We start from the raw sequence: 144,179 nt of genomic DNA on the forward strand, positions 1-144,179 counted from the left end.
TATCATTATGGTGGTAGTAAATAATAACAACTGTATGACTATACATTTTTTTACTTTGATTTGAACTCTTTTGAAAGGCTCAATTAAAGAGGTTGAATTGCCACAGCAGCTGCTGTACAGGGTGAGGTACATGTTCACTTCTGCTCCACGGTGTTCAACTATACCCCAAAAAATGGTACAAGTTCCCTAATATAAGTATTATAGTTTACTACGGAGGGCTATAAAGGTTATTAAAGTCCCTCTTGGAGTTATAGGCCCGGACAACAGGCGAGGACCGTTCACATCCGTTATAGACGAGGCATAACTTCTATAATGCCAATAGAATATTCCACGCACAGAGGTAGAATGTGGGTGAAGTACTCCAAAGCAAGAATTAATTGAGGGAAGTGGAAACCTTCACGGTTCATGCATCTACGGGATAGTGATTATTTGCACTGCCAAGCGCTCATCCTGTTTTCTTCACCACCCATTCACTTTGAACTCAGTGTCTTCCTAGTTTTGCTCCTGTGCATAGTAGATTTGCCCTTAATTTGGTATCACTTTCTACATGGCAACTAGTATCTCCTGATTATATCCCTCTGCATTTAACCATTTAAAATGCCAGCAAATTATTATCACTCCTAGTATAAACCTGGTATTCTTTCTGGTTACATATCTTCTATTTTTTCCAAAAGCTGTTGCTCTTCCCCTTTATAATTACCACAAGGGCTACCTACCTAACTTTGCCCTGATGATGAATCCATGATCTCATATTGTTGTGGTTGAAACGTCAACTACCACAGTTTTAGACTGTATGTAGTCAAGCTAGCATGAGTATCTAGAGGGCATTCATGTGAATCATCCCACTGTTAGAAATGGGGCTTCTAGTTGGCTAGGGTATTGTTAGACTTTTAATCTTTGGCGTGGTCTCCCTTAACTTTTTGCCTCTGTTTCCCAGGTTGTTGATGTGTGCTGGACTCTGATTGTGCTGTTTTGTTACTCTGGGCACTTTACCACTGCTAACCAGTACTAAAGTGCAAGTGCTCCTTTACAAAATGTGTATGTAATTGGCTTATCCATGATTGGCATATTTGATTTATTAGTAAGTTCCTAGTACAGTGCACTAGAGGTGCCCAGGACCTGTAAATCAAATGCTACTAGTGGGCCTGCAGCACTGGTTGTGCCACCCACATACATAGCTCTGTAATCATGTCTCAGACCTGCCACTGCAGTGTCTGTGTGCAGTTTTTAACTGTAAATTCAACTTGGCAAGTGTACCCACTTGCCAGGCCTAAAACTTCCCTTTTATTACATATCATACACCCCTAAGGTAGGCCCTAGCTAGCCCCAAAGGCCGGATGCAGTGCATGGTTAAGGTAGGACATATAGTAATGTGTTTTATATGTCCTGACAGTGAAATATTGCTAAATTCGTTTTTCACTGTTGCAATGCCTGTCCCAATCATAGGTTAACATGGGAGCTATCTTTAAGTCTGATTAAAGTGTAGAATCCCTTTGGGAGCGGATGGACATGTGAAGTTTGGGGTCTCTGAGCTCACAATTTAAAATGCATCTTTTAGTAAAGTTGATTTTAAGATTGTGTGTTTGAAAATGCCACTTTTAGAAAGTGAGCATTTTCTTGCTTATACCATTTCTGTGACTCTGACTGTTTGTGGATTCCCTGTCTGGGTCAGTTTGACAGTTGGGCTGGTTGCACCTTACACTAGACAGTGACACAAAGGGAGCTGGGGTGTAGTCTGCCTTTCCTGATGAGCCATCTGTGCTAGGAGGGAGGGGAAGAGTGTTCACTTACACCTGAAAGGGCTTTGCCTGCCCTTACACAATGCAGTCTCCAACCCCTTGGTGAGTGTCTGGGGCCTGGCCTGGGAAAGGTAGGATTTCACAATCAAGATCAACGCAACTCCGATCTGTGGCTGGGAAGTCGACGCGCTGCCGACTTCGTGGCTGAAAATCAACGCTCGCCTGTAATGCGATCGAAGAATTGACGCATGGAGCTGGAGAAATGACGCGCAGCATCGCTGACGGAGGCTGGTGAGATTGTAACCCACGCTGCATGTGTTTTGGATCATGGTGCGGCTGGAATTCTGACGCAAACACCGCTGGGCATGTAAAAATAATGCAAGACCTGCCCGGACCAGAGAGTGGTGACCGGATCGATGCATTGCTCTCCTGCAGAGAGAAGAAATGATCCGACTCGATGAAAATTGAAATGACCAAAGGTCTCGCTTGGGATTGAAATTGATGCATCGCAAGCCCTTTTTGATGCATACTTGCCTGGGCAGGGTTATTTTTGACGCACCCAAGGTACATTTTCGCGCTAACAGTATTAGTGTGTGTTTAAAACTACAAGAAGACTCTTTTTGCTTTTTAATTGAGAACTTGACTTGTGTGTTGTAGATTTCTGTCGTTTTGGTCTTGTTTTGTTTAGATAAATATTTCGAAATTTTCTAAACCTGTGTTGTGTCATTCTGTAGTGTTTTCATTAAGTTACTTTGTGTGTTGCTACAAATACTTTACACCTCGCACTCTGAAGTTAAGCCTACTGCTCGTGCCAAGCTACCAAGGGGGTAGGCAGGGGTTAGCTGAGGGTGATTCTCTCTTAACCTGACTAGCGTGAGGGTCCTTGCTTGGACAGGGGGTAACCTGACTGCCAACCAAAGACCCCATTTCTAACAGTGGTGATCAGCAGATGGAGTTATACTTGTATTTGTACTTGACATACAGTAATTAAGTGTACACTACTGTTTTGAGTGCAGATCACTACGTGAACACATACTGCTTGTCTTGTGACTTTTGATTTTTCTCTTTTGCTTCGATTTTCCCCTACATCCATTTTTTGTGGTAATCTTTGATAAATTTCTGAACTTCATTTGGGAACTTGTTTTCTATTTTTTGGAACTTTGCACTTTTGTTGACTTTTCATCATGTCCCAATCTGGAGATGCATCAGTTGGAGCTGCTTTTGACCTAGAGAAATTGGATAGCTATACCAAGGCTCATTTGAAGCAGTTCTGTTAAGGTTTTGACTGTCCCATTAAGAGCTCATCCAAGAAGGAGGAGCTGCAAAAGGCGCTGAGGGCCTAGGTGACAGCCAAGAGCACTGAAGGGCATACAGAGGATGAGGAGGATGAGGAGGAGGAAGAGCATTCCATATACAATGGTATTGTGGGTGGGCTTGTTATACCTAGGGAGAGGGTCTCCGGGGCAGGTAGCAGTGTCTCATCTAAGGGTCTGACCCCTGAAGAATTGCAGGACAGACAGGCAGAAAGGGAGCACCAGAGGGAGTTGGAGAAAATGAGGATGGCCATTGAAGAGAAAAAGTTGTTGTTGGCTCATGAGCTCAGCTTAAGGGAGCTGGATCAGAGGAGCCAGTCTAGTAGGGATGGTGGCAGCCACATCACAGTACAGCCTGAAGGGAGGGTGCACATTCCTTAAGATCTTGGAAAGGATTATAAAAGTGAGGATGGCATATACTTGTGGTTTAAGGGGTATGAGTCTGGTCTCCATATGAATCTGGTCCCTGAAGCTCATTGGGGGGGCAGGTCTGTGGAAGCACTTAGAGGTAGAGGGGAGGGATACACGGACAGCCCTAGGGGATGCTTAGAACCTCACCTACTCTAGCATGAAGGATGCCCGACTCACAAGGTATGGTCTCACCCCTGAGCAGTACAAGGATACGTTTAGATCTTACAAGAAGAAGGAATCCCAAACATGGTTGGAATGTGTTGATTCTTATTGCAGGTCACTGGATGGTTGGGTGAAGGGCAGTAAGGTAACTAGGTATGAGGGGCTTTACAATCTGATTGCTTGGGAGCACTTGTACAGTTTATGTTTGCCAGAGCTGCGCCAGCACCTGATTGACAGCAAGCTGACTGACCCCAGGAAGCTTGCGCAGGAAGTGGACAGCTGTGAGAACACCAGGGTCCAAAAGAGGTATGGGGAGGCCACACCAAGGGTGGGCAGGGTCCCTCTCAGAAGAAAGGGTGTATAAGGGTAAACAGGGGGAGTTCTCTAAAGGGCCTCAAACTGATTCTCAGGTTAAGGATTCCCAACACCCCAGTGAGAAGAAGCCATGGTTTTCCAAAGGGAGGCCAGTGGCAGGTGGTCCCCCACGTAAATGCTATGCATGTGACCAGGTTGGTCATGTGAGGGGGACCCCAAATGCCCCAAAAGTACAACAGCACCCACAAGTGCGCTGTCCCAGGGTTTGGCCAGTGTAGCGGTTGGGGAGGAGATGGTTCCAGGTGGGTGGGAGCCAGCTGAGATGACCTTTGTCTCAGTAGGGGACAGTGAGATGGTCCAGAGAACCCTTGTGCCTGAGAACAGTAAGAAGTACAGGCAGTGGGTGACCATCAATGGACAGAGGGTAGAGGCTCTGAGAGACACAGGAGCCAGTGTGACTACAGTGAGGAGTCACCTGGTGTCTCAAGAGCAGATTGATCCCCGAGTACTTCACCAAGTAGTTGCAGTGGGCAACTCAGAGTGCCTGTGCAGAGTAGCGTGAGTTCCCTTTGAACGAGGTGGGGGTCTCAGGTTCCTTGAAGGTAGCTGTGAGTCGAACCATGCCTGTTGATTGTTTGATAGGCAATGACCTGGAGGATTCCCCTTGGAAGGAGGAGGAACACAGGTCTCACTTGGAGTTGTTGGGTCTGCTTGGGTGGGTATGCCTATCCACCCGGTCAATGGCAGCCCGTCATGGTGGTCAAGGGCCCCTGGAGCCTGAAACAGTGGCCCAGGGGACCGGCAAGAAGAGGAAGAGCAGGGGGCGTGGGAAACTGGCCCCAGAAGTTCCCACGGTCCGGGAGGAGGAGAAGCCTGAGGGTGAAACCCCAGAGCCTACAGGGGAGCAGGTTGCTGGACTAGGGGAGGTCCCTGAGCTGTTGCAGTGGCAGCAGGAAGGGGGACCCACCTGGTAGGCATTCTGTGAAGCACAGAAAACTTGCCCTACTCTAGAGGGACTGCGGCAGCAGGCTGCAGCCCAGGCGGCAGGCGAGGAGCCCAGTACTCACCTGATCTATTGGGAGGATGGCCTCCTGTATAGTGAGCCTAAGGTTCCTGAGCCTGGGTCAGCTCGTATGCTGGTGGTACCCCAGTGCTTCATGGCCTTCTTACTGGGGTTGGCTCATAATGTGCCTTTGGCAGGGCATATGGGGCAGTACAAGACCTATAAGGGGCTTGTCTCCCACTTCTATTGGCCACAGATGCACAAGCATTCCTCTGCACACTGTAGGTCTTGCCCAACTTGCCAGGCAAGTGGCAAGAGTGGGGGATGAATGTAAGACTTCCCTCCAACCTTTACCTGTGGTTAGTACCCTCTTTGAGAGGGTAGGTATTGACATTGTGGGGCCTCTGGACCTCAAGACAGCCTTGGGCAACAGGTTCATCCTGGTCTTGGTGGACCCACCACCCGGTACCCAGAAGCCATTCCTCTGAGGTCAGTCACTTAACCTGTGGTGGGTCGTGCACTGATAGGGTTTTTTACCCGCATGGGGGTTCCCCAAGGAAGTGGCATCTAATAGGGGTACCAACTTCATATCCACGTATATGAGGTCTCTGTGGAAAGTGTGTGGGGTGACCTACAAGTTCACCACACCTTACCACCTCCAAAGTAATGGTCTGGTTGAGAGATTCAACTGCACCATGAAAGGTATGTTTCAGGGCCTGTCAGAGCCCTTGAGGGGGAAGTGTGACGTCCACTTGCCATGCCTTCTGTTCGCTTACAGGGAGGTGCCTCAAAAGGGACTTGGGTTTAGTCCCTTTGAGCTCATCTATGGCCACCCTGTGATGGGACCTTTGAGTCTGGTGAAGGAGGCTTTGGAGAAAGTTCCTAGTAAACCCCCCAGGATGTATTTAGCTACATGATGGCTTTGAGAAACCAGACTGCCCGCTTCAGGAGTCTCGCTCAGGAGAACCTGGAAGCATATCAGGAGGATATGAAACGCTGGTATGACCAGAATGCCACTCTGGTCGAGTTTCAACCTGGACAGAAAGTGTGGGTGATGGCGCCAGTGGAGCCCAGGGCGGTCCAGGATAAATGGACTGGGCCATTAGAGGTGGTGGAGTGTGAGAGTGAAGCCACCTACCTGGTGGACTTGCAGTCTCCAAGGAACCCTTTAAGGGTCCTGCATGTCAACCACCTCAAACCTCACTTTGAGGGGACTGAACTGTCCATGGTCCTTGCAATAGATGACGTGGTGCAGGAGGAAAGTGAACCTCTTCTTGACCTCCTGTCTGCAGGAGAAAAAGAGGGGTCAGTGGAGGGAGTGATCCTCTCCCCCTCCCTGACTTAATGAGCAGCAAGGTGATTGTCGCCAGTTGTTGGGACAGTTTGCCTCACTGTTTTCCCTGATCCCAGGAGTCACACACTTGTGCACACATGATGTGGGCACTGGGGACAGTACACCTATTAAATAAAACGTTTACAGGGTGACTTACAGGGTCAGTGCATCCATTAAGGATGAAGTATCCAAAATGCTTACCCTAGGGGTTATTGAGCACTCCATCAGTCCTTGGGCCAGCCCAGTTGTATGTGTCCCAAAGGCTGCTGCACCTGGTGCCACTCCAGAACTCAGGTTCTGTGTGGACTACCGGGGACTCAATGCGGTCAGCAAGACTGATGCACACCCCATCCCCCAAGCTGATGAGCTCATTGACTGGTTAGGAGCTGCCAAGTACCTCAGTACGTTTGACTTAACATCTGGGTACTGGCAGATTGCCTTAACTGAGGGGGCCAAGGAGAGTTCAGCATTCTCTACCCCAGATGGACAGTTTCAGTTTAAAGTGATGCCATTTGGGATAAAGAATGCCCCTGCCACCTTTCAGAGGTTGGTCAACCAGGTGTTGGCTGGGCTGGATGAGTTCAGTGCCGCCTACCTGGATGACATTGCTGTGTTTAGTTCCACATGGGAACAACATCTGCAACACCTCTGGAGAGTGTTAGAGGCCCTGCAGAAGGCAGGCCTCACTATTAAGCCAAGCAAGTGCCAAATAGGGCAGGGTTCGGTGGTGTACTTGGGACACCAGGAGGGAAGTGGCCAGGTGGCCACCCTATAGCCAAAAATTGACACCATTCTGGCTTGGGAGCCTCCCAAGACCCTGACTGAAGTGAGAGCCTTCTTAGGTCTCACAGGACACTACAGGATGTTTGTCAAGGAATACGGTACCATTGTTACCCCCTTGACTGAGTTGACTTCGAAGAAGCAACACAGGAAAGTGATCTGGATGGAGGATTGCCAGAACACTTTTGATGCCCTGAAGGCTGTCATGTGCACAGCAACTGTGCTGCAGGCACCTGACTACTCCAAGGAATTAGGGATGATGGTACGACGCCACTGCTCCTCCGTGAGGGGGCTCCATGCCCACTGCTTGGTCCTGGGGAGTGCAAAGCCACAGTCTCTCAAGTCTCTCAAGTGGGTGGTTTGCCCACTGCTTGGTCCTGGGGAACGCAAAGCCACAGTCTCTCAAGTTGGTGACATGTTCCCCTGGTTCTGGAGGGGACTTTGTGCGCAGAGTGCTTCATCCTACCAAGAACTGGGTTAATGGATGCTTTTCTCCACTGGTTCTGGAGGAGGTTTTCTGCCCAGTCATGCTGCGCCTGTGGTGTGGCATGTTGACTTTGTCTCACCTGTGTGTCAGAGCCACATGATGTACCCGTAACAGAAAGCATGATACTCCATCGAGGCAGACCCACACTCCATCCTGCAGAGACTTAGGCTGCCAATTGCTGGTTCGTGTCAGTGCTGGAGGTGGTGTCTCAAGTAGGGTGTTCAGGGTCCAGGATGTCACCTGCAGACTCTGACGGCTCCACACGGGGGAAGGGGCTGACGTCCGACAGAGTGGCATCTGCTGTGCACGTGGCGGTGCTGATGGTGGTGCAGGCGGCGGTGGCTGTGACGGAGATGCTGCCAGTGCTGGCCGTGGTGTAAGTGACTGTTGCAGTGGATGGACATACCATACTGTCTCTGGCAGCCTCAGATGGCTGATCCTTGGGGAGGATGCTGCAGACTGATGTTGTAGCAGCAGAAGTGCAGGTGGCGGTCGGCACGGCGTGGTGACTGGGGTGCATGCGGCTGCCATCCCTGATGAGCTGGTGGTCACAAGCCCATGACCAGGTGACATCATGCCCAGAGGTTATATGCCCTTTGGCTTGTGGCCCTTCCCCATCTTGACAGTTGCTGCAGGGACCTTGGCACTGTCCACTCTTGTGTTTGTGCAAGGCCTTGCTGGGTGGGTGGTGTGGCTGTCCCCTGTTTGAAGCCGGTCCCTTTTTGAGATTTTCAGGTGGTGTAATAGGGTGTCCTTCTTTTCCATTGGTGGCCCACTGGCAGCTCTGACGGGTGCCCTCTTTGACCGTACTGGAGTAGCAGGGACCACAGCGGATGCAGATTTGGTGGCCGAGGTGCTGGGCTGGGATCTAGACATCCTGGCCCTAGGAGAAGGACGGGGGGAGGTGTAGGGAAGAGCTCCAGGTTAGCTAGGTAACCTTTTTTGGACACACTGGGACGGGAAGATGGAGGGGGTTTGGGAGTGGAGGAAGAGGTAGTGGTCTAGGAGGTGTACGTCTGCTGAGTTTGGGCGAAGGTGCATGGTTTGGAGGCTGTTGTGAGGTGGATGGCTGTTGAGTGGGTGTGTGCTGGCATTTGTGTACTTTGGGAGGAGGGCTCACAGACACACTGGGAGAGGACACAGGGGATGTGTGAATAGTAGTGGGGGTGGTAATTGCACAGGAGTGATGGGCGTGCTGGTGATGGAGGTAGTGGCTGAGGATGTAGTGCATGCAGGTGTGAGTGGATACGAGACAGGGAGGGAGGTGGAGGACGTGGAGGAGGGGGACACAGTGGAGGATGTGGATGTTGGTGTGTCTGCATGGGTATGGTGCTTGTGTGAGCCTGTGTGATGATGTGTGGTGCTTATGTTTGCCTGAGCCACTTTTGTGTGTTGATGTGTGTGCATGCTGGTCTGATGGTGTGCTTGGGATAGGCTGAGGTAGAGGAGATTGGGTCTGGGTAGAGGAAGTTGAAGGGGGGAGGCTGGACACAGGGACAATGGCTTCCATCAGTGCTGTGACCAGAGCCTGAAATGCTCTCTGTCGGGCCGCCACACCAGAATGAATGCCCCCCAGGTATGCATTTGTTTGCTGCAAATGCCTCTCGACACCCTGGATCGCATTCAGAATGGTTGACTGCCCAACAGTGAGGGATCTCAGGAGGTCAATCGCCTCCTCACTGAGGGCAGCAGGGCTGACTGGGGAAGGGCCTGAGGTGCCTGGGGCGAAGGAGATACCCACCCTCCTGGGTGAGCAGGCACGGGAAACACACTAAGGGGCTGCTGGAGGCTGGTGCTGGTAAAGGGGGGTGGCAGCTGTACCTGTTGTTGCGGTGGGCACAGAGGTGCCCACCACCGCAAGGGAGCTCCCATCATAGGAGGAGTCGCTGTCGCTGGTGTCCCCTTCTGTCCCCGTCGTGGAGCTCTCCTCGCCCTCCATCCCACTGGTGCCTTCAGACTCCATAGAGTCACCCTCATGGGCTATGTGGGATGCAGCTCCCTCCTTCTCTGGTGCCTCTGCTCCTCTGCCAGATGATGCTGATGCACACAAGGACAGTGTGACAAAACAAGAAGGGGGAAAAAGACAGAGGAGACACATGGTCAATGCCAGCAACACCACTACCGTTGATGGACACAACACACAGGGAGCAGCCCAATGCGGTAGGCCGTGCACTAGCAGTTAATAGGAAAATCACCTGCCCATGAGGGACTATCCCTAACCCCATTTGCTGCACACTTGGAACCCACAGTAGGCTGACTAGTTGTAGATGCCCACTAACACTATTGGGTTGGAGTGCCACAGAGCCTGCCTAACAAGGAACCTACCCCATCAAGTTCGCCCTGGCCTAGGGGAACCCACAGCCCACATCCCCCACCCAGACACCTCGTAAAGTGCACAGTCAGCTGAATGAGACTGTACTCACCCCCTTGTGGCTGCTGTGATGCCCTCAAGCGCCCATCCAACTCCAGATATGCCAGCGTCAGGATCCAGAACATCAGGGGGGTCATGGTGTTATGGGCACCCCTTCCACGTTGGGAGGCCAGCCCCAGCTGGGCCTCTGCCGTCTTCTTGCTCCTGCAGCACAGGTCCTCCCATCTCTTGCGGCAGTGGGTGCTCCGTCTGTGATAGACACCCAGGGTCTGCACTTCCTTGATGATGGCACGCCAAATACCCTTCTTCTGGTGGGCGCTGACCTAGAGGAAAGGTATAGGATGACAGGAAATTACCCCGTCCAGTTCGTCATACTCATTGCCACTAGTTCTCGCCCAAGCCCTGACAGACATACAGTCACCATCCTCACATGCAGGCCTCAGCCCCCCCAACCCCACATGTATCTTCCATCCACACCACTCCATACATTCATGGCCCATGCATCATGCTCACAGTGTACTCACCTGTTTGTCTGGAGCGTGTACTGGGGAGGACCCCATCCACTAGTCTCTCCAACTCCTCCGAAGTGAAGGCAGGGACCCTTTCCCCAGACACTCGAGCCATTGTCGCTTCCAGACACAGGTCAGAGCAGCACTTGCAGTGTAGGTCCTCTCCTGTTGAAGGTCAGGTATCAAGTGAGTGAACAGATAGAAAATGGCTGTCATGTCTGCAGCGGTGTGTACCGTCACCGCCGGCGTACATCATCATTGGCTCCTGGAACCCATAGGGCCCAATGATACCCAATGCTGAATTGCGTGGCGGTTTTCGACCGCCTACTGCGAAGCTGCACAACGCCAGCGCAGTTACCTCATTTCCCCTTGTCCCTCCTTACAAGTCAGGCAGCCTCCATTTCAGGGGGCCACATGGCATGGCACCTATCTGCGTCACAACACATTTGGGCAGAAATACTGACAGACAACGCCACACACGGATTTACTCACATTACTGCAAAAACACTTGTGCAACCTATGTGGTACATGACCCTCTGTTCACCATTCTCCTCCATAGGGCACATCCACTGGGGCAGGTGATGAGATGGCATCATCCTCCGGTGTACAGACCCCTGGTGGACCTGTCAACAATGGAAACCAGACACATCATTATCACCTACAGACTTGATTATGCCACAATCCAAGAACTGTGTTCCCAATTGGAGCCTGACCTGACGTCAGCTATCTGCCATCCCACAGGTATCCCCCCTATAGTGCAGGTCCTCTCAGTGCTCCATTTCCTGGCAAGTGGTTCCTTCCAAACAACAGTGGCCATGGCATCAGGGATGTCTCAGCCAATGTTTTCTAACGTGTTGACCAGAGTGTTGTCAGTCCTGCTGAAACACATGCACAGCTACATCGTTTTCCCCCAAGTGGAGGATTTGCCCACAGTGAAAGCTGACTTCTATGCCCTGGGACATATCCCCAACATAATTGGTGCCATTGATGGTACACACGTGGCATTTGCCCCCCGCAGAAATGAACAGGTGTACAGAAATCAAAAAAGCTACCATTCTATGAATGTGCAGATGGTGTGTTTGTCAGAGCAGTACATCTCTCATGTGAATGCCAAGTATCCTGGCTCTGTGCATGACGCTTACATTTTAAGGAATAGCAGCATCCCTTATGTGATGGGCCAACTCCAGAGGCACCGTTTGTGGCTAATAGGTGAGCCCAAGGTCCCCACACAGTATGAATAGGTGTCTGGGCATGGGATAGTCCCTAAGGGCTAGTGTGTGTCTAACAGATTTCCCTCGACATTTGCAGGTGACTCTGGTTACCCCAGCCTATATTTACACTTCTAGCAAAATAATCTCTTACAAGAAATTATATATACATAATTGCACTGAAGATCGTTTTCCGACAAATCACAATTCATAAATATCACTTGTTGTTGATCATCTGTGAAAATTACGGTGAGGAATGCCAGGACAAGGGCAGAGGAACGCTACAATGAGGCACATGGGTGAACTAGGTGTATTATTGAGCGGAATTTCGGCCACCTAAAGGCCAGGTTCTGGTGCCTCCATCTAACAGGTGGCTCCCTATACTACTCACCGAAGAAGGTGTGCCAAATAATTGTGGCATGCTGCATGTTGCACAACCTGGCATTGCGACGCCAGGTGCCTTTTCTGCAGGAGGATGGGCCTGATGATGGTATTGTGGCAGCTGTGGAGCCTGTGGACAGTGAGGAAGAGGAGGCAGAGGAAGAAGATATTGACAACCGAAACAACATCATCATGCAGTACTTCCAGTGAGACACAGGTAAGAGACTGGCACTGCTCATCCCATATCTGACTACTGTAGGACATTGTATAAGTCAGCCTCTTAACCTCTGTGTATGGACCCTGACAGTTCACTTTGGCTTTCCATTTCACAGATCTGGGTACCTCATTCTGCCTTCTGCTATGTTTACTGCTGCCCAACAACTGTCATACATTGGTATGTGCAAATGAACATTAACATTGATATTTGTCGAAGAAGTTGTAATTATACATTTGTGAAAGATCAGACTGACTCCAGATTGGTTTGTGATTCAAGGGTGTTTATTTATGGGCTAATGTGTACAGGGGTATGTGGAAGTGGCTGGGGTGATGGTGGAGGAATGTCCAGGGTAGAGTCCAGTCTCTTGGTATCACAGGTGCATTGTCCAAGGGGGCATAGGAAATGGAGCAATGGCAGTTCAAGGTCTACAGGGTGACATAGTGGGACAGAAAGGTGACAATCAGGAGAGTCTTATTTCCTGGCAGGGGTCTTGGCAATGTTCTCTGTCTTCTGCCTGGATCGCAGGGACCATTTGCGGGTAGGTTCTCTTTCTGCAGGGAGTGGAGTGCTGGTGGCCTGTTGGTCCTGTGGCGGGACCTCCTGTCCACTAGCGCTGGCAGAGGTGGAAGGCTGTTCATCGTTCAGGCTGGTGCCAGTGGCCCGGTGGTATGGCACTGTCTCCCTAATGGTGTTGGCCATGTCTGCCAGCACCCCTGCAATGGTGACCAGGGTGGTGTTAATGGACTTCAAGTCCACCCTGATCCCCAGGTACTGTTCCTCCTGCAGCCGCTGGGTCTCCTGAATCTTGGCCAGTATCGTGCCCATGGTCTCCTGGGAGTGGTGGTATACTCCCATGATGTTTGAGAGTGCCTCGTGGAGAGTGTGTTCCCTGGGCCTGTCCTCCCCCTTTCGCACAGAAGTCCTCCCAGCTTCCCTGTTATCCTGTGCCTCTGTCCCCTAAACTGTGTGCCCACTGCTACTGACCCCAGGTCCCTGATTGTCCTGTGTTTGTGGTGTTGCCTGGCGTCCCTGTAATGGTGGACACACTGCTGATTGACGTGTCCAGGGAACAGTGGCATGGGCCCGCTGGGTGGGTGCTGTGGTGGTGTTTCCTGAGGGGGAGGCTCTGTGGTGGTTTGGGACTGTGGCAGGGGAACCGACTGTCCAGAGGTCCCTGATGGGCCGGGCTGGTCATCTTGATTCAGGCGTGCAGAGCTGCAGTCATCACTGTGGGCCTCTTCTGTGGGGGGACTGGATATGGCTGGCACCTCCTGTCCGGTGAGGTTGTGTAGGGGTCCTGTTGGGGTGTAAATGCATTGTTATTGTATCTGTTTGTGCCATCTTGTGCAATGGGTGTGTTTCCCTCTACTACTGTGCTTGGAATATCACATTGCGCCTTGTGTGAGTGGTGATTGTGTGCCCTGGGTGAGTCTTTCCCTTGGACAAACTTTGGTGATGGGTGTCCATGCAGGTCTGTGATGGGTGTCCATGCATTGGTGTAACATGCAGGGCTTGGTATTGGGATGTGATAGTGGGGTATATGTGAGGTGGTGGAGAGATGGGTGTGGGGGTTGGGGTTTGGGATCGCATGCAGGTGGCGTGGAGGATAAAGTAGTGAAAATTTGACTTACTAGAGTCCAGTCCTCCTGCTACTCCTGCGAGGCCCTCAGGATGCATGATCGCCAAGACGTGCTCCTCCCATGTTGTTAGTTGTGGGGGAGGAGGTGGGGGCCCACCGCCAGTCCTCTTTACTGCTATCTGGTGTCTGGATACCACGGAACGCACCTTCCCCCATAGGTCGTTCCAACTCTTCCTGATGTCATCCCATGTTCTTGGATGCTGTCTCACTGCGTTGACCCTGTCACCAATTCTCTGCCATAGCTCCATCTTCCTAACAATGGATGTCTGCTGCACCTGTGATCCGAATAGCTGTGGCTCTACCCGGATGATTTCCTCCACCATGACCCTGAGCTCCTCCTCAGAAAACCTGGGGTGTCCTTGAGGTGCCATGATGTGGTGTGAGTGATGTGTGAGGTGATGTGTGATGTGATGTGTGGAGTGATATTTTGGGGTGTGTAGTGTTTTGTGCGTGGATGGTGTATGAGTGATGGTGTTGTGTGCCTCTGGATGCTGGTGTTGTCTTTGCTTTTCTCTCTCTCTGATTCTTCCAAAATTTCATTGTAAGGGGTTGTGTGTAATGTGTGTGTGTGTTTTATAGTGGTCAGGGTGTGGTGTGTGTATGTGTATCAGGTGTGTGTATTTTGAATTGTCCAATGTGGTTGTGTTTTGTAAATGTGTGTGCATTTTGAGCGCAGCGGTGTGTACCACCAATGTTTTACTGTGGTTGAATGACCACGGCATTAATTTGTGGGTCGTGATAGTGTGGGCATTTTCCTGTTGGCATGACGGTGTGGGTTTTGGTACCACCAATTTATCTCTGACCTTTGGTGTGGCGGACTTGTGTGGTGTCTTTATTGTGGAGGATTTCTAAATGTGGGTCATGATACCCGTAGCGGATTTCTGCCGTGGACATGGTATGTTGGCGGCCGTCAGCACGGCCGTCAGCAGACTTTACCGCCAGGGTTGGAATGAGGGCCATAAGGTGCTGTGTTACACAATTGGTTTTATCAATGCTTGTTTTACCAATGCTTGTTTGCTTATGTGAGCAGGTGTAGACACGTGCTTCTAATTGGGTGTGGTGTAGACATGTGCTTCTAATTTGGTGTGGTAACTCATCCACATGGGGAAACTCAACTGCTTTCCTGATGGGCTATAAATAGCAGAGTGAAGCAATTCTTTTCTTCATTCCTGTACCAGCTGACACCAGCCATTCCTCTAGCACTCCGAAAAAGACTGCAGCTAAGTGACTAGTATTCTCCAGGGAGTTTGTTCTTTGAGCACCGTGCTTTCCTAGAACAGCTGGTTTATTTCAGACCTGTATTTTGGCAGAGTGCTTATCTTGAAGAGACAAATGGATTTCTGAAAATTCTACATTATTATTGTAGTTACTTGCCTAAATGTGCTTCAAGAAATTAGCTTGAGCTCAAATACTACAAAAAGTGACTTCACCCTCTTCCAGCCCCAGTGTCCCTAATAGCTTTTCCTTTCCACCCTTGACGTATTCCCTGCCCCTTCCCCCTTCCTTCACTTTGGGCCAGGGCTGTCAGGACCCAGGCTAGCACCTCAGCCACCCAGTCCACGGTCACTGTCGTTTCTGCAGCCACTGCAGTTGTGAGAGGCACCGTGAAGACACCCGTCCACACAGCCAGCGTGGCTGCAATAAAAAGGGCAAAAAAGGAAGCACCAGCTGGCAAGCACAAGGAGGCACCACCAGCAGGCAGAAGCAAGGAGGCACCACCAGCTGGCAGAATCAAATAGGCACCACCAGCTGGCAAACGCAAGGAGGCACCACCGACTGGCAGAAGCAAGAGGCACCACCAGCTGGCAAACGCAAGTAGCCACCAGCTGGCAGAAGCTAGGAGGCACCACCAGCTGGCAGAAGCAAGAGGCAGCACCAGCTGCCAAGGGCAGGAAGGGAACACCCACTGCCAAGGGCAATGACAAAGGCACAGACGGCGCAGGCAGGTTGGATATGGAGCCTGGTGCTGCAGCAGCATCTGGGCAAACAACACCAGCCATCGCACTTCAGCTGTCCGAGACTGCGGGGGAAGAGCTGGAGCCTCCCCCCAACACAGACAGCACCGCCACCAGCACCGCTACCTGCACTGCCACCAGCACCACTGCCAGCACCACTGCCAGCAGCAGCAGCCCCAGTGGGCAGCCGTCCGAGGCTGCGGAGGAATGGCTGTAGCCTTCCCCCACCACAGGCAGCACTGCCATCAGCACTACCGCCAGCACCACCGCCAGCACCGCCACCTGCACCGCCACCAGCACCGCCACCAGCACCACTGCCACCACCACTGGCAGCAGCAGCAGGCCCAGTGGGCAGCCGTCCGAGGTGGTGGGGCAAGGGCTGGAGCCTCCCCGCACCACAGGCAGCACCGCTGCCAGCACCGCCGCTTATGTGCTATGTGCGGTACTCATCGTGGTCGTCTTCACCGCCGTTCATCTTCCTGGTGTAGGAGGTGGTATACAAGGATGGGTAAATCCTGTAGTTTGGGCTCCGTGGCTTTGTGGTTCTTCCTTGAGTGCCCAGAGGTGAGTTGTTTCCCTTTAGTGTACTGTTTCTGCTGTGCTTTAGAAGGCGTTGGTACTGCCCCAGAAAATCTGGCAGATTGGCTTGTTGTAATAGGGTGGGCGGTACATTGTCTTCCGCCTGGCTGTTGGTGGTTACCGCCACGGTGCTTGTTGCTACCGCCGTGGTGGTCGGTGTGTTAAAGTGGCTGTCTGTGCTGGCGGTTTCCGCCAAGGTCATACTTTCCATTTTTGTTACCACTGGCCTGTTGGCGGTATTACCGCAGCTCTATCACAGACAGACAGGGTTGTAATGAGGGCCATAGTAATGTGTTTTATATGTCCTGACAGTGAAATATTGATAAATTCATTGTTCAATGTTGCAAGGTCTGGCCCTCTCATAGGTTAACATGGGGGTGATCAGTGTAGGGAAAGGTGCTGAAGACATTGTGACGCGAAGGGTTAATTAGTCTGAGCAGTGTAGATGAGTGTGATGCCTGTGTAGTGTAGCCATTTTTAATATAGCTTCATTCACGTTAGTTTAACATACTAGGCCACTGTGCACTTTGCTCTAGATACATTTTATTCAGCCTCGCACTGTTATTTTACAATCACCAGTTTTACAGTCTTGTTTTAATTTCCGTATCTCACACTGTTTAACTTATTTCAGCACTGTGTTCTTAAATAATGCATTCTTGACTGCCCTGTGCCTCAGTTAAGGCTACAGTCTGGTACATTGCCGGTAAACGTGATAGAAGTTTAGTCTCCGGTATTTGTAGAAAATACAGATCCTTACGTAGGGACATTTTCTTAGAACATCTGCATGTTAGTTATAAAACACTTCCTAGTCCTAATACACATCAGAGGGAGATTCCGGCCAGGAGCCTACAACTAGATGCTGACTGCCCCGTTGCAGATGCTGATGCAGATTACAGGCCTTTGCCCAGGTATGAGGGTCGATGTTCTCCCGGGGGAACCTGAAAGGCAGGCTTAGAGCATCACATGCTGTGCTCGAAATATAACTTAGAGAGAAAATAATCTAGCGGCACTATGATAGCCTTATTCTTGTGCTTCATTCTCATTGTTACTATTTTAATCCTACTGTGTTGTGTAGTTCTGGTTTTTGCAGCTCACGCTTTGCTATCTAAAATGCAGTCTTCTTATTAAACCGATCTTTAAAACTTAAACAGCCTCTGTCATTTATATATGAGACCGTACTATGTATGAGAGAACCGGTTGTGACCTGAGTGACCACGACTTCCTTGGGAAGTGCTAAGATGTCATGCGCTCAGCTGCCCAATTGTCTCTTCCATTTAGGAGAGATGAGGCACTGCTAGTTAGCCGGAGCAAAACCTGGATTTAGAGTGACAAGAGTCTTCCACCGTGGATCAGACTTAGTCCCCCACACTGTGAACCATCTTGCCACTCAAAATCCAGTAGTCTCATTAGGATAATGAGAGCCTACGTGACATGGCGCTGCCAACGTTTGGTCAGGCTCTAATTTTCGGGTCCACCGGCATATCTCGGTCTCATTTAATATAATGACACCTCAGTTCCGTATACGGAGATGTCCGTGGTACTGAGGATTTCCACCACCGCCATATAGGTAACCCTATTTTACAGCGGGTGGTTGTTCAAGCTTGAACCTTAAAAGGAAAAAAGACCCTGTCTTGGTGTGCCTTCTCTGAACCTTTAGTGCTTTTATAATAGCAAATCCCCAGGCTGTACAAATAGCTCTTAATATGAGACAACCACTTACAACACATTTATTAGAATATGGACTTACAGCACAGGGAGGTCCAGTCACATTTGTGGTGGATGCTCTCCCAGCCCATAGAACAGAGCTGTTTTACTCTTGGGTCACATTTCCAGCAGTAGATGGGAATACAAATACATTCCATACATATACAGTTGCGAACGCGCCCGGGCAGTACAGGGCGTGTGCATACTTAGAGATACCTTTATCTTATCAAGAACATAATAATTGGCTTGATTGCGCCCTAACCCATACAATATTACCAGTAAGGTTAGGTCCACTAAGTAATGATGATCCTACCTGGCCCTTATTGGCCACATATACACCTCATCCTGCGGTTGCGAATATGGCAGTAGCTGAGCTTCGACGCTTATATACTGAATTGACAGCAATATATAGACGATTAGTACAATTTGTGATGCAGACACTAAATACAGTCTGCGCGTGCTGCTCCAGCACAACCACATGCAGTAACACCAGGTATAAATCCGGTGACTGTACACTCTATTATGGGTAAAGTCCCAGCCAAACGAGAGGAGACTCAGTTTTGGCTAGCACAAAAAATGAATACGCTGGAGGCATTATTTCCCCATACGGGACCTCAGGATAAACATAGAATATTAACTATGTGCTTACCCTTTGGGATGGTTACCACAGCTGAACACTGTAATACATGGGAAACGGTATTTGCCGCGCTCTATACAACGGCACACGATACACTGACACTAGCCAACCTACCGGAAGTGCTTAAACAAATTCAAGATGACACGACACCTGCAGAAACCTGAAACAACATGGAAAATTCCATGATGTTGCTTTCAAGCTTGTTTTCCAACATTCCATAGATAAAATTATCCACAGCTGCATGTGTTAGAAGCAGGAAGTGTGGGAGAGGGACGCGAAGGTCGTTCTAACCCTGAGAAAAGGAGTCCAGGAAAAGGGCGGAAAAATAATGGCTAGTGAACAACAGAGCAGCCAAGGGACATGTGCTGATAACATAGCTAGAAGATGCGAGAAAGGGAGAGAATCCAAGCTTCAGGTTATTTAAGCACTGAAAGCTCTAAGATGGAGTTGTGCTTCCCAGCATTGTGGATAAATTTAAGTTCCACCCAGGGATGAAAGGCCTTTGTTTCTCTGCTTTATTCTGATTGATCAACATACTTGCGCTATGTTTATATTCTGATGTATTCTGCTCATTTATATTTGCTTTTTCCCTGAACGTCTTAATGTGAATATGATACAGTAGTTGAAATATGCATTTCGTAGACAGTCAACCAATGCAGTGTTCCTATTGGTGAACTCTTTGCTCACATATAAATAGATGCTTTTTATTTCTATTTTTCATTCTACTTTGTTGACGTGCCAAACGCATATATTTACTGAAAATTCTATTAAAGCTGAGTTGTGAACATTATTGGTGAATGGTCCTTCATTGAGCGTCCTTATTCACTAATATCAATCAGATCAGGTGTCAATCAATCACCTGGATAAGACAGGGGGCCACTTTTAAATCTGATTAAAGTGTAGATTCCCTTTGGGAGCGGATGGACATGTGGAGTTTTGGGTGTCTGAGCTGTCTGAATTTAAAAATACATCTTTTAGTAAAGTTGATTTTAAGATTGTATGTTTCAAAAAGCCACTTTTAGAAAGTGAGCATTTTCTTGCATATGCCATTTCTGCGACTCTGCCTGTTTGTGGATTCCCTGTCTGGGTCCGTTTGACAGTTGGGCTGGTTGCACATCACACTAGACAGTGACACAAAAGGAGCTGGGGTGTAGTCTGCATTTCCTGATGAGCCATTTGTGCTAGGAGTTAGGGGAGGAGTGGTCGCTTACACCTGAAAGGGCCGTGCCTACTCTCAAACAATGCAGTCTCCAACCCCCTGGTGAGTGTCTGGGGCCTGCCCTGGGCAAGGCAGGATTTCACAATCAAGAGAGACTTTGCTTTGAAGTTGGTCTACTTCAAAGGAGAAAACTGGGTATAAGAAGGGCTCCCAAAACCACAGATTTAGAACACTTCTGGAAACCAAGAGGAATCTCTGCCTGGAGAAGAGCTGAAGAGCTGAGGAAGAAGAGCTGCCCTACCTGTGACAGTGCTTTGTGGAGCTATCCTGCAGTTGCTGCTTCTGCCAGAGTAAGAGACTGGTCTTTGTGTGTCTTCCATCTTGTGAAGATATTCAAGGGCTTGATTTAGAGCTTGCTTCCTGTTGTTTGAAGTCTCAGGGATAACAAAGAGTTCTCTCTGCCAGCACCTGGAGTCTCTGGAGAGACTCTTGCTCTGCCAAGTGGTGCCCATCCAGTTCCTGGGACCCTGAAAGGAGAAGCTGGCAGCCTAAGAGGAAGAAATCCACGCACAGAATGCTGTGCAGGGAAAAGATCGATGCAACTCCGATCTGCAGTTGGGAAATTGATGCGCTGCCAACTTTGTGGCTGAAAAACAATGCTCACCTGTAACGCGACTGAAGAATCGACGCTCGGAGCTGGAGAAACGACATGCAGCATCGCTGATGGAGGTTGGTGAGATCGCAACCCCGCTGCATGGTTTTTGGATCATCGTGCGGCTGGATTTCTGACGCATGTGAAAACCAGCTATACTAGAAAGTCGGATTTATCATTATCATTTTAAACATAGGAATTATCACTTAAAAGTGTATAAGAGAATTACCAATGCTAACCTATTAGAGAAGCAGGCCTTACAGTAGTGAAAAATGAAATAGGCTGTTTGACATTACTAGGACATGTAAACATAAAGGTACATGCCCTACCTAACTTATACAGCACTTTGCCCATAGGGCTATCTAAGGCCTACATTTGGGGTTACCTATGTATAATAAAAGGGGCGTTTAGGGCTTGGTAAGTAGTTTTAAATGCCAAGTCAAAGTTGCAGTAAACTGTGCACACAGACTTTGCAGTGGAATGCCTGAGACATGTTTGAAAGGCTACTTCTGTGGGTTTCACAATCAGTGCTGCAGGACCCCTAGTAGCATTTAATGTACGGGCCCTGGGTATATGGTATAACCCTTTACAAGGGACTTATAAGTAAATTAAATATGCCAAACAGGTGTAAACCAATCATACCATGTTAACGGGGAGAGAGCACATACACTTTAGCACTGATTAGCAGTGGCAAACTGCCCAGAATCCTATAACCAACAAAAAGAAGGTCAGAAACATAGGAGAAGGAAGGCAACAGGTTTGGGATGACCCTGCAAAAAGTCCATTTCCAACACCTTCCTACTGGCCCTCTAAGTGTTTTCTAGCCAACATGTATGGTATTTTATGTGCCATATTTGTTCACTTTCTGGACATTGCAGATTATTGAGCACTGTGCCCTGACTTGCTCACATTTGTGGCACTCCACATTGTACATTTTAGAACAGCCTATTAACTTAACCAATATAACTAATGATTCAATATATGTTCATCGATTAAGTTTGGTGCTGTCGGTCTATTACTTTTACAAGCCTTGACTTCAGCAGAATTGTATTACAAATACAGATACACTCAACATAATTAGTTGATGCCAAAATGATTACAGATCTAAATGATTCACCCCAAAAGTACCATGCTATGCCTTTATGATTACTTCATCTGTGGTTTGACCATTTCAGTAGTGTTTAAGGCTAGCGACTGCTGGTGACAGACTCAGATCATCATGCAAATCTCAGTAAATGCTGCTGAGCTCTAATGCTGATACATACATAATACACCACTTTGGTGATGTTCAGATCAACAATCTAGTGATCACTGAGGTAATAGTGAGCTTGATGCAGAGCGTTCAATAGTGGTCATTGGATGATGAAGTCAGGATGTACCAATGTGTTATAAGCAGAGCACATAAGGAATATGTGCTCAACCAAGATTTATCTCCTTGAACTATGTAAATATCACTGTATATCCATAAACATTATTCTTGAATTATGCATGTATTATTATGTACTCTTATCATATTTAGTAAGAATTACTCTTTGGTGTATAGTAGAATTCTGTAAATCATTAGCAGTGGTATGCTCCTGGCCCACCTTAGAATGCGAGGACAAATGAACTTGCTAGGAGCTAACCTTAGAATGCTGGGCGAAGTCAGTGAGGGGCTGGTCGTGGCTTGAGGAGTTAGTTGAATAAAGCTTCTCCATCAAAGTTGTTGTCACTTGATTAATTACAACAACTTAAATTGGCGACGAGGGTGGGATGCTGTGCAGGGGGCAGCTGAACTCCTCACCCCTGTTGCCAGCGCTGTTTTCGACTCTGTGTCCCATCATTGTGAATTACTGAAGGACAATAAGGCAGTCGAAGGTTGTCAAATTACTTCAAGGCAATGATCCTATCCTAGACGTGTCCAGCTGTCAATCATATTGCGGTGCAGGACCGAAGGACCGAGGTAACAACTGTTGTGACCAGGCGGCAGTGGTGGAATCAGTGTGCCAAATAGTTGTCGAAGGATTGGGATTTAACCGATCGTGACGAAGCACGAATGAAAAGAGGTGGTTAGAGCCGCTCTTACCAGGAAGTGAATCAGAGGCAATCAAATTAGTGAACTGACGAGAGGTGTACGGAGCACAGGTGAAAGTGAGGGAGACGATCGGAGTCGCTTTTACCAGGAAGTGACTCGGAGGCGACCAAATTGGTGAACCTGACGAGAGATGTCACGTTGTTGGCAGATCGGGAAGTAACCGATTACAGCAGAGCACAGGCAAAAGTGGCAGAGATGGTAGGAGTCGCTCTTTGAGGTGGAAGCAGCCGAACTAGTGAACCTGACATGAAGTGTCAGATCGGCGTGCAGTCTAGTCAAGAGGGCGGAGAGTGGACGTCCTAAGGTGGTGCTTAGGGGGTGGAGGCACTAATACTCAAAGTGCTATAGGAGGCATATTTCTATTGCACTAGCTGCAAACCAGCAACTGCGGAGTAGGAGAAACAACGGAAAAAACCAAGACCGGAAAGGCTAGATGGCACGTTTATACCAAGTATTAAAGACAGTCATCGGGATAGAGACCTTCTGTTTTAGTAAGGAACACCGTGTAACGGATTACGGAAAGAACTGTGTAGACTCAGCCTTCATTATAAGTGTGCCTTGGGGGTTAACTTAACTGGGCAAATCTACATAGGAATATAGGGCCAGATGTAGGTACAAAAAAATTAGCGACTCGCAATGTGCGAGCAAGTGCGACTCGCAAATTGCGTGTCGCTAATAGGAATGCAGGTACAATGTCCGTGTACAATTTGCGACTCGCACCCGGAGTCGCAATGCGGATAGCGAGTCTGCTGTCTGCGAGGTCGCTGTTTGCGACCGCGCAAAAAACAGACTCGCAATTTGCGAGTGGGTGTCGCAAATTGCGAGTTCCATGTAAATTGATTGCAGGTGCTGCAGAACACTCCAGAAACCACTCCAGAACACTCTGGAAACACTTCCTGGCACATGATGATGACATCACAGCCAGGAAGTTTACTAATACACCTGGGAGGAGGGAGGACCACACCCATTTTAAACTGCTGAACAGCCAACAGGAGGAACAGCAGCTACAATGGCAGAAACACCAAGTAAAATAAAACTGAAATTTTCTGAGAAGGAGCTGGAGGTGCTGACAGAAGAATGCTGTCAGCACTATGATGATCTCTTTGGAAAGGCAGCCCTCAATGTGCCAGACTCAACGAAAAAACAACTCTGGCTGTAAATTCAAGAAAAAGTGTGGATGAGATCAAAAAGAGGTGGTATGACCTCCGCTCCCGGACCAAGGAGAGGGTGGCAGAAAGGCTCCGGGAGATGAGAGGCACAGGAGGGGGACCATCATCCGTACCACCACCCACACCCCTGGAGGAAAGGGTGGAGGAGACCATGGAGCAGGAGGCAGTGACAGGATTTGGAGATCTGGACACCTCTGAGCCCACTACATCAACCGGTGAGTACCATGTGATATGCCTTTACCCCCATCAATGCCATACCCCCACCCACCATGTACACAGGGGCATGCACAACCAAGATAGCTCCATTTCAGGGTAGCAAACACCAGAATGATGCATTATGGGCAATGTAGTCAAGTAGGCAGTAAATAGGCAAATGTTTATTAGGAAGTGTGCAACAGATAGTAGACACTGACAGTCTGTTCCCCATGTCCCACAGGTCTCCCACAAGACACCACCACAAGCCACAGCAGCCAGCCCCATGAGGAAAGCACAGGAGCTGCCACCACTCCCACCTGCACCACCAACACCATCCCCTTGATGTCAACACCTGCTGCAACAGTGGTTCAGGAGGCTGCGCCAGCAACAGCCAGGAGTGCCACAGTAGAGCTCACAGGGCATCCACCGCTGCGCAGGCGACGCAGGTTCAGGAGAGCAGGGCTGCAGGCTGAGTCCGGCCGTCCATCGACCACCATCACCGAGGCACAGCTGCTCCGTGGTCAGCGCCTGCAGAACAATATGTTAGGGAGAATTAGTGGGGTTCTGCACCGCTTTGTGAGGAGCAATGAGGCCAGCATGCAGCAGCTCCATTCCCAATTGGACGTCATTGGCACAAACACTGGGGATCTAGCCCAGTCCATGCGGGAACTGGTGGCAGGACTACTGTCACAGAGCGAAGGTGGGCGGCGCAGGGACCGTCAGCTGCTCCAGAGGCTGGACAGGATGGCCACATCAATTGGCAGACTGGCAGTCAACACCACTGGCCTGTCGAGAAGGACAGTTGGCCTCCAAGTTAAAATGGGCCACTTTGCAGGAGATGTGGCTAGAGGCCTGGGCCGGATCACACATGTGATCGATTTAATGGAGGCACGGCATCTGTTCAGGGGCACAGGGGACACCCCCCAGGACAGCGAAGAGGGCTCCACAGTGAGCAGTGTCTCTGCCAATGACACTAGGGTGCTCCGGAGTAGGAGTACCAGGCAGAGCACTGCAGAACAACCTGGGACCAGCCAGGCTGGCAGAGGCCGCCGGAGGACATAGACTGAACCCTGTCCCTGATGTTGGGGCACAGGACAGCAATGTGCCCCATGCATGGTTTGCTTTTTGATGTACATGAACAGTTAGTCATTGTAAATAGTTCAATTTCTGCACATATTAAATAGTTTTTTTGTTCCACTTAACAAATGTTTTTGGTCAATAGGTGAGTATGGTTGAAGTTGACACGTACCGTCCAAAGTATTGGGTTGCGATGTGTTCCCGTCTCAGTCTGCCTTGATTTGCTATACTCCGATCCCCATGATGGAGATGTGGTTGCTCCTGCTCTTCATCCGCTGAATCTGGGTCTGCAGGGGTGAGAGGTAGCCCACGTCGGGTGGCAATATTGTGCAGGATGGCACATGCGGCAACAATTTTGAATGCTGTAATGGGGGTATACTGGAGGGCACCTCCACTGCCGGTGGAGGCATCTGAACCTTGCTTTCAGCAATCCGAAGGTGCGTTCTATTATGTTCCTGGTCCTCTTATGTGCACTGTTGTATCGCCTCTCGGAATCATTGCTGGGTGTTAAGAACGGAGTCATTATCCATGGCCGTAGTGGATATGCACTTTCACCTGTTGGGCACAAACATTACACTGTTAGAAAGTCCTGGTTGGTGTGCACAGTGACCTGTGTGTATGTCTACGAGGTGTATGCAGCTCTACCTAGGAGGTATCTGTCTCCAAACTCCCCACGTTCCAGGCGTTGGTGTATCCCACTGTGCCTAAAAATGTAGGAGTCATGGGTACTGCCTGGAAATTTTGCGACAATGTCGGTGATGACATAATGGGCGTCACAAACAACCTGAATATTGAGTGAGTGGGTACACTTTCTGTTGCGGAACAGATATTCCAGGTTTGCAGGGGGGCATATTTGAATATGTGTCCCATCTACACACCCTATGACATGGGAAAAGTTGGCAATCCGGTAAAAGTCCAGCTTGGTGCTGTTAATTTCTGCCTCATTCCTGGGTAGGTATATGAAGTGAGACATTTGTGTGAGTATGGCATCTAGGAATGCCCTGAGGAACCTTGACAGTGCACTTTGAGATACCCCACCTGCCACAGCAATGACCCCCTGATAGCTCCCTGAGGCCAAGAGGTGCAGTGAGCATAGCACTTGCACATGTGTAGGGATGGCGCAGCCGCGCAGAGTCTGGCATTCTAGCTGTGGTTTTAGTAATTCAATAAATTCTAGTATGGCTGCGCTGCTAAGGCGGTATTTGTCATAGATCTCTTCCTCAGTTTGCTGAAAAAGAGTCTGCCTTGTTCTGTAAATCTTCTCCTGTCTCTGGCTCCTCCTCCTCCTCTGCTGGGCTGCGTGGGCTCTCCTCCTCACTGCTATCAGGTATATCTCCTCCATCTTGAGTAACCCAGATGCCTTCTGGGTCTCCTTTTATACTTTGGTATTGGTTACCACCTGCTCTGAGTTAGTGGTAAATGGGACATGCAAACTGGGCTTTTTGCGACTAGTCGCAATTTGCGAGTTGCAATTGCATATGGTTTGCGACTCGCAAATTGCGACTTCCTATTTGCGGGTTGCAAAATGGGGTTGCAATTTTTGCGAGTCGCTAACGGCTTGCATCGCTTTTTGCGAGTCGGAAATGGGATTTTTGCATCCCATTTCCGATTTTGCACAGTCACAAATAGCGATTCGGGCCATTTGCGACTCGCAAAACTTTGCTACATCTGGCCCATAGTTAAGTAAGTGACTGCTAGGAATCTTTAAGTAGTTGTACATGTGTACTGGATAGTGCATTTATTATTGTATTGGAGCTTCTTAAAGAGTATACCTTTTAGCACAATTAGGAGTATTGATGTGCTAGTAACAAGTATTAATTCATATTAAGTAATTCTGGTAAAGGGACCTTGTCCAGCATATAACATGGCTGCTGCTAGCATGTCTCAACCTCCCCCATTCCTGAATGAAGTAGGGGAACCAAACTTACTGTGGAAGGATTGGATACAATTATTTGAATCCTACCTAATAGCTATTGTTGGGGAAAAATGTTCACCCCTAAGGAAGCAGCATATCCTGTTACACAACCTGGGAATACAATGGTGGAAAGTTTATGATAATCTATCAGACCCAGAGGAAGAGGAGGAAGATGGGGAAGAAATTGATGGATACGAGAAAGCTGTTAAGAAATTAGAGGGACATTTTGGACTAAGAGTTAATGTTGTTCTGGAAAGGCACAATTTTTTTTCTAGGGTACAAGGTAAGGATGAGAAGGTGTCAAATTACATTGCTTGTTTGAAAGGCCTCGCAACCACTTGTGATTTTGGAAGCCTCGAAGACTCATTGATCAGAGACCAGTTAGTCAGATGCACTAATAATAGCAAAGTGCAGGAGAAATTATTAATTCTGAACCCTGCTTTAAAAAAAGCAATTGAGGTTGCCAAAGGAATAGAGCACACGGCAGAATGCATGAAATTAATAAAAAATACCACTACTGTGGACGAGGTAAGGGAGGTTAAAATTAGTCCCAAACAAGAGTTTAAAGAAGTGAAACATGAGAAAGGAAGTAAAAATCAGGAAGTGTTACATAGAAAAAACAGTTCCGAAAACACAAAGAGTAGATGCTATAGGTGTGGCAATAGCAGACATTTTGCAAATAACCCGGAGTGTCCTGCTAGAAGATGCGTATGCAGGAAATGTGGAGCCAGGGGACATTATGCAAGAGTGTGTAAAAATGACAAAAGTGAGTTTGGGGGAAATAAAGTTGTACACAAAGTAGAGGACAATCAGGAGTATCATGATAAGTTTGTGTTACAAGTGAAAGGCTGCAATGAGACAAAGTGTACAAACGAGACATACCCTTCGTGTGACATTATCTTGGATGGTGAGATGGTAAGAGTGTTTGCCGATTCATGTTCTCCGTTCACATTTATAGATTATAGCATCTATGAAAAGTTTCAGGAAAAAGGGATACACATTGTTACCAGCTGATATATCCCCAGGTGGATACAATAATGATCCGATACCATTGAAGGGAATGTTAAACATGCAGATTACATTCAAGAATAGACAGACCACAGGTAAGGTTTACTTTACTAATAGAGGGTCAAATCTCCTAGGATGGAAACATCAAAAGGAGTTGGGCATACGTTTAGACCCTAATTTAGAAGAGCCTGTACTTGTAATAGAAAATGTTAGCAATGATTATGCTCTATGTAGGGAGTTCCCTTAAGTTTTTAATGATAAATTAGGCCGGTTGGTTGACTACCAACACAAAATTATTGTTAAGGATGAAACAATCCCGGTTTCTCATAAGGTAAGACCTATTCCCTTCCTCATGCGAAAACCATTGAAGCAGGAGTTAAGCAGATTGAAACATTTGGGAGTCATTGAACCGATTGAGAGCTCCTTATGGCTGGCCCCCATTGTAGTAGCCAGGAAACCAGGAGGTAAAGGCATACGTATATATGTAGACTTAAGAGATTTAAATGCCAGTATTTGGGTAGAAAGGTTTCCCCTATCCAGAATTAATGAGATGTTAAGTACCATGGGCCCAGCTCAGTTTTTTAGTGTTATAGACCTTTCCTCAGCTTACCATCAGGTTGAGTTCCATCCTTCTTCACGGTCTCTTACCTCCTTTATTACGCCGTTTGGAGCTTTCAGATATTACAGAATGCCATTTGGGCTAGCGTCTGCAGCCGCTGTGTTCCAACGCATTATGCAAAATATCTTGAAAGGAATTGACCACGTCCTATGCTTCCAGGATGACATGGTCATCTATGGTGATAGTAAGGAAGAACATGATGATACCCTATGAAAAGTTTTCAGAGTTTTGAGTAAGGCTGGAATGACAATCAAGAAAGAAAAATGTTGTTTTGGGGTGGAGTCAGTGGAATACCTTGGACATAAAATTACGAAGGAAGGGATCCAACCCAAATATGACCTAAAGAAAGCAGTAAAGGAAGCCCTAGCTCCTACGAATAAACAAGAACTCAAGTCTTTCTTGGGCCTAGCCGAATATATGGCCAAATTTGTGCAGAACTTTGCTATGGGTATAGCTCCCATGAGGAACCTTTTGAAGAAGGATGTACCTTTTGTTTGGAATATGGAATGCCAACAAGCATTTGATAAAATCAGGGAGGCAATAGTTCAGTCTCCTCATTTAGGAAATTTTGATTCCAAACTAAAAACTTGGGTGACCACAGATGCCAATAGTCAAGGTTTGGGGGCGACATTGTCTCAAAGAGTTAATGGTCAAGAAAGGATTGTAGCCTTCGCCTCTAGAGCTTTAAATGAAGCAGAGGGAAACTATTCAACCATCGAAAGAGAAACTCTAGCTTGCTACTGGGTAGTAACTCATTTCAAAGTTTTCTTGTGGGGTTTACCATTCACAATCAGAACCGACCATAAACCTTTAGTCAGTGTATTTACCACTCAAGGTAATGAACGGGATACTCCACGTATAGCCAAGTGGATGATAGGTCTTGAAAATTATAATTTTAACGTACTGTATGTTCCAGGTAGTAAAAATACCATTGCTGACTACCTGTCTAGATCCATGAAACGTGATATGAAAGAAATGGATAAGCAGGAATGTACAAAGGAAGTATTAACACATGAACCTGTATTAAAGGTGGAACTAGCAAGTCTCACTAAGGAGGAATGGGTAAGTGAGACCAAGAAGGATAGAGTACTGCACCTACTAAAAGAAATAATTATCAATGGGTGGCCAAACAAATTGAGGGATATGGAGGAGGACCTAAAAGGATACTGGGATGTCAGATTAGAGCTTCATATTTGTGATGAGTTAGTCATGAGAGGAGAGAGGGTCATACCTCCTGGCAAGCTGTGGTGCAAATTAATTGAGCTAGCACATGAAGGTCATCTGGGGAGAAGTATGACGAAAAACAAACTGCAAGCTACGTACTGGTTCCCCAAGATGGATGGGTTCATAGAAAACTTGGTTAGAGAATGTACAGTGTGTGCTGTGAGTGACAAGACCAATGTAACACAGAAGGCCTCATTGTCACCTATGAGTGTTCCAGTTAAACCGTGGGACAAACTTGGGCTGGACATTTTAGGTCCAATAAATCACCTGGGAATAGAGATTGTTATATTTGTGTCTTGATTGATTATCAGTCACATTGGACGAAGTTTAAAATAGTAAATCAAGTAACAACAACAGATGTTATTAACTTTCTAACCGAAACCTTCATGAGAGAAGGAGTTCCCAGTACACTAGTAACAGACAATGGGGTACAATTTACTTCAGATGCTATGAAAGAATTCCTAAAAACTTGGGGCATTCATCACCTCAGGACTGCCTTATACAACCCTAAGGCAAATGATTTGGTCGAACGAATGAACAGAATGTTTAAGGAGTGCATTCAAAGGGCGAGATTGTCAGGTGTATCATGTGAGGAACATTTAAGACAGATGTTATGGTCTTATCACATCACACCCAATGCAGTTACAGGCATATCACCATTCCAATCTTTGAAGGGAAGACATCCTGGTACCAAGCTCAATCCTAACTGGTTGAAAGGAGGAGACCAAGTGTGCGAGCAGAGAGAAGAGTCCACTAAGTGTGTGAAGTGTAAACAAGAAAAGTACAGGAATTGGTATAATAATAAATTTGGTACCAAGGACAGATCATGGCAGATAGGACAGAGGGTGAAAGTCAGACTTCCAGATCGCATACGAAATGAGAGTAGTACATTCTCAGAACCACTCAGGATTAAGGAAATTTATAAAAATATTGTCAAATTTGAGGATGGTAAATATTGGAGCATGGACCGTATTGTACATCATCAAGAGATGAAGGATGATTGGGAGGGTAATTTAACATTCTGCAAATAATCAAAAACGTAATGTACGGATCAGAAGGAACCCTACATGGCACAAGGATTTTGTTTTCTCTCGTTAAGGAAGGGAGATATGTCATAAGCAGAGCACATAAGGAATATGTGCTCAACCAAAATGTATCTCCTCGAACTATGTAAATATCACTGTATATCCATAAACATTATTCTCGAATTATACATGTATTATTATGTACTCTTATCATATTTAGTAAGAATTACTCTTTAGTGTATAGTAGAATTCTGTAAATAGTTAGCAGTGGTATGCTCCTGGCCCACCTTAGAATGCGAGGACAAATGGACTTGCTGGGATCTAACCTTAGAATGTTGGGCGAAGTCAGTGAGGTGCTGGTCGTGGCTTGAGGAGTTCGTTGAATAAAGCTTCTCCATGAAAGTTGTTATCACTTGATTAATTACAACACAGTGCTTTAGAATTTGCCCATTCAGAGCAGGCTAAGCCACAGTCATTGAGGCGTTTTAATCTGATGCATGAAACCAGCGCCTACCATATAGAACAACCCTTGAAAAAAGAAGGGTCCAGGATCCAATTAAGTATAATTTTTCATCCTGGGTATTGAATTAGGATGAATTTTCTCAAGCTCACAATTTTCAATTATTTGTCATGGGGCTCATTCAAGATGTGTAGTACCCTTTGGAAAGTCTTCTAGTTGTTATACCTTAAAGTCAGAGATGGCATTCATTTCTAATTCTTCGATAAACTGATGACAGCGAGCTTGACAGTTGTCCAATGTTCTGATGTAACCTTAGCAGAGATGGTTAATCATCAGGAAGGATAAAAAAAATAATATAACACAAAGTTCCTTATGATTACCTGGAGTTTTTGGGGGAAGGAGGCAGACATCTCTGTCATTAATATTATACGAGTAACTTTGGGTTAATTTTGTATGGGGTTAATGGAGAGTCAGTGGACACTTTAATGTAAACTGCCACTTTATATCAGACAGGGACATTGTAGCTGGTGCCCCTCAAGCACTGGCATGTCAAAGGACCAAAACAGGAAGACAGCTGGCAGTATCTTTGCTAGGCCTGGTTGGAGTTCACAGAGTTCTAGTGATTTGCTGAAAAAACTCTTCAGCGCTACACGGAGTTCCGCAAGCAGCGCAGTTTCGGTAAGGGGTGCTGTTCGCACTGAGGCCCATATTTATACTTTTTGACGCAAAGCTGCGGCGGCGCAGTTTTGTGTCAAAAATTTTACCGCCGGCTAACGCCATTTCGATGCGCCGTGCGGGCGTCAAATTTATACATTGACGCACGGCGGCGCAACCAACAGGTGGGAGTCATTTTTTTGACGCACATCGCGGCGTCAAGTCGTAAAGGAAAACGACGTTAACGCGACGTAAATGACTGTGCGGCGATTTACGACAGCGCAACCCGGAAAGCGCAGTTTTTTTTGACGCAATAGCGTCAAAAATACCTGCGAACACTGCCCTTTCAGCAGAGGAGAGCCAAAATGGATCCCAGATGCCACTACAGACCCCAGGAAGATGACAGCAGACCAGGAACCAGCCAGGATGATCCATACAGGAACCAGGACATATATAGAAAAAAAGAAAGTGTCGCTTCAGTGCAGAGGAGCAGGAAATCCTGGTTAAAGAGGTGACGGAACACCAGCACCAACTGTTCATCACCTCTAAGTGGCCAATCAGCAGGAGAGAGGCCATATGGCAACAAATTGTTGACAAGATCAACAGTGTGGCTGAAGTACGCAGAACAGTCACCGAGTGTAAGAAACGCTGGCATGACTGCAAACGTAGGACAAAGGAAAAAATGGCCAGGAACAGGAAGGCAGCACTGCAGACTGGAGGGGGGAGTCCAGCACATCAGGAGGCCCTGGACCACATGGAGGAGATGGTCGCAGCCGTCATCCCTGAGGAGATCGTCACAGGGATTCAAGGACAGGACAGCGCAGACTACCACGAGACAACGCACATGCAGGGTAAGTCGCATGGGGAATTATAATGCAATAATGTGGACTGTAAGTAGGGGGGAAATACCACTACACATTGCATGTAAGTCAGCATATATATGGAGTGACATGGGTAAAGGGGCACAGCAGGGGGCATGCCCTGCACAGACAGAAGCTGGGGCACGACATTACACAACACCAACAACAGTCCCATGGGGGCATCCTGTCATGACAACAATGGAGCTAAGGGAAAGCCTCGACAGGTGGGAAGGCCACTACGTCAAACTTATATCCTGGCACTCGTCAGCCAAAATATCTCCTACATCAACTAGATCCCTATCAGTAATCCAGTAGCCAAAACAACAACTGCAATGTAACTGCAACAACAGTTGACACTAACACCTCTGATCTCTGTGCAGCTATAGTAGCCAATGACATTTGCAACAATCTCCAGAAATAAGACAAAGGCACCAGTACACTCAAATGTCAATGCCCATAGTTGTCACATACATCAGCCAAAGTAAACTGCAATAGGAGCCACACAGCACTAAGGACACACACATGCTGCATATGTCAGGGTCCTTCACATGCCTGGCTAACAAGGCAACATCACAAACGTGATACTGCTCAGACAACAACATTGAGGAGGGGACACATGCAACTGGTCACTGAAATACACCTGCACAGTCAGAGGACCAAATAGGGCATTGATACTATAAACAGGGCAATCCAATTAAACACACATTACCCAACATCAGCTGGAAACATTAACAATGTCTACATCCATATCACATCGTAACATTGCCATGCATAGGATATGCCACATGTCAATTACAATTAAGTCACTGTGAACAATCAGGGATTGGGGCAGGTCCTGAGAGGCAAGTGTGCTGCCAGGGCAATCACAACACCCACATCCAGTGAAAGGTCTCACCATAAGAATAGATATACACGGAGGGTCGAGTAGGACAAAAAGATGGCTATTCCCTAATTGGTACAAAGCAACACCTAGAGGCGATTAGGCAGACAAGTCTGATAACTCTATGTCATACATGTGACACACAGGTGGGCCATAGGCCTATAACAATGCCCATATGAAGGACAGCAGATTCCAATACCAAACAAGATCACAAAGTAAATTCATCCAAAGGCTTGCATGTTATGGCAAAATTGTCACAACACAGACACACTAATTGTACCCTGTTTCATTGCAGAGGTACATGGATCTCCTGCCGATATGCCTGTCCCTGATTTCCCTGATGACATGGATGACGAGCCCATAAACATTCCCCAGGAGACCATCCAAAAGGTCCTTGAAACCCTCCAGACCCCACCTTCAGTCACAAGGAGGAGCACAGAACAAGCAGCCATCACAGAAGAACCACCCACCACCCCAATTGCAAGACCTGCCAGCTCCTACACAGCTGAGGACTCTGACGACACTGGCACCAGCTTTGAAAGAACTGTAGTTGGAGTACAGCGGGAGCTGGCCAAGGAGGTGCGGGTGGGGATGCAAACTATGGCAGCCAGCCTTGAGGGGGTGCGCTCGTGCATGATGTCATCTGCAGATCCGGCAGCAGCTATGCAAGCCCTAACATCCATACTGCAAGGACTACAAGAAACTATAAAGGAATTCACCACTGCAGTAAGGGAGTTGCCACAACACCTTGCACCCCAAACTTTCCACTGCATGCATGAATGCAATCATGACTCCCTCAGGGCTGACCTGGCTGCCTACCATCGTGATTTACCTGCTATTCTCAAAAACCAGCAGGCCCACCTTGCTGCAGTACTGCCCTTAAGAACTTCACAGGGAGCAGCCACCGGGATGTCTGACTCCACGTCTTCTAACACTGAGGTGTGTGTTGTCCCTTCACAACCAACAACAACAAGGACAAAGCAGGCAACACACACATCAGAAGAAGAAGACATGGAACAGATCACATTCACACGGAAGAGTACCCGGAAGCACTAGTCCCTGCACAATGGCCTACTTTGACCAAGGTCCTACGTTTTGTCAATTGCCAGCCTCACTACAACTATACTCAATGCCTGTTCTGCTAACCACTGTATGACTTGTCAGCATTGCCAGTGAATTTCTCTCTCCTACTAATCGGCAAATCCTGTCCCTCTGCACTGTCTGTTACATCACCCCAGCATGTCAGGAGCATCATCCACACCCCTTCTGTAGGATCACCATGTAAGAATGCACCAGAACGGACTCAGCAAACATGGACAATGTACATTTTTCACTACAGCACCTATCAATAAATAGCACACCTACTATGTCTCTGTGTTATTTGACACATCAACTGTGCAGTAGATAACTCTAAAGTGCCTGTGTGACAACCATGTAGCTTGTCAATACAAGTGTCCTGACATCATGTAGTCTGATACATCTGTGCAGTGGCCAGGATTGCATCATAGCCTGACCATCCTGAGGAGAATAACTGATGAAGGGACAAACCACACACAATTATGCTGTGTTGGACAGAATAATGCTCCTACTATAGCAATCCAAGTCAACTAATGGTGGCTGATAAATGTAGGCACCATGCAATACTAAAACATGAAATTATGCAGTATAATCTAAGCAAACACAACTAAACACAGCATCAATCACCCTTTCTGAGTATACTTCCATAAAGGGAAGTCATGCTGAATTTTTGCACACATGATCTATGTCAGCAATGAAGACAACAAGACAAGAGTGTTAACAACACCTCATCTACAAAGATGTCCCTGAACATCACACTGCAGTCCGACCTAATAAATTACCCACAATACCAAGTCTGGAAGCACACTTTGTGATGTAGAATACCTACTCATCAACACAAATCCTTGGTGATCCATGTAAACTACTAATGGTGGGTCTATCAAATGGTGGATACTTACCAAGTTAGCACAGGGGTAGCTGCCATTTTAAACCTCTATTTTCTTTGGTGTGTAGCATAGGACCCAAATGTCATAGAAAAACAATCACCTACACTGATGTCAAGGCCATGATCAAGTAGCAGTTAACACATAATGCAAAGGGTTAACTATATGTGTATTCATATGTATTCACACCAGAGGCAACTAAGGGAAAAGTCATACCTACACTAATCTAACCTGACTACTCCTAACCCACAACTGTCCCTAACTAACCTAAGCTAAACTTATCTACACATATAACGAATCGATCTAAACATCAACCCCCCACCCACCATTATGAGACAGGACACATGCAGGACAACACATACTAACCTACACACATACTATACTATCCTAAACAACCATATATTTTTTTGTATTTTTGATTTTTTAATTCTTTTTTTTTCTTTTTTCTAAACAGACAGGAATCCCAACATTGACTCCCACCCACCCACCCACACAAACATTACTAACACTAACTAAGCTAACAACCTATACTAACCTAACACTAATCCCCAAAACCCAACTATCATGACAAAAAGGAAAGAGGAGAGAGGGGAGGGATAAATTTAAAAGAATCAATTAAGTCCTAGAGGTTGGCCATCCGTAGGGTTCGCCTGATGGACCTAACCCGCTTCTTAATGTACGCCACATCCTGACTCAGCTTGTCCACCTTACGAATGAACTTGTCCATTTTCCTGTCTAAAGCCTGGAATGCCGCAGGGTCAGTAGGAGGGGCTGCTGCTGTCTGTGTGCTGGCAGAGGTGCCCGGTGTGGGAGTTGTTGGTAGCCCACTGGACTGTCCTGGAGCTCTGAAATTGCTGGGTCCAGGTCGTGCTGCAGAGGCAGGGTCAACTGTCCCCGCCGTTGCTGGGGCCACTTGGGGAGAACTGGTGGATGTGGTGGTGGTGGCTGTAGTGGGCAATGTTGGGCCACCCTGTGGTGAGGCCCACCATGCTCCGGAGGCCCGATCTGCTTGGTATTTTCGGGCCATCCATCGGAACCCCGACTGCACCTGCAGGATGTGCCGGTATCTCATTGCCCGCCTTTCAAAATCATGCCCCTGTGCGGCACTCATGTTTGCAGCTGTGAAGAGAAAGGGCAACTATTTACCATAGGAAATGCATTGGGTGGAATAGCACAATGGGTCAATTGGACATTACTTTTACTGTAGTTGTAACAGCTATTTTCACCACATAGATCATTGAAAGTCTCAGAGGAAGTACATGGGAAGCCTGCACACAAAAGGGCATCTTACACCTAGCATATCCATGTCTCTACATGATGGGTGACATCAGCCTAAACTTCTCATCCAAATAATTGGTAATGCAGCTGACATTATGGCTGCACCTCCTCCGCCTACTGCCTTCACTACATATGTCAGTCTATGTGATAACAATCACAACCCTCAATATCTGCCATTTGTAATTGTTTTTTGCTAGTATAGAACTCATGTGCCATAACCGAGTGTGTTCACTAGGTTCAAAACAAAGTTGCAAATGGTCACAAGTATGTGTAACATACTGGTTGCTACAGTCCTAGGTACCCTATTCCCAAACACATGGCAGTCTTGGAGGGTGGGGTGGGACGAACAACCAACAATCCCATATTCAATGCACACCCAGGAGTGTCTAGAAAGGTCAACAAGTATTTGCCTCCACACACAACACCAGTGAAGGCCTAGCAACAAATTGGAGTCAGCTAAACCTTGTCCTATCCAAGGTCCACACATGTCAAAATGTACTGACTTAGGCCAACATCACATACTACCAGTGAGGCATATTTTACCACACACACAGAGGAGCAAGAACACCCATGATCATGAGTAGAATGTACACCTAGGCCATTGCACTCTAGTCCCACACACTTCTAGTTCAACTTGTGGAAGTACATGCCCCCGGAAGATCCAACCTACAGTGTACTCAGTCCATCGTTAACTAAGGAAGCAGCATATTTCAGACAAGCCTTTTGCAGAAGCTATCTGGGAGAATGTCAGTCTGAAATGCAGACTCAGTCCGAGACAAGTCCCAGAGCAACTCTTACATTAACCAGTGTATTCTACATGACTCACCCCATTCCCCATAGCGGGCCCTACTGGAATGGCCTACAGACCCAAAATCTGAGAAATGGATAAGCATAGGTCTACTCAAACTGAAGTGATATTTGAAATCCCACTAATGGAACAATACTAATGAATGGGCAGCGCATCAAACATTGAATTCTGTTGAACACACAGTAGTCCATCATGGATCACCAGCAAACAATAAAAATAGCACACATGCAACACTCACTGTAGGTGTTGGGGTCCGCAAAATGAGCCACCTCTCCCACTGTGTACGCTGCAGGTCCACCTGCAAAGCATGGAAGGAAGAATATACTCAGGATCTGTGCACTGACAAACAATTGCAATTACAAAGACAATGTGAGAATATGACATGCGTAATGAAACACTTTCACACATGCTCATACTGCATGGAATAATTCTGAAGCAACATTTACATTGGATGAGTCTCCTGCTACAGATACACACCCTACTACACACATGCAGTGGCCTGGACAGTCATGTGGTGTCAAAGATGCACCTCCATTAGTATGCCCCAACAATATAGGGGTGCATTCATCTCATCATGTGCATCCAAGAGAGACATCCAAAAGCTGGTTACTTGAGGACTGCATGACCCCTCAAACTCAAACAGCCTATGTGGTCATTTTCTCCACACACCAACCAGACACACATGTGACATATGTGTGGACAACATAGCTAACTTCAATTGACGTGAAGGCACCACTCATTTGTAGCATCATATTGGGTTTACAAATGTCAGTCTAGCTATGGCGTCTACATATGTGGGTATGATGTTTCAACATCCATTTTTCACTGGCTATTGTGACCTGTAGAGTTAAATTTGAGTCATTAACGTGTTGCTTGTCTGACACAAAGGCAGCACTACATTACATACTGCTACAGGCAACCGGTATGTGTAGAAAACATGAGCTACCTGACTGCTAGCATTTGTCTTCCTTCACATTGTGCAACAATTACCCAGTATGTTTCCCTAGCATTACACACAGTCAGCTACTTATCTGGCAGATTGGGTAACAATCATCACATGTCGCCACACAGCTTTCAATTGTGCACATGTAATTGATGTGTACTCACCAACATGGCCACCAATCCTGATTCCCATGTGGTCCAGCAGATCTTGCTCCCTGGATATCAGATCAGCCCAGCGGTGCTTAAGTTGATGTTCATTCCTCAGGCTACCATAGACACGGACCAAGTGATGGAGCACCTTCCCCCACCGGACTTTACGGGCCTCCGTGTGATACCCCTGTATCACACGACCCCCAGCCTCAGCATGAGTGGGTGAAATGGCAAACAAGCCATATAAATCCCCCCAATTCCTCCTCACCCATCCTGGCAAGCCGTGGCCTACCAGACATATCAGCACTGACAAAGTGGAAAAAGTTGCAGAAAAAGGAAAAGGGGGAAATGGGAAAAGGTAGAGTAGTGAAAAACAAAGAAAACTTAAGAAGAAGAGCCCAACTAACCCTTAAATTACACTACCCACAACAGACTCCCACAGACAATAAAAGAAACACTGGACTTGACAAAATAATACAATACAGACTCAGACAGTATTCAACAACAAGACAATGATGACAAAAGCCCAGTTGAGAAGGTACACTGGACACAAAAGCACTAAAACACAGGACAACACTTTCCACACAGCCACACAGTCTAGAATAATCTGAGACTGCAAAGTGAAAGTGAAAGTACACCCACAGTACAGATTCTGTAAACAGGATATCCTATTACATCACATCCTGCATAAAATGGCCGCCGTTTTTTTCTCCGCTATGCGTCATTTTTTCACGCATACAGATTGTGCGTCATATTTTTTGACGCATAGGAGTGCACATAATGCAGAGTCAAAAACATTTTCATCATTGTTCCCTTATATTTGTTTGAGGCTTATTTTACAGTTCTAAAGTTGAAAATTAAGCCGCTGGCAAATATGATATCCAAATATGAAAATAAATTTTGACTCTGCATTATCTGCACTCCTGTGCGTCAAAAATTATGACGCACAAGCTGTATGCGTGGAAATATGATAAATAGATTTATTGATGATGTTTTCTTCATTTGGAAAGGCAGTGAAGACCAACTACTAGAATTTTACAGTTGGCTCAATATGTGTGACAGCAACCTCAGATTTACGATTAAATACGACCATCATTTGGTTGAATTCCTGGATGTGTATATCAAACACTATCAAGGGCACTTGCTTATGACCCTATACACTAAACCCACGGCTAGGAACACGCTGCTTCATTTTGATAGTTTCCATCCCCGTAACCAGAAGCAGTCTATTCCTTTTTCACAATTCCTGAGACTCAGGAGAAATTGCACCAGCATGGCAGACTTTTTGAAACATGCCGCAGATCTCACGTGCAAATTTGAACAGAGAGGTTATCCGATTAGAACCATCAAAGATTCCTTAAAAAGAGCCAAGTTTTACAACCGTGAGGCCCTGTTTTCAAAACAACGATGCAAGACCAGTGACCGGCTAGCCTGTGTGATTCACCATTCTACCCTCAATAATCAAATCAGGGATATTATTAACAAAGAATGGCACATTTTGAATTCCAATACTGAAGCGGATAAACTTGAAAAACCATTGTTCACTTTCAGGAGGAACAAAAACCTACGGAACCATTTGGTGAAATCAGCTACCAATTTTGTATCTACTTTTGGCTAAAAGTCACTAACAGGATCTAATCCAGTTACGGGCAATTACAAATGTGGCCAATGCCACGCCTGTGACTCAGCCATTGTTGCAAAAGAGTTTACATTCAATGACAAGACTATCCCATTTATGGACATGACTAATTGTAGATCTAAAAATGTAATTTACTTGATTATTTGCCCCTGCAACCTGGGATATATAGGTGAGACCTCCAGGGAATTTAGAACTAGGCTATCGGAACATAAATCTGCGATTAGGACACAAAAGATCAACGCCCCCCTAGTTGCTCATTGGTTGTCTTTAAACCACAAGGAGGTAGATATCAGGTGGATTATTCTTGAGAAAGTACTGACAAGAAACGATGTGGACCCTAAAAAACAAAGGAAAAAGAAAGAAGTGTTTTGGATTTTTTCTTTAAACACATATGAGAATGGCCTGAACGAAGATCTCCCTTGGAGCAATGCCATCTGAGTACGTATGTACAGGATTGCCTGAGGGGTCAATATTTTTCCAGGTGCCTACCACAGGGCTGCTTTGTGCTCTCCTGTGGTGGCCCTTTATCTTACTTTGAAGTGAATTCTTCACTTTATACGATAAAACTGTTTTCGGTTCCTTCTTATAAAACCTTATGTTATCGATTTGTATTATATACACGATACGTATTGTATTTTACTAACTACTGTGCAGTAGATAACTCTAAAGTGCCTGTGTGACAACCATGTAGCTTGTCAATACAAGTGTCCTGACATCATGTAGTCTGATACATCTGTGCAGTGGCCAGGATTGCATCATAGCCTGACCATCCTGAGGAGAATAACTGATGAAGGGACAAACCACACACAATTATGCTGTGTTGGACAGAATAATGCTCCTACTATAGCAATCCAAGTCAACTAATGGTGGCTGATAAATGTAGGCACCATGCAATACTAAAACATGAAATTATGCAGTATAATCTAAGCAAACACAACTAAACACAGCATCAATCACCCTTTCTGAGTATACTTCCATAAAGGGAAGTCATGCTGAATTTTTGCACACATGATCTATGTCAGCAATGAAGACAACAAGACAAGAGTGTTAACAACACCTCATCTACAAAGATGTCCCTGAACATCACACTGCAGTCCGACCTAATAAATTACCCACAATACCAAGTCTGGAAGCACACTTTGTGATGTAGAATACCTACTCATCAACACAAATCCTTGGTGATCCATGTAAACTACTAATGGTGGGTCTATCAAATGGTGGATACTTACCAAGTTAGCACAGGGGTAGCTGCCATTTTAAACCTCTATTTTCTTTGGTGTGTAGCATAGGACCCAAATGTCATAGAAAAACAATCACCTACACTGATGTCAAGGCCATGATCAAGTAGCAGTTAACACATAATGCAAAGGGTTAACTATATGTGTATTCATATGTATTCACACCAGAGGCAACTAAGGGAAAAGTCATACCTACACTAATCTAACCTGACTACTCCTAACCCACAACTGTCCCTAACTAACCTAAGCTAAACTTACTCTACACATATAACGAATCGATCTAAACATCAACCCCCCACCCACCATTATGAGACAGGACACATGCAGGACAACACATACTAACCTACACACATACTATACTATCCTAAACAACCATATATTTTTTTGTATTTTTGATTTTTTAATTCTTTTTTTTTCTTTTTTCTAAACAGACAGGAATCCCAACATTGACTCCCACCCACCCACCCACACAAACATTACTAACACTAACTAAGCTAACAACCTATACTAACCTAACACTAATCCCCAAAACCCAACTATCATGACAAAAAGGAAAGAGGAGAGAGGGGAGGGATAAATTTAAAAGAATCAATTAAGTCCTAGAGGTTGGCCATCCGTAGGGTTCGCCTGATGGACCTAATCCGCTTCTTAATGTACGCCACATCCTGACTCAGCTTGTCCACCTTACGAATGAACTTGTCCATTTTCCTGTCTAAAGCCTGGAATGCCGCAGGGTCAGTAGGAGGGGCTGCTGCTGTCTGTGTGCTGGCAGAGGTGCCCGGTGTGGGAGTTGTTGGTAGCCCACTGGACTGTCCTGGAGCTCTGAAATTGCTGGGTCCAGGTCGTGCTGCAGAGGCAGGGTCAACTGTCCCCGCCGTTGCTGGGGCCACTTGGGGAGAACTGGTGGATGTGGTGGTGGTGGCTGTAGTGGGCAATGTTGGGCCACCCTGTGGTGAGGCCCACCATGCTCCGGAGGCCCGATCTGCTTGGTATTTTCGGGCCATCCATCGGAACCCCGACTGCACCTGCAGGATGTGCCGGTATCTCATTGCCCGCCTTTCAAAATCATGCCCCTGTGCGGCACTCATGTTTGCAGCTGTGAAGAGAAAGGGCAACTATTTACCATAGGAAATGCATTGGGTGGAATAGCACAATGGGTCAATTGGACATTACTTTTACTGTAGTTGTAACAGCTATTTTCACCACATAGATCATTGAAAGTCTCAGAGGAAGTACATGGGAAGCCTGCACACAAAAGGGCATCTTACACCTAGCATATCCATGTCTCTACATGATGGGTGACATCAGCCTAAACTTCTCATCCAAATAATTGGTAATGCAGCTGACATTATGGCTGCACCTCCTCCGCCTACTGCCTTCACTACATATGTCAGTCTATGTGATAACAATCACAACCCTCAATATCTGCCATTTGTAATTGTTTTTTGCTAGTATAGAACTCATGTGCCATAACCGAGTGTGTTCACTAGGTTCAAAACAAAGTTGCAAATGGTCACAAGTATGTGTAACATACTGGTTGCTACAGTCCTAGGTACCCTATTCCCAAACACATGGCAGTCTTGGAGGGTGGGGTGGGACGAACAACCAACAATCCCATATTCAATGCACACCCAGGAGTGTCTAGAAAGGTCAACAAGTATTTGCCTCCACACACAACACCAGTGAAGGCCTAGCAACAAATTGGAGTCAGCTAAACCTTGTCCTATCCAAGGTCCACACATGTCAAAATGTACTGACTTAGGCCAACATCACATACTACCAGTGAGGCATATTTTACCACACACACAGAGGAGCAAGAACACCCATGATCATGAGTAGAATGTACACCTAGGCCATTGCACTCTAGTCCCACACACTTCTAGTTCAACTTGTGGAAGTACATGCCCCCGGAAGATCCAACCTACAGTGTACTCAGTCCATCGTTAACTAAGGAAGCAGCATATTTCAGACAAGCCTTTTGCAGAAGCTATCTGGGAGAATGTCAGTCTGAAATGCAGACTCAGTCCGAGACAAGTCCCAGAGCAACTCTTACATTAACCAGTGTATTCTACATGACTCACCCCATTCCCCATAGCGGGCCCTACTGGAATGGCCTACAGACCCAAAATCTGAGAAATGGATAAGCATAGGTCTACTCAAACTGAAGTGATATTTGAAATCCCACTAATGGAACAATACTAATGAATGGGCAGCGCATCAAACATTGAATTCTGTTGAACACACAGTAGTCCATCATGGATCACCAGCAAACAATAAAAATAGCACACATGCAACACTCACTGTAGGTGTTGGGGTCCGCAAAATGAGCCACCTCTCCCACTGTGTACGCTGCAGGTCCACCTGCAAAGCATGGAAGGAAGAATATACTCAGGATCTGTGCACTGACAAACAATTGCAATTACAAAGACAATGTGAGAATATGACATGCGTAATGAAACACTTTCACACATGCTCATACTGCATGGAATAATTCTGAAGCAACATTTACATTGGATGAGTCTCCTGCTACAGATACACACCCTACTACACACATGCAGTGGCCTGGACAGTCATGTGGTGTCAAAGATGCACCTCCATTAGTATGCCCCAACAATATAGGGGTGCATTCATCTCATCATGTGCATCCAAGAGAGACATCCAAAAGCTGGTTACTTGAGGACTGCATGACCCCTCAAACTCAAACAGCCTATGTGGTCATTTTCTCCACACACCAACCAGACACACATGTGACATATGTGTGGACAACATAGCTAACTTCAATTGACGTGAAGGCACCACTCATTTGTAGCATCATATTGGGTTTACAAATGTCAGTCTAGCTATGGCGTCTACATATGTAGGTATGATGTTTCAACATCCATTTTTCACTGGCTATTGTGACCTGTAGAGTTAAATTTGAGTCATTAACGTGTTGCTTGTCTGACACAAAGGCAGCACTACATTACATACTGCTACAGGCAACCGGTATGTGTAGAAAACATGAGCTACCTGACTGCTAGCATTTGTCTTCCTTCACATTGTGCAACAATTACCCAGTATGTTTCCCTAGCATTACACACAGTCAGCTACTTATCTGGCAGATTGGGTAACAATCATCACATGTCGCCACACAGCTTTCAATTGTGCACATGTAATTGATGTGTACTCACCAACATGGCCACCAATCCTGATTCCCATGTGGTCCAGCAGATCTTGCTCCCTGGATATCAGATCAGCCCAGCGGTGCTTAAGTTGATGTTCATTCCTCAGGCTACCATAGACACGGACCAAGTGATGGAGCACCTTCCCCCACCGGACTTTACGGGCCTCCGTGTGATACCCCTGTATCACACGACCCCCAGCCTCAGCATGAGTGGGTGAAATGGCAAACAAGCCATATAAATCCCCCCAATTCTTCCTCACCCATCCTGGCAAGCCGTGGCCTACCAGACATATCAGCACTGACAAAGTGGAAAAAGTTGCAGAAAAAGGAAAAGGGGGAAATGGGAAAAGGTAGAGTAGTGAAAAACAAAGAAAACTTAAGAAGAAGAGCCCAACTAACCCTTAAATTACACTACCCACAACAGACTCCCACAGACAATAAAAGAAACACTGGACTTGACAAAATAATACAATACAGACTCAGACAGTATTCAACAACAAGACAATGATGACAAAAGCCCAGTTGAGAAGGTACACTGGACACAAAAGCACTAAAACACAGGACAACACTTTCCACACAGCCACACAGTCTAGAATAATCTGAGACTGCAAAGTGAAAGTGAAAGTACACCCACAGTACAGATTCTGTAAACAGGATATCCTATTACATCACATCCTGCATAAAATGGCCGCCGTTTTTTTCTCCGCTATGCGTCATTTTTTTACGCATACAGATTGTGCGTCATATTTTTTGACGCATAGGAGTGCACATAATGCAGAGTCAAAAACATTTTCATCATTGTTCCCTTATATTTGTTTGAGGCTTATTTTACAGTTCTAAAGTTGAAAATTAAGCCGCTGGCAAATATGATATCCAAATATGAAAATAAATTTTGACTCTGCATTATCTGCACTCCTGTGCGTCAAAAATTATGACGCACAAGCTGTATGCGTGGAAATATGATAAATAGATTTATTGATGATGTTTTCTTCATTTGGAAAGGCAGTGAAGACCAACTACTAGAATTTTACAGTTGGCTCAATATGTGTGACAGCAACCTCAGATTTACGATTAAATACGACCATCATTTGGTTGAATTCCTGGATGTGTATATCAAACACTATCAAGGGCACTTGCTTATGACCCTATACACTTAACCCACGGCTAGGAACACGCTGCTTCATTTTGATAGTTTCCATCCCCGTAACCAGAAGCAGTCTATTCCTTTTTCACAATTCCTGAGACTCAGGAGAAATTGCACCAGCATGGCAGACTTTTTGAAACATGCCGCAGATCTCACGTGCAAATTTGAACAGAGAGGTTATCCGATTAGAACCATCAAAGATTCCTTAAAAAGAGCCAAGTTTTACAACCGTGAGGCCCTGTTTTCAAAACAACGATGCAAGACCAGTGACCGGCTAGCCTGTGTGATTCACCATTCTACCCTGAATAATCAAATCAGGGATATTATTAACAAAGAATGGCACATTTTGAATTCCAATACTGAAGCGGATAAACTTGAAAAACCATTGTTCACTTTCAGGAGGAACAAAAACCTACGGAACCATTTGGTGAAATCAGCTACCAATTTTGTATCTACTTTTGGCTAAAAGTCACTAACAGGATCTAATCCAGTTACGGGCAATTACAAATGTGGCCAATGCCACGCCTGTGACTCAGCCATTGTTGCAAAAGAGTTTACATTCAATGACAAGACTATCCCATTTATGGACATGACTAATTGTAGATCTAAAAATGTAATTTACTTGATTATTTGCCCCTGCAACCTGGGATATATAGGTGAGACCTCCAGGGAATTTAGAACTAGGCTATCGGAACATAAATCTGCGATTAGGACACAAAAGATCAACGCCCCCCTAGTTGCTCATTGGTTGTCTTTAAACCACAAGGAGGTAGATATCAGGTGGATTATTCTTGAGAAAGTACTGACAAGAAACGATGTGGACACTAAAAAACAAAGGAAAAAGAAAGAAGTGTTTTGGATTTTTTCTTTAAACACATATGAGAATGGCCTGAACGAAGATCTCCCTTGGAGCAATGCCATCTGAGTACGTATGTACAGGATTGCCTGAGGGGTCAATATTTTTCCAGGTGCCTACCACAGGGCTGCTTTGTGCTCTCCTGTGGTGGCCCTTTATCTTACTTTGAAGTGAATTCTTCACTTTATACGATAAAACTGTTTTCGGTTCCTTCTTATAAAACCTTATGTTATCGATTTGTATTATATACACGATACGTATTGTATTTTACTAACCCATTTTGTGCCTACCCTTGGGACATTGAGTACCCTGTACTTTGATGTTCCAAGATGGCACCCACTGTTTTGGGCATGCTGGTAAGTGATATCTACTCTTTGGTTTGATTTAGAACTGGCCATTATTTTTTATTTTTTATTTTTGGTTATTTCCTTTTGCCACTACTATATGGCTATGACTCTACAGTTTGATTGTACCTCTTATTCTCTGTAGATTTGGGCATATTTCATGCTGTTTTGACGGTTCTAAGATGGCGCATGTTTGACCATTTCCTTAGATGGCCCCTACGGGCTTGTTTCTATGTTCATCACATCACCTGTGGTGATTTGGTTTAAATGGGAGGCAGCTGGGGAAGTACGGGTTATTGCTCCTCGAGAGATCATCGTGCTGGTCGTATGTCCTGGATCCTGCTGATACTGGTAGGCTAGCTTTGCTGAACCTTTGTGGATTGAATTATTTTATACCGTCTGGATTGTGTCATTTCTATCTGGCTCATGACTCCCCCCTGTTCCCTTGCAGTTAGCAAGTTGTTCCCTACAAGTTTGGTATCCTTGTGGGTTTCCCCTGTGGATTACGTTTTTTAAACCATGTGAACTTGTAGGTAAGTCTGTAGTTAGCGATTGTACATATGAGCAGAATTTTTCTTTTCTATCCTGTGGACTTTCCTGCCCTGTGCAAGCTAATGATTTCATTATGTTTGCTTTTAGAGTGAGAAAGCATAGCTTCATTTAGCTATATCCATGTGTTAGTCCTTCATTTTGGACTACAAATTTGAAGTTGGAGAGTGTTTAATCCAGCCTGTAAGGGATATCTAAGTTCTTTCATATCTAAGGTATTTTATCTTATTTTAATATAAACAAACTAGTCTTTTACTATTCTTGACTAGATTCTCTCGGTGGTAATCCAACACTTTTATGCTATAGGTGATTCCATTTCTGCACTTTATCTAGCATTTTGCTGGACACTAATGGTGCTTTCCTTGGATCTTTAGATTTATTTACCTTTATTAAGCATTGATTTTATAGATTTTGATCTTGGGCACTTTATCTGTGTTTTTTCTTAATTAAGTCACTTGAGTTGGTCTGGTTGCAAATCTGACATGATTCGAGCCTTTCCCCTATGCAAAGAATTGTAATGAATAATTTTGATGTTTCTTTGATAGGCAGATTACAAGATGTACGTATGCCAATTATACTGAATCATAAAGTCCTGATGAAGGAGTATTTATATTTTTCTTCACTCACCGAAATGCTCGTCGGCTTGTAAATTGGCATGTCTTGAACATTGGCATGAAGTGTTTGAAATTGGCAAATTTGAAGCCCTGACCAGGATTGGCTACCATCAGGCCTGTAACACGAGAATTTGAATCAGGAAAATGTAACCTAGAATTGGCTGTTATTATGTTGAATTTTATACAACCCAAACTACAACGCATAATTGTAGCATCAAAGCAGTAACTTTATTGTGCTGTTTAAATATCCTCTCATGTATGAGGCGGTTGTACATTTGTATGTATACTATTTTGTGATTTTGTTGGTTCTGTGTTATTTGTTTATTTTTGCGTATGTACTGGTATGTTATTTATGTTTTCATATATGTATGTTTCATTTAGGTTAGGGGGTTGTATTATATTATTTTGGTTGATTCTATGTTGATTATATTATGTGCGAACTGAATGTTTAATTAGCTATAATAAATATCTAAATTGAAATATATTGTATGTTGTATATTTGAGTTTAAGATTTCCATTCCTATGTTTGCTATGTTAATGGAGAGTAAACTACGTTATACTCATAGTATTGCGTGGAAATATGACGCATTATAGAAAACAATGGTGGCCATGTAGTGCTGTTTAGTAATATATTTATTTTTATTTGATTTTTTTGACTCAGCATTATCTGCACTCCTGTACGTCAAAAATTATGACGCACAAGCTGTATGCGTGGAAATATGATGCATTATGGATAAAAATGGAGGACATGTAATGCTGGATAGTATATCTATTTTTCGTATTTTTTTTGACTCAGCATTATGTGCACTCCTATGCGTCAAAAATTATGACGCACAAGCTGTATGCGTAGAAATATGACGCATTATGACAAATATGTCTTTAATTTGTCAAATTGTGAAAAGAATTTTGTCATGACCAAACGGTGCTAAGTGATACACATTTGGGGTTAGCCATGGCAAATGTCCCTTATAGGATGTAGAGAAGGTATTCACAGTGCAATAGTAATGATTGCTCAGAATGGTTATTACTCATAATTGTACACATATGTGGGTAATTGCTGATGGCTAATTTCAAAATATGAATGGGATACCAGGATGTATTCCTTAGCAAAAATGTGTCCACATTTATCACGGTAATCAAATTGATATATAGGCCAAATAGGTAGTGCAATTGTCGCCTACACTTTTTAAGGGGGTAACCATGTCCTAATTACGAGTTTATGTATCTTATATGTGTTTTACTTCTGACATGTAGGCCACACATGCGCCTTATGCATGTGTGTGCTTCACATGTGCATATATAATGTATTTTTGGGGGGCGGTAGAGGTGGACTTAGGCCTCCAGCACCCTAGGGTTTGCTCTTCCAGACTTGCTAATTTATCCAAGGGTTTCCCAAATTCAGTAAGGCTAAACCTGCAGCAGCAGGCTCATGGAAGCAAATAGGGTATGATTCACTGTTTGCCATTCTGTAATCCCATTTGCCCATTTGACGTTTGCCCTATTGATTCTTTGGAGAAATCTGACATAACATTTTGCATTGATATTTGTAGCTAAATCTCAACGCTCATCATGTGCTGATGACAAATAGGTTGTTGATGTATGTGGCCCTTTATGCATTACCTGGTTTAGTGGCATGTTTCATTCTTCCTGCTAGGTTACAACTGGGACACTACTGTGATCGGCTGCTTGCAAATATTTTGTTGATTGTGTACATGTTTATGTGTGTGGTCCAATATTGATCCACTATCAACTGTCAGGGTGTATGTTGTCACTGTAACTTCCAGGTCTCCTCATGAGTTAGTGGCAGCTAATCTTGTTTCAATTGGGCACTGTTTGTAGCAAAAATGGAGAGAAGCCATTGAGGACATGGTCACCTACACATGGATGGTCCCACCCTGTCACTGAACACGTGTAATGAGACTTTCGAATGGGCAACCTTGGTGTGCTGAGTGTGAGAATGTCTCAGGTGTCTGGATCTGGCATGTGTCATTGCAACATTTCTACTCCAGTTGGCCTCTGTGGATGGTAATGTATCATGAAACATCATAGCCTCTGTGCAGAAGTAAATGGCTGGTATTCAACACACGACTCATCTTTATCATTTGAAAAAGTGTTACTCAGCGTTTTGAACAGTCAGGGTCCTCATATGTGTAACCTTTTCATGGACATTATCTGAGGTTGCTGGCTTTGATGGAGGCCATTTACACCATCATACACTATGGTCCTGGTCCACTGTCACACTTTGTAGTTTAGGCATTAATGAAGGTCAGACAACTGAAGGGCCAAGATTTGGCTATTCATGGGCACTGTCACAAATCGGATGCAAATGACAGTCAGATGATGCACTACTATGTATTTGAGTATACATTGATGAGGCTAATGACAAATTAGTGTCTGAGGTACAATAGGTTTTGGACAGCACGTGTGGTCCATAGGTGGACCCCAGGTATCTGTAGAGTGACCCACGGACAGGTGCCAGTCAGGCTGACAGGATGCTGGGTCAATCAGGAGCAAGCTCTTTCAGTAATTACATGATCAGGTGTTCTGAGTAGGACTGGTCAGAGGGAGCATTAGACAGTTGAGATGTCCCACTGTGTATGTCCTGTGTTGCTTTGAAGGTGACACATGAACCCTAATAAAGTTTTCAACTGCAACATTTGTGTCAAAGCTTAATGATGTAATAGCTCACATTCAAACATGTATGCAGTAGGAGGTATCTGCAGGGACGGGGCATGTACATTTGGGTGGTGTGCATGGAGGGGATCACAGGTGTGGCCTCCATCTGTGTCTCACTAGTCCTGTCAGATGGGATTTGCTGATAAATAGCCTACAGTACCTTTCACAGAAGAATCAATCTACAGGTGATACCAGGCCTTATAAACTCAAAGGCAGTGTATTATATGAGCTGAGTTCCATGTAGTGAGATGGTAGTATGACAATGGTAGGCATAGTAAAGGGTGTGGCACACTGGATGACTCTGTGTGTGTGTGTAGATGAGGGAATCTCAGTGTACACAAATCGGCATTCCAGGGACCTCTTCAGACAGGTGGGGTGTAAGCAGCTGCAAGTGTGTGTAATGTTTTTAGAAAAGGGCTGACATGTAGATGGGATGTGATGTGCTGGATGCTTGTCATAGGTGTAGCACTTGTGCTGTGTATGTTCTGCTTATGTGTAACTCTAGTGACAGATAGTCATTGCAATGATAGTAAGTAGTTGGAATTACTGTTGGCAAGAGTCTAGTACTACATTCCTGTTCCTGAAGCATTAGCATGTGAACTGCCTGATGTATGAGGCCTGTTTTCCCCTAGTTGAGTGATGGTGTTTTAGTTGTGTGCCATCTGCTGCGATGATCCATGTTTACTACATGTATGTGAGTCATATGTGTGGTCCTCAGCTATTGCCCTTCAAAGGTGAACTGTACAGGATGTCTGTCATTTACATGGTGTGTGTATTTGACCATTGTATGGTGGCCATTACATTTGTGGTGTATTTTTTAGTGTCATGATTGTTATATCATTATTGCTCAATGAGACAACATTCTTCTTCAGCTATTTCAAGCTAAAGGTGGGAAGAAAAGAATAGGCCAAACCATGGTGTGGTGTTTGTTATCAGTGTTTATTTACAATAGTGCATTAAGTGGTGATAGTGATAATTATGAAAAGAAATTATTTACAATGTGTTGGGGCCTACGCACTCCAGCAGCTGTGTTTGGTTGTTCCCCCTCCTGTTGCAGGCCAGCATCCTCCTCTTCATCGTCTTCAGGCATGTATGGGTCTGGTTCCAGGAGGGGAATGTTCCTTTTTGCACAAATGTTGTGCAATATGGCACAAGTGAGTATGATCCTACAGACCATCTCGGGGGAATATAGTAGGCTACCGCCAGTGATGTCAAGGCAGCGGAACCTTGACTTTAGGATCCCAAAGGTGCGCTCGACAATGCTGCGTGTCCTCTTATGGGCATCGTTGTATGCCCACTCTGCAGCAGTAGTCGGGTTCCCAAATGGTGTCATTAGCCATGGCTGGATGCCATACCCCTGATCAGCTGAAAGAAAAACACAGAATGGGATCATGTAGATGTAGCTGGCACTATTGAAAAGACCTTTAATGGCAGTAGTTGTCTTGTGTTGTCTGTGACTCTTTTGAGTACTAATGTGACATCCTATACTTGCAGGCTATACCATCTGCATTGTGTTTTTTCCTTGGCTGAGCAAGTGTTTGTCTGCTAACCGTTTGTCAGCAGTATGTTTTGGGATTTGCAGTAGAGTGTTCCCTTCGTAGCATTGTGACTTGTGATACAGGTGTCTGTGTGTCTTCACTGAGGGTGAGATGATAGTTCCATGCACATTTAAATTTGGAAGTGTTGTTAACACGTTCATATCAAAGTACCCTGTACATCCCATCCCTTGAAACTTATGCAATGTATTAATGTAAAGGTTATTGTGACACTTACAATTTGCAAGGTGACATTTAGGCAACCGCACTCATTAATGTCTTTACATTAGGTTGTACAGTAAATTCCAATGTGTGACAAGTTCAATGGTGACTTAAGAAACATGGCTAGTGATGTAAGGACCTCAGTGTGTTACTGTCTAGATGTTGCTGTTGTGGTGTATGTGATGTGTGTCCTAGAGGGTTGCTGTGCAGTGTGTATATAAGTAGGTTTTTGTACTTACCAACAAGTAGTCCATTGCCATACCGTCCATCCTGGAAGTGTTGGTTGATGGTGCAGTGACGGAAGATGAATGAGTCATGTACACTCCCAGGATATTTAGCCACGATGTTGGTGATCAATCCCTGGTGATCGACTATGGCCTGCACGTTGATTGAATGTGTGTGCTTCCTGTTGCGGTAGAGGTGTTCAGTTGCAGCAGGTGGCACAAGGCGTATGTGTGTGCAGTCGATTGCACCAAGGACGTGTGGGAAGCCATTGATGGCATATAACCCCTGTTTTGTTTCCTGCTGCTTCTGCAGTGTGTTAGGGAAGCAGATGTGGAGGGGTGTCAGGCGAATGATGGCATCCAGAACTTTTGGCAGAAATGCGGAGAATGATGGTTGTGATATTCCGCCAACCAGGGCACCAGTTGTTTGAAACGAGCCACTTGCCAGCAGGTGAAGTACGGCAAGCAGCTTTGTTTCTGTTGGGATAGTGGGGGCCAACTGCGGTTCAATGTTTTGCAGCAGCTGCTGAATGGCCTGCCAGTTCAACCGGTACCTCTGGATGATGTTGTGTTTCCTGAGGCCATGCAGGGTTGTTCTTGGGCGGAATATCCTCTCCTGCCTTCTGCGCTGCCTTTGGGGTCCCTGCAGGTGTTGTTGTAGCTGCTGTTGTTGCTGCTGGGCTCTGCGTCTACGTGCACGCTGGATAAAGATCACCTCCATGTCTCCCTGTTGCTGCTCTGCTGCTCTGATGTTTGTTCTGTGTGTTTGGATTAAATACAGGTGTGTTTGCCCCATTTTAACGCCTGCCCTGACCCAGGCGTTAAATTTCTACGCAAATCGGGCTTTGCGTCATTTTTTTGCTCCGCCTCCCGGCCGAGAGTCATTTTTGCCCGGAAGCATAAATACGACGCACGGCCGTGTGAGTCGTTTTTTGGACGGGAACGCCTACCCTGCATATCATTAACGCAGGGCGGGTTGCCGCATCCAGAAAATGACGCACACAGCGGATTTTTGTCGTCCGCGGGCTCGGGCGTCAGAGTTTAAATATGGGGCAATGTTTGCGCTGATTGTGCGTCAAATGTTTTGAATATGCCCCTGAGTATCTCCCGCACTGTAAAATCAGTGTGAATGGCATCACGGGGAGCGCCATAGGGCACTAACTTCTTTTTGCCACTTGAGTAGATTTTCTACTCAAGCAGAAGATTCCTCAAGATGAGTGGCAGCTTTCTCATCGCGATTGGTCTTTGCCTAAACTATCACTCACGTTCAGAAATCTCGCTCACACTAGCCAACTTAGCAATTTCTCTAGCTTGCTCGCCTTCACCAACTTAACATTGGCGATTGCAAGAAAAAACACGGCTTCGTGTCACTTCTAAGAGTTTTTTGGAACTCCGCACGGAGTGCGGGGTAGGGAAAACTCCTCAAACTCCACCGGCAGAGCGGAATTCTTCACCCACCCCTCTTCTTTGCCACAACACCATAGCCCAGCTAAAATGATGCAGACGAAGAGAGAGCATGTCAGGATGGAAAAAAAAGATTGTTGATTTGCACTCAGTTATAATGAAGAAGCATCAACAAAGGCAAAAGTTATGGTACGATGAATAACATGGTAGGATCTCAAATGTCACCATTGTCTTTTTAAACACAGGAGCTATTGTATATTTTTGTGGAAAAAACATCATCTGTCATACAGTGCACAGTCCCTCAAACTTCAAAATTCACTACAACCTGAACCTCTGTACCAATTTCTCCTTCACCCTGGGAAATTAATTGCCAAACCTCAACTATTGTACTAATGAATATCAACAGCAACAATATTGTGGCATATTGCTATTGAGGAACAAAACATTGAAAGGTAAATACATTCAAGAGAAGTACAGATTTAATGTTCCTAACCACATATATATACCTTGAAAATGTATTTACGTCTATGGTACATATGCGTGTGGATAGGTTTAGAATATCTAGGCTTACTTGACTGTTGATATTTTATTTTTCAATATTCTGTTCTCAATATCCTGGCCCATTGTTACTGTTGATTCAATATTAAGGGGTCATACCAAACTCAACATTGGCAGCACCTCACCTTCTGTGCTAACCACCACATCAATTCTCCAAGACAACTTCATCGGCTAGGACCACTTACTTATGCTTACATCTCAGTAATCAATGAGGCCACAGTTTTTACTGTAGCTGTACCCAGTGTTGTGTGTATCTCTGCAGCAGCTATTCTAACCACATAGCCTTTACTTTCACTCCTACACCTGGAGTGCTAAATAGTCTATTTTGAATCTCACTTCAAATAGGGCTTTCATCTATAACCTACCCTAAATGCTCCCTCAGACCAAAGTCCATCTATCTAGCTCAAGCACATAAAATCACTGGAGATCCACTACTGCCATCCCTCAGTACTTATGATGGGCACGCATGATCCATGCCCATGAAAAAGTACACCTGTATGTGTCATGCCATTATTGTCTACAATATCCTACTTATAGTACTCCTCGCCATTACAATTTAACTGTGCAAAAGAAGAATAACATTGCTCCTCCTTGAAAAGATTATCCTTTGCCAACCATTTTTTCCAAAACTAATTTAGTTTCGACCCACAATACAGAAGAACGGCAATCATATAAAAAACAAGAAAAGGTTGAAAAGTAAATTAGATTGTACATGTTCTAAAAGAGGCACGTTGAACTTAAGGACAATTACTCTGTTATTCAAGAAGGGTAATTTTTGGGACAACTAAACCTGGGCATGCAATAATAATGTGCAATAATTAATCAGCATAGAAAAACAAAGGTGTTAACTATGCCATTGCAGACTAATCACCTCTAGACCACTAAACGTTTGATATGCCCATGTAACACTTTTCCCAGCTTCGACTCCGTACTCTCCCACCTGCACTATCTATCGCCTGGCCAGCCTCAAGACAGTCCATTTATTCTACTTTAGTCCTACTTCCTCAATTTAGCAACACATCCATTTAGTACGCCCACAGCAACCTGTCCACCTCAACTAAAACGTGTCTTCCACCCAAAGGCACTCTGCACTAGACTGCTCTAATAAAACCTAACTTTTGTGTTCCAGCATGAGGACTCATCCTTAGGTACAATTATTTTCATAAGTGCTGTGTGTGCGTATGTGCTACTATTCACATTGCTGAGTTGCCTATGATTTAAGGCATCTTAATTTGTCCACTAGCTTGAACACAAGAGACCATATTTATACTTTTTTAACACGCATTTGTGTCATATTTTGATGCAAAAGCGGCGCAAACGTACAAAATACAATCATATTTTGAAAGTTTGCACCACTTTTGTGTCAAAAAATGACGCAAATGCGGAGCTAAAAAAAGTATAAATATGGGCCAAGGTACGTTGAACAACTTTGACCCAAGTGGCCTTTTTAGGTGCAAATATGTTTTTCGGTTTCCTTTTCCATGCCCAATATATCAGTGCATAACAATAACATTAACAAATAAATTAGAGTTGGAGGGGCAGATTTAAGAGCCCATTGCACCATATATCCCACATTAGCGTGATTTTTTAATGCTAATGTGGCGATATTATGGCAAAAACACCATGATATATTTACAAAGTAGCGTCATGCATGCATTGCGCCACTTTGTTATCCCTTGCCCCACATTATTTCTGCGCCACGCATAATGTATGCAAGGGGGACGTTACCCCATTACTGGGGCCAAAAACATGGCCCAAAGAAATCTACAAGATTTCTTAGCACCATTTTTTTCTGCATTTTTAAAGCCTGCTCAGAGCAGGCGTTAAAAGGTACTATGGGCCCCTATAGATTGTTCAGGGTTAGCACCAAAAGTTTGGCGCTAACCCTGAACAGTACATCAATAGTGTCAAATATTCTGAAGCTGTTTCCCCCTACCCTGTGCCATGGTGTAACGTATTTTAAATATGGCTCACACATGGTGGCGGTAGGGGGGCGCTAAGGGGCGCAAGGAAAGTGGTGCTGCACTGAGTGCAGCTCCACTTTTCTTAAATCTGCCCCAAAATATTTTAACAGCTGTTTATTGCAACACAGTATTGGGACTTGTTTGGAAGCAGGTCATCGACGATGGTTATGGACAGAATGCAAACAAGTGTTCAGGGGAAAAAAATCCTACTTTTTTTTTTGTAACACTTTTGGAGCTGTGATTTGAACGTTAGTTATCAATTTATTGCACAAATATTCTAAGTTATATTATTTCAGTTACTATGTAATTCTGATATATCTTCAAATGTGTTAGTGTACCATTCTCAATTAATATCTAATTGTTTTGATATTATTCATACCAAACACTTGCAGGGAAGCATCCTTGAATCCCCATTAAAAATGTGTGCGTGATGGACAATAACATGTCCAACTTGAGATCTCTGGTCATTATAGTGCTGAACCTTCCCACACCACAGTTAGCAAAAAAGCAACACCCACTTGGAGTTAACAATAAAGCAACGCCCACTTGGAGTACAGAGATGAACATATAATGGCTGTTTGTGCCCTTATGAATTATACATTCAAGAGCATGGATTATGTGGTGCCATATTGCCCAAGAAAAAGAACAGATAATATGCAAAACCACTTTATTAGATGGACAAAACATGAAATTGTTAACATAAGCGAGCACAAATCAGGACTTCAATGAAAATACAGATGTGTTTTTATAGCACTAATCTATTATCTAAGTATGGTTGAAAGCAAGAGTTTGTGACAGGCTTCGCCATCTCTGCACAAGACAGATTTTCAAGGCCCAAATGCTGTTCTCTGGATACTGTACACCTGTTCTGAAAAATCATATTAACGCTACACTATCTTTTCCTAAGACCACAGAACAATTCTCACGTTACCTGCTACTTTATTTTAAACAACCGTGTTGAGCCAAATATTTGCTTTGGAAACTGTTTTAATAACAATATACATAAAACCAAAATGTCATAAACCACACTACTCGTGACAAAAATCCTCTGAGTGGTCACCAGACTGTGCCTCACTTTTATGGTGGATTTTTATCCCCATGACAGTTATTGCAAAAACAAATGCAAATTGTCAGGGGCATGGCCGGATTGGTAATGGCGTAGGACGCTCTCTGCCTGAGCCCCATCCAATTGTGGGCCCCACAGCACTCAACAGCAGGATGTAGTGGCCTCACCAGAGCAACAACAAGGGACCTTGACATGGGAGGCATCCTGCACTGTGGATAGCCCGAGATTGGGGCTTGAGCCACTCATGAGGTCCAGAAGGACTAGATCTTCTCCTGTCCTCACAAATCTGAATGTGGCCGCCATTTTGGGAGGAACAATCACAGTGAGCTGATTGCAGCCCTTGACATGCTGGGTGGTAAGCCTGAGTGCTTGTTGTGCTTTTTGGCTGGGGGCGCACCTCACGCTGAGGAGAGACTGTACATAAAGTGGGGCCCCTGAGTCATTACTATCTTGGCCTTGCCCCTGTGTGCCGCAACCACTAAGGAGATATCCTGGACATGGGCCCTATGCAGCCCTACCATAGCAGGAGACTGTGCCCTGAGGTGCCCAGACTCCTGCTCTGATTGCAACCCAGATGCTCACCCAGGATGGATTTCCTGACCCAAAGGCTCCAACACCACCAAGAGGTCCTGGCTGCCACTTTGGAACCAGGCTCGCCCTCTCCATAATGTCTGCCAGGAGAACAATTGGGGCAGAAATCTCCACTACAGTCTCCTCCAGCACGATCCCTTGAGTGCTGCTGCGGAGGGTGGAAATCTTGGTTTGCTTCATCCCTTGCTCCTCAGCCTAGACAGCTGATGAGTGGAGCTTTTATCACTGAGCCCGGCATGTTCTATTCACTCTTGACAGGTTGGCGACCACTGCACCCCAGGGGCAGACCCCCATGGTCTGTTGAAGCGCATTGCTCTGGAGGCTCTCTGGGGAGTTGGGGGACCTGTTAGAGTGTAGTTTTTGTAATCAAAATTAATATGAAATGTTTAGGAACTAATGCATAACAATGCCGCATAGAAAATGTATTAATGTGTTTTCCTAAACGTGCATTTGAAATGTGCCCACAGGGCGTGGCCATCAATGTATACGATGATTAATGAAATTGACTAATAAGGAAATATTAATGTATTAATATATGATTTTATACTAATATTACGAGTTATATGTTAAGGTTTTGCTAATTAAACACTAGGCCTAAGTTAGCATAAGTCGGGGCCTAGCTGCCCGGTTTCATATTAAATGTGTTTTTCTAACGCACAGTGTGCTGACTTGCTGAAGGACAGGAAGCCGTACTTTTCCAGAAGTAAGAAATGTGTGTGTAACCGTAGTAAATCTTCTCATGAGAACCCGACTTGCTCAAGGAGACATTCTTGCTGAATGCAACAGTGCAATTTGCAACAGGTACAAGGTCATTTAGACTAGGGAAAAACAATGGGACTACTGACTTGAGTAACAAATGTCACTTATTCCTCGCCTGACATTCTACCCGTTGAAGACGTCAATTACAGGAGCCAATAAACTACGTGAGAACTGTTATGGGGTGACAATCATAAGAAGATGACAAATAACCCATTGGATGGAGATGATGGTGCGCTAAAACTTGCCCAATTGGAAGTTGGGAGACTGTACAACAAGATTGATATAAAATTCTTGGACACAAGGAGAAATTAGGATTACCAACCATTACAAGCCATTCCGAGCCATTATACGCCATTGCGTGCCTTTGATATTGCCCAGCCACTTTGTTACTCTGCCCGAAGACTTTGCTAATTGATTCTGAAAACCATCCTTACTTTGCCTTGCCCTATTCATACTTCCCTCCTTATGAGGGAAGTATTCCCTTTTACCCGGTCTTGCTGAACTTTGCTGTGTTTCTTGGATGATGGTGAATCAATTGATGTCCTGAGGATGAAGACTGACTCTGTATGCTGACCCATTACGGAGGGTAGCTATATGATGGTAAAATTGTAATTGTCTGTTTGCTTTTCTCTCTAGGTACCAACTGCTTCTTTGATAGAGACCATAGACAGATGCTTTCTAAATTAATGTTGCTAAATTGTTTTGCATGAAGCCCAACATGCCAATGCTAATTCGAGGTTAGTTAAGGAGTTCACTAAACAGACGCAAATAGACAAATGACTGAATCTATGCTTTGTTGAATAATGTGCTAATGATACTCTGCCAAAGTTAACCTATGTTGACGTTGTGCTATGTACTAATGTTCATGATCTTTGCTTTGATGAAATCTTATTCGAGTTGCCATGTTATGACAATGTTGATGTGTTTCTTGGCTTTGAGACTAATAAACTTGCTAGTAGAATTGTAATCAATAGGGAATAAATATCATAAAATCATACTAAAGTGGTGTGGTTATTCATGACTGAAAACGTCATGGTGGTTTCCGAGTCTTATTAATGACATTGATTAATTTGATTGATTTGCTATTGTGAATATTGATTGGGTTATTGATCTATTGATTGCCATGTTGATCAGTAATCTCGCCCGAAGGTGTCTTCAATCAGGATCAAAAGATTCATCGGCCTAAAACGAGTCACAGAGTAAATCAATTATCTAGGTTGGGACGCGTTAGCAGACCCCACATATTCCTGGCATCCCTCCTGGAGAGCTTTCTCCCTGGCAGGCACATCAGGCCTTGCTTTAGTAAACCGTGAACTGGACCTTGGGCCTGGCACTCTCTACAGACCCAATGGGTACCTTAACAAAGGGGCAAAATGGTCCATACCCCTTTTCCAGCACAGGTGGCCCTGCTGATGATGAGAGCACTGTGTCTGGTGCAGTTTGGGCCATCCCTAGAGCACCACAGGAGTGCAGCTGTGTTTCTTGACCAAGCGCTTTGGAGTGGCCCCATGAGCATACTGCCTGAAACTGCTAGATGGAAGAACTTCTGAAGTTATTTCCCTCACATGCACACTGGCAGTGTTTAGAGCCCGGGACCTACCATCCTTGGTGCCCATTTTTGCTTCTTTATGTGGCCCCCTGTTCGTATATTCTGCCAGCGCCTATAGTCCTACAAAATCTGGCACTGCTCCATAGCTGTTGAATGACTACTTAGGACCCAGTGCTGTCCTGCACACTCCCTGTGCTGAGGACTTGGCTGCCAGCAGCAGTTCCACCATTTGCTGTGTCCAGAGACAAAGCTTCCAGGGACAGATTGGTAGCCTCCTTCTGGGCCAAAGCTTCTGCCGTGGGCATGAGTGGCATGGGTGACCCCTCACCACCCCATCTGCAACCCCCACAAACCTCCCCATTATGTACAGCAATATGGAAACATTCCTCATTGACATCCAGGTTGAAAGTGACTCCCTCAATTTGGAATTCATATCCTGCATTCAAGAGCTATGAACCAGCATTACCTCCATATGTGTAAGGGTGGATGATCTTGAATGAACTCTGGACTCACACACTGAAGACTAAGAGCTGCTTTGGCGCCACATGGCCATGATAGAAGAACAACAGATTGAAATGCAGGCCAAGCTGAAGGACCTTGAGAATCGCAGCCGCTGTAACAAAATTTGCATCTGGGGGGGTCACCCAAGGAGCGGAGGGAGATGACATCACGACCTTTGTTGCAGAACTCCTATGAGCCATCGGGGGGCGAGAGTCAGCTGCTCATCCTTGACAGGGCACATCATTTTGAAGCTCCAACTGGTCACCCCAATGTAACTCCTGATATTCTCACCAGGATCTACTTTTTCCAGAGAAAGGAGGCCATCCTGCGAGCGCAAAAGGGAAAGCCGACTTTGTCTTTAATGGCCACAGTCTACACCTCTTTCAGGACCTCTCTCTGCTAACACTTGAAAAGAAGACAGTCTGTGCACCACACATGTGGCCAAGAAGCTGCACTGCCTGGGTCTCAAATACCAAGGAACTCAAATGTTTGGACTGCTTTTCCAATGGAATGGCAGGCAATGTATGGTAAGGCAGAGTCTAAATGATTGCTGAGTGTGCCTGATGACTCGCCTGAACTGGAATCCCCCACCCCTTCTTCTGAGGACTGGTGACTAGCCTGGCAGATGGCAGATGGTATGTGGCCATTGTTCAGATTGCCGCTACAAAGCAAAGGCCATCTATGCTGCCCAGGAAGATATCATTTTACATCTGCATAACATGGAACAAGAGCACTCGCAGCCCACTTGTGATGCTGCAAGCTGACTGATGATCTTCTCCTGGCTGTACAAACACTGAAAGCCTGGGTGGCAACAGCATGTTAATTTGATGCCCCCATTTCTTCCACAGTCCTGCAGTCCGGATGTCCTAGTGCATTTCCCACCTTGTCAGATACATTGTTTGTAATTGTCACTGTCATACACCTCTATGCAATATTCACAGTGGCTTGATGCCTGAATCACTGTCCCAATCAACACTTTACCCGCCTTTACCGGACTTTGCTCCATCGAGGGTGACATCTCTATAGGAGCAGATGGGTTCTATTGTCCGTCTACTCATGGAGAAGTCCACTACGTTGGGCCCTGTTAGCCAATTTGTCTTACCCTGCTTCTGTCCCATTATAACTTCCTCCTCCTATCTGTGGGCTCCTATGCTCTACAGATGGGGGCCAGGCACCTATACTGCATTAGCTGGGTCCCATGGGGACTCAACCTGCTTTTGGGTGTCATTGCCCACCCCACCAAAGCTATGGGATCCCTAACTAATGATAAGCTCCTGTCCTTGAACGTTAGAGGGCTCAACTCCCCCGATAAGAGGAAACAAATCTGCTGATTCCTCCATCAGCAGGATCCTGATATTATTATCCTACAAGAAACAAGCCTGCTTATGGAGGGCTGCCGCTGTATGACCCATCTATGCTACCCATGCCAATAATGGGCATATGCTGAATTGAAAAGAGCGTGGGAAGCCACCCTATTCAAGAAAGGCTTTTACACTAGGCTGCTAAAGATTTTCTGGGATCCAATGGGGGCAGTTCTTATCTCTGATGGTTGAAAGTGGGAATTCTGTCTTGAAGCTCCACAACCTTTACACCCAAACCAAACATATGGGTGCTTAAGAACCAACTGGGTTCTGCAAGAGTGGACCTTATAGTGGATGAGGACTTTAATCTAGTCTGCGACCACAAACTAGACAGGAACACCTCACCTTATCAGTCACTGGAGCCATGTCGAGACAGCTTTGTCAAGAGCTTACAGATGCAGGATTGGTTTATCATTTGCATTACCTGCATTTGGACTCAAGGGACTATTCCTTTTACTCCCACGTACACCTGTCTTGCTCATACATTGACTATATGTTTCTCACACACTTTCTTCTACTCGGCCTCGAGATCTCAGACAACTCTATTTCAGATCACACACATGTCGAACTCTTCTGAACTTCATGCGAAGCCTCCACAGGAGGTCCCTCTTGATGGTGTCTGCACCCCCAGCTCCTGCGGGATCCGGTGGACATTGCCTGTATTGAAGAGACGATCACCAAATACTTTGAGCTCAGTGCTCTGCCATAAACTCCTCAACCAGCAGATGCTCTGGGAAGGTTTTAGGGCAACTTTCATGGCCGTCATCTCTTCAATATCCATAGCTAAAACACAAGATATGCACCTGCTTGAAACTAACCTCACTGAAGAAATCTGCTCTTAGGAAGTAACAAACAAGAAATTGCCCATGGCTCACGCTAAACGTGAACTGCCCCTGCTGAGAGATCAGCTGAGGGTAAACAAGTTCATAAGGCAGAAAGATTTTTATTGGCTCTTAAACAAAACATTCATAATAGGGACAACAAGATGGACACACGCTTTGGCCTGCAGACTACAAGTACAACATGCCATGCACATCTCCAACCTGTGGGTGGTGACATCTACGCAGGCTGTCCGGGAGCTGGAAAAAGCAGAATGCACGTTGGAACTATTTTCAGAATCTCTACTCCTGTGAAGCAGATGAACCAGCTGCCATCGACTTATGAGTGAGTGTCCCTGGCCTCCTCTAGACCCATGGGTTGTTCTGGAACTTGAGGGTCCTTTCATGGTGGCGGAGCTGAGTAGTGCCCTTAAGGGGCTTCCGGTGGGGAAGATCCTGGGCCCAGGCGGTCTACATGTCTCCTTCTGCAAACATTTTTTTTCACACTTGAAACAATATTTTCTTGATCTTTACAACTCTGCAACTCTTTTACACACGTCACTGGCCTTACACTGATGACCTCATGCTCTGTGCTTGCTATTGGTCAATTGTGCTACTGAATACAGACACCAAGCACTATACAAAATTGCTGAGACAATCATCTGGAAACCCTACTCCTGAGGCTGATCAACCCTGACCAGGTCAGTTGCATCAAAGACAAGGATTTGATAATATTAGGTGTCTTGCCCACCTTGTCAAGAAAGTCTGGGTCCACAACATCCCAGCCTGCCTTCTTTACCTTTATGTGGAGATGGCCTTTGACCGTGTCAGTTGGGTCTTCTTATGTGAAGTCTTACATAAGATTGGCCTGGCCCCTACAATGAGTAGTAAAATAATGGTCCTGTACGTAGCACTCACTTGAGTGAATGGATAGGTCATCTGCTCCTTCACACTCCAAAGGGGCACTCAAAAGGGGTGTCATCTCTCCCCTCTGCTGTTTGTCCTTGTGGTGGATCCCCTGACCATCTGCATGTGACAGGATCACCATTCCCTTTGGAGGTCAACAGCATAAGGCCCTGCTATTTGCTGATGACCTGTTGCTGCCAGAAACTTCTCTCCCTGCGGTGGTCCAAAGCCTAAAGGCATTCGAAACGATTTCAGGCTATAATATAAACATGACCAAATCCCACATACTTAACCGGACCATTCTGCTGTCACAGGTCACTGATCTGACACACCTTGTTCCCTTCCAATGGGCTCCCCGCCCCAAACAGTATCTTGGCCTGACCATCACTACCTTTCTCCATATTTTTCTGAATGGGGCGTATGAACGTGGCGAAGAGGAACGTCCTCCCCCACCTGCTGTATCTATCCCAGTCCCTCCCTACACCTATCCCAGAAGATGATATCATGCCCATGCAAAGAGATCTTCGATCCTTTATCTGGAAAGGAAAACAACCCCACATTTTTAAAATATCACTTATGCTGTCTCAAAGCCACGTAGGCCTTGTGTGCCCCAACTTCCTAGACATTTACCTGTGCTTTATCTCAGAGTGGGTGGTAGGAAAAGTGAAAAACACTAGCTGCAAATGGACCAGATGCTGGCCTGTCGACTGCTGTGGGACCTCGTCTGGCTCTTGCGACATCGCCCCATAACACATATCTGGCAACTTTGACTAGCATGGTCCTTGAGATCTGGGACAGATTGGCGACCGGGCAGGTTTCACCTGCTTCCCCTCCCTTGCACCCTGATAGCTCGCAATACAGACTTTATGCCAGCTCTCTGCCAGGTTCTTTCCCAGAGTGGGGAAAGGGGATTGTAGGACCATACTGAATATATTTCAAGGATCGACCGTTAAGCCCTTTGAGCAGTGTAAACATGATTTCAACTTCCCTGATAAATCTCGCCATCAGTACTTTCATCTCAGTCACTTTGCCCTGCCCCCTTCCAATATGGCGAGTGCCACTCCATCTCTTTTTGCATTTGAAATCTTAGTGTGAGGTTATGATGGATCACAGGGTCTTATCTCTAAAACGTATAGGGGCATATTTGCAAAACCCTTGTGCCTCCTTGCACCACACTAGTGTATTTTTTTTTTTACACTAATGTGACGTTAAGGAGGCAATTTCCCCATGCCATATTTACAAAGTGGCGCAATGGTTTGCATTGCACCACTTTGTAAAACCTTGTGCCACATTATGCCTGCACGAGCCATAATGCATGAAAGGCGGGCGTTAAAAATGCTGATGCTATTAACCGCAATGGTGTGCTGTATTATTATAAATACGGCACAACCATAGTGATGTTAGGTGGAGGTAGGGGGACACAGGAAAAGTGGTACATCTGGACTGATGCACTACTTTCTTGAAAATCTGACCCATAGTGTCCTGCAACAGTCCCACCTGCTCCCCCACCACCTGTTTCAAACCAAGTGGGAACAGATTGTACCCTGGACATTTCCCAGTAACAGTGGAAACTCCTTTTATGTGACATTCCCAAGACCTGTAGGAGCATTTCCCAACAAGAATCGGAAAATAAACTGATGATGCAATGGTACTACACCCCTACTCACTTACACACCATGTCTCCTGCAATCCAAGAAACCTGTTTGAGATGTGGCATACAGGTTGGGTACTTTCAACACATACGGTGGCTGCCCCCCTTCCTCACCTTATTCTGGCAAGAAATCCGTGAGGAAGATTAAGAATACATTGGTGTTTTTCATTTCAGCAGACTACTGCACAATAATCGAGGGGGTCAGGCTGGTCACACTGGAGGCAGCGACTTATGCAGACTCGTATCTTGTTCGCCTCATGACCGGGGCAGCAAAGCAACTCATAGCTTTGGCTTGGAAAATAATGTCTGCTCCTTCAGTGGCGGCCTGGTTTACTCAGCTATGGCATATATTGGCCATGGAACCAATGTCACTCAAACTAATGCTCTCTTAAAGAAGTTGACTTGCCTCTGGCAACCCCTGATTGATTACATGTCATGCATGAAATACCTGTGCTCCTGGCCCCCTGGGCTTCGAGCCCTTCACCTGTTTGACTAAAGGCCTCCCTTGATAATATGATGGAGCCCTGAACACAGATAGGTCACAACATTGATTCCCCCTCCCCCCCACAACTTGGAGGGCCCTCTTTCCCCAGATGAGCCCTTTCCCTGCAGACTTTGCTGTATGTTTACTGGCACTGAATAGTTGGAGTCTTCCTTCCATCCTTCTTTTTTGGTTCTAGATTTCTCCCTTCCTCATTGAATGGGACTGTTGGCCCTCTACACACAAATCTGGTCATTGCCGGGTGGGCCTTCTTCTTCTGTCCTGGGCCATTCCCTCACCTTCTCTAACCTTTGTCTTACAGGGAAGGAATGCATTCCCCATTAGGCCGGCCCGCACAATCGCCTCCTGGCTGATGTGGACATGCTACTCTCCTTGTCTCTGATTCATCACAAGGCGTCTCCTGCCTCTTCCCCTTGCCGACACATAGGACTTTCCTGGCCAACACCTACTTAACTCATTTTATATATGCCTAGAGTAGCTACACACATTATTGTACTGCAAATTAATACTTTGAGCCTATTCATGTAGAGACAGTGATTGTGCCAACCTGCTGCCTTGATTTTTTATTGCAATGTTTCATGGAAAATGTAATAAAAAAGATTCTGAGCAAAAACAAGTGCAACTTGCATATACACACATTACAATGATGCACAGACTTTAGTGTAGCATGGGGCAGTGTATCATTTGTATGTATTTATGTGTGACTCGTATATTCAATGCGTGCCTAACATTCATTAATTTGCATTCTATACTAACAAGAATAGTCACTAGGTCACAACATCTTACTCTATTGTGAAGCTGCACTAAGTTGAATACAACCCAATATATTCATGTTTATTGAATACACTCACCAAGTGATAATAATTTTTTATGCACTACCACTTTGATTTTGACTTAACTTAGCCTGACATTTTGGCTTTAGCTGATTATTCTCACATATTAAAGTTTTTCAGTGTGCTGTTTTTCTTTCCTTTGCATTTGTGTTATTGGGTCCTTCCTCAGCTAGAGAAAGATTTATATTTTGTATTAGATTGATAGTGAGAAGTGGCAGGAGACAGGTGTCAGCAGACCTTGGAGAGATGATGGAGAAAGGAACCTCCTGTACCCAGCATGCTAGGAAGATGCAAGTCTCAAGGATGAGCAGCTGGGTACCTATTTGTGTAAAAGGTGGAATTTCGGTAGTCTGTTGCTTCCCGGCATATGGTGCTTTGGCAATGGACTTGGACTGTGGGAGAAAGATATGGCTGTTCTGGAGCCTTGATTGTGCTTTAATTAGTGTTTCATAACTAGCTTCAGGCAGACGTTTCCCTGACTTAAAGAAGAGCAGACCTTTCCGTTGGGTATTCCCCTGAGTAGAAAGCCTTATGCTATACACTCTTTGGTTTTCTTTGAACTTCGACTGTGGTTCACATAATGCTGACACCTTCTTACCTTCCTCTTTAGAAATCCCTGATATTCTTTATTCTATACTTAGACTGAGTTGGTTTCTTTATGGAACACATTATTTACATATTTTGCATTCTTTATGTATTTTTTGTTACTATCATGTACTTACTAATGCTCAAATTCAGAATACATGAGCACCTGAACATTATGGCTGCTTTGATAAACTTCCTTAACCATTTTCAAATGTATTTATTGATGATCAACTAGTCATCTGAGAAATAAAACATTATGGCTGAAATACCAACCTCTCTGTCATCATGTCCAAGCCCTTTCGGTTCACTGTATTTGAAACTTTGAATCTGATGTCAGATCCCTCTCAATGCTTCAAGTCGACAACCAAAAGTCCATACAACCAGTGGGTGATATTATTTGATGATTTTACAAAAATATTGTGGTTCAATCGCCCCTCTCCATCAAGCAGAAGTGATGTAAATACAGGTAAGCTCTGCTTTGTCAATGATCATTTCTTAGTCATTTGTGAAAGAGGTACTACCAATTGATGATGCTGTGTCACTGTGATGCCTTTTGTCATTGTTGCTTAGCACCACATGCTGCTCAAAGAAGGTTACTTGTAGATGTCACTGCCGCTACTGCTTAGGCACACTTTACACACAGTTCCATAACTGCAGATTATTTGTATTGTCTGCCGGGTCCAGACAAATAGACACCCATTGATTCTGATTGGCAGTGATGTGTGTACAGCTATAATTCGGCATAGGAGTATGTACACATTTTTAGTCAATAGCCATTGCCTCAATTCAGTCCTGTTAGAACTGGGGTTTCTGGGTGTCAGCGTATGCACCCTGTACTATCAGGAACCACCACTCTAGTTGGCTTAAGCTAGATACACACCAAAAGATAACCTGTGCTCACCCGCTGGTAGCTTGGCAGGGTACAGTCAGGCTTACCTAAAGAGACAATGAGTAAAGGATTTGTGCAGCACCCTCACACAGTAACACAATGAAAACACCACAGAACATACTCAACACAGGGTTAGAAAAAAAGATTACATTTCTATGGGTAAAACAAAACCAAAACAACAATAATCCACTACGTAGAAGTTGAGTTATGCATTTTTAAAGAATACACCACTAGACTGGGTTAAATCTAAAGTTCAGGCGGACCATGATAGAGGGTAGGCTAGCTACAGGACCCACTCAGGGCCCACTGATAAAATATCTTGGATGGAAGAAGCGTCAATTTCGAGGATTCGATGAGTGAATCGGAGGGGAGATAAGTAGCTCTCAATCAAAGAGACATAGGCAATGCATCGGTTCTGAACTGTGCAGAATTGAGGATGTGTCAAAGATCAGTCATGGAGGTGATGCATTGTCATGAAACCGTTAGGCTGGAGATGAGATGATGTGTCAGCACCGAGCAGCGCAAATTCAACGGATCACGGATCAGATTGGATCATGTTTTTTAAGCCAACACGTAACTCAAAATGGTGTCTGCAGTGAAATTGGGCCCATTCTGATTTCAGATCACGCCCTGGACGTTTCTGATTTTGACATGGTACCTGTTGTAAGACCAAGGGGTAGATGGAGATTTAATAAATGTTTATTGAAAAATTCTACATTCTCTATCAACTTCACTTTATTTACTCTGGACTTCTTTGAGATTCATAATGATTCTACTCTGTCTTTACATTGTTTTGGGACACACTGAAACCAGCTGTGCACAGTTGCATAATAGACTATGGCCCTCATTACAACCCTGGTGGTTGGTGATAAAGTGGTGTTAATACGCTAACAGATCGGCGGTAGTGCATGTGGGATTATGACCACGGCGGAAACAGCTCAGACAGACAGCCACTTTAACACATCAACCGCCAGGGCTGAATCAACAGGCACCATGGCGGTAACCGCCAACAGCCAGGTGGAAGACAATGTTCCGCCCACAGTAATATGACACACCTATCAGCCACCTTTTACTGGGCGGTACCAACGACATCAAAAGCCTGGCGAAAACAATGCACAGAGGTCAAAGGACTCACCTCTGGAGACACAGGGAACAACCACACCGCCATGAAGCCCAAGCTGCATGTCTTTCCGATGTTGTTTTACGTCCTGCTGCATTATCAACACCAAAGCTGGCAAAGATGACCACGGTGAGCACTGGCGCCTAGCACACAAGGGAGGGGGGGAGGAAAAAGAGAGTGACACACACACGCTACAGACAAACCCTCAACACCACACACACAACCAGATGCATTAACATAACAATTACACCTCGTTCCCCTCAGAAATAACGCAAGGACAGCTACTATAAATATAGGTGAAATACGTGCATCCAAATAAAAAAGTATATACATATTTACAATGCAAGGGACTCTGCCCAGTACTCAATGTCCATGGGCCACAGGGCCACATCACAAAGTCCAAGGCCCCACCTCACTCCTGCAACAACACGGAGCGAACACTGCAGGGACATATGTCAAAAATAGACAGGCACCTTGGGGGGCACCTCAGCCAGAAGATGGTACAACGCCACTGGTCCTGGAGGGGGCAACATGTCCATCACTCTGCCCTGGGGAGTGCAAGGCCACAATCTCTCAAGTGTGTGACTTGCTCTAGAGGGGGCAACATGCCCTGTGCTTAATCCTGGGGAGTGCAAGGCCACAGTCTATCAAGTGGGTGTCTTGCCCACTGGCTCTGGAGGGGGCATGGGCAACATTCCCTGTGCCTAATCCTGGGGAGTGCAAGGCCACAGTCCATCAAGGGGGTTACTTGCCCACTGGCTCTGGAGGGGGCAACATGCCTTGTGCTTGATCCTGGGGAGTGCAAGGCTACAGTCTATCAAGTAGGTGACTTTCCCAATGGCTCTGGGGGGGCATAGTGCCCAGTGAGCTTCATTCTGGGGAGGATGGGGTGAGTGGATGCCTTCTCGACTGGTTCTAGAGGGGGCATTGTTCCCAGTGAGCTTCATCCTGGGGAGGATGGGGTGAGTAGATGGCTTCTCCACTGGTTCTGGAGGGGGCATCGTGCCCCGTGATGCAGATGTTGGGGAGTGCAAGGTCACAGTCTCTCAGCTGGGTGTCATACCCACAGGATTTGCAGGGGCCAGGCTGTACAACAGCCCATGGACGCAGGACTACACAATGTTCACCAGTGGTGACGGTTGTTCAGTGGTGCCAGTGGTGCTGCTGCTGCTGGCAGTGGTGGGGGGAAGCTCCAGCCCATCCCCTGCAGCCTTGGACGGCTGCCCACTGGGGCTGCTGCTGCTGGTGGTGGTGCTAGTGGTGGTGCTGGCAGTGGTGGGGGGAGGTTTCAGCCCATCCCCTGCAGCCTCAGATGGCTGACCACTAGGGTTGCTGCTGCTGGTGGCGGTGCTGGCAGTGGTGGGGGGAGGCTCCAGCCCATCCCCTGCTGCCTCGGACGGCTGCCCACTGGGGCTGCTGCTGCTGGTGGTGGTGCTGGCAGTGGTGCTGGTGGCAGAGCTGGTGCTGGCAGTGGTTGGGGGAGCCTCCAGACCATCCCCTGCATCCTTGGATGGCTGCCCACTGGGGCTGCTGCTGCTAGTGGTGGTGCTGGTGGCGGGGCTGGCAGTGGTGGGGGAGGCTCCAGCCCATCTCCTGCAGCCTCGGGCGGCTGTACTGCCATTGTTGGTGGTGGGGGCTCCGAATGCGTCCCAGCACCAGGCCTCTTGTCCTTTCTGCCTGCTTGTGCAGACCCCTTGCCCTTCTTGCCAGCAGCTGGGGATGGCTGGCTGCTCCTTTTGGCAGCAGCTGGGGACTGCTCCTTGCTCTTCCTTTCAGCAGCCGGTGATTGCTCCTTGCCCTTCCTTGCTGCTGCTGGCAGTGGTGGGAGGAAGCTCCAGCCCATCCCCTGCAGCCTCAGATGGCTGCCCACTGGGGCTGCTGCTGCTGGTGGCGGTGCTGGCAGTGGTGGGGGAGGCTCCAGCCCGTCCCCTGCAGCCTCGGACGGCTGCCCACTGGGGCTGCTGCTGGTGGTGGTGCTGGTGGCAGTGCTGGTGGCGGTGCTGACATTGGTGGGGGGTGGCTCCAGCCCATCCCCTGCAGCCTCGGATGGCTGCCCACTGGGGCTGCTGCTGCTGGTGGCAGTGCTGGTGGCAGTGCTGGCAGTGGTGGGGGGAGGCTCCAGCCCATCCCCTGCAGCCTCAGACGGCTGCACCACCTTTGTTGGAGGTGGGGACTATCACTGAGTCCCAGCACCAGGCCTCTTGTCCTTTCTGCCTGCTAGTGCAGGCCCCTTGCCCTTCCTGCCAGCAGCTCGGGATGGCTCCCTGCTCCTTTTGGCAGAAGCTGAGAACTGCTCCTTGCCCTTCCTTTCAGCAGCCGGGGTTGCTCCTTGTGCTTCCTTTTAGCAGCTGGGGGTGCCTCCTTGCCCTTCCTTGCAGCAGCTGTGGTGCTTCCGTGCCGTTCCTTGCAGCAGCTGGGGGTGCCTCTTTGCCCTTCCTTGCAGCACTTGGTGCAGGCACCCTTTCAGTGTGGCTGCCTGGTGCCCGGGATCCACTGCCACCTGGAGTAGCTGTGGACACTACTGTGCCCGTGGACTGGGTGGCTGAGGTGCTTGCCTGGGTTTTTGTCACCCTAGCCTAACGTGAGGGAAAGGGGGGTAGGGAAGAGGTCAATGGTGGAGAGGAAATGCTTCTTAGGGACATTGGGGCAGGAGGAGTGAGAAGGTACGGGAGTGGAGGAAGAGGGAGTGATAGTAGGAGGTGTTGGTCTGCTGTGTTTGGGTGCAGGTGCATGGGCTGGATGCTGTTGTGAGATGGATGGCAGTTGGGTGTCTGAGTGCCTGCGTTTGTGTACTTTAGGAGGAGGGGGCACAGACACAGTGGGAGAGGACACAGGGGACATGCGCATGGATGTGGGGTGGTGACTGCCAGTGAGGTGTGTGCTCTGATAGGTGTGCTGGTGATGGTGGTAGTGGATGAGGATGTAGTGCATGCAGGTGTGATTGGAGACACAACTGGGAAAGAGATGGAAGATGAGGAGGAGGGGGACACAGAAGAAATAGTGAATGTTGGTATGTCTGCATCGGGATGGTGTTTGTGTCAGTGCCTGTGGGATGATGTGTGGTGCTTGTGTTTGCCATGTCCACTCTTGTGTGTTGTCCTGGGTGCATGCTCATCTGCCTGTGTGCTTGGGATAGGTTGGGATTGAGGAAAATGGGATTGGGTAGAGGAAGTTGGAGGGTGAAAACAGGGACAATGGCTGCCATCGGAGAGGAGGCCAGAGCCTGGATTGATCTCTGTTGGGCCGCCAATCCACTGTGGATGACCTCCAGGAATGCATTGCATTTTTGCATCAGGGATGTCAGCCCCTGTATGGCATTCACAATGGTTGATTGCCCTACAGAGATGGATCTCAGGAGGTCAATAGCCTCCTCTCTCAGGGCAGCAGTGCTCACAAGGACAAGGGCTGAAGAACGTTATAATAAGGCACATGGGTGAACCAGCCGGATCATCGAGAGAACCTTCAGACTCGTGAAGGCCAGGTTCAGGTGCCTCCATCTGACAGGTGGATCCCTGTGCTACTCACCTGAGAAGGTCTGCCAGATAGTAGTGGCATGCTGCATGTTCCACAACCTGGCCCTCAGACGCCATGTACCTTTTCTGCACGAGGAGGAGACAGGAGAATCCCCTATGGCAGTAGTGGACTCTGAGGTCAGTGAGGATGGAGATGCTGAGGATGAGGATAAGGACAACAGAACATCAGTAATCCGTCAGTACTTCCAATAACACGCACGTGAGACAGTGTAGATTAACATTTCTGTGACTATTGGTGTATTCTGTGTGGCTGTGACAAGATGGCATTCACTTCCTTTTACCGCTACTTACTGTCACCTATGGTTTGTCATATTGCAAATGTTGGTGATATAACAACTGTGTACTGATGTGCTGACTACAGCCAGCTACAGGTCATTATTTCTATGTTCTCACAATGTACAGTACATTTGCAATGGATGTAACTGTTTCCATTAATACACATTTTCAACACATGGCATACAAGTAGTCGAGTTGTGTCCAAGGGTGTTTACTGTAGTGTTAAAAATTGAGGGGAAAGTGCAATGAATGGGGTGATGATGGAGGAAAGTCCAGGGTATTGTTCCAGTCTGTTTGTAGCACAGAGGCAGTGTCCAAGAGGCCATAGGAAGGGGAACAAAGGCAGTTCAAAGTCGACAAGGTGACAGTGTGGGACACAAGGGGGATAATCAGGAGAGTCTCATTTCCTGGTGGTGGTCTTGGGAAGTGTCTCTGGCTTCTGTCTGGGTTGCAGGGAATGTTTGTGGGGGGGGTTCACCTTCTGCAGTGGGAGGGATGCTGGTGGCCAGTGGGTCCTGTGGCGGGACCTCCTGCCCACTAGCGGGAGTGGAAGTGGAGGGCTGGTCAATGGACTGGCTAGTGGTAGGGGCCCACTGGTGTGCTGTTGCCTCCCTCATAATGTTGGCCATGTCTGCCAGCACCCCTTCTATGGAGACCAGCGTAGTGTTGATGATATACAAGTCCTCCCTGATCCCCTAATACTGTCCCTCCTGCAGCCGCCTGTTCTCCTGCACGTTGTCCAGGATCTGGCCCATCGTGTCCTGGGAATGTTGGTAGGCTCCCAGGATCTCGGAGAGTGTCTCCTGGAGAGTCAGTTCCCTGCTCCTGTCCTCCCCCTGGCACACAGTGGTCCTCTCAGTGTTCCTCTTGGCCTGTGCCTCTGTCCCCTGAACAGTGTGCCCACTGCCACTGACCCCAGGTCCCTGATTGTTTTGTGGGCAAAGTGTGTGGCCTGATGTCCCTGTACTGGCTGGCACACCGCTGATTGATGTGTCCTGAGGACAGAGGTGTGGGTATGCTGGGTGGATGCTGTGGTGTTGGATCCTGATGGGGGAGGCTCTGTGGTGGTCTGTGAGTGGGCTTGGGTGACCGGCTATCAAGTGGTCCCTGATGGGCCAGGTAGGTCATTCAGATCCAGAAGTCCAGAGTTACTGTCATCACTGTGGGCATCTTCTGTTGGGGGACTGGATAGTCGTGCACCTACTCTCCACTAACATTGGCTGGGGTACCTGTGGAGATGTAAGTGATGTATTATGCTTCATGTGTATGACATATTGTACATCCCTATCCTCCCCCCTATGGTTGCTGTTGCCCTGCCACCTTTTGTTTGTGTATTGTGATGTATTGTGGGATTGTTAGTTTCCCTATGCAGTACATGCTTTGGTGATGGGTGTCAATGCAGGGCTGGGAGGGGTGTCCATGCATTGGTATAGCATGCAGGATTTGGCATTGGGGTTAGTCATATGTGTAGGTGCAGTGCGTGGGTTGTAGTGGAGTGATGGCAGCAAGGGTGAAGGTGTGAGATGGCATGCAGGTATGCGGGGTTATAAGTGTTAAATGTTGACTTACCAGTGTCTAGTCCTCGGCTACTCCAGCGAGTCCCTCAGGATGCAGTAATGCCAGTTCTTGCTCCTCCCATGTTGTGAGCTGTAGGGGAGGAGGTGGGGGTACACCGCCAGTCCTCTGTATGGCGAGCTGTTGCCTTGCTGCTATGGAACGTACCTTCCCCCGTAGGTCGTTCCACCTCTTCCTGATGTCGTCCCTTGTTCTTGGGTGCTGTCACAAGGGGTTCACCCTTTCCACGATTCTCCACGATAGCTCCATCTTCCGGGCAATGGAAATCTGCTGTACCTGTGCCCCAAACAGCTGTGGCTCTACCCTGACAATTTCCTCCACCTTGACTCTTAACTCCTCCTCAGTGAAACCGGAGTGCCTTTGTGGTGCCATGGGTGTTGTATGTTGTGTGTTGGTGCAAGTGTGTTGGGTGATGTGGTGGTGTGTGAGATGTGGGGTGCGTGAGGGATGTATAGGTGTCAGTGATGTGTTTTTAGTTCTCTCTGTACTGTTGGTGGTGGTGTTGGCAAAGGGTTGTGGGTACTGTGGGTGTGTGTTTTATAGTGGTGTGGGTGTGGTGTGTGTATGGATGTCAGGTGTGTGTTTTTGGTATTGGCCAATATGGTGTTGTTTTGTATGTGGGTGTCCATTCTGAGCATGGCGGTATGTACCACCAATGGTTTACCACTATTGAATGTCCGCTGTGGCGATTAGTGGGTCATAATATGGTGGGTGTTGTTTTGTTGGCGTAACGCTATAGGTGTTGGTACCGCCACTTTAGCACTGACTGACCTTTGGGCTGGCGGATTTGTGTGTGTGGCAGTATTTTGTCAGATTGGTGTGTGTGTGTGATAAAATGGCTAACAGATATTCTCCACTGCGGCGGTATGTTGGCGCCCGTCAGCATGGTGGTAAGCGGGATTTACCGCCAGTGTCATAATGAGGGCCTTTATGTATTTCTGACTTGTCAGGAACTTTTTTATGCAAGGCACTTTGATGTTACAAACTACAGAGTTTGTGCTGCATAAAAATATAAAACAAAATGACATATTGAACATATAGGCTGGCTTTTATAAAAATGAAGGAGCTCTTTGTATCCTTGCGATGATGTGACAAACACAAATTTATTAGTCATCAGATATGATTGAAATTCAATAAAATCAGTTGAGGAAGATGTCAACTTCGCTAGTAACAGAGTTCTATTGGGTCCCATTACTTTATTTCCTTTGGTCTGAAATCTTTCACCCACTATCAATTTATCTTTCATCGGTTCGCATTCTATTTTTTCTTCTGAGATACGGTTTAAAGCGGGACCTCATAAATAACTCCCTTTGTGACCAATGTACTTTTTGCAAGTTGACATTCAATTTTATTTTATCTTACTTTTGATTTTCACTGAGTTACGGTTCGTGTTCTTACGATTTTCTGTTGCCAGCCAAGAACTGAATAAATCAGTTTTAGTGTTACACAAACTAGAGCCACTCATTTTAACTAGTTTCACCACATTTCCAGTGGAGACAGGCAGCCACGTTTAGGCATTATTTTTTAATACGTTTTGTCTGAATTTCTTGGTAGCTTTCAGACAACATTAGTTTTGTCGTGTAGTACTTTTCACTTTTATTTTTATTACCTCTTTCTGTAAATCTATGTAAATGCATTAAAAAGTTAGACTACTTTTCTTTTCCTAATTCTATGTCAATTTGTTGTATTTTTGGGATAAGCCTTTTAGGTGTACCTCTTTCCACAAATGGAACTCTATTTAGCTGCAGAAAGAAATGCTAGGCAAACGATTAATGAAAGTTGTTGTTTGCTACATAAAGCATTTAGGGCCAGATGTGGTTAGCTTTTTTCTTGTAGCAAATGGCCAGATTTGCAGAATCGGGCCGTTTGCGACAAGAAAAAAGCATTTTGCGATGCACAGACCCAATTTTGTGATTCGGTAATCTACTTACCGGATCACAAAAAGGGATTGAGAGTCGCATTTAGGAAGGGGTGTTCCCTTCAAATTGGTGCTTAACCAGTCGCAAACGGGAAGGGTTCCCCAGGGGACCCATTCTCCTTTGTGAATGGATGTGGAAACATTTTTTCAGAGCAGGCTATCGTCCCACGGACCACTGCCTGCTCTGAAAAAATCAAAATAAACTTTTCATTTTTTGTTTTTAAATGCATCCCGTTTCCCTTTAAGTATTGCTTACGGGCGCACCAGATTTGAAAACATGGCGGGCCTTGACGCTGCGCTGGTCATGGACAGAATATCAGGTGCTATGTAAACTATCAGACAAAGGTCAGATGCACACTGGATGTGATGCTTGGGAGTCATTTACCACTAAATTGAAGTCAAAAACGATGAGCGCCCACCATGAAACCTGTCACTACCATAGGGCAGAGGAAAGAAGACATCCCATGCACAGGCCTGCACACATGTGAGGTAGTCATGCAGAATACACTCACTGTAAATGCACAAATAGACAGAAAATAATCGAGGGGTTGGAAAGGATCAAAAATCCAGGGGTATTGTATAGTTCCGTCACAGTAGGGTTAGACTCTTGTAGTGGAGCGAGGTGTGTGTGTCGGAGTTTGAGGGATGTATGTACACAATATTCTTTAGAGGATGTGGCCATGCTGCACACATTCCAAATAATGATGTACTTTGGTATCCGTTTGTCTAGTGAAGTAGCCATACAGTATGGAGGTGTAAGGAGGAATGAAGCACTGACGAAAGGCTGCGCTCTGTGAGTGGTGGGAGGGGCACTTGACCTGTATCATCATGGCATGGTGTATGCCCCTGTGTGTGTGTGCATCTCAATAATGTATAAATGTGTGCAGTGGCATCTTAACAACTTTAGGAGAACAATATAAACAATAAAGGAAACAGGGAACCTTCTACGTCAGGTGACAGAACATTTCCCAGCCATACATCCCCAATGGCATGCCAACAGTAGTGCATCCCTGCAAAGAGAATAAAACAAGTTCACTTTGAAGTCTCTGTGAGGCATAGGAAGTGTTGGACAAGTGAGTACACGTCTCGGGGCCACTACGGGTGCCTTTACATTCAGACCTGGGTGTCTTGAGTCAAGTGATGCAATGCCTGGCCTTCACGTTAAGAAAGTATATGCATCATTTTCCAGGGCCCCTGTATTGCCTTAGGTGTAAAAATCGGGAGCTTATCATTTAGGGTGAATGGATGCTATTCTTGTGCTCTCTGTTGAGAATGTATTTATCCCAGTTCCCAACTCCCTTTCTTAATTGGCCTTTGGCTTTCATTGCAGCATGTTGGCCTCGTCGCAAACCCAAAGTAGTAGAGTTTGCAACCACAGCCTCATATCTGGTAATGAGGGAGCCTTCCAGGTCATATCTTTTTGGCGTTTAAAAACAGCCAATGTCTTCTGAGTGCAAGGGTCGGGAGGGGTGGTTTGCAGCAGTTTGGCAATCAGTGGCTGGCAAATGTCATATTGGAGCTTCCTGTTGCAACTGGAATACTGTCACAGTGGGTGAACACTGGGTGCGGCTGGTGAGATCTATGATCCCCGGCTGATAAGGTAGACTCCTCCAGAGCAGGCCGCAGATAGGGCCTGTCACACCCTCGATGCCCTGTGGCAATTACTCCTCCCTCGTTGGCAACACACTCATAAGAAATAGAAGTCAGTAAGTTCCTGCCTGTGTGTAGGAAGGTCCGGGTGGCTTGCGATGGTTAGGAATGCTCGATAGGCAGGAGTATATGTGGATATTTGGTGTGCGGGCGGAGATCTCGGTTTTAGGCGTCTGACATGGCCGCCTTCTTAGCCATGCTTCAGCTATTCAGTATGGTTAATGTTATGCACCTTTTGCTCTGCATTGAATTGATATTTGTCTAAGTGACAATGCACAGAAACATAAGGGGGCTTCTATTGATTTTCGCGCCAGAAATATAAAGGGAGACCTTACGTAATCAGGTGCCCAAGGACGACGGTTTGATTTGATCTCAACTCCTTCAAAGCTCATGTCGTTGATAACGCGTCCAGCCCTTATAAATTACCTGTACCTGGACACGTTGGAGGTCGGTGAATCTTTTAACCGAGTCGGGCTCTCCTCATCCTCAATAGTCGAGTCACTCAGATCAATAATCAATAACTGTTGTAATCGGTAATCAATACTCAATTAATAGATCAATATAACACATCAGAAATCAATAACAGTTGGTATTTCGGCGCACCATGACCTTTCAGTCATGAATAACCACATCAGTTTATTAAAAGTTAGTGAATTTATTTCCCTATATTAACAAAGCTAGCACGATATATATATGTCTCAAGACCAATTGATATATGTATATGAACATTACTAGCTGTCCATAACGGCGGAAGAAACGCAATCTACGTAAAATCTGAATGATGATACACTCTGTTATAGCAATGCAAATCACCAATGTGACTAACTGTATTTGACTAATTGCATACATTCGGTCAGCATAACAAGATTTCAATTCTTCATGATACATTGAATGAAGACCTCGACTAACCTCTAATTAGCATTGGCATGTGGGGCTTCATGCAAAACGAATTTAGTCAACACAAATTTGGAAAACTTCTAGCTAGGATCCTATCAAAGTAGCAGTTGGTACCTAAAAGGAAAAACACAATGCATAATACATTTATCCTTTCATATTTACCAAATACAATCAGCATTCAAGCAAAGTCTTCGTCCTTCAGGTACCGGTTGATCAGCATGGGGCAAATTTCAAAAGGGGCAAAGTTAAGGGCAGGCTTCCTTGCAGCGGCAAGGAGAATAGGGCAAAGTTACTGCATGGGCAAGATGGGGGTAAATTAAAGTTAAAGTCTCTAGGGTGAGAATTCTTAAAGTCTCCTTCTCTCAGATAGAGAAAAGGGCATCAGGGTGTCGTCCAAAATGGAGTCTGGCATCAGGCTTCAAACTGGCATCGATGAAAATGGCTGACTTCTCTTTGTCCGGTGGGTTTAAGTAAGAAACATTCCAAATTCTGTAGGGTCTTCCATTGGAGGGTTCATAGGTTGGCTTCAAATTGTCCAATCAAAAATTGTCTTTTACTAGCGCCCATTTATGCATACACTGTCCTTGGAGCCTTGGAACACAAATTGTATCATGGTTTGCCAATTATTTTACTATCTGTACCTCCATTGTCCGCACCTGCAGAGGCTGACCTTGTATCAAAGGGGATGTAACCGGCCTAGCACGAAACCTTGGAGATAAGTGTACCAGCCAGTTTCTACTGGAAAAATACAACTTCAAGCAAGAATATATTTCATTAATTCAAGGAAAAAAAGAATCACGCAGTTAGAATTTGAAACCAAGCAACTAGGCCAAAGCCTGTACTAAATTTAAGCTAAGCAAAACAGTATTCAAACAAGAAATCATGGCATACATTTGCGATTATGACGGATTAGTACAATTTTAATACTTCGTGATTAATAAAGCTCGTTTATAATGATGGCGAACTACCCCGAGGGCACAATTTCCCTCGTACATTATTTCTTTTACTAAAATCACACTTCATTATGTGTTTTCGATTACACGGTATACATGAATATATGTCGGACCTTCTTTTTCTGCGTCATCAATCCCTCCTCTGATGACTAATTATGTCATCACATCAAACCTACCCACAAATTTTATTCCATTAAAATTCTGTATAGTAACTTGGCACTTCAGTCAATTCCCTTTTTCTTTTAGTCCCTTTTGACTTCTCCCTATATATTTCCACCATTTTGTTCTCTATTTTCTCTTCTCTTTTTCTTTTGTTCCTTGCTTTTAACATTTTGAAAGCTTTCCATATTCCCCAAGAGCCTAATAAACAAATTAATATTATCAATATTCCCTTTACTATTTTTAGTAACAATCCGTTCCAAACGTTGCTGAGCCAATTTCCCACGGAAGCAAATCCCTTTCCAACTTTCTCCCAAACTCCGGGTTCTTTCAATTCCTTTAAATCTACACTTTCTTTAGTTAAATTTGTAAGCATCGTTCTAATTTTTCCACTGTTGTCTGGTATATATGTACAACAGTGACGCGTGCCAAGCATTTTGCCACTGCCGCCATCCTTTGCTAAAAGAATGTCTAAGGCAAGCCGATTTTGAAGAGTCATAGCTCTTTCTGCAGCGAGTTCAGCATCCATCAGGATTATAGCTCCTGAAAACTTTGTCAGCATGTTATCCACAATAGTAGACAACTTTCGTATTTTGATAGAATTCAATATGAATCCTACTGAAGGAATCAATGCTCCAAATATGTCTCCTACCACACCAGAAGCTGTCTCCCTTTTCTGAACACGATGTGATTCAGACAGCCTTGGTAATTTCTTTAAGTCGTCTAGTTGGTAAACCTTTGGGAACACTATTCCCAAATAACACCTCCCATACCATCCTTTAGGAAGACGATAATAGGCGTTGAGTCCACAAATATAATACACTCCAGGAATAACTGGGTCTTGTCCATTCAGCATGAACGTCCACTTAGATTGAAATGCATATGTATGTTTACATTCACTCGTTCCCACAAAAACTGTGTCATAATATGATGGAAATCTATGTATACAAAATCTTCCTACATGCAATGTATCTAAAGCTATTTTCCCTTGTGTCTTTATTGCAGCAAAAGCATAATTATCTACAGACGTCCTTTCGTGTAATTCCCTCTCTAATTTCTCCTTCATTTCATTCTTCCTATCATCAGTGCGGTCTAAAAATTCTATTTCTACTGGTGAAAGCATGCATGTAAGGTTCTCTCTATGTGCGTGAGCTGTGTGAAAAGGTGACATCGGTTCGAAGAATTCCCTCATTAATTTGGCATAATAATCTCGAGCTATCTTACTTAGGTGCCCTATTATGGGGACATATGCAAAAGTAACATCATAATTAGTATAGAAATAGTGAATGTCCTTTTGAGCATAAAATCTGGAAGCTACTATACTACATGTAATTCCATACGTAAGAGGCATGCTGTGATACGTTACCCCCTCCACTACTGAGGTAGGTATTTGTGTACACACATAACACTCTTTCGCATCTATGGTCTCAACATACTCACTCAGTAAGCGATAGAAAACGTTAGATGAAAGTTCCTTCTTATCATGCAAGTGTCTCTCGTCTTGCTCGAGTCTCTTCAGAGCTGTTAGATCAGTAACGATAATAAGTTTAAAAGTAGAAGCATCATTCGTCTCACTCTCACTTTTACCATGCATTCCAAGAACTATTGCTACGATTATTAGTACGCATGCGGTTATTAAGCCTATACACATGTATTTACAATACTTCATTTTACGCCCCTGTGTAGTGAAGCTAGTCATGATCTGTATAGAATCAGAAAGCTGAAGACACTTTATCAAAGCGTGTTTGCAGGTATTTACAAAGCTGAACGAGTTCAATGTTCACACAGTTTTCTTTAGCAGCTTAGTCTCTTATCGGTTAGCAGCGTTGTCTCAAAATCGGTTTCAAAGTCAATCAAGTTAGCAATGTCTTAGCCGGTTGAAAAGTCAATCAAGTTATCAATGGTTTCAATCAACAGAGTCCATAAAGTTTTTATTTCCAAAATTAAGTTCTGCCTCTTCGTTCTCAAGACTGAGGGATACGAATTCGTCTGACCAATCGTTATTGGCTACGTACGCCCACTCCGGACCAGAATACCTCCTGCTTGGTATCCTTTTTCTTTTCAACTTTGCATCTCCCTTTGATTCTTTCTCACTGATACTTTCCTCTTTGGCCAAGTCCTTTTCTTCACTTGGTGTTAGTACTACAACAGACACTTCCTTTCTTTTCTCTTTCACTCTTGGCCCTTCACTGTCGTTCAACGTTTCTCTAGTTCTTAGTTTTACTGGCGATATGGTTGGTCTTCTTTTTGCACTCTGTCCACTTGATGGACCTGCGATCTCTTGGGAGTCAATCAGGTTTTCCTTTTCTTTTTCTGTATCGTCTGCTTCTGGGAAAGCCCTCCTCTGATCAGGCTCTCCTGCTTCTTCACCTGTTTCGAGCCCTTTGTCACCGTTACTTTCTTCAGGCTCTTTGTCACTTTCAGCTGCTTCAGGCTCTTTGTTACCTTCAGCTGCTTCGTCGCTGTCTGAGGCTCCTCCTTGGTCTTCCCCAAGTGAATCAGTGGCTTCGTCCTCAGAAAATATTTCTCCCTCCTCTATTTCTGCTTGTTCGCTTCTAGTTCTGTTTCGCTCTGCCTCAGCGCTTAGTACTTTGTTATCAGATACTGGTAACTTCAGCGCTTCAACTTCCTCATCTGTGGGACACAAAACCCTCTTTGTGTGACTGGCGTGAATCCAGTTGGGAACTCCCGCACACTTCACAGCGGTGGTAGTCGTCAAAATCACTTGGAAAGGTCCTTTCCAACGGGGTTCCAAACACGACTTCCTCACGTGCTTCTTTATCACGACCCAGTCACCTGCTTTCAGGGCGTGTCCTGGACCTTGGATCGGTGGCAAGGTGGTTGCCTCCACCTGGTGAGAGAACGATCGAACCACATCAGCTAGACCTTTGCAGTAGTCTAACACCATATCATCTGTAATATTCAAAAGCGCATTTGCAGGAACTGCTGGAAGTCTCATAGCTCTGCCCATGAGAATCTCGTGTGGGGACAGTCCAGTCTTTCTGTCAGGGGTGTTTCTCATTGACATTATTACCAAAGGCAATGCGTCAGGCCATTTCAAGTTTGTTGATGCACATATTTTCGCCATTCTCGATTTCAATGTGCCATTCATTTGCTCCACTAGACCTGATGCTTCAGGGCGGTAGCTACAATGCAGCTTTTGCTCAATGTTCAGTGCTGCACAAAGCAATTTTATTACTTCATTATTGAAGTGACTTCCCCTATCTGATTCTAAAGAGATCGGGAATCCGAAACGTGGTATTAACTCTCTCAAGAGTAGTTTTGCAACTGTGAGACTGTCATTTCTGCGTGTAGGGTATGCTTCAATCCAGTGACTAAAAATGCACACAAACACCAACACATACTTCAAGCCTCCATGCACAGGCATCTCAATGAAGTCCATTTGCATCCTGCTGAATGGACCCCCTGCTCTTCCAATGTGGCTCAAATTTACTACGGTTCCCTTCCCTGCGTTCATCTGTTGGCAAATGACGCAACGGTGGCAAACTGCTTCAGCAACTTGACGGAATTTGGGGTTAAACCAATCAGTTTTGAACAACCTAATCATGGCATCCCTCCCAAGATGAGCTTGTCCATGGTAAAACCTGGCTATCTGTGTCAAAAGGCTATTTGGAAGAACGAATTTCCCTTCACTTGAAACCCATAATTCATCTAGTCTCTTTACACATTGTGATTTGGTCCACGAGAGTTTCTCATCCTCACTGACATCATTCTGTAAGGATTTCAATTCGTCCATCGTATCTATCACCTTTAGAGCAAATATTTCGCTTGGTTCGAGTTCTGGTTCACTTATCGAATTCCATTAATCCCTAAGCAATATACAGTTCAATGCGCAAAACCTTGCGACTTGATCCGCATATCCATTTCCCAGAGAAACATAATCCTGTCCCTTCGAATGTGCACTGCATTTTACCACTGCTACTTCTCCTGGTAGTTGGATGGCATGTAACAATTCTTTTATTCTTTGGCAATTTTTCACTGGCGATCCTGAAGAGGTCATGAAGCCTCTCTGTGACCACAATTGTCCGAAATCATGCACTATTCCAAACCTGTACTGGCTGTCAGTGTAAATGGTAACTTTCATCAATGCAGAGAGTTGGCAAGCTCTAGTAAGGGCTACCAATTCTGCTACCTGTGCAGAGTAAACTCCTTGAAGCCAAGATGCTTCCAAAACACCTGTTACTGTGCATACAGCGTACCCTGCTTTCAATACACCCAGTGCATCTCTTAAACATGAACCATCAACAAAAATAATTTAATCATTTTCTTCCAATCGGGTATCTTTGATATCAGGTCTTGGTTTGGTGCAAAATTCAGTCACCTGAAGGCAGTCGTGCTCGATGTCTCCAGCGTTCTCAATTTCAGCATTTTCACCGGGAAACAAGGTTGCTGGATTCAACGTAGTGCACCTTTTCAGCTGCACATTAGGTGATCCCAGAATTATTGTTTCGTACCTTGTGAGTCTAGCACCAGTCATGTGCTGTGTTCGGGAATGTGTCAAAAGTATCTCGACTGAGTGAGGGACCATGACTGTTAAAGGGTGTCCCATCACTATTCCTTCACTCTGTGTGAGGCTGATACCAACTGCGGCTACGGCGCGCAAGCACCCTGGCAGTGCTGCTGCGACCGGATCCAAAGTAGCTGAAAAATACGCTACTGGTCTGTTTCTGCCACCATGGGCTTGGGTCAAGACAGACAAGGAACATGCATCACGTTCATAACAAAACAATGTGAAAGGCTTTGTGTAGTCAGGCATACCTAAAGCTGGAGCCCTGCACATGCATTCTTTCAATTCAATAAAAGCATCCATCTCATCTCCTTTCAGCTCAATTTCATCCAATGCATCCTTCTGGGTCAGTTTCAGTAAAGGTTTTGCGAGGGTGGAGAAGTTGGGAATCCATTGGCGACAGTAACTCACCATTCCCAAAAACTTCCTCACCTCCCTCCTCGTCTTTGGTGGACTCATTTGAAGTACACTTGTTATTCTTTCCTTCATTATTCTCCGTGACCCTTTCTCTATTTGGTGACCCAAATATTTCACTTTCTTCTGACAGAACTGTAATTTTGAAGGAGACACCTTGTGTCCATTCCTTCCCAAATGGTTCAATAGGGCAATGGTGTCGGCTGTGCAGTCACTTTCTGTCTTGGATGCAATCAGTAAGTCATCAATGTACTGTACTAGGGTTGACTCGAATGGCAATTCTAACGCTTCCAAGTCTTTCTTTAGAATCTGATTGAAAATTGACGGTGACTCCGAAAACCCTTGAGGAATTCGACACCAACTGTAAACTCTGTCTAAGAATTTGAAACAAAAGAGAAATTGGCTGTCCTCATGAAGAGGCACCGAAAAGAATGCTTGTGACAAGTCGATGACTGAGAACCACTCGGCATCGCAAGGGACTTGAAACATTATCACAGCTGGATTTGGTACTAAAGGGCAGCATTTAATTATTATGTCATTTATTTTCCTCAAGTCCTGCACAATTCGTACCTTTCCACTTGGCTTTATTAGTCCCATAATTGGTGAATTACATGGACTGCTTAACACTTCTTTCAGTACTCCCTGCTTTACAAACTCATCAATGAGTTGGGCGACTTTCATGAGGGTGTCTTGTGCCATATGGTACTGTGGGGTCTGGGGAAAGGTTACATTGGGTTTTACAGTCACTTTCACTGGTTCCACTCCTTTCACCAATCCCACCTCTTTTCCTGTCATATCCCACACTTCTTTTCCGACTGTTTCCTGTAACTCAGCTGGAATATCTGCTTCAGTGATCATCGGAAAAAGGGTAATCAGAGGATACTCTTCATCGACAGTCTCCATCTCATCCCCTTCTACACTGTCCTCTTCTTCCTCATCACTGCTCGTCTGAATTCTAATTCCATCGTTCGAACACATAATCGAACATCCCAATTTGCACAATAGGTCTCTCCCTAACAGTGATATCGGGCTTGAGTCACATACCACAAAATGATGTGACCCTTGATAGTTACCAATTCTGACTTGTACTGGGTCTGTGATTGGGTTCGTCAGGTACCTGTTTGCTACTCCCACTACTTGAACTGTTCTCCCTGAAAGTGGCAGATTTGGTACCTCAATGCTCCTGACAGTGGAACGTGTAGCTCCTGTGTCAACCAAGAATGAAACGCGATGACCCATAAATCTTCCCTCTACATACGGACCCTTTTGATCAACTTCCAAAGATGCTGCAAGCACACAATTTCCCTCCTCATCTGAACTTTCATTCTCCCATGCATCGTTTATTCCATTCTCGCTGTGTAGTGGGAATTGGTGTACTGTGTCATTTTGACTCATTCCCTGACCCGTGACCTGTTGAGGAAGCATTGCTTGCTGCTGATTCATTGGTGCTAAGGGTATTTGCATTTGCTGATTAGGTACCATAGGAAACTGCTGTTGCATTGGCTGCAATTGTGTCATTTGCACACGAGGCATTTGCACCTGTTGCGGTTGCATGGGTTGTAGATCCTGCATCTGGTTTATATTGTTTTGAAAATGTGGGTTCGGACCTCTCAGTTTCGGTCCTCTCATAGTCTGAAATGCATTGACATCATTGTTTTGCTGACCTACACCTTCCTGCACCATCATTGGGCACTCCCGTTTCCAATGCCCGCACGTGTGACATGGCATCACCTTCTTCATTGCCTGTATACCATTTGGAATCATAACGGTATTCAAATCAGGACCATTATTCACAAAACCTCCTCGACCTCTGCCTCTCATCTGCGGCTGAAACATAGCATTTCCCTGTTGCTGCGGCTGCAGCATCTGTTGTTGAAAACCTTGCAAACCTTGTAAACCTGTCTGAGCTGCTCTGAGCTGCATCACCATCACCTTTTCCTTCAATCTTTTCTGCTTTGTCTCAATCTCATCACTGCAGTATTTTGCATAATTCAACACTTCATTGATCGACTTTGACTGCCAACAAATCAAATGTGATTTAATCATCTGGCTAATTTCGGGTCTCAGCCCTTCCACAAACCTGAACACAAAATGGAGCATGTCCTTTGGCTCAATCGTTTCCGTGCCACTGTAATTTCTAAACGCTTTCAACAACCTCTCATAATACGCATGTATAGATTCTTTAATCTCTTGAGCGGTCCTGTCAATCCTTTGCCAATCCACATTTTTCGACGCAACCTTGGTTTTCAAGTGCTCGATCACCTTGTGGTACAAACTCATTACCATAGGTGATGGCGCACCTGTGTCTCTATCTCTCTCTGGTTCACTCGTCGGCCAACCTACAGCCCTTTTACAATCTTCCCACAAATCTGCCGGAACCACAATTTCAAATAAGGTATTCAGGTCTTCCCAGAGACACTTCACGAGTTTCACAAATCTATCCATTTGTTGATACCACTCAATCGGCTTCTCTCTTAATTTGGGAAAGTCATCCGTAAAGGATTGAATATCGCACCTGTGCCATGGTACATGCACAAGTTTTCCCCCTGCTGTCTCTCTCATTGGTAACATGGTTATCAGATCGTCATTCTGTTGTTTTTTCTCACTTCGTTCTTAAGTATTTTCCTTCTTTTTATCCTTTTTCTTGACCCACCTGCTTTCCCACTTGTCTAAACATCTCCAAACCTGTGCACTCTGCAGTATCTCTTTAAGGTGTGTTTTCATCCCTGCGGATCTCATGTGTTCAAAATCTTTTGTCTCAAAGTCTAACCTGTAACTTCTGCTTAGATGTTTGGTCTTACCTATATCGATCTCGTTTCTGTCTGCAATTTCTTGTAATTTCTTATGTATGTTGCTCACTTCTCTTGTAATCCTAGGGCACATGTATCTTAGTTCTTCTTCTGTGTATGATTCTAATCTGTTCAAACCCATTGTTCCCTCTACCAGTTCATCTGCCTCCATACCCAACCTTATTTTATTCAGGTATTCTTCTCCCTTCCCGCTTGATGTACTCTGTGGGGAGTTCAGGCTGTTGAACCATTGTGTCAACTGTTGCACGTTCAGTCCCATCAATGTAGCAGTTACATCAACTGCCATCGACGGTTTCTGTAATGTTTCAGTCTGTGAGGTTAACGGTACTAATAGTGGTGGATGTGACCTTACCACGGTTGACGGAGCACAAATTGGAACTGGACTAAATTCCGACAAGGACCCAGATCCATTTGGCAGTGCCGCTATCGGAGTTGTCTCTGGAGTGGTTTCTATGCATCTTCTCCCTGTCCCATTCTGTATCATTAACCCTTGGTCGCTGGTGCTTGAATTTGCCTGTATGTACAGTGGTACTGGTGGACCTACAGTGATAGGTAGAGATATTGCATCTGGATTCTGTCTGTTCCCCGAATTCTGTGGCATGTTAATCCCCACATTGTGGTTCATCATTGCTGGCATACCTAACTGGCTTTCTACTACTCGCGCTTCTTGCGTTTGCTTTTGGGGCATCGAGAACTGTGTTGATTCAGCTTGAATCAATGTCGGTCTCTGATAGTTTTGTCCTCCCTGCGCCATTGAATCGGAAGTCATTCCCACATTATGCTCATCGCAACAGTGCCTTTGAACCTGTGGCTGATAGTTATCAGCAGGTTTCAATATTGGCACGTCTGGGTACATTCTCTGAATCTGTGGTATTCGTGGTGAGAAAGGCATGTCAGAGCTGCTCGGCCTTTGAGATATTCTCAAATTTGGTGTTACATTACCCTGTATTGGTTCTGGAGGGGCAGTACTAATACTTGAGCCTTTTTCGCTTTCCACGTATGGTGGTGGGCGATCATTCAGCAATTGTATAATGAACTCCTCATCATCTGACTCGTCTCCCCTTTTCGAATTTCTATTTCCCCCTCCCTCTCTGGACTGACTCCTGTTTGTCTTACAGGTGGCTTTCCTTCCTTCCGTCTCCGCTTCCTCGGCAATCGCTGGAAACAATTTAATTCCCTGCAATACGTCTGATCTCCAAACCTTTTGTGTGCTGTCCCATCTAGCATCCGCTAGTGTCTTTTCTACTTTTCTTATTCTTGTCTAAAATTTCTTTTGTTGCTGGTTTCTAGCTATTAGCTCCCAAATTGCTAATGCCTCAAACTGTGCTGGCCTTGGAGGTACTTTCATGTCGTATAGCGCAAATCTCAGATTTTCTAAAACCCTTAGGTTAAATGACCCATGGATAGGGAACGCTACACTTCCATGTTTCTCTGTTAATTTACACCATTGTTTTAACCATAGACATGGCGCTACACCCTTTTCTTCAATGACGATGTAAGCTGGTGTACCCTCAGGCGGTGTTTCTTCTCCCACATTTGCTTTAATATAAACGTCTCCCCTCATGGCACTCTTAAATGCTTTGAAAAATGTAATCTTTCCGTCTTTTGTTTTTCGAAAATATGTAATCAATAAGTGACTTTAATTCCCGGAATACTCTTCGCTTGCCTTTCCCCTTCCAATTGCGCTTCACGGACTGCGTCCAATCCGTGCGCGACCCTACTCACCAACCGACCTATCCCAGCGCGGCTCCTAGTGACGTCACACTCACACACTGCGGCTGACAAAGTCCTGCGGCTTGTCCTCTTTTTATTCGGCTTCACTCATAAACTAATTTCTGCAATATAACGCGAGCACTTAACCAAAAGAATAAAACAGATCTGTCGGTTTACTACAGGAAAGGTACTACAATCGCTTCAGAAACCTTAGGGATTTTTCACTAGCCTCGGCAGTTATTCCATCTTTCTCGGTTTCCCACTTTCGCAAGCAAAATTTGACCCGCAAACTTTACTCTCAACTGATCAATGAACTATTCTAGTGCACTTTAGAATTCGTCAAATCTCAAAGTCGAAGTTTTCTTTCACTCTGCAACATTCATACCGACTTGTTGACCACGCCCGATCAACCTATTAAACCTGACCAGATCACAACATCAAATAAGTGTCACATACACTTTTCAACATACTCCGGAGTCTCTTGACCTCGCAGGGCCCATCTCAACAACAACAACCACGTGGACAATTTTCTGCTCAAAGCGCTACACACACGTGAAGTTGGACGACTTTCCTACTCTCACACCTTTGGAGGAACACTCCTCTAATATCTTTTAACTCCTTAAATCCTCCCAAACTTCTCAATTAATCTGCGGCGATAAGCTGTGCAAGCGCGAAACCCTAACTTCACTCATACCGTCACTAGAAACGCTGAGACCGTTCTCATACCTGCATGTTCCTCATTCGCAAGCTACGAGATCCCGGGAAAGTCAACGGGGACTTAGGGCATCATCATCTCTCCAACTTGTTTTATCAAAGAAAATTCTAACCTGACTCTGTCTATTGTTTGATGGGGTCCCAAAGGGCTAAACCATCAATCTCTGCTACCATCTACTCATAACGCGTCCAGCCCTTATAAATGACCTGTACCTGGACACGTTGGAGGTCGGTGAATCTTTTAACCGAGTCGGGCTCTCCTCATCCTCAATAGTCGAGTCACTCAGATCAATAATCAATAACTGTTGTAATCGGTAATCAATACTCAATTAATAGATCAATATAACACATCAGAAATCAATAACAGTTGGTATTTCGGCGCTTCATGACCTTTCAGTCATGAATAACCACATCAGTTTATTAAAAGTTAGTGAATTTATTTCCCTATATTAACAAAGCTAGCACGATATATATATGTCTCAAGACCAATTGATATATGTATATGAACATTACTAGCTGTCCATAACGGCGGAAGAAACGCAATCTACGTAAAATCTGAATGATGATACACTCTGTTATAGCAATGCAAATCACCAATGTGACTAACTGTATTTGACTAATTGCATACATTCGGTCAGCATAACAAGATTTCAATTCTTCATGATACATTGAATGAAAACCTCGACTAACCTCTAATTAGCATTGGCATGTGGGACTTCATGCAAAACTAATTTAGTCAACACAAATTTGGAAAACTTATAGCTAGGATCCTATCAAAGTAGCAGTTGGTACCTAAAAGGAAAAACACAATGCATAATACATTTATCCTTTCATATTTACCAAATACAATCAGCATTCAAGCAAAGTCTTCGTCCTTCAGGTACCGGTTGATCAGCATGGGGCAAATTTCAAAAGGGGCAAAGTTAAGGGCAGGCTTCCTTGCAGCGGCAAGGAGAATAGGGCAAAGTTACTGCATGGGCAAGACGGGGGCAAATTAAAGTTAAAGTCTCTAGGGTGAGAATTCTTAAAGTCTCCTTCTCTCAGATAGAGAAAAGGGCATCAGGGTGTCGTCCAAAATGGAGTCTGGCATCAGGCTTCAAACTGGCATCGAGGAAAATGGCTGACTTCTCTTTGTCCGGTGGGTTTAAGTAAGAAACATTCCAAATTCTGTAGGGTCTTCCATTGGAGGGTTCATAGGTTGGCTTCAAATTGTCCAATCAAAAATTGTCTTTTACTAGCGCCCATTTATGCATACACTGTCCTTGGAGCCTTGGAACACAAATTGTATCATGGTTTGCCAATTATTTTACTATCTGTACCTCCATTGTCCGCACCTGCAGAGGCTGACCTTGTATCAAAGGGGATGTAACCGGCCTAGCACGAAACCTTGGAGATAAGTGTACCAGCCAGTTTCTACTGGAAAAATACAACTTCAAGCAAGAATATATTTCATTAATTCATGGAAAAAAAGAATCACGCAGTTAGAATTTGAAACCAAGCAACTAGGCCAAAGCCTGTACTAAATTTAAGCTAAGCAAAACAGTATTCAAACAAGAAATCATGGCATACATTTGCGATTATGACGGATTAGTACAATTTTAATACTTCGTGATTAATAAAGCTTGTTTATAATGATGGCGAACTACCCCGAGGGCACAATTTCCCTCGTACATTATTTCTTTTACTAAAATCACACTTCATTCTGTGTTTTCGATTACACGGTATACATGAATATATGTCGGACCTTCTTTTTCTGCGTCATCATCGTTTAAATGCGGCGTGTAACTCATATAATGGAGCACAGTCAAACATTGCTGACATCGGAAGAAGATATAAACTGGTGCTACTCCATAAGAAAATCAACATCAAGAAACAGGTCTGGAAAGTCTTATGGGATGCTAGCATGAATAAAGATAATACAGCATTTTAGAAGATAATGAACAGATCTCTTTTAATGAGCTGGGTGCCTGAGATTGGAAGTAGGTATCCCTGCTCGGGAATGGGTCACCCGTTTCAGCAGCATTTACACTGCCCACTGCAGAGATTCAACAGGACCGGAAGAGGCTTTGACCCCCAAGGCCCAACTGTAACTGTTCAATGAAGCAGCTCCTCTGCACATATCTTTATATGAGGTAACCACAACATTTCCTAAAACCCCCACTGTTAGAGCACTGAGCCCTGACGGTATTTAGATGGACCTGTTTTAGTCCAAAATCGAATTTAGGACCTCTAATTTGCAATATCCGGAGGTCAGTCTGAAAATACAGGCAAGCTTGGCATTTGATCATACTCATTAATCATTCTGATTTTCAAAAAGGCAATCGGGCAGGCCCTATCCTACATCGCCCTATTTTCCTTCTGAATATCCTTGTCAAGTGTTGGAGTGTGCCTTTTAAAAGCAATATTAACATGAAAAGCTTGCAATGTATTGTGTGGTGAAGCTGCATAGAAAACGTGTTAACACAGAAAAATAATGCACACGTTTGAAATGTGCTCACGGGGAGTGGCTACCAATGTATACGAAGGCTAATGAAAGCTGTTAATTCCGAATTATTATGCAATAATGTTTTAAATTTGTACTAACATATCATAATTAGAGTTATGTATTAAGAGGTTGCTTATTTAAAATTAGAAGGCCTTAGCTTAGCGAGAGTCTGGGCCTAGCTGCCTGGTCTCATATTAAACTGCAATTTCCAACATGCAATGTGCTATTTTTCTGAAGGACACAAAGCTGTATTTTTCCAGAAGTTATGTGTGTGTGTAGCTGTAGTAAATTCTTTCTCATGAGAACCAACTTGCTCAAGGAGACATTCTTGCTGAATGCAACAGTGTAATTCGTGACAGATGCAGGGTTAATTGGAGAAGGAGAAAACAATGGAGACAATGACTGGAGCGCAAAGTGTAACTTTTCTTACCTGACATTCCAACCGATGAAGACATCAATAACATGGACCAATCCGCGACATGAGAACTGTGGTTTGTGGAAAATTCTGGCAAGGTGCTTGAAGAATTATTGGACAGAGATAACAATGCACCAATTATTATCCAATGAGGAGTTATGGGCTAATTAGGTAGTTTGATTTAACGGGGTGACTCAAAAAGAAAAGAGGGCAGAGATGCAGAGAGACTGAGACTTCACTCGTTCACAGAGACTTTTCACTCTTTTGCTTGATACTTTAAACCACCCTCGACCCCATTCTTACCTGATACTTACTTCTCCTCCATATGAGGGAAAGTCCTATTCCTCAGCTATGCTATATCAAGACTTTTCTCCGTCTTATCTCTGCTGATGATGAATCGACTGATGTCCTGAGGATGAAAAATGACGCTGTTTGCTGATCTGTTGGATTGGTAACTATCTGATGCAAAACTGTAATTGTCTGTTTACCTTTTCTTTGTAGGTACCAACTGCTGGTTTGATAGAGACCGTAGTTTAGATGTTTTCCAAATCCGTGTTTGATAAAATGTTTTGCATGAAGCCCAAAATGCTAATGCTAATTTGATGTTAGTTAAGACGTTCACAAATATCTGATGCAAATAGTCAAATGACTGGGTTCTTGCTTTGTTGAATTATGTATTACTGAGACTTTGCTAAGTTGCTTCATATTAATAAATGTGTTAGTAAAAACTGAATGAAAATTCTCTATGCATTGTATGCATTGATTAGATGTGTTCTAATTGCTAATTAGATGAGTTCCTAATGAGATTGATTCCTAATGAGATTAACAGAATGACATTAGATTGTAACTAATCGGGAAATAAATCTCCTAACCCTTAACTAAATTGGTGTGGTTATTCATGACTGGAAGGTCATGGTGTGTTCAACTTATTCATTTTTACTAAACGATATTGATTGACTTGTTGATTAATTATTGTAATTATTGATTGGTTTCTTGATCTATTGATTTGTGATGACAAAAAGATGTCTCGTACTGGGAAGTCCCCTAGCGTGGTCCAAAGGTTTATCGACCTAAACGCGTCTCCTTGTAAGTTTACTTATTAAGGTTCTGACGCGCTAGCAGTTTTTGGTTGCAGAGGATGGTTTGGCTCTTTGGGGCCCCAGTACGAGGGACTACGGTCTGATAGTGTTGATGGTCAAAAGCATTGGTTTCTGGTAGAGATTGATGGGCGTGGTTTGGAAGTAAGCAAGGTGTATTAGAAAAAATCGGGTTTTAGGAAAAATATTCTTTTTCAATGATGCAAATTGGAGAGATGAAGTGCCCCTAAGTCCCAAATGACTTTCCCGGAAGCTCGGAGCTTGCTGAAGGAAGTTTGAGTCTGTTCTCGGCGTTCTAGTAATAGTGTGAATGAAGTAGATTTTGCGCTTGCACAGCTTATGCATACCGCAGGTGAATTGTGAAGTTTGTGAGGATTTATGCCAGATGGTGATGTTTTAGTAGGAGTTTGCGTACTCCGCAGTATGAAAGTAGGGAAGTCAGCGAACTTCATGTGAATGTGGCGCTTTTGTGCTAAAAAATTGTCCACTTGGTTGTTGATGATGTACTGACCCTGCGTGGTCTAAGACTCCTGAGTATATTGATAAGTGTATGAGACACTTGGTTTATGATGTAATTTGTGCGGTTTAATAGGTCGATAGTGAAGTCGACAAGTCGAGTATGAGTCAAAGTGAGTAAACGAAAACTTTGATGGAGATTTGGTGAGTTCTAAAGTGCACTAGAACAATAATCCATTCACAAGTCAAGAGTAAAATTTGCGGGTCAAATTTTGCTTGCGAGTGCGGGATCTGAGAAGGAGAGAGTAGCGGCCGAGGCTAAGCGAAATCTCTGTAAAGTTCTGAAGCTATTGTGTTACCCCTTCCTGTAGTAAACCTGCAAATTTTGAGTTTGTTTTTGGTTGGTGCTCGCAATATATTGCATTCGTTTCGTGTGAATCGAGAGTGGGAAGACAAGCCGCAAGACTTTGTCAGCTGCAGTGTGTGTGTGAGTGTGACATCATTGGAGCTGCGCTGGGATAGTTTGGTTAGTAAGAAGGGTCGCTCACGGATTGGCAGCCCTCCGTGAGAGGCAATTGGTTGAGAAGGTAGGCGAAGAGAGTTCTGGGAATTAAAGTCACTTCCTGATTCGATTGTGAACAAAATAAAAGACGCAAAAATGAAACTTTTCAAGGCTTTAAAGAGTGGTTTGAGGGGAGATGTATATATTACGGCAGGTGTAGGGGAGGTTACACTGCCAGAGGATACACCGGCTTATGCTGTAATGGAGGAAAAGGGGGTCGCGCCATGTCTTTGGCTAAAGCAATGGTGCAAAGCTACAGAGAAAGAAGGGTGCTTAGCGTTTCCAGAGCACAGAGCGTTCAATTTGAGGATTTTGGAAAATTTGCAGAGGGTGCTGAATGAGCTAAAGCCATCTCCGAAGCCAGCACAGTTTGAGGCATTCGTGATTTGGGAGCTGAGGGCAATAGACAACAGCAAAAGAAATTTGAGAGGAGAATGAGGAAAGCAGAAAAGACACTAGCGGAGGCTAGGTGAGATAGTGCACAGAGAGTTTGGAGAAGAGAAACAATAGATGGGGTCAGGCTGTTTTCAGCAATAGCCCAAGAAGGTGAGGACAAAAAGGGGAAGCTACTTGTAAGTCTGACAAAAGTCCTTCCAAAGACAAAGAGGCTAGGAAGCCCTGGTCAGAGGTAGATGACTCAGACGATGATGAGTTCCTTAATTAGTTACTGAATGATCGACCACTACTATATGCGATAGACGACAATAGACCAAGTACTAGCACATGTCCTGCAAGTTCGACACAAGAGAAGGTGACAACGAATCCGATACCGGTTAGTCATGTCTCGACACCAGTTCCAGTGCAGAGTAGTTTTAGCGTGTCCACTGCCCACGGTATGCAATCTCAGCTGCAACCACCACAGGTCCGGAGACTTTACCCTGATGTCTCAATTTTAGAGACTACAACTAATCTGATGGTGCCAACAGAGCAAGTATATGGAGGACCAAATTTGATTCAGACTGATCCCACTCCACCTTTACTGCCCCAGGTACAGCAGCAAATGATTTAGAATTATACTTCGGTCACAGGCCGCAATCAACCATGGCGCCAGTGATGAACCAGAATATGGGGGTTAATCCTCCACAGGGTGTGGGGAACAGGCAGGCACCAGTGTCGTAGTTTGGACTCTTGCTCTGAGCAAGACTGCTGGTCTCAGGATTACAGTACTTTCGTTTGTAGGTGACTAAGGGGGTCATTCTGACTCCCGCCGGCCGCAGTATCCGCGGGGCCGGCGGGAGCCGCCAGAATACCGCTGCGCGGTCACAAGACCGCCGCAGGTATTCTGGGTTTCCCGCTGGGCTGGCGGGCGACCGCCAGGAGGCCGCCCGCCAGCCCAGCGGGAAACACCCTTCCACAAGGATGCCGGCTCCAAATGGAGCCGGCGGAGTGGAAGGGGTGCGACGGGTGCAGTTGCATGGCAGACACTGAAAATCTTGGTGGGGCCCTGTTACGGGGGCCCCTGCAGTGCCCATGCCATTGGCATGGGCACTGGCATGGGCACTGGCATTGGCATGGGCTCTGCAGGGGCCCCCAGGGGCCCCACGACACCCCATACCGCCATCCTGTTCCTGGCGGCCGAAACCGCCAGGAACAGGATGGCGGTATGGGGGTCGGAATCCCCATGGCAGCGCAGCAAGCTGCGCCGCCATGGAGGATTCCCCAGGGCAGCGGAAAACCGGCGGTACACCGCCGGTTTTCCGTTTCAGACCGCGGCTGTACCGCCGCGGTCAGAATGCCCTTGGGAGCACCGCCAGCCTGTTGGCGGTGCTCCCGCGGTCCCCGGCCCTGGCTGTCCATGACCGCCAGGGTCGGAATGACCGCCAAAGTCCCAAATGTGATGGATATACCACCAGCCGTATTACGAGTTCCATAGGATATAAAGGACTAGTAATACGGCTGGTGGTATATCCGTCACTTTTGGGACGGATTAACACCTCCTCCAAAGTTGTAATAACCCCCTAAGTCTTTTCCTACAACTAATTGCAACTGTTGTCCAAACCTTACCGGCTCACTAGCAGTACCTCACCAGAAACACTATCGTAAAAGGTGATTTATGGCAGTCGTTTACGCATGGACTCAAAGTAAGATATCTCAGGGAATGTCGTGGTTAAACGGAGATTACCCTTTTCTCACAGATATATTATGTCTCATACAAACAAAGACAATAACACAGATGCAGTGAAGTTATAATAGTTTTTATTTAACATAACTGCAATTTGCGATAAGTTGCATGAACTGCAATGATTAGGATAATGAATATACCAAGCAACAGTACTGTGAAGAAGAGAGTCATTGTTATGAAGACCCCCACAATTTTGCAATATATGAAAGAAATATATATGTATATATAAAATAGAATATGCCCTAATACCCTAATGAGAATAGGCCTAACCTCCTACCTAAAGGAGAGCTGGGTTCGTTAAACCTAATCTGCCAATGCCGTGTCCATGAGAGTAGCCCCCAACCCTCGTTACCTTGGAATGAGGTCTCTATCTCAGATTCCGCAGGGACACGAAGACTGGGTCAGCGTCAAGATGACTGCAGCATTGGTATCAGCGATGCCCTCTGGTCGGAATCCCTCTGATTATCTGTCTAAAAGTGTAATGTATTTATACAGATCTACAAGGTCCCCTGACGTAGGTGTATTCTAAAACAATAGATAACAGGCATGCTTGGGACGGCAATTAATATCAACAATCCCTTGAAAGTATAGAGAGGGAAAATCTCGACGTGTGAACACCTACTGTTTGTTTGTCTTTTGTGCTTGATCTTGACGCCTTGGCGCAGTGACACTAATAATAAACTCATAACAAGTGACCTAACTATAAACAAGGCAGCCATCTTAGAAGAAATAAATAATTAAATAGGTTAAGACAGAGCAAGCTAAGTAGGTTAAATGTCACTAGGTGACGGGGCACGAGTTTACAAGCCTTCGGCTATGCTAACTCCTGCTATCCCATTAAAACAAACTTCGATTCACTACACCCTCCCCATTGCCGTAACAGGTATGATGAAGGTACAGGAACCCAAACGCTATAAAAGCTCCTTCTGAACTAAGAGCCAAAGGCAAAAAACAAGCTAATAAATTAAGCTAATAATAAAACAATCGCTGTGTGTTTAAAACACGTTAAAACAAATCTGTCTAAAAACACATACAGAGATGTTAATATCAACTATGACAAGTACAGCAAACGTCTATTATAATTGCATATTTTGGAACCGGGAATGGTAAGCAAATTCATCAAATCATGTGTTATAGGCAGGATCTTGAAGAATGTCATCGAAGTCACCAGTCAAGGACCTCAAAAATGAGTCAACATCGTCCGAAGTGAAGTCTAGTGCTGGGCGGACAAACGGATCCACAGAGCAGAAGTGAGCCATATTCACCGGTGCATCGATACTTGCTGCAGTGTCCTCATCCATGTTAGATCTTATAACGAAAGGCTCATAGGTGGCCTCGCGGAGCAACCTCAGTCTCAAGGGGCATGACCGTGTATGAACCCTCATCGGGGACATCAGCAGTTCGTGGTCCACAGGAGATGTCGGTGCAACAGCAAGACAGACCATAGGCAGATGCTCAAAGAGACACCATATGCAGCGGAAAACCGGTTGTACACACCAGAGAAGTGGCCGGAATAACAACGAACAGTCAAGCTCCAGTTCCACCAGCAAAGGTGTAATGAAGATCCGAACCATGCACTCACGGCACAGTGGAGTTGGCGGGAGTGGCTCCATTGCTCTGTGTTGCTGGAAAGAAACAACCAACGCGAATCAGAAGAAATAGCAGTAGTAGTCCACCAATTAAAGCCAAAATAATTGGAAAGCCACCAAACACACTTGAAAAGAGAGAATGGATGGCTGATGGGATGACTCCAAAGACAGTCTGGAAGATGGACATCCTTAAAGAAATTAACAATCCCAGTGGTGCTTGAAGCATTGAATATTCTGGATACCAGCTCTCCAAAGTGTTTGGGGAAATCGGTATTTAAAAGGGATTGTATCTCGGCTGATGATCTCGCAATCTGGAGAGCATACGTCTCTTTTGCGGATGTCAAGGCGACCTGTTTTTGAAACAATAGCGCCTTTAGTCTACTCAACTTGTCATAGTTCACATTAATAGTATCTATGTGGGGCCACATGTCAGATACTTTTATCTCTCGTGTGGGGGGAAACAAAACATGTGCACAACACGTAACGACCTTCATGACCGAGATTGCGTAGGCAATTCCAGGTCGCAAGCCGCAACAGCTTTGATCGTTCAGTAGAACATAACTTCCATAGGAAAGTACATGAAACACTGGACGAATCAAGGGGACGGGAGTACCCTCCAGAAAACAGGCCAAATTCGCGACCCCCGCATTGCAAAGACCGTGAAGAGACACCTGTTTGCATATCATAGAATGACGAACAGCAGTCTCACATTCACTTCCGCTAAGAAAGACCTCCCGTTCACCGTTCAGACATTTATAGTCAAAGGGCAACTCCCACTCTTCCTTAATTAAGCTATCTCCTAGCTGCTCATATCGTCCCACTGCAAGATGTTTCAGGCAGCTCAAGAAACGAAACGTTGAAATCAGTAAATTAATAATGCTGTGCAAGAGCCAGATAGTTGAAGGACTCTCTGCTACTGTGAAGGGCAACTTATCTAACTTTTCTACTTGAAGCAGGGTGAAACTAGCCTCTCTTTTAGCCATTGTCTCTTGTTCTCTGGAAAAATTAAAAGCAGTGAATAGTTCACTCCCATTAATGTACCTCCATGGAATGTGGCCACTTTTCAGTGTCTGTAATGTCCAACCCAGCTGCATGATGGAACGTAGCTGCGTTTGCCCATGATATAACCGGGACAAGTCTGTCTAAGTGATATCAATAGCAGACAACACTATATTTGATAGTGAATAAATTCTGTTGGACAGTGTGTTCATGCCATTGTCGACAACAGCTAATGTTTTTGCCAAATTTTCCCTATCTAGTTGCCTTAAACGTGCAGCAGCCTCAATCTGGGAAAGTGTCCAAATTTCATTGTACATAGCATATAAAAACTGTTTGGAGCGCTGTTTTCTAGGACCTAACAGGAAATCCTGTAAGTCTATACTGTCAGAAAGTGTATTCAGGTGTTTCTCAACTGCTGTTAACGTGTTTGTCTGCACCAATTGCTGGCACAGCTTACCCACACTGTATGTTGTAATTATACCTGTATGTTGACCTGATAGAAAGCGAGGGTTAGGCCTGTGAATGGAAAAAACCCCTGAAGAGTTCAAGAAACGCTTTTGACACTCATCAGTGTCGGTGGCCATACCAACCACCCGCCGGGACGGGAAAGTGAAGAATTATAGGTACCAGCCTTAACCATTGCATCTAGCCCGTCTTCTGAGACATTAAGAAAGTATTGCCAATCTCTAAATTTTGTCAGAGTAGGGATACTGGGCGTGTTCAGGTCTTTAATTTTTGCTAATCCCAGACAGGATGTCTGCTCAATAGTGTCATTTAAGAAAATTATTTGCACAGGAATCAGGCATGCTCGAAACAAAGCCTCCCTACCCTGTATCTGCCAATCTTGTGTCCCCCATACACTTTTCAAATCAATAGTGTCTTTCCAATATTCGTAACCCTCAAGCGAGAGCAGGGAAACAAAGTGATCTGAATAAATCAATTTCGTATCTGTTAACAACAGTTTTCTAATTCGTGCCGGTGGTATTTTAAAATAATACGACTCTGCACTTTTTGTATCATGCCCGGAAAAGTATGTAAATTTATCGCTGTAATACTTTGGACTCCCCACTTGTGGTGTTGAACAGTGTTCCCACTACGTGTAGTTCAAGAGAGGCCTATTTCTAGTTGCACGGTGTAGGTAGTGATGTCCCCAATTGTTATAGCAGAACATTTCCCCATAATTCATTGTATATTCATAAACATCATCACTTCCAAAAGTGGAATAGTCCTTCATTTCAGCAAGCATGGAATCAACTGTTTGGACATCCCAATAATCAGAGACAACATTAGGTGTAATAACATCAGACATTGAAATTTTGAACACGTATGGTATTTGAATAATCTCTGTAGGCCCGTATATATCGAATGGAACTTTGTCCCACACAATCCCCTCAGTAATTGGAATAGCTGTAATATTTACAGGGGACAAATCTCGTTGGACTTTATGTGAAGAATGATGTGGTGTTAAAATTTCATCAACAGGCTCCACAGAGGAGCGATCAGAAATATAGTGACCATTAATCAGCAAAAAGAAAACAGTCACAAAACCAATCATAAAAATAATGCAATAAATGTCAAACAGAACCATAGATTGTTCCATGGGTAGATCAAATAGTTCTTTTTAAGCCATTGATATAGCTTACTACTTCTTGAAAGTTTGGCAGTCACAGTTGATGATGAATCCGAAGAAAAATCATCAATGTCTACGAAATAGCCAGAGGAAGTCTCTGTGAACACAGGACTCGCTGAATTTTGATCCACCGCTCGTGGAGGGTCTTGATAGACAACATCATTAGTCGTGGAAGTGTTCGTGTAAAATACAGCCAAATCTTGAAGCGGGGTGGTCACCGAAGGTGTGACTGGAACCAACAAAAGTTCATTTTCCGCCCTCCCCATGGTCGAGAAAGTGTCTGGAACAGCAGTTGACATAGTTGCATAGTCAGTAGCAGTGATGTTCATCCTACTATGTAGATGGATGTCCTGTTGGGTAGTGAGAGGGGATCGGGAACCACCCAAGGGACCTCCTGGTCTACTGTGGAGAATCGGCCACATGGTGTAATTTGATGTCATCAATGGAGATGAATGTATTCGATTTAGAACCAGACAATGGTGGTAGGATGACAGTCCTGGTGCCTTTTATTCCCAAGACCGGTACAGGTGCTTTGTATGATGGACCAAACTCCTTTTTCACAGCGATCTTCTCACAAACCAGATCCCCAACGTTAGGAATCCAGCCAGTCGAAGTTTTCGCCAATTCCCTTATTCCTAAGCTGGCAGCACTTGCAGATGATTTATCATCACAAAATTGTTGAAGCTCCTGTAAAACAGTGAGATGTTCTTTTATGTCAAATGGTGTTTCTGCTGCCACCATACCCCTGGCATCAAGATCGGGGACATACATAGGTATCCCAAAGAGAACCTCATATAGAGACTTTCCCCCCAAGGACCGTATTGGCAGATTATTCAGTGCTCTCTGGACCCCATATAGGTGATGTAACCAACTGCGGCCTGGAACTAATACTCGAGCTGTTAAGGACTGCTTTAGATCACGATTCCGCCTCTCCACGACCGAATTACCCTCGGGATGGTATGGTGAGGAGTAATGGAGTATAACACCCATCGACCCCATGGTATCCCTAAATGCCTTAGAGGCAAATGCAGGGCCCTGGTCCGAATGGAATGCTGCAACCGCATATGTACCGTTAAAGATCAGCAAATCTTTTATAACAGTCTGGGCGTCAGCCGACCACTGTGGCCATACCCACAGGAATCTAGAATAGGAATCCACAGCCACTAGAATGTATTTGTATGCACCATCAGGTTGCAAGGGACCACAGTGGTCTAGGTACACACACTGAAGTGGCTTGTCTGCGGAGGGCGTCTGATATTAGGGCCCTTAATCCGCTGGCAAATGTCAGAGCAAAGGACATACTGCTTAGTTCGTCTGCATAGACCAGGCCACCAGTATCGTTGCTGTAAAATTGTTATCGTGGCCTGTATACCAGCATGTGCAGAAGCGACACCCGCACGTGCGGCTGTAATCAGCTCTAATCTCTGGTCTTCATTAGGGATCACTCGATCTCCAACCCCAGGAATTGTTGCATAAGCAACATTCTGTGCACTGATATGGTAAGTATAGTTTGTAGGGTATCCTTTCGGAAGGGTCTTGCCTGCAGCCGAAGCTTTAACGCCAATCATTATTTCCTTATCCAATCTCGTCCGAGAACGAGTCACTGCAGCCACAGAAGCCGTAGCTACTGATGCTTTGGCCGCTTCATCCGCCAATGTATTGCCGGCAACGTGTATTCCTACACGTTGGTGTCCTAATGTATGAACTACATGGACACATGGTAGCTTATCCTTAAGATCAGCCACCCTTCCCCACAATATTTTGTGTTTAATGGTGTTCCCTTAAGAATCCCTAAACCCGTTCAGTTTCCAATGATTGAGATATTCATTGTATGACTGGACGCAGTAATATGAATAACAGACTATCAAAGTCTGGCTTCCTGCCTCAGTATGTTCGAGCGCTAGAAGAAGAGCCTTAAACTCAGCCAACTGGGCTGTGCAGTCCCCTAACGTCTGCGTGTAGGTATTGTAAGGGTGGAAAAGTCCATCTTCCATCACTCCGCACACGGCTGTGCAAGCTGCCGAGTATTGATGTCTTGTACCTACAGCCGGTTGTGCTGATCCGTCAGTATAAATGATAGTAGTATAACTGTCCACTGGCAGGATATGTAGAGGAGCAGGGTACTCCTGTTCATACTGGAGAAATTCTTGTGTCTGAAGTCTTGGGTCAAATACATAATCAACATCAGTGGCGGTCAGAGACGTTGCCCATTGAATCCAGCGTGGATGTAATGCCTTAGCGTTTGGAACGCTCACTTTAGTGACAGCCTCTAAGGCCGGCACCGGGGAGACAACAATAATGCGTTTCCCCTGGGCAAGTGGCTTCTCCTTTATGACGGCCATCTGAACTGCTGTCAGAATCTTTTCTGTAGGTGCAAAACGTTTTTCAGCATTTGAATATAAATGTGATTTATATACTATCGGCACTGTATCATCTTCATTAAAGGTGACATAAGTAAATCCAAGGGCACCAGCAATTATTCTGATGACCAAATTTGTTTTATTGTCACGTGTGTGTAACTGTTTAGCTTCTATCATGTCCCATTGCATGTCCCTAAGGATGTGTGTGTGTTCAATAGTCCATCGTCTGCTAGAAAAATTGGGCTGAATTAAGTCATAAAGTGGCTTGATGCGTTCTGCATAATCTGGAATGTATGTTCTGCCAAAATTGAAGAAACCCAGTTATGACTGTAATTTCTTAAGTGTGTTCGGAGGCTGTATTTGAGCACACTTTTCTAGGAAGTGCGGGACCAGGCTCTTCCCCTCGTTTGATAGCTCATATCCCAGGAACAATACACTAAGAAAGGCTATCTTGCTTTTCTTAAAATAAAATTTATAACCGAGGTCCGCAAATCCCAAAATGATCCGATCGACCCTCGCAAGATGAATGTCGAGGACGTCATCAGTGAGATAGATATCATCCACATAGGACAATGCATCGGAATCAAGCTCGTGCAAAATTGATGTTACACAGGCTGAAAACAGTCCTGGGCTATTTTTATAGCCTTGAGGTAAACGACAAAAGCGTTTTTGAGAGCCAAATGAAAATGCACTTAGGTCCCTACTATCATGAGCTAAATTCTGGCAGAAAAACCCATTAGATACATCCAATGTAGTTTTATATTTCTTACGCACTATGTTGTTTATCAGTGCTGTGCTGTGTGAATTTTGTATATCATATGTGCGCGTATGACTATTTAAGTGTCTATAATCAACCACTAATCTATATGAATGATCTGGCTTTGCAACGGGAAATAGTGGATTATTCATTGCCGATGTACAAGGCTCAATCACTCCCTGGTACTCAAGTTGTGACAGTATCTCCGTCACCGGAGCTTTCGCCTCATGTTTAACAGGGTATTGTGGCTGTGGTTGGGGTGTAGACCTAACGGGAATAACATGACAAGGAGAGTCCTTGTCCCAACCTACATGATTGCAGGTGCCTGCGCAAAAGCCCATTCAGCAGCATAGGCTTCTTTGGCTGCTTCTGGAACAAGATCAGAGAAAGAAGGCAAAATTACATCTTCCCCATGTGGGAGCTTGCGGACGTGTTCAGGTGGCCAGTCTCTCTCGGCCAACAGGATATCACTAGTAAGTTCATCCCAAAATATTACACTAATAATGCGTTCCACGTCTCCCTCTATCTGAATTGTTAAAACATAAACCCGATCGGGTGGGAGAACGCGGCCATCCGCAGTCTCAACTTCGATGTAATCGCTAGTTGCTGTCGCATCCAGATGATCTTTCAGACTCTGGCGACATATCGTGACCTCTGTCGCGCTGTCCAACAGAGTCACGGCCCACTTCTTGTTCCTCAACAGTATTCTCAATACTACTGGCATTTTTAACTGTCAGTGCCGCCACCTTCTTCTTTTTAAACTGTGGCTTTTGCTGAGTAGTCTTTTCTTCTTTTTTAATGGCAGACTGTGGTGAGTCTTTTTTTTCTTTCACGTATTCCGGACGTCGATCTTGACGACCCCCTCTCTCGCTACGTTTATCCGGTGCGTCCTGAAAGGAACAAGAGGGACGTGAATCAGTATATCTGTCTGGAGTTCTAATGTTCTCCCTATTTCTGAGATTATACCTCCTTTCGGAGTACTCCGGATGTGGAGAATCAGCTCTCCTATTTCTCCTTTCTTTGAAATCTTTTTGTTTGTCCCAGCGCTTTTTAGAGCCCTCTTGTGCCTGCTTTGTACCTTCCTTTTGGGTGGTACTTGGTAATTCCAATTTTTTAGGCTTGGCTCCCAAACTATCCCGTCCTATAATAGTATAGGTATCGGAAATTATTTTCGGTAGCTGTCTCTCTTGTTCCAGATTTGGAGTTTCCCGGAGACGCTGGCGTATTGCCAGTGCCACCGCTCCCCCTTTAATATTACTTGGTATTATCAAGGAGACGGCGTCAAAGTTACGCCTCAATTTCATCCCCAGATCCAGGGCCGGTGCAGGCCCATGTTCATTTTGCATTTGATTTAACACTTCCGGTAAATTGGCAAGTGTCGGGGTACCATGTGTGGTAGTATAAAATGCAGCAAAGACTGTACCCCATGTGGCACAGTCATCCACTGAGGGAACCATCCCAAACGGCAAGCACATAGTGAGCAGTCTATGTTTTTCTTGTGGTCCCGTATGGGGAAACACAGCTTCCAGCTGATTAGTCTTCTGGGCAATCCAGAACGGTATTTTTTCCCGTTCCGTGGGCACTTTACCCATAATAGTATGCACTGTTTGTGGATTAATCCCAGTAGGCAATTGATAACCACCAGCTACTGGCGGTGCTGGAGGCACTGGTGTAGTGTTCAACGTTCGCATTATGAACTGAACCAATCGTCTATATAATGCCACTAATTCATTATATAATACTCGGAAATCTGCGATCGGCATGCTCTGTATGCCTGGGTGAGGTGTATATGTGGCAAACATAGGCCATGTAGGTCCCTCATTACTCAAAGGACCTAGCCTCACTCGTCATAGTACATGTGGTAGGGCGCCTTCAAACCAGTTCTGATGCTCTTGATACGTGAGCGATATTTCATGATACTGGTATGCTTCGTATTGTACAGGTACGTTCGCAATTTCATATGTGTGAAATGTATGCGTTCTTTGGTCAGCCTCAGGAAAGGTGACCCAACAGTAAAATGTTTCTGTTTGGTATGCTTCAGTTTCCTCTATTATCAGCGTAACATCCCCACCCTCTTCTGTAAGGCCATGCGCTAATAAATGTTGTGTAAGTGCATGTCTAGCATTTGTAGGAATGTCTATGGTATTAGTCATAGTTGTTTAGAGAAATGGAACACCAAATAGGGGAAGTTTTTCCTTTTTATGAGTTCGAGCTTGAACAACATACAGCTTAACTAGGTGTTACCTGTTCAGCTGAGGAGGATTCTCCCAAAGACCACGGACGTCTCTGTATAATGGTACTTAGGGTACCTGTTGTCTGTGAGACAGTGATAGTCAGGGTATCCGTAAATTAGTGCCTAAACACCATCGTTGGTGGCGCCATGTCGTAGTTTGGACTCTTGCTCTGAGCAAGACTGCTGGTCTCAGGATTACAGTACTTTCGTTTGTAGGTGATTAAGGGGGTTATTACAACTTTGGAGGAGGTGTTAATCCGTCCCAAATGTGATGGATATACCACCAGCCGTATTACGAGTTCCATAGGATATAATGGACTCGTAATACGGCTGGTGGTATATCCGTCACTTTACCGTCACTTTTGGGACGGATTAACACCTCCTCCAAAGTTGTAATAACCCCCTAAGTCTTTTCCTACAACTAATTGCAACTGTTGTCCAAACCTTACCGGCTCACTAGCAGTACCTCACCAGAAACACCATCGTAAAAGGTGATTTATGGCAGTCGTTTACGCATGGACTCAAAGTAAGATATCTCAGGGAATGTCGTGGTTAAACGGAGATTACCCTTTTCTCACAGATATATTATGTCTCATACAAACAAAGTCAATAACACAGATGCAGTGAAGTTATAATAGTTTTTATTTAACATAACTGCAATTTGCGATATGTTGCATGAACTGCAATGATTAGGATAATGAATATACCAAGCAACAGTATTGTGAAGAAGAGAGTCATTGTTATGAAGACCCCCACCATTTTGAAATATATGAAAGAAATATATATGTATATATAAGATGGAATATGCCCTAATACCCTAATGAGAATAGGCCTAACCTCCTACCTAGAGGAGAGCTAGGTTCGTTAAACCTAATCTGCCAATGCCGTGTCCATGAGAGGAGCCCCCAACCCTCGTTACCTTGGAATGAGGTCTCTATCTCAGACTCTGCAGGGACACGAAGACTGGGTCAGCGTCAAGATGACTGCAGCATCGGTATTAGCGTCGGAATCCCTCTGATTATCTGTCTAAAAGTGTGATGTATTTATACAGATCTACAAGGTCCCCTGACGTAGGTGTATTCTAAAACAATAGATAACAGACATGCTTGGGACGGCAATTAATATCAACAATCCCTCGAATGATTAGAGAGGGAAAATCCCTAAGTGTGAACACCTACTGTTTGTTTGTCTTTTGTGCTTGATCTTGACGCCTTGGTGCAGTGACACTGATAATAAACTCATAACAAGTGGCCTAACTATAAACAAGGCAGCCATCTTAGAAGAAATAAATAATTAAATAGGCTAAGACAGAGCAAGCTAAGTAGGTTAAAAGTCACTAGGTGACGGGGGCACAAGTTTACAAGCCTTCGGCTAAGCTAACTCCTGCTTTCCCATTAAAACAAACTTCGATTTACTATGCCAGCTGCCATATCTTTGCCTATTACGGTTGGTCCACCAGTACCATTGTATGTGCAGGCAAAGCCTAGTGTATGTGATCAAGGAGTAATGACTCAAGATATGAAAAGAGGAGGGTTCGTAGGAAGCTCCCAAGGAACGACTCCAGTGGAACTGACATTTGAAGGACCTAGATCCCTGTTAGACTTCAGTCCAATTGGAGCTCTTCCAGAAGCCATGAGACAGACAGGTTTGAGACTGTTAACTCCACAGATCTCGAGTGTGAATATACCACAGACACCTTTAGCGCAGGCTGGGAATATCTCATTACAAGGTTTAACAGCACAACAGCTGACCGACTGGTTAGACAAGCTTAATACTCCACAGACTGCTCCTGTACCTGCAGGGAGAATGGAAGGAGAAGAACAACTGAATTTTGTGAGGTTGGGAATGGAGGCAAATGAACTTGTTGAAGGAAGTATGGGTGTGAACAGATTAGAGTCATACACGGAAGCAGAATTGAGATACTTGTGTCCAAAGATAACTAGAGAAGTGGGCAGGGTGCACCAGAGGTTGGCAAATTTGGCAGATAAGTACGGAATAGATTTAGAAACTACCAAACATCTGAAGAGGAGTTATATGTTAGATTTTGAGCCTAATGATTTTGAACACATGAGGTCTACTGGGATGAAGGCACACCTCAAGGACATACTGCAGAGTGCACAGGTTTGGGGGGCCTTAGAAAAATGGTAAGGCAGATGGGCAAAGAAGAGAGAAAAGAGGAAGAGTGACTGCATAGAGCAGCCAGCAAAAACATTACCGGACACCGGTATGGTAAAAATGTTACCAATGAGAGAGACTGCCGGAGGGGTTCTCGTCCATGTACAATGGACTAGAGGTGATATCCTATCATTTACGAATGATTTCCCCAGGCTGAGGGAGAAGCCAATAGAGTGATATCAGCAGACGGACAGGTTTGTAAACTTGCGAAGTGCCTTTAGGAAGACCTGAATACTCTCTTTGAGATCAGAGATCCAGCTGATTTGTGGCTCGAGTGCAAGAGGAGCGTGGATTGGCCGACCGAGGAACCAGCAAGGGACAGAATCACAGGAGCACCGTCTCCTGGAGTGATGAAGTATTACTATAAGGTGATAGAGTTTCTGAAATTGAGAGTTTTGCCAAAGCATATTGATTGGCAAAGGATTGATTGAACGGCTCAGGAAGTCAAGGAGTCGATACATGCCTACTATGAGAGGTTGTTGAAGGCGTTCAAGCACTACAGTGGTACAGAGGTTGTTGAGGCGAAGGAAATGAATCACCTTGTGTTTAGGTTTGTTGAGGGGTTGAGGCCTTAGATTAGCCAGATGATTAAGAGTCACTTGATTTGCTGGCAAGCAAAGCCAATTGACGAGGTGTTGCAGTATGCTAAGTACTGTAGTGACGAGAATGAATTAAAGCAGAGAAAGTTGAAGGAGAAAGCGGTGGTGATGCAAATTAAGGCAGCACAGTCAGTGATGCAAGGAGGTTGTCTACAGCAGATGGTGCAAAAGCCGCAATGAAACGGGATGTTTCAGGCGCAAGTGAGAGGTAGAGGCCGAGGAGGTTTTGTGAACAGAAGTCCAGATTTGAACACTGTAGTGGTTCAAAACGATGTACAGGGAATGAAGAAGATGTTACCTTGTCATTCTTGCGGGGTCGCTGGACATTGGAAGCGGGAGTGCCCGATGATGGTGCAGGAAGGTGTTGTTCATCAAAGCAATGATGTCAGTTCATTCCAGAATGTGAGAGGACCAAGATTGAGAGGTCCAAATCCGAATTTCCAGAATAATGTGAAACAGATGCAGGGTTTTTAATCCGTGAAGCAGGTGCAGATGCTGCGTATACAGCCAATGCAGCTACAGCAGATGCAACAGCTGGTTCCTATGGGACCTAGACAGCAAATGCAAGTGCCTTTAGCACCAATGGAACAGCAACAGGTGATGTTTCCTCAACAGGTCACAGGTCAAAGAATGAGTCAAAATAACACAGTACAAAAGTACCCATTGCGTGGTGAGAATGGAATAAACGATGAATGGTCCGATGAAAGTTCAGATGCTGAGGAGTGTAGGCTTGCAGCGTCCTTAGAATTAGACCAGAAAGGGCCCTATGTTCAGGGGAAGGTAATGGGTCACAAGGTTTTATTCTTGGTTGACACAGGAGCTATACGCTCTACAGTCAGAAACGGAGAGGTTCAGAAACTGCCCCTTTCGGGACGGACAGTTAAGGTAGTGGGAGTAGCAAACCAGCTCCTGACTAACCCGATCACAGATCCGGTTCAGGTTGAGCTTGGCACTTTCCAAGGATTGCACAGATTTGTGGTTTGCGATTCAAGTCCCATGTCCTTACTGGGAAGAGACTTAGGGAGTCATTCTAATCGCCGCCCGCCAAGCGTGAACCGCCAGAAGACCGTACCGCGGTCAAAAGACCGCAGCGGTCATTCTGAGTTTCCCGCTGGGCAGAAGGCCGCCCGCCCAGCGGGAAACCCCCTTCCACGAGGATGCCGGCTCCGAATGGAGCCGGCGGAGTGGAAAGGGTGCGACGGGTGCAGTTGCACCCGTCGCGATTTTCAGTGTCTGCTATGCAGACACTGAAAATCTTTGTGGGGCCCTGTTAGGGGGCCCCTGCAGTGCCCATGCCATTGGCATGGGCACTGCAGGGGCCCCCAGGGGCCGCACGACACCCGTTCCCGCCAGCCAGGTTATGGCGGTCAAAACCGCCAGAACCAGGCTGGCGGGAAGGGGGTCGGAATCCCCATGGCGGCGCTGCCTGCAGTGCTGCCATGGAGGATTCTTCAGGCCAGGGGAAAACCGGCGGGAAACCACTGGTTTCCCTTTTCTGACCGCGGCTTTACCGCCGCGGTCAGAATTGGCCTGGATGCACCGCCAGCCTGTTGGCGGTGCATCCGCGGTCCCCGGCCCTGGCGCTCTATGACCGCCAGGGTCGGAATGACCCCCTTATTGTGCAAGACGAGGTGTTCAATCACCTGTTCCAATGAAGGGATTGAGGTCCAGACAAACAGTGATGATGAAGGGGAGGAACAGGCTTCAGAGCCTGAAATTGAGACCACAAACAAGGAATATCCTCTGATTAACTTTTTCCCGATGTTCACAGTGGCTGATCTTCCGGCAGACTTGCAGGGGACAGTCCAAGAGAAGGTGTGGGATATGACAGGGAAAGAAGTACGACTGATAAAAGGAGTAGAACCAGTTAAAGTCAGTGTGAAGCCAAATGCTGTATTTCCCCAGATACTGCAATATCATATGGCACAAGATGTCCTTATAAAGGTTGTGCAATTAATTGCAGACTTTGTTAAAAAGGGAGTCTTGAAAGAAGTGATGAGCAGCCCATGTAATTCACCAATAATGGGACTGAGAAAGCCTTGTGGGAAGGTTCGGGTTGTCCAAGATTTGAGAAAGGTCAATGACATAGTGGTGAAATGCTGCCCAGTGGTGCCAAATCCAGCTGTGATTATGTTTCAGACTCCATGCGATGCTGAATGGTTCACAGTCATTGATCTATCCCAAACATGCTTTTCTATGCCTCTTCATGAGGACAGCCTATTTCTCTTCAGTTTTAAATTCCTGGACAAGGTTTATAGTTGGTGTCAAATTCCTCAAGGTTTTTTGGAATCATCTTCCATATTCAATCAGATATTGAAGAAGGATTTGGAATCATTGTAGCTGCCTTTCCAATCAACTCTAGTGCAGTACATTGATGGTTTGTTGATCGCATCCAAAACAAGGGATGAGCGCAAGTATGATTTGATCGCCTTACTGAATCACTTGGGAAAGAACGGACACAAGGTGTCCCCAAAGAAATTGCAATATTGCCAGAAAGAGGTGAAGTACTTGAGTCATCAAATTGAGAAAGGGTTGAGGACGTTATTCAGGGAAAGAGTAACTGCACTATTACAGATGAATCCCCCAACAACACAGACAGATGTTAGGATGTTTCTAGGAATGGTGGGTTACTGTTGTCAGTAGATCCCGAATTTCTCAGTCATCTCCAACCCATTGGTGAGACTGACAGTCAAAGAGGGGCAGGATGTCATAGTGTTGGGAGAGAAGGAAATGAAAGAGTTTACCGAGGTAGGAGAAAGCATGTTCAGGGCTCCAGCTTTAGGTATGCCTGATTACGCGAAGCCCTTTGTTCTGTTTTGTCATGAACGTGATGCATGTTCTTTGTCTGTCTTGACACAGGTCCATGGAGGTGTAAACCGACCAGTAGCATATTTTTCAGCTACTTAAGACCCACTTGCAGCAGCCTTACCGAGTTGTCTGCATGCAGTAGCAGCAGTTGGACAAACCCTCACACAGTGTGAAGGTATAGTAATGGGACATCCTATAACAGTCATGGTCCCTCACTCAGTTGAAATCCTGTTAACCCGTACCATAAACACAGCACATGATGAATGCAAGACTGACTAAATATGAAACAATTATATTGGGGTCACCAAATGTAACGTTGAAGAGATGTACAGTGTTGAACCTGGCAACTTTGCTTCCAAGTGAAAACACAGAGGTTGAAAATGTAGAGGATGTAGAACATGATTGTCTTGAGGTAATAGAAATTTGCACCAAACCGAGGCCTGATATTAAAGATACCCAATTGGAAGAAAATGACCAAATTATCTTTGTCGATGGCTCATGTTTGAGAGACTCAGTAGGAGTGCTGAGTGCCGGATATGCTGTGTGCACGATTTCTGGTATCCTGGAAGCGTCTTGGCTTCAAGGAGTGTATTCTGCTCAAGTAGCTGAACTGGTTGCTCTTACTAGAGCTTGACATGTCTCTGCCCAGATGAGAATGACTATCTATACTGATAGTTGATACGGATTCGGAATTGTCCATGATTTTGGCCAATTATGGTCAAAGAGGGGTTATTTGACTTCTTCTGGTTCGCCAGTGAAAAATGGTGAGAGAATTAAGGAGTTGTTGCATGCGATTCAGTTACCTCATGAAATTGCCGTGGTGAAATGCAGTGCACACCTGAAGTCACAAGACTTTGTTTCAATGGGAAATGGATATGCGGATCAAGTCGCAAGGCTTTGCGTATTGAACTGTATATCGTTTAAGGATCAATGGGAATTGTTGCCTGAAAAAGAAAATGAGACATGCACGGGTTACGCATTAAGGGTGATTGATACGTTAGAAGAGTTGAGATTGTTGCAGGGTGGTGCCAGCAAAGATGAGAAGCGTTCTTGAGTTAGGATGCAATGCATTCCTAGGCCAGATGATTTGTGGGTTTCAGATGAAGGGAAAATGGTCTTGCCGAACAGTCTTTTGTCACAATTTGCAAGGTTTTACCTTGGTCAAGCACATATTGGGAAGGGTTGCCATGATCAGGTTGTTCAAGATTGACTAGTTTAACCCAAAGTTCAGACAAGCTGCAGAAGTGATTTGCCATAGGTGTATCATCTGCCAACAGATGAATGCGGGGAAAGAGACAGTGGTGAATTTGAACCACATTGGGAGAGCCGGAGGTCCATTTAGCAGAATGCAATTGAATTTTATTGAGATGCCTGTGTGTGGAGGCTTGAGATATGTGCTGGTGATTGTGTGTATCTTTAGTCATTGGACTGAAGCGTATCCTACACGCAGTAATGACAGCCTCACAGTAGCGAAGCTGTTGCTTAGAGAATTTATACCATGTTTCGGTTTTCTGATCTCTTTAGAATCAGACAGGGGAAGTCACTTCAACAACGAGGTGGTTAAGTTACTGAGTGCAGCATTGAACATTGAGCTGAAGTTGCATTGTAGTTACCGCCCTGAAGCATCAGGACTAGTGGAACAGATGAATGGTACCCTGAAGTCGAGAATGGCGAAAATGTGTGCAGCCACAAATTTGAAATGGCCCGATGCATTACCTTTGGTGTTAATGTCAGTAAGAAATACACGTAACAGGAAAACAGGACTATCCCCTCATGAGATCCTCATGGGTCAAGCTATGAGATTGCCCGCAGTGCCTGTGAATGCTCTTGTGAGTATCACGGATGATATGGTGTTGGAGTACTGCAAGGGTCTGGCTAATGTGGTCCGCTCTTTTTCTCACCAGGTGGAAGCTACCACCCTGCCACCGATAAATGATCCAGGACACAACCTGAGAGCTGGTGACTGGGTTGTCATCAAGAAACATGTAAGGAAGACGTGTTTGGAGCTACGTTGGAAGGGGCCATATCAAGTGATACTAACAACTACTACTGCTGTGAAGTGCGCTGAAATTCCGAACTGGATCCACTCCTGTCATACGAAAAAGGTGACATGTCCAACTGATGAGGAAGTTGAGTTGTTGAAAGTACCAACAACAGAAAAGGAAGTCTCAGGGCCGGAGAATGATCAAATGGGAACTGAGACAGAAGGAGAGACTTTGAGGATGGCTTGGTCACTCCAGTAAGAGATGAAGGAGGAGGCATCCAGAGGGGTGACGGTGAGCCTATCTCAACTGAGACAGCAGGAGAGCCTAGTCAGAGGGAGGTTCTCCCAGAAGCAGACGATTATGGGAATGAGCTAGAGCATTTGACAGACCCAGAGGGAGAAGGAGTTGATGGTGGAAGAGAGTCAGAGTGCCCAAACTCCTCCTGAGCAGATTGCAGGTCCATTAAGAGAAAACACCATAGAGGCAAGAGAGGGCGAAGGGTTGCCACAGGAAACATCAAAGACCGGATAGATACTGAAAGGAGACATGTGGCCAGAGTTGCAAGTGAAAAGTGAGAAGTGGTTGTCGAAGATGCAATAGAGGAAGAAGTTGATACAACTAGGAGAGAAGATCTAAGTGAAGGAGAGTTGCAAGGTGATCGCAAATTGAAAAGAAAAAGAGTAGCAAACAGAAGGTACGCGGGTCCTGAATGGGCGTATGCAACGACAGCTGAGTGGCAACAAGAGTTCTTGATGTTTTGCTTTGATCGAGAAATTCTAGGTCAATACTTTGGCATCTGAATCTGGCTAAGGAGACTGAATTGGTATAAAGTTCAAATTGAAGTTGGAAAATTGAGAAAAGAGACTGAGAATTTACCGGACGAGACTTTGAAAACATGAATTGACTTTTGAAACCCGATTTTGACAAGCTGCTAACCTGAATTGACAAGGATCCTGGGAGTGAAACTGAAAGATGTAAATAATTGCTGAAGGAAGACTTTCGCTTGTTTTGACTTTGCTGCGAGAAAAAAAAAAGAAGAGAAGAACATTTTCTAACCATTCTCTGTTGTTTGAATTAACCATCCTTCACTTTCTGATTCTTTACAGATCATGGCTAACATTAGACAGGATAATAGAGGGGGTAGGCATTGTAAATATTTGGTTGTTGGTTTAGGTGTTGTGTGTGTGATATTCATTATGGTTGTGGTTGTGGGTACGTCACTAATGGATAAGAGTGGGGCTAACAATGCTACAATTCGTGAGACTACCAATACACTAACAGCTTGAGAGAGGTTTGAGCTGGATGCGAGATATTTGCATGAGGGAACTAATGCGAAAAGGGAACTTTCCACTAACGTTTTCTATTGCTTGCTGAGTGAGTATGTTGACACAATGGATGTGAAGGATTTCTTTGTGTGTACACAAATTCCTGTTTCCGTACAAGAGGGGGTTACCTACCATAGTCTGCCACTAACTTATAGGATAAGTTGTGGTCTGTTACTAACAAGATTCTATGACCAGGAAGAGATTCAATACTTTTACTGAAACTATGACCTTGTGTTTTCTTATGTGCCTATAATAGAGGATTTGAGTGGGGTAGCTAGGTACTATAGTGTAAAGCTAGTTAAAGGATTCTTTGAGTCGACATTGACAATTAAGACAGCTTATGCACACCGCAATAATTTGACATGCTTGCTTACACCTGTAGAGAAATGCTTTTTAGATCACACGGAATATAGAAGAAGGGCATTAAAGGGTAAATTAGAAAAAGGATTGCAGCAGCGGGCTTTTGCTAGTAGTGAAGGGTATGATGCAATTAGGGAACAAGGGAAGCTGGCTTTAGATGCATTACATGTAGGGAAGCTTTGCATATCTAGGCTGAAATCATATTAGGTCAATGTGTTTGTGGGAATGAGTGTATGTAAGCATGTGTTTTTGTTTCATAGTAAATGGACGTTCGTGTTAAATGGATAGGATCCAGCGATCCCAGGGATCTATTACATATGTGGACCTAATGCTTATTACCATCTTCCAAAGGGATGGTATGGGACATGTTATTTGGGGATAGTTTTCCCAAAGATATACTAACTTGACGATTTGAAAAGGTTTCCAAACTTGTCTGAAATACATCGTATTAGACAGAAGAGAGAAGCTGCTGCTGGTGTAGTAGGAGACATATTTGGGGTGATACTTCCCTCAGTAGGAGTTATCTTGAACTCCATAAAGATTCGAAAGTTGTCTACTATTGTGGATAACATGCTGACAAATTTTTCAGGGGCTATACTCCTGATGGATACTGAACTTGCTGCGGAGAGGGCTATGACTCTTCAAAACAGGCTTGCTTTAGACATTCTTTTAGCAAAAAATAGAGGAGTTTGTAGAATGCTTAACGAGCATCATTGCTGTGCATATATACCAGATAATAATAATGAGATTAGGAGTATGCTTACTAACTTGACTAGGGTTAGTACAGACTTGAAGTGAAAGAACAAGGTGTTTGGGAAAAGGTAGGAAAAGGATTTGCTTCAGTGGAAAATTATCTTAGTAACATTTGGCATGGGATATTGTCTAAAATAGTACAGGGGATATTGATTGTTATAGCTTGCCTATTTGGATAATGGGTAGCATGTAAAATTAGCAAAAGAATAAAATTGAAGATGGCGAAAAATAATAAGAGGAGGGAAGAAAAACAAAGGGAAAAATTGTATAGGGCAAAATCAAAGGGGAAGCCAATAAGGGAAGAAATTGAGTTGAGAGAATTGTAGGATGTAACATTTGTGGGGAAAGTTTTGTGTGATGACAAGAGTCATCAGAGGAGGGATTGTTGGAGTGTGTCTTTTAAAAGCAATATTAACATGACAAGATTGCAATGTATTGTGTGATGAAGCTGCATAGAAAACGAGTTAACATAGAAAAATAATGCACACGCTTGAAATGTGTCCACGGGGAGTGGCTACCAATGTATATGAAGACTAATGAAAGCTGTTAATTCCGAATTATTATGCAATAATGTTTTAAATTTGTATTAGCATATCATAATTAGAGTTATGCATTAAGAGGTTGGTTATTTAAAATTAGAAGGCCTTAGCTTAGCGAGGGTCTGGGCCTAGCTGCCTGGTCTCATATTAAACTGCAATTTCTAATGTGCAATGTGCTGTTTTTCTGAAGGACACGAAGCTGTATTTTTCCAGAAGTTATGTGTGTGTGTAGCTGTAGTAAATTCTTTCTCATGAGAACCGACTTGCTCAAGGAGACGTTCTTGCTGAATGCAACAGTGTAATTTGTAACAGATGCAAGGTTAACTGGAGTAGGAGAAAACAATCGAGACACTGACTGGAGCGCAAAGTGTAACTTTTCTTACCTGACATTCCAACCGATGAAGACGTCAATAACATGGACCAATCCACGACATGAGAAATGTGGTTTGTGGAAAATTCTGTCAAGGTACTTGAAGAATTATTGGACAGAGATAACAATGCACCAATTATTATCCAATGAGGAGTTATGGGCTAATTAGGTAGTTTTGATTTAATGGGGTCACCCAAGAAGAAAAGAGGGCAGGGATGCAGAGAGGCTGAGACTTTGCTCGCTCACAGAGACTTTTCACTCTTTTGCTTAATACTTTAAACCACCCTCTACCCCATTCTTACCTGATACTTACTTCTCCTCCATATGAGGGAAAGTGCTATTCCTCAGCTATGCTATATCGAGACTTTGCCCCGTCCTATCTCTGCTGATGATGAATCGACTGATGTCCTGAGGACGAAGACTAACGCTGTTTGCTGATCTGTTGGATTGGTAACTATGTGATACAAAATTGTAATTGTATGTTTGCCTTTTCTTTCTAGGTACCAACTGCTGGTTTGATAGAGACCATAGTTTAGATGTTTTCCAAATTCTTGTTTGATAAAATGTTTTGCATGAAGCCCAACATGCTAATGCTAATTTGAGGTTAGTTAAGGTGTTCACAAATATCTGACGCAAATAGACAAATGACTGGGTTCTTGCTTTGTTGAATTATGTATTACTGAGACTTTGCTAAGTTGCTTCATATTAATGACGTGCCTAAATACTGAATGAAAATTCTTTGTGCATTGATTAGTTGTGTTCTAATTGCTAATTAGATGAGTTCCTAATGAGATTGATTGCTAATGAGATTAACAGAATGACATTAGATTGTAACTAATAGGGAAATAAATATCCTAACCCTTAACTAAATTGGTGTGGTTATTCATGACTGGAAGGTCATGGTATGTTCAACTTATTGATTTTTATTAAACGACATTGATTCACTTTTTGATTAGTTATTGTAATTATTGATTGGTTTATTGATCTATTGATTTGTGATGCCTAAAAGATATCTCGTACTGGGAAGTCCCTGAGCGTGGTCCAACAGTTTATCGACCGAAATGCGTCTCCTTTTAAGTTTACTTATTAAGGTTCTGACGCGCTAGCACAAGTTACTGGATAAAATGCTGCGTGCTAGACTGGAGACAGGGGCAGAAATAAATAGCTTACTAGTTGACACCCAATGTGACTTGTAGAGGAGTATTGAGACAACAGACCACTGTCTTAACCTGAACCTATTAAATTTACTGTGGCGAAAAATGGTAACCTTTTCTTGTCATTCATAGACCTGTCAAATGCATTTTATTTTGTCTCCTATCACAAACTTTGGTGCTTGAAGGACCCGAGGGATCAATCAATAACATTTTAAGGTGAATTTTCTCCGGGACAAACACTAGGGCTAAATTTGGTCATAATGGAGAATGCTCCCATGAGATCTGCTTAGCATGTTTGAGGGGTTGGGGGTAGGCAGGGTGTGTCATTTCACCGTTCCTTTTCACCTTGTATATAAACAAATTGGAGAGGGTGTTGGTTGAAAAATGCAGAATCATGCCCAGAAAGGGCAACTGCCATCCTCTATCCACACAACCTGGTCCTAAAACCTTCAATCCCTCTTGGACAATTTTGTCAAGTTCATGAGTGACCTGGACTTCAGAGTGAACTCTATTATGCTTTGCAGTCTGCAATAGATTACTTCTTGTCACCTTTGAGTGATGGACGTCCATGTTGAACAGACTAGTACATTCTTTTCTCTGGTGGTCGAATTCAATTTGGTTGGTATCTGGAAATAGCAAATAACTATTAGGAATAATCAGTTTGCTTCAGCAACAACTGCATTATTTTCTTTTTCATTAAACTGGTGTAGAAAGACAAAAGGTAAGTAGACATAATTCATCAAGCAAAGTGTATGTAGTTGGCCAAGGATAGGGCCAGCATTTGGGGACCTTTGGCCTTGGCCAATCCTGCAGGTCATACCCAGATTTTCTACCCTCACTCTCCTGTTTTCTGAACCCATTTTGGTGGCTTTTAGGACTTTCTGCAAGTTAGCACTACTAGTTAGTGCTGAAGTTCTTGTGCACTTGCTCTTAAATGTAGTGAAATTGGATTACACAGAATTGGTATATTATATTTACTTGTAACTTCCTAGGAAAGTTGTACTACATGTACCCTGTGGCTGTAAACTAAATGCTACTAGTGGGCCTGCAGCGCTGAGTGTGCTGTTTATTTAAGTAGCCCCTTAAATCATGTCTCAGGTCTACCATTGCAGACTGCCTAATGCTTCCAGTAAACTATATATCAGTCATCCCTAACGTAGGCCTTAAACAGCTCATAGGGCAGAGTGCAGTGTATTCAAAAAGTTGGGCTTGTACATTTACGTTTTGCATGTCTGGTAGTGAAACACTCTTAAATTCATTTTCCTGTAATGTGAGGCTTACCTCTCCGATAAAACAACATTGTGATGCCTTATTACATTTACTATGTGCTAACTTTTGATTGGGAACAGGTAAATCTTTAATGTTTGGTGTCTGAGGGATTCTAATGAAAAATCCTCTTATTTTGTAAAATCGGATTTTAAGGAACAATTTTGAAAATGCCACTTTATTAAATGTATCATTTCCCTGCCCTAACCATTAGGTGCCTGTTCCTGGGGAACATGGCCTGGTGTATTTGGCAGTTGGACCGTGTTTAGTCTTCCCAGACAGCCACACCTTAGACAGATTAGATGTGTCTGAATGGGACATCAAAAGCAAGCAGGATTATTGCAGAGCTGTAAACAGCCCCATTTGGAACTGAATAGGTGTAGGAGGCTGGCCTGGCTTATAGTGGGTACCTGATGGTACTTACACCTTGTGCCAGGTCCAGTTATCCCTTATTAGTAGATTAGTAGTGTTCTAGCAGCTTAGGCTGATAGAGGTAGCTATAGTGGAGAAGCTTAGGCTGAACTAGGAGACATGCAAAGCTCCTACTATACCACTTATATCACATATCACTATATCATAAGAATCACAATACTCAGAGTTACTAAAAACAAAGGCACTTTTAGTGGCAATGTGTCAGAAATATCTCAGAGGATATACTTCCCTAATAGGTAACTAAAATACACAAAATATACACACAAACCAAAAATCTGGAAATAAACAGTTAGAAACTTAGTGCAAACACTGTAGAATACGATAGGATGCAATGGGCCTAGGGACAACACAAACCATATACTAAGAAAGTGGAATGCAAACCACTTAGGGACCCCAGGCCTAGTGTAGTGTGTAGAGGGTCACTGGGAGTGTAAGAAAACACTAAGGGTGTCCAAGTTACCCCACCTCAAGACCCTGAAAAGTAGGAGTAAAGTTACCCTACTTCTGCAGAAACACATTAAAGTTGTGATAGGAGATTCTGCAAAGACCACAACTGACTGCAAAGCACTGAAGATGGATTCCTGGACCTGAGGACCTGTAAAGGAAGGGGACCAAGTCCAAGAGTCACAAGAGTGTCCAGGGGGCAGGAGCCCACTAAACCCCAGATGAAGGTGCAAAATGGCTGCCTCTGGGTGGAAGAAGCTGAAGATTCTGCAACAACGGAAGACGCCAGGAACTTCTCATTTGCACAGAGGATGTCCCACAGCATGCTGAAGGATAACGAGTTGATTTCATCCAGAAAGACTGCAAACAAGCCTTTCTATCTGCAAAGGTCGCAGTTGAAGAAAATGGGTGCTACCTGGGCGCAGGAAGGACCAAGAGGTCGCCCCTTGGAGGAGGAGATAGAGGGGGTGCTCAGCAACACAGAGAGCCCAAGCAGAAGCAGGCAGCACCCGCAGAAGTACTTGAACATGGGTTCAAGAAAACTGAACATGGCGGTCATCTCAACACTACAAAGGAGGGTCCCATGATACCGGTGTTCAACTCAGCGAGTTCAGCAATGCAGGATGGGGTGCTGAGGAGCTGGGCTGTGCTGTGCATGAAGGATTCCTTTCAAAAGTGCACAGAAGCACTAGCAGCTGCAGTTCACGCTGTACACAGGATTACTGTCTGGCGTGGGGAGGTAAGGACTTACCTCCACCAAATTTGGACAGATGGACCACTGGACTGTCAGGGTCACTTGGATCCAGCTCCTTTGTTCCAGGGACCACGCTTGTCACGATGAGAGGGGACCCAGAGGACCGGTGAAGCAGAAGTTTGGTGCCTGCGGTAGCCGGGGGAAGATTCCGTCGACCCACAGGAGATTTCTTCTTGGCTTCCAGTGCAAGGTGAAGGCAGACATCCCCCAGAGCATGCACCCCCAGGAAACAGTCGAGAAATCCGGCAGGATTAGGCACTACAATGTTGCTGGTAGTCTTCTGCTACTTTGTTGCAGTTTTGCAGACGTACTGGAGCAGTCAGCGGTTGATCCTGGGCAGAAGTCAAAGAAGGAGATGCAGAGGAACTCTGGTGAGCTCTTGCATTCGTTATCTGATGAGAAGCCCACAGGAGAGACCCTAAATAGCCCTCAGAGGAGGATTGGCTACCTAACCAGTTAAGAGCCTATCAGGAGGGGTCTCTGACATCACCTGCTGGCACTGGCCACTCTGAGGTCTCCATTGTGCCCTCACACCTCTGTATTCAAGATGGCAGAGGTCTGGGACACACTGGAGGAGCTCTGGGCACCACCCCTGGGGTGGTGATAGACAGGGGAGTGGTCACTCCCCTTTTCTTTGTCCAGTTTTGCGCCAGAGCAGGGGCTGGGGGATCCCTGAACCAGTGTAGGCTGGTTTATGCAAGGAGGACACCTCTGTGCCCTTCAAAGCATTTCCAGAGGCCAGGAGAGGCTACTCCTCTCAGACCCTCAACACCTATTTCCAAAGGGAGAGGATGTAACACCCTCTCTCAGAGAAAATCCTTTGTTCTGCCTTCCTGGGACTGGGATGCCCAGACCACAGGAGGGCAGAAGCCTGTCTGTGGATTGGCAGCAGCGGTAGCTGCAGTGAAAACCCCAGAGAGCTGGTTTGGCAGTACCCGGGGTCCATGCTGGAGCCCCGGGGATGCATGGGATTGGCACCCCAATACCAGATTTGGCATGGGGAGATAATTCCATGATCTTAGTCATGTTACATGGCCATATCCGGAGTTACCATTGTGAAGCTACATATAGGTATCGACCTTTATGTAGTGCACGCATGTAATGGTGTCCCTTCACTCACAAAGTCCGGGGATATTGCCCTGACCTATGTGGGGGTACCCTGGCTAGTGCCAGGGTGCCCTCAACTTAGTAACTTTGCACCTAATCTTCACTAAGTGAGGGTTAGACATATAAATGAGTTATAAGTGACTTAAGTACAGTGTCAACTGGCTGTGAAATAACGTTGACGTTATTTCACTCAGGCTGCAGTGGCATTCCTGTGTAAGAATTGTCTGAGCTCCCTATGGGTGGCAAAAGAAATGCTTCAGCCCATAGGGATCTCCTGGAGGCCCAATACCCTGGGTACCTAGGTACCATATACTAGGGAATTATAAGGGTGTTCCAGTCAGAATTGGTAAAAATGGTCAGTAGCCTGCAGTGACAATTTTAAAAGCACAGCGAGCATAAGCACTGAGGTTCTGGTTAGCAGAGCCTCAGTGACACCACACAGGGAACACATTAAGGCCACAACTATGACCAGTGAGACAGGCAAAACAAACTGACACACAAGTAAAAAATGGGGGTAACATGCCAGTCAAGATGGTACTTTCCTAGAATTAGTTCTATTTTTCTCAATTTATGTCAGGTTTTTCTTGTGTTGTGTTTTATTTTATTACTCTTTGAAGTGCTGTATAGATACTTTACACATTGCCTCTAAGTTAAACCTTACTGCTCTGTACCAAGCTACCAAAGGGCTGAGCACAGGTTCATTCAGGGTTTGCCTGTGACTTTCCCCTGAAAGGAACTGTGGGCTTTGCTTGAGTAGGGTTTCACCTCCCTCTACCAGCAACTCAATTTCTCACAAGACCCTTTTTGGCACTTCAGAAAATGCAGACCCCCGTCAAATACTTCCAACCAATACAGTCACCAGAGGTTTGTCTTGCTGTTTCTACTTGTATTAGGTTCGCCATATAGATCCAGACGAATCATGGTGACTGCTAACTTCTCCTGTGTTATACCAAAGGGCTGATGCCTTGTCTTTGTAGACAAAATGATATATTTATTACTTGCCTTGCACTTTAATGGTTTTTAAATTGTAAAACTGAATACAGTTTAAAGAAGGAGCATATTTTGTGTCGGAATAGAGATGAAACACCACAGAAAAATAAGGAAATGTAGATATTACAGTTTCTCCATAAGGAAAAATAATTTGCTGCTGGAGAATACAAAAAATATAAAGGTGTAAATGCATTTTTGTATTACCCATTTATGTGTGGAGATATCCATCTGTTACATTCCTATGTGCATGAATTGTTGTACATTTGAGTGCTTATTGGAATCTGTGAATGCCTCAGATTCGCAGGCTTCTGTCTGAATTCCATTTAAGTGTAATATTTACTAAAAACACTGCTGTAAGCCTAGAGGACTACATTTTGGACTTTGTCCTTATTCGTTTGCTAATAAGGGCCTCTGAAGAAAGAAGACTTGATATCCTAATTTTAGTTTAGTTTAAAATTATTTGCAATGAATAAATGGATTAAAGTTGATTACAGAACTAGAGATGTCTCTTCCCCTAAGATATATAAATTGTACCTGTAAACAAAACTGGTGTACGACTGCGCAAGACATTTACCACAAACAAAGTACACTGTCTACCAGTCAAGAGCCATCTTCATGGCAATGTATATTGATTGTGCTCACCTTATGTTGTGCATGCCTATTATGTGTCCATTACACATAAGTCATTGTTTCTCCTCTGCAACGTGGGGGCATTATGAGAGGCATAAACACTAGTACTTTTTTATCTAACCGAAAAGGATTAAAGCATGGAATAGGAGAGCAGAAGTAATGAAATCCGCTCAAACAGCAGCTGTTCCTAAATATTCCCCAAATGATACATAGCTAGTGTGAACGTTATAGCTAGGTTCACATTTTACTCGCACAAAACCATAATTTGCTGCTGGAGAATACAAAAAATATAAAGGTGTGAATGCATTTTTGTATTACCCATACATGTGTGGAAATATCCATCTGTTACATTCCTATGTGCATGAATTGTTATACATTTAAGTCCTTATTGGAATCTGTGAATGCCTCAGATTCACAGGCTTCTTCCTGAATTCCATTAAAGTGTAATATTTACAAAAAACACTGCTGTAAGCCTAGAGGACTACATTTTGGACTTTGTCCTGATTCGTTTGCTAATAAGGGCCTCAGAAGAAATAAGACTTGATATCCTAATTTTAGTTTAGTTTAAAATTATTTGTAATGAATAAATGGATTAAAGTTGATTAGAGAACTAGAGATGTCTCTTCCCCTAAGATATATCAATTGTACCTGTAAACAAAACTGGTGTACGATTGCGCAAGACATTTACCGCAAACAAAGTACATTGTCTACCAGTCAAGAGCCATCTTCACTGCAGTGTATATTGATTGTGCTCACCTTATGTTGTGCATGTCTATTATGTGTACATTACACATAAGTCATTGTTTCTCCTCTGCAACGTGGGGGCATAATGAGAGGCATAAACACTAGTACTTTTTTTATCTAACCGAAAAGGATTAAAGCATGTAATAGGAGAGCAGAAGTAATGTAATCTGCTCTCAAACAGAAGCTGTTCCAAAATATTCCCCAAATGATACATAGCTAGTGTGAACTTTATAGCTAGGTTCACATTTGACTCGCACAAAACATAGAAATGCAGCAGTTATATTTTATATACATCTCAAGTAACTGTAATTCATCTACTGCCCCCTCCATGCACAGTCTTCTCATCAATAATTTTAGTGAAAATGTTGCAGTGATATTATCAAGGATGTCATAGAAGATGTTATGAGTAATCTAATATGTGGGGTAATGACCAGTGCATGGCGAAGGTGCAAGTTGTAGTTTCATTAGGGCACGAGTATTAGTTACTTGAGATATCCAGATCTATAACTGCTGAATTTCAATGGTTTTATGCAAGTAAAATGTGAACCTAACTATAACGTCTTTGTACCCTTTGGTATTTGAAGTGAATTTTTATTGTTTTTTAAATTCAATTTCCTAACTATAACGTCCCTGTAACCTTTCTTTTTTTCAGTGAATTTCTATGTTTTTTTAACGTTAAGTAATATTTAATGACTTTGCGTTAATCCAACAACCACCATGCACAGCCTTTGGCTGATTTTGGCTCTAGGGACCCCATCACCGGAGCCCAACCAATTATTAGATGGGGGCACTGTATGGTATGAAAGGAGGATAGTGCTAATGATGAAGGGGAATGGAGCTGGATTAGACTATTGGACTATTGTTGGAGCGTAAACATTATTAATAAAAATGTGCTACTAAAGCAAATGCCAATAACATGCATTAGAAAACATTCCCACTCTGGTGGCAGCCATAAATCTAGTTCGACATAAAAATAAATAACTGTCTAGTAATGTATTTTATGCTAACTGTTTAATGCTTATTTTAAAAGGTCTCATGTCATGTTTAGCGTGTAATGCAATGGAAAATTATTAATGCAGAAAGAAATGTTTCTCAAAGCATTCTGTAATTTGTTCTTTGCTCGCAGGGAATGAGTTATGTTCCGATGCTGTAACATTTATTTGACTTCCTGAGATAACATGTACCCGTGAACAATAGCTTGCTGATTTCTTGAATAGGTTTATGTGCAAATGCAACCCTTGTATTTTATTGCGGAAGCTGGTGATGTAAGGAGAGAAGATGAACCAATGATCAACACAGAAAGTAAAGAAGGAATCTTTTGGAACATGGAGAAACTATAATTGCCTCTGATCTAAACCACCACATAGACTGACAAATAGAATTATGTCTTGTTGCTTTCTAGAAGTTTAATATAACAGAATTAGGTGATGTAAGCAGCCAGCCTTCAGCAGTCTTTAGAGTTCTTCCCTGTTCTATCCGTTTTCAGTTGTGTTTTCTTATGTGTTGTGTTTTAGTTTATTGCCATTGAAAGTTCAGATGCATTAAGGCCAAATATTCCTGAACTATTTTCCCTATCCTGAAAGAGGATCAGAAGATGCTCTGCTGATGATGACTTTGCTGCTTGCTGTCCCAATCCATTAAGGAGAGGTATATATGCACAATTGTCTTTTACAGGTTTTCTAATGTTTCTTTCCTTTAGAAACCGAACCACTATTTTGATTACCACCATAGATAGATTTTTTTTCTAAATTAATGATTTTGTCTGTTTTTCTATTTTTGCAAGTACGTCCCAACTTGTTTGTCAAATTGAGGTTAGGTAGGATGTCACTTCTAAACTGATTACTAAATTAATTGTTTGTTAATATTTTTCCTTTTAATATCTCTCAAACCACTGCACAGATTTACACCAAATTACAAAAACAGTGCTTCTGGACCAAGCGCTAGCTTTCTGCCAAATTTGGTGTAATTCCGTCCAGCGGTGCGGCCAACTCCCACTGCACACAGATAAATGCTGTGCACAGCGCAGTGCTGGGTGGTCTTGTCCGCATGGACTGGCCACAGGCATTGGTTGGATGAACATTTAGTAATTAAATGACTCTACGTTCAAAAAAACGTAGAAATTCACTGTAAAAAACAAAGGTTACAAGGATGTTATAGTTAGGAAATAGAATTTAAAAAACCTTAGAAATTCACTTAAAAAAATAAAAGTTACAGGGACGTTGCAGTTAAGTTCTGAATTTACTCGCACAAAACCTTAGAAATTCAGCAGATACAGTTAGTGTTTTCAAGTAACTATAACTTGTGGCCCAAGATAACTACAACTCGCACCCTCACCTTGCACTGCTAATTACCCCAGAAAATTACAGCACTCATGAAAACTTTTATAACCTCAATAAAAATATCAATTAGATATTAGAAGTTAACAGTATTTTCATCAAACATTTTACTGTAAATATTACATTGATATTATCAGTGATATTTTCAAAGATGTCATGAGTACTGTAATTTAAGGGTTAACTAGTAGTGCATGGGGGGAGGAGCCAAGATGGCGACCGAGATGGACGGCTAGTGTGCGCGCTCCATCCCGGACTCGCTGCGAATATCCTGCTGCGGACCCCCGGGACGAAACTGGGGTGTGGGGGCGCGGGAACGGCCCCTAGAACACCGGCGTGACCAGCTGGGGCCCTGAGCCGTTGGGCAGGGAGCTGCCGTCCCGGAGCTGGGACATCGGCACACGGAGTGGCGGCCATTATAGGGCCTGATGTTTACTGTAAGACACCGGGTGTGCCCGAACCCGAGCGATCGCCTCGCCCTGCCGAGGCTGTAGACCTGGAAACATCGGAATCGGAAAGGGACTGCAGGGCAAGTATAACAAAGATCGATCGCGGCAACCCGCCCGGAGCGCGTATCAGCTCCCCCGCAACAGAGACGGGACATCGCCAGGACGGCAGGATCTGCCCCTCCTGCACACCCTGATTGAGCAATACGCGGGCACGGACCCCCGAGGGCCCGCTCCCCCCTCCGATTCCGGGACGAGCCGGCACCGCGTCAGGCACCGGTAAGAGGAAGATCAGGGAGCGCACTGTGGCCTGCCAATCGGAGTGAGGCAGTGGGGCCGGCCCTGCGTCCCCTTTCCCTTTCCTCCCCCCCTGCCTTTCTCCCCCCTCTGCCCACCCCCCTCATCGGGTAGGCCCCCGCTTGGGGGAGAAGGCGCAAGGGGCCCCCTTCAACACTGGTAACTCCCCGGACAATATGTGACTTGGAGAACCGTGGGGCCCGGGAGCAAATGTGCCAGAAATAGGGAGCAGCGTAAGACCTGGCCGTACTGGGCAACCTGCCCCCTCTGGGTAAACAGGGACCTCCCGCCTCACGGCCGAATGGACGCCCGCCCCCCCGGGGACTATTATTACCTGCATACAACCCCCTCGGGCACCCGCGCCTTTGTCGGATCCCTCGAGCCCACCGAGGCCGCAGTCGCCACGAAGCGCAGTAATAAAGCTGGACAGCCTGTGAAGAGATGAAACACATGAGTTAACCCTAGGAATAAATAAGTGGTGCCGCCTGCTTGACTGAGAGGCTCCCTGCAGCGCCCCGCGAAGGGATAAGACCGAGTCACAAGAAACCAAAAACGCACACAAGGCCCGGCCAAAGCCCATCTCCCCCCCTCTGTGTGGAACTTGCGAAAATAGGGGAAGGAATATAGAATCACTGCAAGAGATCAATGGGCAACCTGCAGTGAAATAACCCCCAGAAGAGCTTCGCCACAACTTGCAAGGCCACCACTGGACACACACAATGGCGGGAAGGCTCAAAGCAGCCAAGAACCAAGACCGCGCAGCGCATGGACCAGCGCCCATCGACCATCAAACAAACCCAACCCTACAAACGCTGGAAAGCACTCTCAGGACACAATCTGCGCAACTGGAGAAGGTCCTGCAAGCGATCATGGGCACTAAAACATCTCTAGAAAATAGGATCAACGCGGTGTCGCAAGACCTGAATCTACTCCGAGTGGATCACTGAAAGCTGTCAGAAAGAGTCAAAACGGCGGAAGAGGGGCTGGCCGAACTGTCCCCCACGGCACAGGACAATCAGAAACAGATTCAACGAATGGATGCGGAGCTGAAGGCGCTATGGAAACGGGCGGAAGATGCTGAAAGCAGATCGCGCCGAAACAATATTCGATTCCTGGGGTTCCCTGAAAACACACAGCAACAAAACATGGAACTATCTCTAGAACATTGGCTAATTAAAGAGGTACTAAGCGGGGCCCCATCAAAGCTCTTTACAGTCGAAAGGGCACACAGAATCCCAGGCAGGCCCCCGCCTCCTGGACACCACCCCAGGCCAATAATCGCCAGATTCTTACATTTCCGGGACCGTGACGCAATCCTCCAACAATTTCGCAACAAAGGCCCATTCAAATATGAGGACTCAACCATCATTGCATACCCAGACTTCACCAATGAGGTGCAAAGAAAACGTAACTCTTATGCAAAGGTCAAGCAACGCCTGCGTGAACTTAATATCAAATATGCTTTAATGTTTCCAGCCAAATTGAGAGTGATTTCAGAGGACCGCACGCACATATTCACTTCCCCGGAAGATGTATGGAAATGGCTACATGCTAAAGGGCTCGCGAGCATGCGTGACGACGAGGATGGCGGCGAGGAATGGTCAATCTCGTCGTCAAGAAAGCGTTCCAAGAGGCGCACCAAGGTTCAACCGTCTGCTCAACAAGCAGCTGAGGAAAGAGCAAAAGTCCTGAAAGAAACTCCTCTACTGACGCAAAACAAGTTTGAGATAATAAGGGAGACCCCGGAGATCAGCATTGATTCGGACACGACTAGCTCTGACTCTACGTTGACGGGGGTATCGAAGGGCCCGAGGGTCACCCCCAGAACAGCGGATGATCTCTGACTTCGGCTCACTGCATGACTGCCGCGCCACAAACTTGAGGAGCCCTGCCTGCCGTACACAGATGGACATGGAGCGTCGCGGGTCCCTGAAGCAAGAACATTCTCTAAAAAGCAAAGCGTATCTTTTGCACAGCCCTATGGCGGCCTCGGGGGCCTCCCGTTGGGTGGGGTTGGGGGGCGGGGATGGGGGGGGACACTCGCTCTGGGGGGTGCACACAAACACTTGCAGACATAGTCTGCGGTCCGATGTGAGCTCTACTAGTGAGCCGCATTAAACCGTCATGATAACACCACCACAGATATCCAGATGGATACAGGGTTTTTCATATTTTTACAAGTTAACCAGTTTCATAATAGTTGTTAGGAGAGGTGGGGCATTAGCTGGGGGGGAGGGCAGTAGTAAGTTAACTAAAATACACACCTTGGTCACAACACGAACAAACGCAAACTACTGCGAAAGGCGAATACCACAAACTGTGACACCAGAGGGGCAGCAAGCTGAAAACCCGCAGAGCAAAGCGGTAGCACAAGCACAAGCTCACCTCATGACCCCATATGGCGCCACAACTTAAATGCAACAGTAACCAATATGACATATTGACATGGAATGTGAGGGGTATGGGCACACCGAGTAAAAGGTTTCGAATCTATGCACGCCTTAAACGACTGGGAATACACATTGCCATCCTCCAAGAGACGCACTTAATGGAACCAGACATACGGGACCTGCGGGCGAAGTGGGGAGGACAACTGATAGGCACAGCATATTCAGCGTTCGCACGGGGAGTACTGATATGGATCGCTGGAGGAGTCCCATTCCACCAAACGGCTTACAGAATAGACTCAGGGGGCAGATTTGTAGTGGTGGAAGGCCAGTTAGATGGCAGGCAACTTTCTGTAATTGGCATATATGCCCCAAACGGCGGCACAGCGGGCTTCCTGGGTACACTCATACCGTCATTGTTAGCAAACCCATCAGCTCCGGCTATATGGGGTGGATACTATAACAGCATACCAGACCCCGCTTTGGATAGATCCAGCCCGTTATTAGGGGGCCCGAGGTCGATGAGGAGCAATACAAGCCCACTGCAACACTGGGCGGCCACCATGAGACTATATGACATCTGGCGCCTGAGACATCCCCACCAGAGGGAATACTCGTTTTACTCACCCCCGCATAAAATACACACTAGAATAGATATAATTTGGGGCACTCAGGATATCTCTGACCTGATAAATAGGACAGAATACTTAGCAAAAACACTGTCAGACCACTCACAGCTGAGAGTAACACTAAATTGGGGTAGGAGCCAGTGGGGGATTCCTGCCTGGCACCTACAAGTAGAAGCGCTTCAGGATCCGGCATTCACAGACACATTGAGCACCACAATACGCCAATACTGGGAAACAAATGACCTCACGGCAGGCTCACGGGCGGCTGAGTGGGACGCTCACAAAGCGGTGGTCAGAGGCCAGTGTCTCTCCACAAGCTGGGGAGTGAGGCGCACTCTGAGTGTCGAAATCGCTAAGCTAGAGAAGGATCTAAGAGCAGCGGAAATGGCAGTTGCACGGGGGGAACCCCATACACTGCATTAAAAGCAGCCTGCACAAAATATAACGAAGCAGACAGAAGACTTCGTTGCCACGACTACAATTACCACTTAAAGCGTCTGCACTCGGAAGGAGACAGATCAGGGAAAATGCTGGCCTGGCTACTGCGGGAAAACAGACAGCACTCCCCCATAGGAGCTATCAGAATCGACAATCACACAACGGTTAATACACAAGTAGAGATAAATGCAACATTCAAAGAGTACTAATGGAATTTATACTCCAAACGCACCTCATGCACGACTACACAATTTGAGTCCTTTCTGGGCGGCTCCCTATTACCGCGACTATCTCAAACAGACAGGGATACACTGGAAGCCCCTCTCACAACAGGGGAAATTGACTTAGCAATAGCGCAGATGCCCAGGAATAAAGCGCCGGGTATAGATGGTCTCCCTTTGGAGTATTACTCTGTATTCTCTTCCTGTTTGAAGCCTCAATTATTGAAGGTGTTCGAAGAGGCATGGGCCACCGAACAACTGTCCCCATCCCAGAGAGAGGCCATGATAGTGGTACTCCCCAAATCGGGGCGGGATCCCATAGACGTCAAATCTTACAGACCACTCTCGTTGTTAAACCTAGATTGCAAGATACTGGGTAAAATACTAGCCAACAGACTTGCTCCCATTATACACACCTTAATCCATGACGACCAAAACGGCTTCATCCCAAAGCGCAACACCTTCTTAAACATCCGTAGGCTCTTGAGTGTAATGGGAGACACCTCCCCCGACGCATACGATGAAATGGTGCTCTCACTGGATATCGAGAAGGCATTCGATACATTGGAATGGGACTTCCTTATGGCCACAATGCGACGGATGGGAATAGGCCCTAACTACGTGCGCTGGGTTCGCACATTATACTCAAACCCAAGTGCAAGGGTAAAGACGGGGGCAGTGGTCTCTGACAGCTTTCCGATATCTAGGGGCACAAGGCAGGGTTGCCCCTTATCTCCACTATTGTTCGCTCTCGCTATGGAGCCACTGGCGTCCAAAGTACGATCAATGGCAAACGAATGGGGCATAAATAGGAACGGGACACACCATGTAATCTCATTATATGCTGATGATGCGTTAATATATACTCGGAGGGGCACGGACTCACTGCCCCCCATAATGTCACTACTAGCCGAGTTCGGATCGATATCTGGTTTAGTAGTAAACTGGGAAAAATCGTGTGTATTCCCATTGGTTAGGTGGACACCGGGAAGACAGGAAGAGGCTCCACGCGGACGCCTGAAATGGTGTTTCGAAACGTTTAAATATCTGGGGGTCCACATATATCACAATGCAGAGGACCTCAGCGACGGTAACTTAGGGAGAGTACTAGCATCCATGAAGGGTTCTTTACGCTTCTGGAACAAACTACCGCTTTCTCCACAAGGCAGAGTGGCGATTGCGAATATGTTGATTCTACCCAGGTTTCTATATTATTTCGCGGCTCTGCCACTTATCCTACCACAGAGCTTTTTTAGCAACCTGAATACAACACTGACACAACTTATATGGGGGGGCGGGAGAGCATGAGTGGCATTAACCACACTTCAGCGCCCGGTGGAATCGGGTGGACTGGGAGCTCCCAACTTTGAACTCTACTATGCAGCAGCACAGCTACAGTGGCTACAGCTATGGTTCCACAGACCAGAGTCAGCTGAATCCACGTGGCTGCAGGCTCGGCTAAAGGGAACCCAATTGTTGACATGGCTATCCAATAAGCACCCCAAAAGCAAACCTATTAACCCATTGTTGGCTGCGGCGCAAGCCTGCTGGGGGAAATATGTTCAGAAGGCCCACAAAGTCTTCCCATACACCCCGCACTTCCCTCTGGACTGCCTCCCGGGTCGACACACGACAGAGTTGCACTCAAATACGCAGTGGTCAGTGGCGGGTATACAGACGGTGGGCGACTATTTCGAAGACGGTAAACTAATGTCGTTTGAAGCCATCCAGGCCCTCACCACAGTGAATGCTGGTCAATTCTTAACATACCATGCAATATGCCACGCAATCAAAAAAGAATGGGGAGCAGGCACCCTAGAACCAGAGACTTCTCCCATAATACACCATATACTACAAGGGGACGCACAATCTAAAGCAATCTCAAGCCTATATGGGGCACTAAGTAAACTCTCAGGGCCCTGTTTGGAGAGGGCCAGGGTGAGATGGAATACTTTCCTCCCTGATCCGATCCTTCAGGATGACTGGCCGAAGGCACTGTCCTACGCACAAGGAGTTTCCAGGAACCCAGGATTCCGTTACACTCAGTTTAACTTCATACACCAAACGTACCTATCACCGGCCAGGATAAAGCGGATGTTCCCCGACATGACTCCGTCATGCCCCAGATGCCGGGAAGCATCGGCTCACTTTTATCATATGGTTTGGGACTGCCCCCAGATACAAACAGAATGGGGTAAGGTGGTGAAGACGACCTCAGAATACACAGGGCTTGTGTTGGCAGTGGACCCCAGATCTTGCTTACTGGGAGTGAGGCCTAGATCAAAAAAGCATAGACACTTACACAAGTTTGTAGAGTTGGCTTATGTGATGTATAAAAGGCTGATTGCAATGCATTGGAAAGCGCCCAGTCCCCCGACCAGAAGTCCTGGCACACCCTAGTGCTCCGCTGGGCCCGCACAGAGCATCAGGTGCTCCAAAAATTAGCACGGGAAGGTCAGCCACACGGGGTGCGACACCTGGGAGGCACTGGTAGCCAAACTAGAGACAAAAAATGATGAGAAACCTCCATGAAGAGGTTTGTAAAACATAAAAGCTGCACCAACCAGAACCCCTACTAGACACAACACATTAGGAGTCCATCGAGACAAACAAATAGAAGTAAGATGAAATTCCTAACCCCTCTCCACCCGTGGCTGACCTGATAATGGGCGGCACCAGAGGAGCACCGGGTGAGTAAATGGGCTGGTATAGGTCAAGCCTTCTGCCTTCCCAACAAGTACACAGGCGTGCACGCATTCAGCCAACCCAGAGCCCCGACTTAATAAAATACCGGAGTGCCACAGCAGTTACAATTGGGGCCTCTCCGAGCCGCAATATAAGTATACCACCACGCGCAAAGCAGTAGAAAATAATCACTGAATGTAATATTGTTCCGAAGGTGTGTAAATGGGGGGGTTTGGTTGTTTCTAAGTATATTAACCAGATAAATATAATCCTGCAACAATTTTCGACAAATGTTTGTATTATGTATCTGTCATACAAAATCAATAAAGATATATAACAAAATAAAAAAAACTAGTAGTGCATGGAGAGGGCATGAGTTATAGCTAGCTTAGGGCATGAGATTGTGGGGGGGCATTATGACCCCGGCGGACGGCGCTAATATGGAGGAAAGTACTGCCAACAGGCTTGCAGTACTTTTCTCCATATTAAGACATTGGCAGTTTGGCTAAAGCCAAACCACCAATGTACCACACCGACCGCCACAGCGGTAGTGACCTCCGGGCTGGAGATTTCACTCTCCAGCCCGGGCCCTTCACTTGCCCACCTGAGGGATTATGAGGCCGCCATGGTTTTCGTGGCAACCTTACCGCCATAAAAACCATGGTGGTAGACACTATAAGTGACAGGGAATCCCTTCCCTGTCACTGTTAGGGGTCTTCCCCATCCCCCTCCCCCTTCACAGATTCCCACCACCACCCTTCCTCTCCAGACCCCCTCCTTCATACACACACCTTCATTCACACATGAACACACACATACACACACTCATTCTGAATTCATCCATGCATGCATCTATTCACACACACATCCACACACACTTACATACACACAAGCACACACATACTCACACAACACAACATACATGCACTCACACATCCATACATGCACACACATACAACATGCAACCAACACCCGCATACACGCATGCACAGACACACAAACAAACACACACATAACACCCCCCTCCCCTGTCGGAGCACCCGGCTTACCTGTTGTCAGGGGGTCCTCCGGCAGGAGACGGGATGGGGCACTGCTGCCAGCAGCAGCGTCCCCCGGCAGAACACCGCCAGGCTGTATCATGTGTCATGATACGGTCTGCGGCGGTCTATTGGTGTGGCGCTGCTGCTGCAGCAGCACCACCTTACCACCATCATACCGGCATGGCCACAACCGGATTTCCGCCATCCTGCCAGCGGACATCCGGCTGTGGTCATAATCCGGCGGACGGTTGGTTGCCGCGGTGATGATCTTTGGGCGGCCGTCGCCACGCTGGTAGGCTGTTTTTTCCACCAGGGTCAAAATTACCCCCATAGTTACTTGAGATATCTCTAACTGTAACAGGTGAATTTCTATGGTTTTGTGTGTTTAAAATGTGAGCCTACCTATAATGTCTCTGTAACCTTTGGTTTTTAAAGTGAATTTCTCTGTTTTTTTAATTCTATTTCCCAACTATAAAGTCCCTGTAACCTTTGTTTTTTTCAGTGAATTTCCATGTTTTTTTTCACATAAAGTCATTTTCATTACTATACATTAATCCAAACACCACCGCGCACTGACGTGCGGCCAGTCCCTGAGGCCATTCCCCCTAATCACCCAACCCCACGCTGTGCACGGCATTTGGTCATGCACAGTGGGAGTTGGCTGCAGGTCAGTGTAGCCCACCTCCCTGGTCGATTTCAGCCCCAGAGATCCTATCCCCCAGGTTCCAGCATTAATATATTTATTTTCTGGGGAGAGGGGGCTGAGTGCCCCCAGGCCAATCTCTTTACCATGGGGATCCCATCCCCTGGGGCCCAGCCTTCTAAAACTTAACCTAATCCCCCGTCACCTGGGTGCCCCCCAGGGCTCCCAGTCTAAATGGTTGGCCTCATTGGGGGACGCCTGAAGGTCCCTGTAGTCCCTGCCTGCTCCCCACATCCAGCAGGAGCCAGCATTGCTGTCACAGAGAGGGAGCTGCTAAAGGTGCATTTCAGTAATTAAAGAGGAACCCTTGCTTTGGACAAAGAGTCTCCATCCTGTATTTCACTATTGTTACAAAAAAAGAGCAGCTCCAGTATCTTAGGTCGGGAGTGCCCGTATATAAGAAGGGTGATAGAACTTCCCTAGTAAACTGCCCTCAAATAGCTTTGTTGGATGCAGTTGGTAAGGTATTCCCTAAAAGCTTACTAGAGCATTAAAGTCATGGGTTGAGGAAAATTCTGTCCTTCCTGTGGAACAGACTGGTTTTAGAAGGAGTATAATACTCTAGACAATATTTCAGTAAAGCAGATTTTAAACGAAAAACATGTACAGATTAGGGGTGGTGTTGTCTATGCCACATTTATAGACTTTTCTACTGCCTTCGATAGAGTTGATCTCAAGATCTTGTGGAGGAAGTTATTTAACTTAGGCTCTGTATTCCTCCACATTGTGTAAAGTATGATTAGGTTAGGATCAGGGTTTGTCTGCTGAATTTCCTACTAAAAATGGATTGAAGCAGGGGTGTCTTTTGGCACTGCTGCTTTTTTCACTGTACACTCATGACTTGCCAATCGCCCTAGGGAAAATAAAGTGCTTTGTGCCCAAAATTGGAGGGCGTCACTATATCTTGCCTATTGTATTCTGATAATATAGTATTGATGGATTTCACTCCCAAAGGATTAAATAACCATCTGGCTGCTTCCAACTGCTATACTGGCCAGCATTTTTTTTAAAGTGATGTTTTGAAGTCAAAAGTAGTTTGCTTTCTAGGGAAAAAACTATTTAAGAAAATAAACTTTTCTTGCTCTGTGGGTCATCACAAGCTTGAGCGGGTGAAGGCTTATTGTTTCCTGGGGAAAGTTATGTCTAGTTCACTCAGTGGTCATTATTGAGAGCACATATGGGGCCCCATCCAACATTACAATTTTCCCCTTGGAGGTGGTGGTCCCTGTGGGTCTGCAATGCACCTCCTGTCTTCTTTAAATTCATTCCACAGGAGGTTGCAGTACCCAAGTCTCCAGGGGGGCACGTGGCCCACCCACATTTCATTCTTTGTTTGGCCCCAGGGAGGTGGCTGTCCTATGGACTGCTGGGAGGCCAGGCATCGCCTCAGCATTCACAATGCATTTAACTCTGGGGAGGTGGCAGTTTCCAGGGTTGTGGAGGCCTCCACAACCCCACATTCATAATTGCAATGTCACCAGGGAGTTGGGCATCCACAGGGCTGTGTGGGCCGCTGATCCCCCAAAGTTATTGGGAATGAAGCCTGTGGAGGAGGCAGTCCCCACTCCCCCATTTTAAATAAACACTTTGCCCCAGGGATGTGGCGGTCCCCTGGGGTGTGGGTTGGCCGCAAAGCTCTCCCGCACATTACTACATTACAGCTCTGGGGAGGTAGTGGTCCCTGGGTGCAATCTAAGCCCTAGGAGGGGGCACCACATGTTCCCCCTCCTTTTTTAATGCCTTTTAACCTATCCCACCCGGGTCCTGTTTACAAAACAAGTGCAGGAGCCTATTCGATTGTTTTTTTAATTTCCACCGGATCCTCCGCGACTCTCAAAGACAATTAAAAAAATTATGCTTTTTTGCTCTTGGGGTCCCGTTGGTACTGAAGCTCCAGAGCTAAGGGGTCAGGGTGTACCTACCCTGGCCCCTTTTAAATTTTTTATATTTTATTCCAGAACTCAGCTGAAGCTGAGTCGCAAGATGGCTGCCAATACTTTTTTGTTGGCAGTCAATCAGATCTCAGCACGATATCAGGAGGTTTTGCAGAGCCTTTAAGTCCCTTTATATGCAAATTTGTTTTTTCTTGAATTTCTCATAACCTACCAAATGGATTTACACCAAATAATAAAAAGGCACTTTCTGGAACAGGAGCTACCTTTCTGCCAAATTTTGTGTAAATCCATCCAGTTGTTTGGCCGCTATGTCTGTTCAAAATTCCTATGGAAAAATGCATGGGGAAAAAGCGTTTTGGGACCTCCCTTTTTTTCACCCCCGCTTGATGGCTCACCCCGAAATGTTACAGACAGCAGGTGAAGTGAGCGTCTTATTTTTTGGGAAACTTTTGTGAAGATTCATCAAATAGCACCAAAGTTATGAGCAAAACCCCACCAATCAAAAGCAAACAAAGGGGGTCATTCTGACTCCCGCCGGCGGCGGTAACTGCGGTGCCGGCGGGAGCCGCCAGAATACCGCTGCGCGGTCAGAAGACCGCCGCGGTTATTCTGTGTTTCCCGGTGGGCTGGCGGGCGACCGCCAGAAGGCCGCCCGCCAGCCCAGCGGGAAACCCCTTCCCACGAGGAAGCCGGCTCCGAATGGAGCCGGCGGAGTGGGAAGGGTGCGACGAGTGCAGTAGCACCCGTCGCGATTTTCAGTGTCTGCATGGCAGACACTGAAAATCTTTTAGGGGCCCTCTTACGGGGGCCCCTGCAGTGCCCATGCCATTGGCATGGGCACTGCAGGGGCACCATGACACCCCTCACCCCTCACCGCCATCCTGTTCCTGGCGGTCGGAACCGCCAGGAACAGGATGGCAGTGAGGGGGTCGGAATCCCCACGGCGGCGCAGCAAGCTGCGCCGCCATGGAGGATTCCTCAGGGCAGCGGAAAACCGGCGGGATACCGCCGGTTTTCAGTTTCTGACCGCGGCCATACCGCCGCGGTCAGAATGCCCTTGGGAGCACCGCCAGCCTGTTGGCGGTGCTCCCGCGGTCCCCGGCCCTGGCGGTCCACCTACTTAAATAGCCCTTTTATTATGTCTCAGGCCTGTCACTGCTGCTGTTTGGGGAGTTGTAAACTGCCTATTCACCTAGCAAGAAAAACCCTTAGCCATGCACAAACCTTCATTTTTATTAGCAGTGGGCAATAAATTCCGCTCCGCCAGTAGAAAAGGTGGAGTTTTGGCCACTCTGCGTATGCTTGTAATGTGGAGTTCCCAGTATTTTTTCTCATACAGGTGTTAATATTGAAAAAGTTGATGTCTGTGTGCACAATGATACAGTCACATATAAAAACAAAATCGCATCACTATCATCGAATTCACCTATCATGAACTCTCCATCAACCCTAACCCAAAAATATGCAGTCAGGCAGGCTCTGAGACAATGGTGTGATGTTACAGATTGACAGGTCACAGGTGGAGCGGCACATATTCAGCAGACAAACGTGCAAACAGGAAATTACTGGGTCACTTGACTAGATGTAGCTGGCATTTGATATTTGTGTGTTGCTCCAAGACAGTGACACAAAGGGCCATAGGTGTTGGCGGGATAGGCCATCTCTAACTTGATGATGGGAAGGAAGTGTCACCTTCTACACTTGCACATCACAAACGCTCTCCCTGAGCACACTTGCAAAGGGTTTGACACTAGCCTATTGTGACAACAGACATTCTGGATCCAGGGGAGGAAGGCAGCAAATTCCAAGCACTTCTAAAGTGGAATTCTCCAAACCTTCTCCTACTTCAAAGTCGGCACCAGGTATAAATATTGAACCATTTGAGCCAACTCTTCAGTACACATCTGGACTTGCGGAAGACTCAGAAGAAGGACTGCTATACTGCTGTGCTTCTGTGCTGCCCTGCTGTCCTGCCTGAATGAGAAAGACTGGTCCTGAATCCTGAGACCAGGACCACCAGAGTTACTTCAAGAACTAGTTGGCTGTCCTCCTAAACAAAGTATCAAGGACAGGATGCTCCAACTACCTTGAACACCGGCAGAGTACCTGGACTCAATCTGCTGTGATTTCTGCCTTCCTAAGTGGTACCACCCCAGTCCTAGACCCTTGGAAATGGGCCTGAAAGTGCTTGGTGAGCTCAGCCGTGGCTCAGCCAAAGAGACAAAATGCGACACATCATATCTGAAAACTCTGTATTGGAACGCAAAGTGATGCATACCCTCACAGAACTCTGCATCAGAACTGTTGCTCAACATATCCAAGATGCAGGTCTTCACATCCTAAATGAGTCGATAACTGTTGGTGTTGGATTCCACATCACAAGCCTCTCAACTTCATCAGAACCAGCCGGTGCGGAACGCATTTCCGATGCAGGACTTTTCATAGCAAGCCCCAATTTCATGGCATCCTTGATGGCAATGCAGGACCTCACATCACAGCCTCGCAGCTTCCCAGAACTGCCGCTGCGTGAAGCACCTCCCCAACAAATGGTTGCATTACCTCGGCTGTGTGACACAACCTCAAAACTAGATTTTGCAACACTCCCCAGCCAGGATTCAAGGTACTCTTGTTCAGTGGGCCAAACTTTGTCCCTGTATCCAGTCCACGCTACATCAGGGTCAGCATTAAATTATGACTTTTATCCTGGCCCAGAGTGACCAGCTAACCACAGTTGGTGCTTTGTGTTTCTAGCACTATGGCACTAACTTCACCTAAATCTTTAAAACACATATCTTATGTTCTCTTGATTGGATGTTTGTTATGTTGGTGTCAGATAACTTATAAAATCTTACTCTATCGTTCTAAATTGGTGTGGGATTTTTCTTGTGTTTTTAATTCATGACTGTTTGTGTGCTGCATAAATACTTTGAACATTGCCTTTAAGTTAAGACTGTGTTTGTGCCAAGCTACTAGAGGGTATATGATAGCCAGTCTACCTAGGGCATGCAAGGCAGAGTGTACCCCCAGGGCTGTAGCACTGACTGAGCCAGTCTGTGTGTGACCAAGTACAAAATGCCTCCCAGCCTGCCACTGCAGACATGTAAGGCAGTGATAACACTGCTAATTAGACTTTGTCATTCCAACCAATGAATGGCAAAGCCCCCACTTCCCATAACATTACAACAATATATATAAGCCTTGCCTTAGGAAGGCCTATTGAGCCCTAAGACAGGAAGCTTCATATATATATATATATATATATGTGTGTGTGTGTGTGTGTGGTGAATATGGTGGAATACATTAACTCACTGATTGGATGTGGCACAGTATAAAATGAATGAATGTAGGTGCAGACGATTAATTTGCAATGTTGATATATATGAAGTTATCCAAAGGTTATTACTAATAATGAATTTGAGAATTTGTGGTACTCACTACATTCCAAAATGGCCGCTGCACTATCTCTCTACTGAGCACTGGTCATGTATTTATCTGTCATTTGTGTTTGTTATCTCTATAAAGATGTGCATTAGGCATTTTCACAAGGCTACGGCTGACACGCATTGGTGTGGTTGTCTGTAAATCCTATTTTGTATTAAACAGCTTTTCGCAGTTCCATGGAGTCCGGATTCTTCTTTACAATAAGGTTTTTGCTTTGATGGGTAGGGTTACAGGAACCCGTACCAGACTGCCCAGTTACAGCATTCATACTCCGGTTTGGTTTGTTATATATCTGTAGTTCTACCTAACAGTACAGTCTTTTGAGGTCTTCCCCCAACGTCCAAATTTTCACCTGCCTCCCCCGATTTTCCTGATCTCATTTTTGCTGGTTTTAGGATTCTGCATACTTTACTTCTGCTGACCTTTAAAGTTTGTGTGCGCTCTCCCCTAAACATGGTAACATTGGCTCAGACCCAATTGGCATATTTAATTTACCTATTAGTCCCTACTAAAGAGCACTAGACATGCCCTGTGCCTGTCAATTAAATGCTACTAGTGAGCCTGCAGCACTGATTGGGCCACCTGCATATGGAGACCCTTAACCATGTCTCAGGTGTGCCATTGCAAATCCTCTGTGTGTAGTGTCACTGCCACTACGAATTGGCATTTAAAACTACTTGCCAAGCCTTATATTTTCCTTTTCGTACATACAAGTCACCTCTAAGGAGAGCCTTAGGTAACCCATAGGGCAGGGTGTTATGTAAGTAAAACGCAGAATATTTACTTACTTGTTGTACATGTCCTGGTAGTGAAAAACCTCCAAAGTCGATTTTCACTACTGAGAAGCCTGCTTCTCTCATAGGCCAGCATTAGAAATACCTTTATATACTTTTATAATTTCTGAACTGAGAAGAATAAACTTGTCATGTTTGGTATGGTTGGAGTGGTGGTGAGAAACCCTAGTTAATGGTGAATTAGGATTCTACATTACTATTTTAGAAACACCACTCTTAAAAAGTAGGCATTTTTCTGCACTTACTGCTATCGGTGCCTTACAGCCTGGCTCCAATCCATGGCTGCTCTGTGCTGGTTGACTGCTCCCCTTGTACATTCAACCCAGACAGCCATAAGCACAGGACACTCAGCTGCCTCTGCATTCATCTGCATACTGATGGGTCTTTCTGGGCAGGAAGTGTAGAGGGTCTCTCACTTACACTTCAAAGGTCAGTGGTCTGCCCTCACACAAAGGACTGGTAACACCCCACAGGGT

The sequence above is a fragment of the Pleurodeles waltl genome, chromosome 10, assembly GCF_031143425.1.
Source record: "Pleurodeles waltl isolate 20211129_DDA chromosome 10, aPleWal1.hap1.20221129, whole genome shotgun sequence".
Lineage (NCBI taxonomy): Eukaryota > Metazoa > Chordata > Amphibia > Caudata > Salamandridae > Pleurodeles > Pleurodeles waltl.